At 38.1% G+C, this 107,254-nt stretch overlaps 2 protein-coding genes across 2 annotated transcripts; one reads left to right on the forward strand and one right to left on the reverse strand.

The window, feature by feature from the left end:
• Positions 1-9,097: 9,097 nt before the first annotated feature.
• Positions 9,098-61,458, forward strand: ghrhrb (growth hormone releasing hormone receptor b). The gene is made up of 13 exons (XM_072684301.1): positions 9,098-9,456; positions 19,020-19,128; positions 41,635-41,742; positions 48,906-49,003; positions 51,475-51,572; positions 51,748-51,880; positions 53,507-53,660; positions 54,433-54,493; positions 54,757-54,826; positions 55,311-55,402; positions 55,625-55,754; positions 57,938-57,979; positions 58,075-61,458. The coding sequence occupies exons 1-13, from the start codon at positions 9,379-9,381 to the stop codon at positions 58,255-58,257; spliced, it is 1,356 nt and encodes a 451-aa protein (XP_072540402.1). The 5' UTR covers positions 9,098-9,378; the 3' UTR covers positions 58,258-61,458.
• A 290-nt stretch (positions 61,459-61,748) lies between these two features.
• On the reverse strand, positions 61,749-99,124 carry adcyap1r1b (adenylate cyclase activating polypeptide 1b (pituitary) receptor type I). Its single transcript, XM_072684302.1, has 14 exons — positions 98,605-99,124; positions 86,612-86,794; positions 78,614-78,710; positions 73,068-73,178; positions 71,014-71,117; positions 69,556-69,653; positions 69,034-69,166; positions 68,474-68,627; positions 67,964-68,024; positions 67,755-67,824; positions 67,562-67,653; positions 67,345-67,474; positions 67,013-67,054; positions 61,749-66,519 (listed from the first exon to the last, which is right to left on the reverse strand). The coding sequence occupies exons 2-14, from the start codon at positions 86,669-86,671 to the stop codon at positions 66,331-66,333; spliced, it is 1,341 nt and encodes a 446-aa protein (XP_072540403.1). The 5' UTR covers positions 86,672-86,794; positions 98,605-99,124; the 3' UTR covers positions 61,749-66,330.
• Positions 99,125-107,254: the final 8,130 nt, after the last annotated feature.

Raw genomic sequence — 107,254 nt, forward strand, 5'->3', positions numbered from 1 at the left:
TGACCATGATATTACTGTGTAGAATCTATGGGGTGAAGGCCATCATCTATGAGCTGAAGGCCATCATCAAAGTAACCTGGGCTTCAAAAACATCTCAGCATTTGCCTCCATGCCACGCCATATTGATGCATATTAATGGTAAAGGGCCCCCAGCCAAGTATTGAAAAATGAAGACAAGTATAAATGATCCCTATATAATAACACAGAAAAAATAAATGAATATTCCTGGTGTAACAATTTATCAGTAATATATTATTTATTTATTTATATCTGTCACAAATAGCTTTTTAGGGGTTTTAGAGGTTTTTTTTATTTTGGCACAGTTTTCTCTTTTCTGTAATCAGCTGCGTCTCTAGCCTGGGACAACAGAACCACAGTCACAGTCACACTTGCTTTCGTGTTGGATCTTTGCTTTTTATGTGATTAGAGCAAGGTTCAGTTGAGTATTTTAACAATACTTCTTCTTTGGAAAATATTGTCATTGGTGCACACTTCGGATAATATCAGCTGTCTGGTGCTCTTTTACCTCACGAGTCTCTGAAATAATTGTAAAAACATAATTTTCTCTTTTGTGATGATCTTGCCTGATCGCATTTAGTTTATTCTGGTCAAGCTGTTTTATATTGCAGTTGCTGTTGCTTTTACCATGTTTTTAGAGACCAGCCAAATTACTGCCATGTGATTTGGAAGTAGAAATACTCTGACATTTCTTTCTTTGAAATACTAAGTTAGTGGCAATACCTTATTAAAGTAACACTAATACATTAGAAAAGTGCATTTGTATTAGTTCATTTATCATGATATTTCAAAATAGTATAAAGAATAACTGTCATATTCACATTATGATCTTCCATTTGACTCATTTGTGATGGTGTGATGCTGGGCATTATTAGCCCTGTTAGCTCAAGCTAATATAATTGCATTTCTTTAACCCTGAGAGAAATGTGATTTTGTATGTGTATCTGTTTTGCAGTCACATATATATGCTATTGCTAAATGTTTGGGCAATCTTGGTCAAATAACACATTTAGCTGTTGTTGTGGCTGTTGTTTGTGTCTGCTGTGGAATAAAATATGTTATAAGAAATAGATTTGTGGAGGTCAAGAATTCTTGGAGAAAATATACTGGTAAGGAAGGTGTACAAAAACATCTCCATATGATCTCCCACCTACAGGAAAGTTTAGCTGAGTCAAGAGGGTGGTGCACCAAAGAACTGTGCAGCGTTGCTTGCTTAAGCATGCAATCATTCATGGATGAAACTGTGTCAAAAAAAAACTCAATGTCTGAAGAAGAAACCAGATTTTTGGAAACATTTTTTGTATGGTTGTAGATTAAATTGCTAATTAACACATATATTTTATCCATACAAATTATTCATACATATAAATGTCTTCATACATACAAACAAATGTAAAAGTAAACAAATGATCTAAAGTTATTATATATTAGTGATAGATTTCTCATGATCTTTTTGTCTCCATGCTGGATAAGTGCATTACATATTTGTTTTTACTCTGCTGTTAATTTAAAGTTTATTGGTCAGCAAAATTTGACATCGGCTATTTTCTGAGGGAAAGCAGACGCAACTGTGTTGCCGAGGTAACAACAGGCACGATGGGATAGCAGGACAAAAGAGCCACTTTTATTGTCAAATGACCGCTATAGCCTATTGAGGCAGAAATCTGTACATATTTTTTCTTTGAAATGATAAGATCATAACAATGTCAAATGACTAAATTATCCACCCGTGTACTTAAAGGCAGAGATCGGTAATGATATGTTGTACAGTCAGAAGTCATGCACTCTTTGCAAACAAGCTTTGTAAATAAGTTTATATTGTCATAGCTTGCTCAATTCAATAATCAGTTTTTTTCCATTAGAAAAGCTCACTACTGCAACTTAACACATGGCACATTGCACTGTACTTTGAACCAGCTTATCTTTGATTCCAGCTTTGAGCTTTTATTAGCATTTCCTTCTAATCTTCTAATTGACTCTTTCCAATGTGGAAAGAGAAACAAACACGAAAAAACGACTTCAGAGATCGGCAGAGATGCAGTGACATGAAGTCCATATGCAAACTCACACCTGCTCTTTTTTCCTGTAATGAAGCCACCCACTCAGTGATGAATCCACAGTGTGGATCATAACAGTGACATCTTGATCAGTCTGTTTCTTATTTCAGTAACACCTATTACTGACTCCAGTACATTGGCTTCAGTTAGCTTTAACTCCTTACCAAACAAAAAATCCTTTTTCAAAGCTGAGAGGAGGCATTCAATTACGCCACACTCCCTCGGCCCAAATCAGCACTGCTCACGCCTGCATCTGCACAAACCCGCAGTGCATTTCCACAGAGCGTCTTGCTCATTAGCTCTCACCCTGAGCTCTAATCTTTTTAACCCCTTGACCTTCCAGAAGTCTTCCTAGGCACATCTAATACCTTATACCTGCTGTATTGATCCTGACCTCAAAAGCTCTCTAAAGGATAATGAAGAGAGGATGGCTGTTGCTTTGTGAATTCAGCTGAAGTGTTTTTAGTCATTTTGCTCCTTGGTTTTGTCCTAGGCCTTTGAACAAGCGTGCTAATTTGATTGTGAGCTAATAATGTTGCTGTGGGAACTGCTTCCCTGATTTTCATATCATATTTGTTATGTGGTGTTAAAGGTTTTATATGTCCCAATATCTTTTCCGACTGTAGTGTGTTTATGTGTGTACATTGCATGCAGGCAGTAATTGTTTATTGCATTCAGGGAAAATTATGAGGTATATTTTCTTTGTATTTTTTAATTAATTAAACTCACAACATTCATGAGTACATACATTAACAGATACATACAATACAGCAATCGTTTCATATAACAGGTTGTAGAATATGCGAATTTTTGTCACCATGTCATCATTTTGGTCCAACAGAACTACTTTTCACCATAAGACTCTAAGTGGACATTCAAAGTCAAGTATTTAAATTCACTCATAAACATAAACACATATCACAAGGACCTCTTAGACATTTCTGGACCTCACTAACCATAAGTTCAAAAGAGAATTTGGAGAATGTTCTTGTGCTAAGCAGAAGAGAATGTTTTGCCTCTCCTTCTCAATGACCTTGTTTGCTGCTCTAATGGAACCGGTTATATAAATTTGACTAAATGCATACATCTGTTTTCTGCTGTATTCTGTAAAACGGTCGAATGCATGAGACCAAGACTGACTTGTTTAGTGCAATAGCAAGAGCCAAGTGTCAAGGCGAAAATCATCTGCCCAGCGTCCAAAGCATTCCACTGCATCTTTAAAACATGGTGGTAGGGGTGGTTAAGGCCTAAGCATGTCTGGTCAAATTAATTCTAAGGTGTAAAGAATGATATTATTAGCTCATGTTTAGCAACATGCCCCCAAATGAGTTTCATGCATGTTTCACGGCAAAACAATTTTTGACTGGTCAGTCACCTCATCTGAATCCCATTCTGTTTGCCTGTTAAGGGAAATAAGGGCACTAGCCCTTGAAACAAGTGGGATCTGAAAATAGCTGCAGTACAAGCTTAAAAGGATGTCATCAGAGAAGATACTCAACACCTGATGATGTCTGTGAGTTGCATGACTAGGGAGGGGAGGGGCTATATGCATGAAGTGCTTTCCATACATAGAGTGTAATTTCTATATAGTAAAACTAAAATGTATAGAAATAACCTACAATAAAATATGTAAATGTGCAATTTTAACCCAATTGAATTGTTTAAGTATGAATTCATATTTTGGAGCACAGAAGCAAACAATAATATAAAAAAAATACTTTACAGACATCACTGTATTTTTTTTTTTAATGTCATTTTTGATTGGTGTTTTAAATGCTCTGTTCTTAGTTTTTTTTATTGTTATTTTGTGAATCAAGTTTTAAACCAAAGTATATAGAAATAAATGACTATTTTTTCTGATAGTTTGTTTTATCTCATCTATTTTTTATTTTATGTTTTCCAACAACCTTAGGACTAAAAAGAATCTTGACCTGGCTGAATTGAAAGGAATGATATTCTAATGTCATACGTCATGCAAATCTGCTGTAATAATGCATTAAAGAGAAAAGAAAACTAATTTTAAACAGTGGAAAGGTCTGGCCTATTTTCTTTATTTGTATTAAATAAAACCCATTAAATATACACTAATTGACTCATTCCATTCAAAGACATGGAATCTTAATAAAGATCATTTGTTCAATTTGTCATTTAATGTAACTGCCTTAATTTAAATCAGTCTGTGCCCTTTTCTGCATATATTCAGTCTATTAGTATTAAGCTAAGCCGAGGCACAAGACAAGAGTCCTATGCTTAGAGAAACTGTGTAAGCATTAGAGCTCAACAACACACATATATCTCTCATATACACAGTAGTGTGCAAAAGTCATTGGCCATCCATTTGTTTTGCTTCCAGTCAAATTGGCTATTAGGTAATAGTTATTGAAATGATTGACAGAAAATGACACAGAAGGCTTAACCATTAAATATAGAATAGGTATGTTCAGTGCTTAGCATGTCCACTCTTCTGTATTTGAGAAATTACGTGAAAAGCAAAATCTCTTTCTCTTAGTGTCTCTTTAAAGGGCAGCATAATGTCAGTAACATCTTTAATGACACCTTTGGGAACACCTTTTGTCTTCCCATGTCATAAGCTGTCTTATTAGAATTATACCGCTCCCCATCTGAGTTGCTCCACCCACTATCTTTGCAAAGGCAGACATCCAAAAAGCATCCACAATTGTCCTTTCGTGGGATGTGGTTCTTTAGGTTACTTTGAAACTGTGCCATCACTTCCAGAAAACTTGTCTGCACACAGCAGATAAAATAACTGTCTTGAGATGTGAACTCAAGGTGAAGTAAATGTTGGCTAGCTAGTGCAAACATGGACAAATGAAAAAAAAACTTAGGAGTGAAGCGTAATATTTTGTGTATCTTAAATTAGTAATTAAAAAGGGGGTGAGAGCGCTGTTGTCATTTAAAGGACAGGCACTTAAAACAGCCATTATTTACTGTGGTTGTATTAGCAGGGTGAAAATAGCGTTGTTCAGTCCTTGAGGTATTTTGACCAAAGCATGTGGAAAACATTAATAACATTATAGATGTGTAATACATAACTTAGATACAAGATTTTAAATGAAAGTATATGACTAAAAAATCATAAACTATGCAGTTTTTATTTAATTACACATTATTGTGCAGAAAATAACACATTTTTAGTATAACAAGTGATTCTAAACTTTTGAATCACTTTATTCTCACATGAGATTGTGTGGGCTGTCAAACAAAAAAATATGAATAAACATTTCTTATAAGCATACTCATAAAACCTAGTCTTGGGCCAGGCTACAGAGTGAGTAGAATTCTCCATGGAGAACAGGCCTATGACATTACTCATCTAAAGGTCTTACAGAAAACCTTATTGAAATCTACAATTGCTTGTATTTGCTTTGCCCGGAAGTATGCCTTTCAGTGTGCAAACTGGGACTGAACTTGCTTCAAGCCTAATATAATCTGCCTTTGGTGTGTTGTACACTGACAAAAACATCCCCAGAGAACGTTTTTGATATGTACATTCATTCCCCGGGCAGAGTGCGGCATGCTGGTAGTGAAATTGTGTTTATCTCACCTCTTAGCAGATTCTGTGTTTGTGACAGGACAGATCTGTACCAGCCATCAGGGACAAAATACATCAAGCCTGTCCCATATGAAACCAGCAGCCGCATATGTCAGTCAAAGATCACAGCACGTCTATGGGGCTTCAGGTAAAGTGTGAAGTGTGTAGTTGTGTTTTATTGGAGAATGGGTTTAAGGAACAAAATCTGGAGGAAATAAAATAAAGAAAAATGCAGTCAATTAAAACTTTACTAATAACAGCCCTGTATGATAATGTAATGTCTGCTTTGCTAATGTAAATGTTTATGAAGAGTGTAGCAAGAGAGTATCAAATGATCCATCTGGTTAACTCGGTTTTTTTTTTTTTTTTTTTTTATCATTTGCACCGTTTACCTGAGACAGATGGGAGCTCTGTTTTACCCAGACTTTGGTCAGCATAAGGAATGGCAGATATTCTGAGACACAGAATCAGGGTTAGGTCTTATTAGACATTACACTGCTGCCCCAACTCCAGACTATTGATATTAGATCAGCAATATCTAATATCAATATTCCAATATCAAAATAAATGTCAATGTATTTTACATTAAGCTTGGACAAATGATTGTCATTAGTAGAATTATTGCAGTAAATAATATTATAGTGATCCAAATTCAGTTACAGAGCATCCCATTTGAGCGTTACAGAGCCTCACTTTTTCCTGATGGTATTAGAATGACCATATAATTACCAACATCTGACTTCTAATATTACTAAATATTTAATAAAGATAACTAGATTCTGCACAGAAGGCTTGTAACACATTTGTTTGGATGGCGACCAAAATATTGTTTAATTTGCATTTATCCCAGCCATCTTTCCAGACTTAAAATCTATGTTGTAATCTTTCCAAGTGGAGTAAAGTATCAGCCTGGGTCCAGTTAATTAGCTGGTGATGAACTGTTTGTATAGTCTAGGGGGTGCCCAATTCGGGTCCTAATCCAACACCCCTGTTCCAGGTGATGAAATTTGAATGAAAAAGCCAGGTGTCTTGGATTTGAACTGTTCAGGATTGTCCAGGATCAGGATTGAGCACCCTTGGTATAGCCTATAATTAAATGCAATCATTTCTATTGTATTCATCTTTGATTTTACTAATCATATATTAAAATGACTGTACAAATGGAATAGTTAAAAAAATTCACAAATGTAAAAATAAATAAAACATTTGACTCATGATAGATCTGTAGACTGACAGATGCTTGGCACAGTATTGGACAAATTATTTAAACTCACAATGTTCTATATTATTTACAGACCCAAAACTACTGTACAACTACAGTTGACCATGGTAATAAAAAAATACTGAAGGTTGTAAAATACCCCATAGTGTATAACAAAACAGTGATTCATTGCATTTTGATTACTATAAGTTTTGACAGTACAGTTGTTGTCTCTGTGTTCTGTGTACTCCAATACGAAATTGATGAGTTTTAAAATCTGCCTCTTCATAAAGGCTACTGTTCTCTCTCTCTCTCTCTCTCTCTCTCTCTCTCTCTCTCTCTTTCTCTCTCTCTCTCTCTCTCTCCCTCTCTCTCTCTCTCTCTCTCTCTCTCTCGCTCTCTCTCTCTTGCTCTCTCTATTAGGCAGCTGTTAGCAGTAGGGGTCTGGTGTCCAGCTAGGATAATATTTTCCCTGCCTGGACAGAAACATCAAATGGCCATGTTCCCTGAGAGGACAAGTTCCCTGAGGGACCGAGTTGGATAAACAAAAGCAGTGATTACAAGTTCACTCATCTTTATCCCTGCGGATGTCCGAATGGTCATGTTACAGTCATACTCTCTGCATCCTGTTCATCCAAGTGACAGCCCTTGAGTGACAGTGTTGGTATGGTAGATGTGTTCCTCTCTCCGCTCTGTTAGATTAGCCAGATTGCTGGAAATGTGTGGCAGTGATGACACTAATCATTTATGTTAGGGTGTAATAGTAGAATGTGTAATCTGTCCACCAAAACAAAATGATAATATATACGATTGTGCACAAGTGTTTTTAAAAAGGGTCAAATCACTGGAAGCAAGAATGTGTGTATGTGTGTGCTGTTTCTAATAATTCTGGTAGGATGTCATGATATTTCAGTCCATACTGTGTGAGAGGTGAAGGGGATGGAGGTGGTGCAACAAATCAATGGCTCCCTGCTGAGGCGTAACAAGGGTCTTAGGGGCTCCAGAGGAAAAAGGAGCTCCCATTGGGGCAGTGTTGGCTGAGGGGGGACCTAGAGATACTTTTTGCCACAGCTGGTACCTAGGTGAATGCATTTACCATCAGAATGTGACTGCACATGTTTGCTTTTCTTTGGAGGTGTGCAATGAAGAAACACTTGCTGTGAAAAAGACTAAAGTTTGCCAGAGACCATCTAGACAATAACCAGGACTTCTCTTTGATACAATTTTCTTGGACAGATGAATCCAAAGTTGACTTTTTTGGACACAGTAACAGAGGAAATATTTAGTACAAACTAAACACAGCATTTAAGCACAAGAACCTCATACCATCTGAGAAGTGCGGGGGTGGAAATGTCATTATTTGTGGCAGCAGGGCCAGACAAGGAATGCCTCCATGATCACATAGTCCACTATGAATTCCTTATTGTATCAGGGGATGCTTAAGAAAAATGTGAGACCATCTGTCCAGAAATTTGAGCAGAAACGGTGGCCCCTGACAGCACCCTGACAGTGATCCAAAACAGTACAGTAAATCCACCAAATTAAAATGAAGAAATTGAAAGTTCTAGAAAGACAAAGTCTAAGATGTTACAGGTCATTTTCATGCAAGAAACACCACATACATCACACAGCTGAAAGAATTGTGCATGGAGGAGAGGGACAAATGCTGTCAGAGACTAATTGAGGTTATTTCAGCCACAGGGGGGGGGGGGGGGGATACCAGCTATTATGGCATAAGGTGCCAAGAAAATCACACTTCTATTAAATACATTTTACAAATTAATTAATTAAGACATTTCATCAATTTATATTACTCCATCTCTCAATATAGGTAAAAGTAAGACCCAATGTCCATATGTTTAATATGTTTAGATAGATAGATAGATAGATAGATACCAATTAGATAAAAATAGATAAAAAGTAATTAAGTAACAATTGCATAAGTAAATGGAGTGAGTAATTAACACACGCACACACATACACACACACTCCCCAGGACCCCAGAAGCACAGTGAAAGGGACCTATAGGCATCTGCCATTTTCCTCCACTACATCCCAGGTGCCTGCGTTGGTCCACTCGCAGCCTGTGCCATTACGCGCAGGATAAGCTCGATGGAGCGCAGTCTTAACACGTGTCTCAGATTGTAACAACGCTTCGGAGCACATGCCTACCTGCACACACTTACTCACACTCCACTTTCACTGCATTAGACTTTAAAATCGGACATTTTCCGTCCCATCAGAACCAGTGCGTAAAGGGGAGGGGCTACAGCTTTTTGAGCGCGGTTTGCTTCAACGGAGCGTCCCCATCCAAAGCTGAGAGGAAGAGGAGGCGGCTACTGTACGGTGTCAAGTGGACCCAAGGAAAGCAAGAGTCGTCGCTTAATATTTAACAATTAAACCATGACCTTCGTGTTTTCGAGCAAAGGCGCCATTATGTAGTGGCCTGAACTGACCGGATTTGGGACAAAGCCCACCGCTCAGACAGGCGCTGCTCGTTTGCTGGGCTGAAATCTGAACTCTGGCGAGCGAACGCTGAAATATTGAAGATGCTACTTTCCAGACGGTGTTTAACTTTCCGAGCCGCGCTGCTCACACTGTGGCTTCACCACAGCACCTGGCGCACGGTGAGTAACCCGCAGCGAAGTTTGGGTGCATGCGTGATGACTGCGTGTGTCCAAAATGTCCAAAATGGCATTGGAGACATATTTCAGTTCTGCTGTTAGAAACAAGGTCAAAGCTGCGGCGCTGAGGGGTGGTCTATACAGGAGCTGTTCTCACACAGCCGAGACAGTGTAGACACTTCATCTAACTATTATCTGTACTGGCATTCCTTGCTTGGAAGTTCCCCATTTTGCACAGCGTACGCACAGCAGTGTCTCCAGTGTTCATGTGTGCACTGTGTAAATTCCACGCAGTGCGCTAATAAGATACTGCTGTGTAGCTTCTAAGCAGAAACTTCAGATGTCAGTGGAGAGAAACTAGCTTTCCTGAGCAGCTCTGCTCTGTATTCCTTGGGATACAGGCGATAGTGTTGGCTTCCCTTACGCGGCCACTGCTGTACACAGTGTTTACTTATCATTTATCATCAGTGTTTACCTTTTTCTGAAGGTGGCTCCAAGGCTGTAGTGTTGTTGGACCTTCTCCAGCACACAGTTCACCTCAGGAAGGGCTTGTTTATTAGTGCTGTGGATGGATCAGGTGTGTTTGGAGCAGGAGAAACTCTTAACAGTGCAGGCCAGTGCAGGACTGAGAATCACTAATTAAGAGTTAAGTATTAGAGCTTGGACGTGCTGATCCCTATCTTTTGAAATACTCTTTTATCTTTTCTCAAGTGAAAGAGTAGCTCAGTCAGGGGTGTCATTATCTGTACTTTGCGGCATCGTCTGGGGAATAGTCTAAGTAAGTAAGCTGCAGGAACACCAGCAAAGTGATGAGTGCAGTTGAGCAGGTGTTTGGCTGTTTTTTCAATCTACCTTTTACAAGACTAAATATCGAGAAAGTCTAGTATTAAGATTAGGGCAGCTGTGATATGTGAGTCATAGATCAATGCCAATATCCATTATACTGTATGTCTATACATATCAAATATGTACACATGTATAAACAGGGGGCATATGGACTATTAGAAATGACAAGAAACAACAACATAACAAGTGCAGTAATCATCTAAACATGCCAGGCTGGCTTTCTTGACAGCATCTTAGCACAAAGGTGATTCCTAGATGGCAAAGAGAGGATCACACTGAACTCTCTCTTTCTCTCTCTCTCTCTGCCTCTCTCTGCCTCCCAGTTAAGAAAACCTTAACACTAAAATGCTTTGGCAAAACTTGACTAAAGGAAATATCTTGTGTGAAATATCAGTCCAATCTTAACATCTTTGCAATGGTAACATTTAGGAAACAATTATGTGACGATAAGAATATGATTCCAATTACTAGTTTCATTGGTTTCTGTGAAGATATCAAGATCGAATGCTGTTTGACTGTGGGTTAGTGCAGAGTGAAATCTGATTGGTTCTGCTGTTGTGCAAGACTACCCAAAGGTCTCATGAATGATAAAACCCTGCCTCATGTTTATCACTATGCAGTTACAGCCGTATTATTCATAATCAGTTGCTGTTTCTGAGCTTGTTTTTAAAACAAACAATTACAAACTGGAAAGGAAGACAGGGGTGGGCTGTCCTGAATAATTCAGATATTTGAGTATTGGTTCATTGTGTTGAGGTTGTCTTCTTATACACAAATACTTCTGTATCAATAATGTTGTGAATGGAAGCAACAATCCAGTCAGATCACAATCCAGTACAAGCACATCTGCCTCATCTTTGGTACATCCCTTGTTAGGGTGAATATGTGTAAAACTGTTTGTTGTTGTTACCATTTACATAATGTGGTAAAAAGAAAATAATCAAAATGCTAGAAATGATGAAACTGATGCTTTTATTTTTAAAGGTGGCATAGGTCAGCTCTACTAGGGTCAGTAATTCGGGAACACTTAACAACTGCATTTGAAAATACAGATTTAGACAAATTAGAGAGCTTGTAGACAACACTGCAGTACTGCAGAATTGCTTAAATGGCTCATTATGCAAAAATATTATTTTGTTATTATTGTTTTATTATTTGTTCCCCAATGTTTACAAGTTTGATTTTTCCTCTCTTGTTGATATTCAGTAATTAAATAGTTCAATTTTGCAATTCTTGAATAAAAAACATAACATGTCTCTAATTTCAAACCTATATTATACATTAAAAAAATAAGAGTAAAAATAGTTGATCCTGCTTTTGTTGGAGTCACTGTCTCTACTGTCCAGGAAAGCCTTGTTACTAGATTTTATAGCACTGCAGTGAGTGATTGCAGTGAGGTCAGGCTGTTGAATGATCACCACACCACTTCATCCCAACTTTGTTCACCTTAGGCTGAACAAAGATAAGGTGTAACTTTAAAAGTGACAAATAGTCCATCATTATACACTTGGTCTTCTAATGAGAGAAAGAGGAAGTCATAAAATAACAATGACTCACTCTAATCCTATTGAGTGGGACCCTCTTATGTGTTTTTAATGTGGGATATTTTTCCTGTGTTAACTTTGGACTGGTTTTATAGCATGCTTAATGTATTTAGCATCTGATATTGTCATCTCATTGAATGCAAAACATATCCGGCTGCAGGGACATTTTTATATGAGGAATGTTTAAAATAGATGGTGGTGGTGATATTTGCAGTGATCTTTTCAGGTGATTAACTTAGTGTTTTCTGATTTTAGAAGGCTGCTTTGACATTTGAACCATGGATGTTTACCTTTAATTCACTGTGGCTCATGGATTATCTTTAAAAGGTTAAAGCTGGGGCATGAGTCTTGTACTGAAGCATAGTATATGTATAATGTGCCATGTTGAGTTAGTCATGTAAACATGCTTTGTTTGTGCCACAAATATGGATTCAAATCTAGTCAAATGGTGATATGGCCTTGATCCTTCAGGGGTTGTCAAAAAGCTGTATCTCTGTTTTCATATAAATTGAGGATTGATAAACATTATTGGATGTTCTTCTCATTGGTTCTTCTAGTGTTTGAGAGTTGAGTATGACATTTTTTAAATGCATTGATTTTTGTTGTTTGCCATTTAATGGCATGGAGGACTGCTTGATTCTAGGATGAGTTGAGGATTGCATTGATTAATGAAATTAGAGGTACCCTGTTTAAAAGACCATACTGTTCATATGACCATTTCCAGTAAAGGGGAACACTGGTGATTTAACATTGACTGGAAAAAGCTGATTCTCTTTAATTGAATTAGCTCAACATCAAGTCCATAATAAGGCCATATTTTAAGGTAATTTTCCAAAACACACACTCTGTCCAGTCATGACCAATTACTTTGTCCAGCTAATGCATAGGACAAAAACTAGTAGTACAGATTTGTGTGGAAGATTTTGATCTACCATAAGTCAAGGGAAGAACAACAAATCAATGGTATAATTAAATGTGGTTGTTGCTTGGTGAGCCTTCTAATGACCTGGCTTTGCCTTTCCTGAATGGTGGTTCATTTCCTATCATTATAACTCCATGTTTTTCTGAGCATTGGCCTTGAGGCCACTAGACGTTATCTGACTGGCAGCAGGATCCTTATCTGCCTATTAGCTTTCTCCTTTGTCTCACTCCACAACATGTTTAACGTCAGTGGCCAAAGGATTGGGCCATTGATTCTGTGGGCGAGAGCAAATGAGGACTAAAGCCACACGTTTGTATTCTGTGTGAGATTGCGTAGGCATGATGTTCCATGCTAAGCCACATAGGCATTGAACATCTTAGGAATCTTTGTTAATTCATTGAATACATTTTGAGTGATCTTACTTAAAAATGAAAGTGTCTTAAACATGAATTGCATGTGGCACTTAGAAGGCCTATTTCCATAATCTCCTTTGTGACGTCAGCCTGCGCAATACCGACTTCTCAAATGTGTGCAATATGCAAATGAGCCTGTATCTGATCACTGTGTAAGCATGCCGTGGAGAAAACACTGAACAGTGTTTTTCTCTGTGTGGCGTCTTTCTCAGTTTTGTAATCAAGAGTATCCTTTATAGTTATTGCACAGTAGAACAACGCAATATAGCCACACACAGTAGTGACTAGGGATAGGGAGCACACACACAGACCTGTGCGAAGCCATCTCAGTGCCTGAGAAGCAATTGTGGATTAGGTGCAGTGCTCAATCGCACCTCAGCAGTGGAAGTTGAGGGAGGAGAAAGACTGTTCCTTTACTGCCCCATCCCCATTTCCTGCTGGTCCTTCCGGTCTTGGAGATTGACCTGGCGACCTTTCGGCTTCTCTAACATTTACGCCATGGCATAAATACCCCCCCAGACAGACTTTTCTAGCCTTAGTCCTCAGTCATAAAGGGTTAACTGAAATGTTGCCAAGTAACCTGTTGCCAAAACATGTGTCATATGGCAATAAATCTTTAACTTGCCATTTATTATGTTATCATTTATTATTAGCTGCATAAAACCAACATCCCTAAATTAGTACTGAACATCTTCTCTGGGTGTGTGGAGGTATCAAGTCAATCACATAATCCAATAAACTTAAATCATTTTGGTATAAAAAAAAAAACTAATGTAGATTAATAATTAACCACATTGCCGTAAGGGTTTTCAGCATATTGGAAGGTACATTGTCGTAGTATATCAGTCATAGTCTAGCCAGATTATTGTCATATCGTTCAAAAACAAATCATAACCCCTAAATTGGAGATTTACTAAAGGAAGAAAAAAAAAAATTTTTGACGGACATCTATGTAACATATATAACATTTATAAAATGTATATTCGTTGGCCTATTCATCATGGAACTTAAACACATTGAACAACAGCCAGATTCACATTATATCAAAAGGTGACACATGACACAAATTAATATATAAAGTTTTAGCATCATAGCAACAATATTCCTGTCACCTTTACAGTATTAGGAATATTAGAATAAGTACTGTCCAATTCCCCATCTTAATATGTTTTTTTGTACCTGACTCAAAAATGTCAAATTGTTTAATTGTATATTTGTCCCCAACTACCTTCATTCATCATCAGTGTGTATTCATTGCCCTGAGGCTTCATTCTCTTGGCTGTATGATGTATATATATAAGTAGTGTGTTTGAGACCTGTCATTTTTTACAGGGCTATTTGTATTTAACAGGTGCAGTGATTGAAAGACCCTGAAACTTATTATTATATATAAATATATTTAATCCTTATATATTGGTGCAGCAGCTGTTCTATTCATTTTGTCTCATGTGATTTGACATCCAAACACAATCAACCAGCAGATTCTTTGAGGTTTTCAAACAAACAGGGCCAGACTAGAGCAAGGTGGTGGGCTGCTCATTTCAAAACGCAGAGCAGAATTATGACAGATTTTGTTTCTATTTACTGTGTTTGACACACAAACAAACCCCAGCAGCGGAGCTTGCCAAAATTCTACCACCCACCATCCTCCTTCATTTTTATGTCTTTTCATACCCCATACTCTTGCCTTCTCCTCTCTCTGTCATTCTACACCTGAATGAACACACACACACACACACACAAATAGATTTAGTTTTAGGCACATTTTATGATGAGTGCAGGAATCATCCACAGCTACAGCCTCTGCAGCCTCTGCCCTGTCAGCAGGGGCCAGAGGTCATTGCCACCTACAGAGTGACCATCTGCTCTAGAGTGGGGCACGGCAAGACGTTTACACTCTCTCTCTTTCACACCCACACACACACACACTCTCCACCATGCACACTGACACTTATTCATTTACACACTACAGACACCTACAGGTATCTCTACACACACAACGATAGCCTCTTCTCTCCGCTGTCTCTCTGTGTAGACCTGGTAACTCATGTTCCTTGGTGTCTTTCTCAAGCTTCTGATGAAGCATAAGATGAAGCCCCTTATGCTGCATGTCCTCTCAGTCTGCTTCTTCTTTGATGTCAATAGAACAAAGTTATTGCCAAAAGCAGGGCTAGGTGATATATCATAGAGCCATTAAAAATTAATTGGGAGCTACCAAACTATGCCGCCATTTAAGCCTTTGCTATCCATAGCTAGGAGTCCCACGGAGTGTAATTGGCCTTTTTCTCTCTGGGTGGGAAGACCCTCCATCTCCCCTCAATTCAGTGCTAGCCAGCTGGTCGAAAAGATGCAGTGGCTGACTCCTGTGACTCTGTGAAACAGATAGGGAAATATATAGCTTGTGGGTGGATATTGGAAAAGACTAAATTGTGGAAACAATAGTTTAAAAATGTGCTTTACTGTATTGATTTACTGTATTTGTATTTTTAGGGGAAGCTTAGAGCATGAGGTGGCACAGTAGCACAGCAGGTAATGTGTGTGTGTCTCTGTGATTAACTAGTGTCCTATCCAGTGGGTATTTCTGCCTTATGCCCAGTGATACTGACCAGCATGCACTGGATATCAGTTTGTGTCAGAAAGCTGTTGAATTTCAGTTGAAAACATGAAAGTCACACCAATATGGAGTTTTCATCAAGCTCCAACATTAGACAGATGTTGAATTTTGGTAACTAAACACCATGCTTCAAACCCATTTACACATCAGTGTCTAACAACATTAGAATTCCATTTTGTGTGAACGTTAACATTTCACATCAGTATGACGTTGGTATGTTGCACTTCAAAGATGATGGATTTTCGTTACTTAACATCATACCTCAAAGCCAACAAATTATCAGTGTCAGCTGTTGTCATTATTGACCGGGAGACTAGTTGTGACACTTGAGAGCTGTAGTTCAGACAAAAAAGAAACAATTTTATCTACCTTGTTAGGATAGTCTCAGAACATCTCTGGTATAGACAAAACTGTGTTTTCCATAAGCGAATGAAGCTGCAGACTCATTTTGTGTTGATGCTTTTGCTGCACACCTCGTTCTGATGTCGTTTGTCAACAAATAATACTATTGGTTTGCTTTGAACAGACACATAAATGCATGAGACCATTTGTTTTGTAAGGACCTAAATAAATGTATTCAGTTTGGCCTTAGTTACGTTTGTTGGTCTTTTAACATTTTGCATTAATATAAACTGGGCAGCTGTCCTAATGATGCATTTACTAGCCATGCATTTGGGTGGTCATTATAGTTTAATTTTATTTATTTATTTATTTATTTGTACATTTTTGCCATTTCTTTTGGCTGTGCAGCCAAAAACATGTTATAAATATGGACCTCCTGGACCTCAATAAACAGCATCTTTGTTACCGTCTCAAGCAGTGACTCCTCTGTTCTCCATATTTATATCTATTTAATCCAGTCTGCACTGTTCTTTACTGCTGCACTTAGCACTTTACTTTAAATATACAACTCTGCACATGTTAAGTTTACAGGTGTGTCTGTGTGTGTATGTCACTGTGTGTGTGTGTGTGTGTGTGTGTGTGTGTAGGTTGGGTGTGTTTGTTACTTCTGTAATGTCAGTTATTGTGCACTGTGAGCTACTGTAACCAAAAACAAATTCCTTGTATGTGTAAGCATACTTGGCCAATAAAGTCCAATTCTGATTCTGATCTTCTGAACAAAGCAAGGAGCAGGTAATGCACAAATGTCACAGAAAAAGAAAGTCAAGTGAATTTATTAAATTAACAACACTGTTTTACATATGTAGACCATGAAAAGATTAGAGTGTGTGCCATTAAGTAATTTTTATTTCAGGCTTTGAAAGTTACTCCTAGTCAAATGAAAATATATTACAACTCACTATATTGGTCACTTTACAACTGCAAAAAAATAAACCTGTCTAGAATGTTATATCATGTCAGTGTCAGTACTCTTACCCAAATTATATTGCTGTATATTCTCTTTGAAAAACTTGGTAAATGCAGTTGATTAAAGTGCTTAGATCAGATCAGGGAGTAAAAGCGCATTACTTTTTTTGTACTCTACATCCTTAGGAAAATTATTCAGTAATGAGTACATTATTGCAGTGAGGCACGGCCAGCTGATGAGTCAGTAAAGTTTAAGAGGTTAAACACGATAACGCACAGCTGAAATATGGTCGACACAGGCATGTTAGTGTTTGCTACTGTCTACATGTACACTAGAACAGCTGGTCTAAGAAGAGGAGTCTCTCTGCTAGTTCTCTATAATAATACCCTGCAGAAAATTTTAGAGCAGGAAACTTGGAACATGTTCCATTTTAACCCCAGGCTCAATCAGTTCATTACCATTCAGCCACCTCTGCCTATCTCCATTACTGCTCTCAGGGGGAGCGTGGGGGTCATCATATCTTTATGCAGCGAAGAGGTGAAACACAGGCTATGCACAATATCAATGCAACATTGCGCTTCTTTCTTATCTAACTAAAAGAGAGACAAGCATCCCACGCTTGTTATTCACTCTCTGTCCCTATGTCTCTCTCTCTCTTACTCTCTCTCTTGCTCTCTCTCATCTCTGCTTTTCTCCCTCTCCTTCTCTCTCTCTCTCTCTCACTCTTTGTTAAATACTTTTCATGGATTTCTTTGCAGAAGATTATCTGTTAGTGGAGTTAGTGTGTGTTTGTGTGAGGTAGAGATTGTGATGTGGGAGAAAGTGGGGATTATTTATTTGTTTTTGTTTCTTTGTTTGATGCGTATGTTTATTCTCAGTGTGGGCTAATACTCAATATGTGGGTCTATATTTGTAGTGAGCCAGGATCTGGAGCTCTATTTGTGAAGTAGGTTCTTAAGAGAGATAATGGGTTATCTGTTTCGAGCACCAACCACAACACTAGATGTGTAGTGCATCATCATGATGCCATGATTAATTGATTACATTTTATTATTAAATGAAACAAAAATCATAAATTGAGCACATTTATGTGGCTGTTAGCATGATAATGCATGTACTTTCCATCTCTTACAGTAACAAAAAGCATGTTGGACATTCATACAATGCACCTTTTATGTAGTATCTGGGGATGCTGGAGGAGTCTTATGTAAACCTCAGATATTTAGTTTGGTTTGCTCTTGATTGGTAAAGTGAGTGTGAAAGATGTTTGCTGAGGCCTTCAAAAAGAAGGTTCTAAATGCAGATAAGTCTGGGAAATATCTCAGAAGAACACTTCATAATCAGATGTTCCACTGTCCAGCAAATAATTTACAAGTGCAACAACTGCAAACATGGCCAGGGATGACTGTCCTAGCAAGTTCAGTCCTACAGCAGACCACGAGATGCGTAAAGAAGTCTCCAACAATCCTGAAATAGCTCTCTCCACAGATGAAGTCAAAGTGAAGCATCCACCATCAGAAAGAGACCAAACATGTTTTCATGGAAGGTGTTGTTTTGCTGTCAAAACAACATCAGAGCAAGACTAAAGTTTTTCTAGAGAACACCTAGACCAACACCAAGACATCTGGAACAATGTGCTTTGGACAAATGAATCCAAAGTTGAATTATTTGGACACAGTAACAGTGGGCATGTTTGGCGTAAACCAGACACAGCGTTTGAGCACTGGAAATGATTTCAACTGTGAAGGGGGGACCCTGAGCGAAAAGAACTAAAACGTATAAAGAAGCTATATCGTGTTTTGCTTTATTAATCTCAGAGTAAACTGTATAATGCTTTGCTAAAACTGAGAGATACACTGAATGTGGACCAGTTCGTTTCTCCAGTTTCTCACAATAAACCCTAAATCACCTTTGACAGGGGGAAGCAATTCATCCTGTATGTGCCCTGGTGGCTCAACATATGAAGGCCCAAGAGCAGTGCCATTACACGCGCCAAAAAGAGAGGAGCAACCACACCACGGCTGCCGGTAAGTTACCTGTACATTTTTTTACTACTTACACTCTTTGTTATCTGTTTAAAATTCTGTTAAACCTAACTTATCATAAGCCAATCACCCACTTATGTTTCAGTTAAACGTCATACCCATGTGCACTGCCGTAATTGATACAGGTTGATTTATACGTTTATATTGAGATTACATGTTATTATTCATATATTCTGTATTGTCTTGTTTGTTCTCTGCTGTATTTACATATTCCTACACCTTTTAGACCGTGTCGGAAATTTGTACAAAAATGAAAGATACCAGTGACGTACCAATATACATGTTTTCAAGTTTGGTATGAATCTTGTTTACAAGGCCAAGATTCAATGCAGTCATCAAGAACAAGATTCTACAGGACTCTGACAATGAGTTTGCTCATTTAGATTTTAGAAAAAAGAAGTTGTGCTTGGGTGCACATCATTGCTGCCATGCAGAAAACCTTATTCTCTTTTTTTGTTGTTTCTCACTTTTGGGCATAATTTGTTCTTTACATTATTTTTAATGAATAGACCAATATAAATGCCCTAAAATAACTCCTGTAAAGTTGACATTTTTTAGATACAAGGTTTTTGCATGACTGCGACAGCATACCTGTATAGCATTACCCCATCCACCCCTCCTTCTTAGCTTACTCTGATCAAATGTATACAAACCTTGATCTTGTCAAATATTGATCACTGGCAGTCAGGTCTACAAAAGCCAAGGGTGTCAAAAGAGATTGAGGGTGTAATGAAATTTACATTTGTGTGCTCTATGTTCAAACATTTGTCTTTTCAGTACCGTGTTAAAACCTTTCACCCTTAATGTAAATGATTCTGTTTTTTGTTTTTTTTACTTCAATCTTTAAGAGTGTAGTAAATGTTACAGTATATTAATAAACAAAGGTTTTAGATCTGAAGTATCTTGGTAATTAGCTCCAACTTTAGTGGTTTCTAAATATTGCCCTTCTTAGTGTAGGCCAAGTCAGCCAAAGGCAATTATAGGATGCAATCAAGTGTAAAGGTTTAGGGGATTAAAGGCAGTTACTCAAACCGGAGGTGTTCAATCATGCCTGATGATGAGGGAGCGGAGGGCCACCTGAGAGGATCAATATAACCCAGTTCTTCCGTTGCATTACTTCAGTAATCAAACCATAATGACTTGTTCCTTTCAGTGTGTGATGCTGCACACCAAAGTTCTTAGGTGAATTCTTCTTATACGTTTGCTTTTAAAGTGGTTTTAACTTTCTAGCGCATTGCACTGCTCTGTACATGTAGGTCTGTTCACATTTAATGATTCTTGTCATGGTTAAAACAAGAATATGACTAGGCTAGTTTATGTAGTTAGCAGGGCAAACATGCACATAGCACAGGATGTTTTTTTTTATCTAACTAAGACTTAAATTACCTAAATTTAGTTGACAAAGGTTCAAGGACCTAAGTAGCCTATATTCACTGTGTTTATATCTGGTCGTTGCTGAGCCACTGTGGCATATATCGAGTTCAATGAGGACTATTTTCAAGCAAATCTTGCTGAAGAGTTTAATTGAAGCTTTGCTAGCTTTGGCTTTTTTGTTAGGAACACATCAACTTCGCTAAACATGCAGATGGCAAGTCCTGTTTGTCTTTGAGCTAGGTCTAAAGCTAAAGTCCTAGGGCCCATGCATGCAAAGAGCTCATAGGTTGGCTGGGGAGGAATGGAAAAGTCCTTTGGTATCGTTGGTTGCATAATTAATTGACACGCACAAGTGCTTGTTCAGCCTCAAACTTCAATTAAACAAGATCACTGGTGAAACACTGTGATTGTTTGGTTCCTTGGTCCAATTAAATGTCTCTTTCCAAGCTGTGTAATGACATCAACGGACATGTTTTGAATTTAAAGCCAACAATAGTAAAAATAAAATACAAATCCAGTCATGACAGTAGAAACACATGGTCCATAAACACATGGCTTATAAAATTGTTATGCTTTCTGTGGCAGTAAACCTGAAGTTTTTTATTTAAAAGTCTTTACAACAAACTACTTTTTTCATCTCTTCATGTCATAGAAAGGTTCTTGGAAAAAAAAGACATTTATAATGAATGTGACATTGCAACTCTATGCTGAATAAAATAGCGTAGCTTTGCTCAGACGTTGTCTACATAAACATTACATGATCATTTTTGAGTGACACATTGAACACATTTTATACGGATCTAGGAAACTGTCCCAGTTTCCGTAAAGTCTATGTAGTATTAGGATCATCTTAAAGGGTAGAGAGAGTGTTAAATGTGATTCTCGCTCTAGCATTGTGCAATGATCTTTGTGCTAAGAGGCTTTTGGGAAACCTAGTATTGAATGTCAGTAAAGACATTTGTTTGTTATTTGTTGTGAAACGACTGAGATGTGAAATGCTTTTCTCTCTGTGGGGTGGGTTCAGGCTTACTGCACAAACTGTAACACTCCAGTATTAAATCAGGAGCAGAACCCCCCCCCCCCCCCCCCCTTAATGTGTTAATTGTGCTTAATGTGCTGTAGCCCATTGGTATATTTCTATGATATATATATATATATATATATATATATATATATGTTCTTCATTCTAAGTTACATTATCTTATCCAGATGTTTACCATAACAGTGTGGAACACTGTTTTAATGCCGCCGTTACTTCTTACAGTAATAATTCCTGCAATCTCAATACAGATTAAGAAGCTGTATAAAAAAAGAACATTTAAACTGTGTGGTAAAATCTGTTGGCCTGACATGTTTTTGCCTGTTCATGCAAAGTAGTAGTAGTAGATAGTAGCAAAATAGTAGATTTCCTTATCTTAGTGGCTCAAATGTAGTTGCCATTTCACAGCCTCAGCAGAAGCAACACGAATGTATAAAACTTAACGCCAACCATGCCAAAGCCTTCTCTTTATCAGCAATGCTTTAATCCCACCATTCAGAGGAGTATACAAATACAAATGCAGACTATTATTTATAATTAAAATGAACACACCTACCGTGTTAAACATTAAGTGCTGTAAAGTTGCTTACATTTCTTCCTTCTGGGCACTTCCAGGCATCTTTCCTCTAGATATTGTTCATTAAACTCATCTTCTTAATTTTATGTCAGAAATTAAAGCTAATTGCTCAACCAACTTGTAAAATAGTTCAAACTTTTGTTAAGCTGGATTTATTAGGAGTTATTTGGTAATTGAGCAATTTCATTCCAATAATTGACAGATTATTCAGCTAACAAAATAGTTGTTTTTTGCAGACGTACAGTATACAGTTCTTACACTGGGTAGTTTAGATGCCATGAGATATAAATTTTGCTTCAGTTTATAGTAGGTGTGTCTGGACCTTTTTTCCAGCTTGTGACATCACCTATCAGTGCACTCCAACTATATTGACAAAGTGATAATGCAATTATTGTGACAAGGCAAGGTTGGATTCATTGAGAAAGTACAAGAAGAAGCCAGTGAAATTCAGTTAGCATCTAACCAACATTGTAAATTGGCAAACATATAATAAATACTAAATACATACTAAATAAAGTGGGATTGATGTGTAAATTAAGCAGATTGAGTGTATTATGTGCAGTTATGAAAGGTTCAGGTATGTAAGGAATGGTGTAAAAGGGCTACATTAAATAGAGAAATAATGAAATGTGTGTCAGTAGCTCACTGAACACACAAAAGATGAATGAGCTCATTGTGAATTTCAAGTGGGCCAAGAGAGACTGTGCACACATCCCAATCTTCATCAATAAAGCTGAGGTGGACTGTATGTCCAGTTTCAACTTTCCTAAGCATCTAGACATCTCTGAGGACCCCACCTAGACCCTTAACACCTCCATTCTGGTCAAGAAGGCACAGAAACGCCTCTACTTCCTAAGGAGGCTGAGAAAAGCTCACCTACCTACAATCAATATTACTATACCTTTGAGAGCTTGCTTATAACCGGAGTCTCTGTTTTGTTCAACAATTCCACAGTCTCTGGTCCTCCAGCGGGTGGTGAAACACTGCCTAAAGCATCACGGGTGCCCAACTCCCCTCCACTGAGAAGCAACAGAAAAGCTGTCTGGGGAGAATAAATAACATCATCAAAGACAGTTCCTTCCCAAATTACGGACTAAATTAACTCCTGCCATCAGGGAAGCATTTCAGGAATCACTGCTGCTGCTCCAGCAGGCTGTGAAATAGATTCTTTTACTCTGCTGTCAACTTCATCGCAACAGCTTTTAATAGCACCCCCCCCCCCACCTCCATTATACTGTTAAAATATATATGGGAATGCACTTATTTTAATGTTTACCAAAACATATATCATAATTTATGAATATTATGGGTCTCCATGGATTGCATCAGTGAGCCTTAGGTGCCCATGGCCCAGTTGCTGGTTCACCAGTTGTCCTTTCTTAGACCACTTTTGGTAGGCACTGACCACTGAATACTAGCAAAGCCCACAAGACCTGCCTGCCTGCTGTTTTGCAGACGCTCTGACTTAGTCATCTTACAGTTAGGCCTATGTTGAAGTGGCTCGGCTCCTTATTCCTGTCCATTTTTCCTGCTTTTAACACATCATCATCTTTAAGAACTGACTGTTCACATACTGCCTTATATATTCCATCCATACAGATACCACTGTAAAGGAAGATAATCAATGTTTTTCACTTTACCTGCCAGTGGTACCAATGTTATGGCTGGTTGGAGTATCATGTGTACTCTACACAGTCTTATGTTGGAAAGTTAGCTGGCTCATAAATCGATTACTACTTTTATAGGCATATTTTAGTGTAACTTCATTCTCAAAGAGATGTAAATAGTAAACATCTTGAATGCTGGCCCATTCTACAGGCCAGCCAGCTGATCCTCATGAATATTCAGCCTTGCTTAATATATTTATGCACTTTAATTAAATATTCACAGTCTGACTGAGCCCTGAGCCTGTTTACAGGAATGAGCGAATTCTTCTCAGCTCAGTGGCTCAGCTCTGAGTAAAAGAATTACGATAATGTCTGGATGAAGATATGATCAGCTCTTTTTCACACTTGAAGTTTTCATTAAAGTAAACACGAGCTGTTTATAAATGTTTTTACTAATTCAGGAGGACCAAAGTGTAGCTTCTTACTGGAATTGTGAACCAGCACTGTAAAATTTAGGCACTATAAAATGATATTGTTTTTTGTGAGAGTTATTTGATTTGAGATTACACTCTTACAGCATCCCTGACCAGGACAAGCAGATAAGATGAAATGATTACACTGTTAACAAACAATTATTATGTACATAAAGCAAACAAAGCCCTCTCCCTTGCTCACTGAATGTTGATTTCTGCATATTTGTGTGATCTTTGTGTGTAAGGCGGCAAACACACTCCAAACCTACTTGTTATTTGTATATTTTTACGCATTTTAAGCGATTAAAATGCTTCATTTTAGGTTTATTAGCAAAATTAGCAAAGCTTAATTGTCTGCGATACAAAATCAAACAATAGCAATTTAAATTTCTCAACACAATTAATATAAGGGGCTTCTTCACATTTCTTCACACAATTCAGCACAAAATACTACATTTAATGAGTACTGCAGCCTCACTATTATTTAACCCCTTAAAGACAAGCATCTTTAGTACTTAGTAGAGCACCCTCTTGCTGTTGTGCTGCAAAAGTGATGCATAGCCAGACAACAGCTTGTTTCACCGCTCCTCAGAAATCTGAACTTTTCCTAAGCTTCCCAATGTGGTTCAAGTCAAGTGTCTGTGGTGACCCCTCCAGAATCGTATAGGACTACTTTTGGACTATAGGACTTTGAGGTATGCTTGAGATCATTATCCTGTTAGAAGGTGCAGTGATGCCCAGTCTTCAGCTTCTTCATAGAAGACAGATTGTTCTTTTCGGCATATGTTTTATTCTTCCTCCTCCAGGCAAACTGCTGATCCATAGGCCCAAAAGGTTTTGTTGATGTTTGGATCAGAAGTAAATAGTTGAAATAGTTTTAATACCAGTTATTTGTATTTTATGTTTGATGTCTGGCTCCTTCATCCATTTAAGCTTTGGGAGGTAAACTGCTAACTTAGAGAAAAAAAATCAATCACTATAGTAAATGTTAAAAAAAAAAAAGTAAAAAAAAAAAACATAATGAAATTATGACATCACCCACATGACAGTAAAGCCAAATGTATGCGAGCACTTAACCTGGCCAACTGGGAATACTGATATATGCCATGTGCCATGTGTACATAATAAGGCATGTGATGCTCGAGTGCTCTCAAACTATTACAGCATATGATAAGGGTATATACGCTTTTAGGTTGAGTGTTTTTAAGATGCATTTTGACATGTTACAGGGATGCTAGAGCAGACAGGCCATTGCAGAGCATGTGCTAGGTGCAGGTTGGTTCAGGTGGAAGTGCTGCCCTTGGTTGCTTTAATGGAAACCCACGCTGCTCTGATCCCTGCTCCACATAGACTTTAATTAACATTGAGCTTATGGAGGAGTGAAGGGCAGACACCGTATCTTTATGTGATTTATTACACACCAGCTCAGGCATGACATTGAAAGAAGGAGGGAAAACAGGAGGAGGTGGAAAACAGAAGGACACACTGAAAATGTAGCATATGTGTGTTTCTTTAGTTAGATATCATCATTTTTCCTATGGCCATTGTTCTTTAAATTGTGTCAGAATTTCATGATGAATTTATACAAGTATTGCAAATGGTGCAAATCAAATATTTTTACATTGATATCCATTGAAAGTTAACATATTTTTGCTTTTGTAAAAAAAAAAAGTTGCCATTTGGGAGATGCAAGATTTTTGTGTGACAGTGTTTGTAAATCTCAAACCTCCTTGTGATTTGATGGCAATTCTTTAGGAAAGGATTCAGTTCTTTAGGAAGCAAATAATGGTACTTTAAGCAATAATATATGAGAGGGAGTGCTATATTGGCACTGGTTGACAGTAGTATAATAGCATAATAATTTCTCAATCAGGGTTACAAGCATGAGCTAAAACATTAGGCAATGTTACAGTAAATCTCCAGCATTTAGCTTTTGTTTGTTTTAAGTTTTTATGTGTAATTACTGCTCTAACGAATGAAATATAGTAAATGCATTTATGTTATCTGTTGGCTAATATGTTTATATAGTTCATTTGGTAATCTTTTACTAATGTAATTATAACATTGCTGCTTTTATATGGCTGATGTTTTTGTCTTGTAAAAAACATGCAGTAAGACTCCAAGATCTTCGGTCAGAGCCCCATTATTATGCAATATTGAGACTCCTAGAATGTCTCCCAGCCCATCGCATTGCAGGGTTGGAACTAACTGGAACTCAAAACTGAATATAAAAATGTGAGGGTTTTCTTTCTTTTTATTATACTTTCTTGAGCTACTTGTAAAATTCTGTCTTTGCTGCATGAATATGCCCAGTCTAGGAGCAGCATATTATCATCAGCTGCTCTGCCCGGGGCAAGGGGCCGGGTGACCAAGTGCTTTGCCCAAGGGCACAACTAGGAATAACCAACCAGCCCTGGGATTTTACCCAGTGACCTTGCGGTGCAGGCCAACTGTTTACACAGCAGTAAAATAAGTAGGAAAATTGATAATAAAACCAATTTCAAACCATTTAATAACATTTACACATTTACTACACAAATGTCAACATATTTTTTATTTTTATTTTGGTCAAAAAATGAGAACATCAGTTTCTTTGACATTTAAAAACACAACATTTGACCAATATTGAGACTAAAAACATGAAATAATAAAAATATATATATAAATGCTTGTTCTGGTGAGAAAAACATTAGGAATCCCTCACATTTATTATTATTTAAATGCCTAAAAATAGAAATGGGTGTGTCACATCAGCTGATAATGATTAGAAAATAACATCAGAGTTCTCTGAAGCAAGAAGGTTGTAAATGCATTTAGTTGTGTTTATGTGACGCTGAGCCACTGCCCTAAAATGCATTTTTAACCCTACAGAATTTTTTTTTTCTGTATTCTATACTCACAGCTCTAGAGGCACATATTATCAGCAGTGCAGTGACATAAAACCTAGTATTACTAAAGAAAGAATTAGCTGCTGTACTGTGTATCAAGTTTGCCTGCTATACGGTACCTTGAAGTGAACATTTGAAGGGAGAAATAGAGAAAGCTAATGATTGAAGATGTCTCAGAGATAGTAGCTCTGTAAGAGTGGAGACAGTGGAGCTAACGTAATATCTGAGGTCATCAGCTCAAAACCGGTTCCGTCTTTTCTTTGCCTAGACACAGAAAAGAGCAAAAGCAAAGAGAAACATTGATTACCACAGCCCCCTATTTATAGAATGTCAAGAGCGGCACGACAGAGGAGCCCCCCTGAATTCGTGATCAGATTGTCTTCAAACAGCGACTTGTGGGGAAAAAAAGAACTGATGGCTTTCCTGCCTAGCCCTTGGCATTTACTCGGCACATTACTCACAGTGTAGCTTTTACCCTTTCCACCTCACCACGTCATAGTGATAGGTGTCAGCCTCTCTGAAGAGGAAGACTAAGATATCTATGTGTTTCCAAATATGGACATGAATGAAGCTCAAGCGCACAATAAAATGCTTCATGCTTCAGGAAACAGTTTACCTGAGTTTTCTGCTAATATGCAGAAGATGTAGTTATTAATGGTGTTATTTTATGTTCTTGTGCATAGCTCAGTGGGGGTTGGAGAGGGATTCGGTTGAATGTGTGTATTCTAAACTGTCACTTAATAATTACATTAGAAAAGACAAGTAGAAAGAAATATTTACAGTTACAAACCATCCTTTACATTTTTGCTATGTATTTGTCATTTGTTGACATCTGGAAAAATAGACCGATCAGAGGTGTAGATTTAAAGCTGTTACAGAATATAAATCAAAACGTAAACGTTAGTCCATATGTAACTATGTAAAATCTTGTGTAAAATCTGTAACCTTGTAATTAATCAGTATTAAATCTTGACCTCTGAGGGATATTCTTATGTCTAATCATGCAGAACATCAATCTCAACTCTGAATATAAAGTTCCCACTTTTTCTGCACATTTTAGTGCTTTCCTGCTCTAACCCACTCCCACTCCAACTCAGAAAGAGCTCGAGCCAAACATCTTGCTGGCAATCCATTTTCATAATTTGGCCCATTTGGTACATAGTTTGGAACACAGTAGAACTTTGCAGCCATGTTTACTATCACGGTTTAAATAGATAGCAGCTAATCGAAATCAGCATGTTAATGAGCTGATGCATACTAGTGGTCCCTGCTCAGCACCTGTTGTCACCTGGGTGTCAAAATGTTCTGAAAATCTCAGAATCAGGGCTATGAATGTTAATTAAAGATGTTTTGTGTGGTAAAGTGTTCAACAACAAATAAACAATAAACACAAATATAATTGAGGTTTGTGTAAAATCCACATGGAACTGGTGGTACAGAGTATGCATTAATGGTGCCTGTGGAGCTGGGTAGAGCCGTAGGGCGTTTTCACACTTGTCCGCTATACACAAGTTCGTACCCAGGACCGAATTTGGGCTTGTTTTTGCAAAATACTAGAGCCTAAGATCTGTTTATTTATTTATTTATTTTTTATTCAAACACTTGGTGCTTTTCTGCAGTCATTGCATTTTACTGTGCAGGAACACCTGCAAACAAAGGGCCGTTCTTGTAAGAAAAGGTTTTTAGACATGCAGGTGATAAGTCAAAGCAGTGAACATATGAAGCAGTCACACAACCCCACCTGTGGCGCTGGAGCCAGATAACGTTGACTTCTGCGGTGGACTACACCAGAGTCCGCTTGAAGCTAACCCCAGACCACCGAATTAAGGAGGACCAGAGATCGGTGCTCTGGACCACGCTCTGGGCCTCGAAAACAGCTTTCACACTTGACCAAATGTACCAAACTCGCAAAGTAAGCAAGGGTCTGAAAAAAACCTCTTGTGTGAAAACACCCCTAGGCATCAGGGAATGTGGGCCACTCCCACAACTTACTTCATTGGGCATTGATGATTTGAAGCTTTGAGTGCATTTCCAGGCTTGGTGACGGATTTAAGTGCCTTAAATTTGGGTGGGGCAACCTTGATTCATAAAACTCACACCTTTCCTATTGGTTCCCTGGCACCATCTATTTGCATACTAGGCATGTCTTTTCACCCTCATTCACCATCATTGTGTAGTCAGTCCTCCAAGGTTACCTTTGCTTAAGTAGGCAGACATGTTTTATATTATGATTGGCTGTCTGGCGTTAGTGTTGAAGGATTTAAGCCTAAGATCTGGTTTTCTGTTGCCTTAGTACCGTGGACATTTTTTTGTGCTGTTATATAGTCATATATCTCCTAATAAATATGGTAGTCAGTGAGAGAGATAGGTGCTCTGGACACTCCTGACCTCAAAAACAACTTTCACACTTATATACTGGTTTGACACATTAATCATGTTTTACATCTTAACCTTAAGACAAAGTGTTTTTTAACCTAAATAAGTGAGTTGTTTACGATACTTCATTATTTCTTGTAAACACAAAGTCATTTCTTTGTGTTCAAACTTGTGCCACACACAAGGCATTTTCTGGTATGGTCACGCCCACAACTAATTTTATTGGCCACTGACAGATGGCGTGAGAATGCATTTCCAGACTTGGTGATGGATTTACTGGCCCTATGTTTGGGCAGTGCAATCTTGATTAGTCAAACACACTTTTCTCATTGGCTCATGGCATCATTTATTTGCATACTGGGCGTGTTTTTTCACCCTCACTCACCATCATTGTGTACTCAGTCCTCTCAGGTTACCTTTTCTTTAGCAGGCAGTTGTATCTAATATGATAGTTGTCTCTCTGATGTTAATGGGAAGTTTATTTGGACTCAAATCAAACTATTTCAAACAAACAAGGGTCTGTCCTTGTAGAAAAAGGGTTTTAGACATGCAGGTGCTAAGTCAAGGTAGTCATACAACCACACAAGCAGCACTGGGAGCAGATAGCATCGATGTCTGCAGCGGACCCCAGACCATTGATTTCAGGAGGACCAAAGATAGGTGCTCTGGTAAAAGTGCACGTATTTGTCACTGTACAGTGTACAGCAAAATGTGTCTTCCACATTTAACCCATCTGTGGTAGTGAACATACACACACACACACGTGAACTAGGGGCAGTGAGTACACACACACCCAGAGCAGTGGGCAGCCAACTCCAGCGCCCAGGGAACAGAGAGAGTAAAGGGCCTTGCTCAAGGGCCCAACAGTGGCAGCTTGCCGAGCCCGGGAATCGAACCCACAACTCTGTTACTGATAGCCCGGCGCTCTAACCGCTGAGCCACTCCTGACCTCAAAAACAGCTTTCACACTTATATGCTGGTTTGACACATTAATAATTTTGTGTTCAAACTTCCGCATGCACGGCATGTTCTGGCATGGCCACACCCACAACTAACTTTATTGGACACTGATGATTTGGGGCTTCAGAGAGGGTTTCGGAGCTTTGTGATGAATTTACGTGCCTTATATTTGGGCAGTGCAACCTTGATTAGTAAAACTCACACCTTTCCTATTGGCTCCTGGCAGCATCTGTTTGCGTATTGGGTGTGTGCATATTTTCCCCCTCACTCACCATCATTGTGTAGTCATTCCTCCCAGGTTACCTTTTCTTAAGTAGGCAGTTATGTTTCATAAAAGGGTTGATTGTTTGGTATAAATGTTGAAAGATATAAAGGTTAGTTGTTATTTTCTCTGCTTTTGGGTGTGGTTTTATGTTGTCTTAGTACCGCAGACATCTCCTTGTGCTATTATGTGAAGTTATGTTTATCTTTACAAAGTTGGTAGTTGTTGTAGTTGTCAGTTTTAAACATTTATAATGTTGATGAGATGTTCATTTGGACTCAAACTCAAATCAAGCTAATTCAAACAAACAAGGAGCCATTCTTGTCGAAAAAGGGTTTTAGACATATAGCTGATGAGTCAAAGCAGTCACACAACCCCACCCACCGCACTGGGAGTAGTAACATGAACCCCTGCAGTGGACCGGAGTCTGCTTGAAGCGAACCCCAGACCAGCAATTTCAGAAGGACCAGAGATAGCTTTGTCATGAATTGACGTGTCTTATATTTGGGCGGTGCAACCTTGATTAGTAAAACTCACACTTTTTCCATTGGCTTCTTGCAGCACCCTGGGCGTAGGTGTGTCTTTTCCCCCCTCACTCATCGTCATTGTGTAGTCATTCCTCCTCCTTTTGCATTGTTTTGTATTGTTTTGTTGCTGTTGAAGGCTTTAAAAGAAGTTTACTGTTTGTTGATCATGAGTGTGGTTTTATGCTGGTATAGTGATGCAATTGTGCAATTATGTTAATATATTTTGAGATTATAGTTGTAAATGTCAGTAATTAATAGCTATGTTGCTAATGTGAAGTTTATTTGGTATGGTCAATATATAAATGTTCAGAGAGCCTCATTTATCTAAGTTTGTTTCTTATTTAATTGGTGTAGATGAACATTACTAAATTGAGTTGAATATTTTAGTTTTTGGCATTCATTTGGGATTTGTGCTGTTCTAAAACATAAAATTGAATTTTATATTTAGTTTTTCATGACACCTTTTCAGATGAAAAATACAGAACTAGCACATGTTCTTTTTTGCTAAAATGTCAGCATGGAACTGTACACAGTGCATCATACTGTTTTATTTAGCTATGTTAGATCTATTTTCACTGGAAAAAGGGGGCAAATATGATTTATCTAATATCCTGAGAAACAGTGGATGAAGCTGGAGGTGAAAAGTGAGTGAAACTTCACAGGACATTTTGTGTCTCAGTGCAGTGAAGTGGAAATAACCATAAAGTGGTATTTCAATGTTTAGAAACTGGAAATAACCAGTTTTTCACTGGAACACATGTTTACATGGTTGCATTATGCAAATGTTAGATTTCTTTGATTGATATAACTGACACCCTCTTGATCGCTGAGTTCTTTCACTGGCAGAGTGTAATACAGTGAAACTGAATGATGTGATGAGCTCATGTGTCACTGTCATGTGATCTGCATTGGAAATCTCTGTCTAACAGAAAAGTGCTGAATGTAGGACAGATATATGCATAGGTTCACACTACGACCTTCCTCTTACCACCTCATGCATTACAAAGACAACAATAAAGAGCAAAGGGAAGCTAAAGAGGAAGTCTTCTCTTTAAATATTTAAACAACCTATCACACAGGCCAGGCCTCAGTCCACAAACCCTCACTTCACTTACTGATGCTAGAAATTACAGAATATTTGCTAAAGGAGAAGTACTTCTTCAGTGGAAATATCACTGATCCAAATGTTCTCTGTTATCTCTTGTTTTTTTGTTCTACTCTATTAAGCCTGTTTTCATTAAGGCCAGACATTGGTGCTTATTTTAAGCATCAGACAGTATCCTCTGATATTGTTTTATGTGGTAAAAAATTAAACTGAGTGCATAGTTCTTTGTTAAAATATGTTAAAAATTGTTTTGTTTCTAATTTACTGAAACAAATCATAACGCCCCCTTCATTCATAAAATGTAAAGGACTGTCAAGAGGTGCATATGTTAGGCAGCAAATGAATAGTCAGTTCTTAAAGGTGATGTGGTAAAAGTAGTGTTAAAAAGGAGAAGGATCTTAGCCACTTTGACAAGAGCCAACTGTGATGGCTAGATGAGTGGGTCAGAGCATATCCAAAACATCAATCAACCACATATCTCTTGCAATTTGTTATATAAACAAAAAACACTTCTAAATAACCTTAACATATATAAAATTACTTTAAAACATAAAATGATTGGCAGCTCTTCTACCGTACTTGATAAGTCAGTGAAACCTTAATGCCATAGTTTAATGGCCAAACTGTTTATCTGTCTGGCTATATTTCTTTTAATGCACCCAAAGAGTAAGAGGCTGAATATTCAGATTATTGCTGACTGTGGAAGTGGAAGCTGTAGGAAACTAGATCCTCAGAAAGGGTTGATGAGTTCTGCTTTAGAGGAAAGCTACCATTACAAAATGATAGAATACACAAACCAACTGATGCAATATTGTTTTGACAGAAGAGTCTCAGGAAAATCGAGAAGATAAATGTGGCAATAAGTTTCTGTGATTCTTCAGGCAGGAGGAGGAGACTGAACCTAATGATCAAAGACTTGAGACATGTGAAACTGCACATGTTTCCAATGTATGCAATAACATTTGATTTGATCTGGTCTTTACTAGCCTATCAGAGCTCAACCTGATAAATAACACAAGAAGAAGGGGTGGGTAAAATGGCTATATTGCTAATGTCAGTGCTGGTCAAAATGGTCTTTATAATGTAATATGATAGAACCCAGTAAAAACAATAGAAAAAACGGTAGCTCATGTAATGCCACAGATCATGTACAGTAGCAAATAAAGTGATAAATGTACAGACTCAAATAAATTGACGGATTCATGCCAGTGACTCACACCAGTTGCACAGTACTAATTATGTATGTTGTTTCACTGTCAGTCATCAATCTGTCATACACATTACATTGTATATATACCTCTGAATAGCTAGCCCACCTACAACCTACAGCAGAGTTTGTCCTGGCATTCTGCCCTTTTTTAAGATCATTCTGATTTTGTTCATATTTAATGAAGTACACTATATGCACAAAAGTATTGGGACACCTGTTCAATAATTGTTTCTTCCAAAGTCAAGGGTATTAAAAATAATCCTGCTTTTATTGGAGTAACTGTCTCTTCTGTCCAGAGAGGGCTTCCTTGATTTAGGAACATTGTTGCAACAATTTAATTTCACAGCATTAGTAAGATCAAGATGTTAGATGATCACCACGCCACCTCATCCATAACTCCATCCGCATTCCAGAGAAGTTTCACTGCTCCACAGTTCAATGCTGGAGGCTTAATGCCCCTCTTGCCCACGCCTGGCATTAGACATGGTGCCTGTAGGTTCATGCTTATCTGCTCCAGACAGTCCAGAGACCTACACAGTAAATTTGCACAGTAAATGTTCATTTTTAACACTTACAGTGTTAATTAAACACTAAGAGTGTTGATTTAGCACTTAATGTGTATTCTATTCTATAGACAAGCTATGTGCATTTGCACATTTGTGTCAGCAATGGGTGCAACTTAAAGCAGCTGAATGCACTCGTTAGAAGGGATGTCCACAAATATTTGGACATATAGTGTATATTTTGTTCAAATCTTTGTTTAGTTTTGTTGAAAAGGGTTCGTATTCCATGGTTAGAGATTAATGACAACCTGCAGAGCTGCAGGGCTCACTGCAGCTGTTGGAGTGTGTGCTCAAGTGCTCTGCAGTCTCAGAGTTTCAAAGGCAAAACTTTCAGAGATTTTCAATCTTGTAAAGAATACCTATCATTTCCATGCCCTTGCATGTTGTATACATAAAACACCCATTTGTACAGGCTACAGAGACGAATGGTTGCAATCAGAAATCAGTGACTGCAAGAACAGAAATAACATCGTAATAAAAGAAAGAATCTTTGCGCAGAGCTTCAAAATAACAAGCACAATTCAGATTTGAATTAAAAAGCATATGTAATAAGCCCCTGCTCATCTTGGCATTGACAGCAGAGACTGAGAGACAACCGGATGGCTGCCTCACCATAAAAAATAAATTTGAGGCTCTTTTCGCTAACGCTTTGATAGCGGCCGTGCTAACGAAGCGACATCAGGCCTTCAAAGTCTTCCTTGTTCCTGTGGGGCCCAGCTTGAGCTCATGGATCCTGAGCATGAGTCGTGCCTGAGCAGTGATTGAGATTGGGAGGAATACACTCCTGTCTGTGGGGTTTCTCGGCATTTCTCTTAGGGCTTCAGTCCTTCTTTCATTCTTGTTGACTGTCTGATACACATCTCTATTACTTGCAGTGTTGTTTTCTGAGAGAATTGACTGTCACTAGGCATTATATTGGCAGCGTGAGCTCAGGTGTTATGGGGGATTGACTATAGTCTGGTCTGTCATGTTTTTGCAGAATAAATTGCAGCGCATTATGAAGTCTGAAGCATGTGGTAATAACTGATAAGTGCCCACATGGCTGGGTTAAGGAAACCTGGCCATGATTTATCTCTGGGATAACCAGATAATTTATTTTGATGCACTGGCAGAGTCCAGACTATGTTGTTGTAATGTCATTTCTGAATGGTTTAGGGATATTTTTAGAACTGTATCATTTTTTGCAGATGGAAAACTGAGTTTATTCAGATAGATTAGTTCTAGTCAAACAGAGAGTGTGTGCATCTTGTGCATTTCGTTTTCTTGCTGTGTGAGTCTACTTGGTACTTTTAAAGCATTTTTAAAGTATTTGATGAATTTACTTCTTATATATTTTATTAATAAAACAAATATGGGTGGTCTTACTCAGCTTAGTAGCCTTGACACAGTGGGCAACTTAAAAGTTTGCTGAGAGGCCATTTTTCTCAGTGATCCGCAGTTCCTTTGTTCCATTCTTTATCAACTCAGCCATATCTGCACCCGTGTGGCTCTCATTCACAGCTCTTATTTTGGACTACATTAGATGCTAGCTGCCGCTCACAGTTGCTAAGATGTGCAGTGACGGTGATGTAAGATTCTGTGGTAATGGGTCTCCACGCATCACAGGTTACAGATATCCTGCCCGTTTTCTTCAGTGATTTCATGACTTTAGTTTTGGTCTCATAGTTTGGGAACCGCTGGGTCAATAAAAGAATATGAATGGTATAGCATTAACATTACATACAACCTAAACATCAATATATTTGCAATATGTAATAATGCAGATTTTATTTTTCTTTATTATAAGAACATGTTCGGCAGCAGTGTGATTTAATACAACATGATTTTTAATCTTTCTGCAATTAATGTTTTAGTGGGCAGTGGTTAATTAATGTTTGGGGGCAGTGGTGGCTCAGCGGTTAGAGCGCCGGGATATCGATAACAGGGTTATGGGTTCGATTCCCGGGCTCGGCAAGCTGCCACTGTTGGGCCCTTGAGCAAGGCCCTTTACCCTCTCTGCTCCCCGGGCGCTGGAGTTGGCTGCCCACCGCTCTGGGTGTGTGTGTGTGTGTACTCACTGCCCCTAACATGTGTGTGTGTGTGAGTGTGTGTTCACTACCAGATGGGTTAAATGCGGAGGACACAGGCATGACATGACAAATACGTGCACCTTTACCTTTTTTAGTGGAAATTCAAGGGAGAAAATGCTTCTTTGTCTTTGCTGGAGAATAAAACAGCTCAGCCCACCATGTACTCCCTGTTGGTCTAAGGGGGTTTATTCTGGCATGGTGCTGATTGACCAGCATGTCAGTATTCACAGCAACATATGCCGTTTTTTTGCAAATCATAATGTTTTATTACCTCTATAGCTAGTGACTAATGTATCATGGGCTGTCATGGAAAAATCTTGTATCTCCAAAATGGCAACTTTACAGGAGAAGAAACAACCTTCCTCACTTTCAGTGGAGGTCAATTAAATGTAAAGAGATTTTATTCCAAGTCATTTGGAGCATTTCTGTTGATCCATCCTTCAGGAATTTGACACAATATAAAGAGCAACTGCCAGATTCACATTATGTGAAAACATGAAAAATGTCAAGGTTTTTGTGTGACAGCGATGACAAACTGTTTTTTGTTGTTGATCATTATTAAACATCCATTGCTAGTGACCAGCATATCAATGTTCAGAACCTAACGTATGCTATTTTTTGGATTGTTTTGCAGGGGTCTGAGCTAATATAGCATAGGTCTCAAGAGTTTCTTTCAGTTTGTTTCATAGAAACCATTTCAAAGTGGATTTTCTGTCTGTTCATTTTAAAAGCCAATTAAGTAGAATACCTTTTTGTAATAGGATTTATATAGACCATGTTACATAAAGGAGAGATCTAAGAAAATGCAAAAGTGTTAGAACTTGAAAAGATTGAAAAGTTGAAAGAGAAGAAAAAGTTTCACTGAAATTCAGACACTGAGGTAGTTTAAACAGTTCTTTCCACCTCAGTAGCTTCTATGCCCGTCCAGAAAAAAGAAAGGCTAAGCCAACAGGGCAATACCTTTAATTACTTAGGCTTGCAGCAGAATGTCTGCTCATAGAGTAGATGCTATTAGCATGCAGAGATCCTGAATTATGAAGGAGAAGTCCTTCCGCTGTGGCTATGTTGCAGGCCGTGGCCATGCCAAGAACAGTCTCAGATCTTTGTGATCTAAGCAGCAATCATCTCACTCATTTGAAGTCAAATACATCAGGATGTTTTCTCTGAGGAGAACTTTCAAAACACTGGCATCTTAAAGCTCCACTGTGTTCCTGAACTACAGTATGAGTAACAAGTAACAAGAACATCAATTTATTACTGAGATTGTTTTGTTATTAGGACAAGTGAAGACTTTTTTGCTTATTAAGAAACAGCATTGGCTACATCAGTGATCTGATAAATGGAGAGTGTACATAACCACGCATGCATTCATACTTGCCTGCAAGCTTCTTAGAAGTGATGAACAACTCACACATAGTCATACAACTGTATGAGTAGTATTCTTAATATGTCTCTCAAGACTTGCTTTGTAAATGTGTGAACATGTGGGAGGACCCACATACACTCTTTGAAAGGAGGGGTTTAAAGGTTCTTATTTGGGTTATAGAGATCCGGATATAACTATTTGAATGTGAAAAATCTTGTTTTTATTGTTGTTTTATGGCTGCAGGGAGTCTGAATATGTGTTTTCTTTATAATTTGATTATTCTTGCTTTGTGAGCACACAACATGCACATAAAACTATGCCATATGGAGGATGTTTTAATTTTCAATACATAAGTAAAATATATTTCTCCATGTTTCTCCCGTCCGTGTAAAGTGGGTTGTCTTAATCTAGAGTACTGCTCACATAAGCAATAACAGAACGCCGATGTTACTGGTTGCGCCTACAAATCTTTAACAAAACTATGTGTTTCCTGGCTCTGAGTGGCTTACAGGACGTCAATAAATCATGCTTCTTAGAATATTGGGACCATGCCCAGACAGACCTGAGCCACTGTTTTTGAGGGCAGTGGCGGCTCAGTATTTAGAGCTCTGGGTTATTGTTTACAGGATTGTGGGTTCAATACCGGGGTCAGCTAAGCTGCCACTTTTAGGCCCTTGAGCATGGCTTAACCCTCCCTACCTCAGAAACATAGTAACATGGCTGACTGTGCTCAAAGCCCTGCCAGAATTTTGTTGTGCTGGACAGGTGAAAGTGTAATGACGACAATGTCATTATACGTACACATAGTCACCCAGACCAGAAATCGAACCCTGCAGCGCTACACCAATTCGAGTCCTTGGGCAAGATTCCTAACGCTACACTGGGCTACCTCTGTAATATGTGTAACCTTGTAAGTCGCTCTGGATAACAACATCAGCTAAATGCCATAAATACACGTGTAATACAGCTAAATACAAATGTAATGGCAATAAAGATACATAAGTTACCACAAGAAGAAGATGGAGAATTGGCATCTGTGACTGGGGCTCAATTTTCAGCAGTTGGAAATCATTGAGTGAGAAGATTTAGTTCACCCTCCCTGCCAGTATGAAATGAGGTGTTTGTATTAGTACATGAAGAAGTTGGTTGGTATTGTAATAGTTGTTAGCCTCTACTAAGCCAGTAGCTGTTATCTGATGGGGAGACATATTGCAAGTGGGATTTGTCTTATGTCAAGCAATTTATCATGTTTACGATAACCCGTCACAGTTTTCTAATGGACATATTGTTAGCAAAATGAGAATATAATGAGGAGCATGTTTTTCCAATAATGAAAACACACATGATACTATTGAACAGGTGATGTAAAACATGATAACACAAAGTAGTTTAGGAGCCATGCTCTGAATTCGAAGCTGCTTTTTCTTGTGTGTAAGCTATTTTTGATGTAACCACGTACAAGCCATAACGAGACAAAACACAGCGGGTGTTGCTAAAATGACATGCAGTTGTCAGTTTATTGTGTGATTTCTTCTGATTACTTGTAAGCTCATTGCATGTGTCAAGGCATCATTATGTGTACTAAACTGCCAACATTAAACTGTTATCTCTTCACCTTTAAGAATATTTCTTGTGGTAGAATAGATCATATGTTACTGTGACATTTCAGTGCTCTTGTCTGTCTCAGAGGCCTGTAAATGAGAAACATATGCTGATTTAGTAAAGAAAAGTTTGTGAAAAATGAAATAAAGATGATTTATCCCCCAATGCAGTCAATCAGCAAACTGATGTTTGATATCTGAGATCTTCTGAGCCTCTTTAGTTAAATAATGGACTATCACCATAGTCCATTCTTCTCTACATACCCAAACAGAATTTATTTGCTTAAAAGAAATCTATGTAAATATGTAAGATGCCATAAAAAAATACCTTTTACATATTCTAATATTTAAGCCAGATGTAAACTTCTTTATTATCCAGATAATGTCCCGCTTACTCCTCTTCCACTTTTAACCTGGACTGCAATGAGCAGAATGATGCTAGATGCTGTTCTGAGGCAAAAGTGGTTCTAAGAATTCATAATAGCTGCCCCAGCAATTAATTATGCAGAGAAGTTGATTGTTGTTTGTGAGAGTGAAAAAATGAAAGCCTGGATATGTTTTGAGTGCGTTTTGCTCACACATTTTTTTGGAAGTTTTATTTGAAAGGGGTTTGAGTCCAGTGTTTGGTTGATTAGCTGCTTCTGGGGTAAGGGTTAGAAGGAGGATGAGGATGGTATTTCAACATTACAATATCCTTGATGCGTCAAATTTCTGTACATTGCCAAATCTAGTACCATCTAGTACATCTAGGCCAAATAAGCTCATAATAGGGTGGGTGCTGGGGGTGCTCACCGATTGGTGATGTCGCTCTCTGAGAACAAGTGGGAAAAAACAGATCTATTGTAGTTGTGAGTTTAGCGACATTCTGAGTTTGAATAGAAAAGGGGAGCAAGTAAACCTGAATTAACGTCTACTGAATGTGCCTGAACAAAAACTCAACGTTGTGCTTTTAGAAGCGTGTGTGATTTAAGCCTCAGTTAGCTGGAACACGTTCTGTGCTGTGGTGTTTACTTAGCTAGCTACTTAGGTCTAGATTGCCAGCTACGAGTCCAAACACGCTAGAACCTTATGTTACTTCCAACACCAGTCTCAACTTCGCTCTCCCAGACACGAGTTGTTATTGTTAATTAATCTGTGACCCTGTGAGCAAATGTAACGTTGTATTTGACACCGTTTTATGTTGTTGTTGTTTTAAAATAATGCAGGTTGAGATTGTACAGAAGCCATGTAAACATAGAACCATCCGTGCTATTGCACGGGTGCTATATCCCTCCCCACTTTTGGTAATCCACTTTACCACGGTAATATTTTGTGACAGTATGAAAAAAGTGGGTATCAGCTAATCCTACCTGGGATATAAAGCTAGAAGGCGTCTGTCATGTCCCGTTACACCATCGTCACTCTCATCATGACCAGTGACTCTCAGTTCATTTATTCAGTTACAGTTTCTGCTTTTATTGTACCTGTAAAAATCTCTTACACACACACACACACACATATACAAACACACATGCACTGCAGAGCTGTACAGATGCTAAGTCTTATGCAGCCCTTTTCATCTTTTCTCATTGTGTTCATGTCCTCTCTCCTTTCTCTATCGCTGTGCCCATCTCCTCTTCATTGTCTCTGCTCTCCCAGCCTTCCTGATATGACTCCTTCTCTTCTTATCCTCCAGTGCAGTTCTGCCCTTTATTTTAAACCTTCAAATGCTTTTTCCTGCCCTGAGGCTTTTTCAATACAGGGTTTGAATATGTGCCTTGTGCTTCTATGTTAATGTGATAATGTTTGTGTAATGCACACAGTTTCCATGCATGCACACTAGGGGCATAATGATGCACATATTTTTGTTAGATTCAAAATACATTTTAATTTGAGATGCATTTCGATTTTTAATATTTTATATGCTCAAAAGTGAATATACAGAGCTAATTACATAGCCCACAGATTTGCTCAGACAAAATAAAAGTTCTTCAATAAAACTTTAGTGCCTGTCATTCCGTACTTAAACAACATAAAGCCCTGTTAGCACTGAGGACTTAACTGATTGATTAAACTGACTGATTGAAACCCCAGTCATTTGAAGTTGGTTGTGTGCAGAACATCAGCCATACTTCCTCCCTGCCTACTTTTTTCTTACAGAACTTCAATAGAGACTGAAGGGAGTATTCGTTTTAAAATATAATATTTTTTTAATTCATTCATTTTTAATTTGTATTGAAGTAGATGCATTCTTATGCTGTAATATAATAGTTGTGATTTGTTATTGGGCTCATTTCCATATTATAACTTTGTGCACTATTTGTATTAAAATGGCTGATATAGCAATTACCAGTAATTATATATTATATAGCCCTGTTCTACTTATGTTGTTTAGTGTAATAAGTTCCTTTAAAACTACTACTACTTCTCTCTCTCTCTCTCTCTCTCTCTCTCTCTCTCTCTCTCTCTCTCTCTGTCTGTCTCTGTTTCTTTCTCTGTTACTCTCTCTCAGGATGCCAGACCGAGTGGGATGAGATTCGTTGCTGGAACAGAGCTGAAGTGGGGCAAGTGGTTAACGTCTCTTGTTCTGAAGTGTCTCTGCTCTTCGCTAACAATCATGGTAATCAGTTATCAGTTCTTTTACTTTAGTTAGTATAGAAGTTATTCCACACCAGCTCACCTAGGGCTTGAGTTTAAGGGTTGTAAAGTTTACAATATTTTAAAGCATCTTAAATATTGAGTTTTTCTGTTCAACAATCAATAACAAGACTTTATTTCAGGCAAGTTAATGTGCATTAACCCATGTAAGCTACCTGAAAAAAAAGGTGGTAGTACATTCGTACTACTGCAGATGGCGTTGCACAACGATAATCAGGCTATACATACCTGTGGAATGTGTGACATTATTCATAGATTGAGACTGTACAGTGCGGAGAATGTCTCGTTTGATGTGTGGAAAATAGGTTGCAAAACAGATGTTAATGTTTTGCAAAAATGAATGATTTCATTTGGGCGTGCCAAAAGCCATAGTGTGAAGGAAGTAGCTGTAGGTGTATCAAAGCATATTGACCTACGGGTCTACCAGCAGATCAGCAGGCAGAAATCCCAGTCATCCTCGTGCATCATCTACAGGAGCCTGAAATTACTACCACCTTAAACATACATTGGCTCATTTTGTTTTGGAAAGCTTATTTTGTTGGTCTAATTAAAAACAAAATATATAAAATAATATTAAATAAAAAAATAATATAAAATAATTTTGTTATTTATCCATTTTACAGATTTTGGATGCTTTAATGCATGTCTGTGGATGTTAAGCTGTTGCCTAGATGCTCTTTAAACAGAACAAATTTAGACATGGACTTATCGCTGCTAAAGAGCGTACATTATTATGACTTCTTCCCATGTGTTTGTCAAACACTACAGTCATTTTAAACAGCTGCCAAAGATAAGACAACGCTCTTCAGTTTACTTCATGTACAACTCCCAGTCCCTACAGTTGGACATCTTAAGAAACATTTACTACCTCTTCCCTCCACAGGCATAAATGTGCCAGGCCCAAAACACACAATCTCTAGAGTGGTCTGTAAACACTCCACTAGATACACACACACTGGAGACAGAAATATTACATCGGATTGCGAAAGAATGGAGTGCATGTGTGTTTGTGTAAGCTGTATAATAATTACTGTTGTCCTTTATTGGGGTCTACAATTGAACAAAGCAACCTGGGAAATATGTAGGATGACTATAGGCAGCATAGGGTATAAATCTTAAATGTAAATGCATGTTAGCAGCATTTTTTATTGACAGCTGTTAGTTTTAAAATAAATATGTTTTTATGTATGCAATAAAAAAATCATAAAGAGGCCAGAAGGGTACACTTGTTTAATAATATTAATGACTAGCAAGTGATTTAATTTCAGCTGAATAAATGAGCTGACTGTAATAATACTGTATTTTATGGGAAGAAAAAAAAAAGGTACTTTGCCAACTACTGTGCCAAGAAAATAATAAAATAATGAAAAATCAAAGGGGTCAGGAAGGATGCCAGAGCGCTCGGTGCAGGGGGAGGTTAGAGCTGTAGTGAGGCTTGTTAGCACGGGTGATTCACAGCTAGCTATCAGTCCTCTGCTCCCCTAGGCCGTCACCTTAGACCTCTACCACGCAAGGCAGGCACTAAGCATTCAGCCAGCTTCTCGTTCCCCCTACGTTCGCTTCAGGGAGAGAGACCTAAGCAATACATGCCATGCTATGCTAATTCTAGCAACATTGGGTGAGGAAAAAAATGCCATTGGCAAGCCAACATTAAACCACCCACTTTGCATGCCTTACACTGCTAGATTCCTGGAAAAACAGGATGGTTTACTAGCTATAAAATGCAACATACACTGTCAAATACACAGTCAAGCATTATTGAATATCTCAGTCTCTGTTGTTACACTGTTTAGACACTCACAGGAGTAGTTGGCATTGGCATAATCACTTTTTGTATCTATGTATTCATATTCATTAGACCTTCTGGTGACTGGAATTGTAAAACATTGAAACAGCTCGGACATGACTTGCCTTTTTATATAACAAAACTGGCAGAAGGATTTAATAAGCTGAATAATATGTGGTTGTGCTTTTAAATATGCAGATTAATACAAAAACATTACTATTGCATTACTAAATTAATGGAATAGTGAATCATTTTCAAGACAAATGAATCAAAATACTTATTTTAAATTAAATACAATTGTTCTGGAAGGAGTACTCATGATTGTTTTTGAAGAAAAATTGCACAGTGTTTCTTTTTTTTTCTTTTTGTCTGAACAATAAAAACCATTCCAATTAAGGACACAAATACATATTCATTGGCATAAAATGCTGCTGTATTAAATTCAATATATATATGTATAGTTTTTTTTTTTATTTAAATACCAATGCCAAATGTGGTATCACAATGTTCAATACTAAATAAAAAATAAAAAGCTCTCCTCATTTTCTGAACACCAAATGTTACACATATATTTATATCTTACAGCTATATTACCATGCCTCTTTTTAAACAAAACTCAAATGCAGAACAAATACAGTATCAACCTAGGGCTAGCGTATCTAATCTTACAAATATTGAACATTAAAATTGAAAAACATACTTTAATTTAAACAACATACTTTAACTTTCAATATTTTGTGCAACTCTGAAATGTGCTGTTTTGCAACCCTGTATGGAAAGAGAGAGAGAAAGAGAGAGAGAGAGAGGGAGGTATCATAACAGTGTACAATGTACAAATGAATGTTGCAGTGTGCTGTGAGGTGGCCAGTATGTAAAAAGTGTAATATCACAGTACTTTACAAAAGACTACAATAAGACATTTTCTTAATAAACATATGAAATATATATATATATATATATAGAATAGCCCTATGAATAAACCAAACTACCAAAAACCAGGAATATAATGATTTGTTCCAAGTTGACAGTTATACAATACATACATGCCTGTTTTTAATTGTAATAAAATATGTAGTGGTTCAATGTTGTTTAAGTGAAATCAGTGTTGTTGTAAAGATTAAATATCATTAAATTGCCCACCAATACTGGGTGATATCTCCACTGCTGCATTCACTATACTCTTGTAAGTGTTTGGTTACTTCAGTCTTAAGACTCTTTCTATCTTATATTCACTCTTATCAGTTTTCATGCACACATATCTCTCCAGACCCCCCCATGTTTACCTTGGCTGAGACTATGAACATTAACTGTACTGTACAGTGACTGATGGCTCAATATACATCCCTATCATTAGAAATTTGACTTATGGACCCATCAGTTTGGGCAGGGTTTATATGTGGTTATAAATGTGTTTGTGTGGGTTGCAGGTGGTCAGTGTGGCTGGCCCACTGTCCCAGGCTCTGTTTTTGTCCTGTGAGCACTGCTGGAAAGGACAGTAAGACGTCAAACAGTCCCAATACACTGTCCACCCTCAGCGTTAGTTTATTTTCTAATCAGATTGAGAGCAGCTGCTTCTCAATAATGGTCATTGCCTTTATGAGTGGGTTTTCCATCTCCTGCAGTTAAAGAGACATACACACACATAGGGAGTGGGAGAGAGATTACCTGTTGTCTATAAGGGAGACAGAAAAGGATACACAGCCAATAATGTATTACTATACTTTATTGTATTGTTATAAACGAGAGTTTAGAGTGCATCTTTAACTGGACAGTTGGTTCTGTGGCCTAGCTAAGTTAATTTGGAATGGAAGAATAAGTATGAGCTTTGAAGAATATTAGCCTGAAAGAAACATTCAGAAACCACAAACAATTGGACAAATGCACAAATAAGCCACCCAAACCAGATGGCAGAAGATAACATAGAAAGGGCCAGAAACAGCCTGGGTCAGGCTGTTGAATAGCCATGGCCTCTTAGTGCATGTCAACACTCCTTTGCATAAAATTCTGTTTCAAGTCAACTATGGCTAAATTTGAATACGGTTAGGTAACATCCTCAACTAGTTAAAATGTACTTGTTGTTTTGCTCTTTGGTCTTTCTTCAGTAAATGTTCAGTGGGGCTGAGAAACATTTCACATTGGCCAATGAAAAACTTTATAGTGGATGTTAATGATTTTAGTGCAGTGTTTTAGGTCACTGTCCTACTGCGAAGTAAAGCGCCATGAACTGAAACTTTTGTGATATTTTATACATGGTATTTCTGTTGATTGTGGAGCAGTAGTGTATATCATGTGCTAAACCCTTTATGTTATGCTGGTATATTTTCCACCCTATAATTTTATTTGTATTCATTTTATTTTGTCTACATCATATGAACACAGGGGCTATACCCTTTACATTGTGTGAAAACATCAATATCTCTTTTAGGTCAGACTGATCTCACCTCAGTCAGCTGAATAAGATCCATATAATACAAGTGTAAAGTCTCATGATGTCTTATAATGATCTCCTCTACATCTCAGAGATCTTATCAATTAGTCAGTTTGTGTCCAAAACCCCTTACAGCTTGCTGTTGATGCAGATGTCCTATTTTATTTTATTTTCTTATTTTATTATTATTTTTTTTCTTTTGGCAAAACCTAATGATGCACTTATACTCAACCAAGAGCCTTCTAAGAATTAGAATGTCAGATTAGTTATGATGATCTTGTCTGTAACCTTGTAGTTTCATTCCTAACCCAATTAGGCCTGTCATGATAATTACGTTATCGAATTGTTGTACAATATATGGTCATGACCTGATCATTTTTGCTGACCTCTGTATTGACCATTGTGTTTACTTGCATATATTTTAGCAGAGAAGTTGATTCTAGCCTGCGCTGTTCTGTTCTCGTGTCTGCTCTCTGTCAGAGACGAGGACTGTGCACAGACAGCGACATCTGTCGTGTAGGGAAAAAGTGCAGTGCGTTCAGTGACCATGGCACCTCCATGCACACAGAGCGGACTTCAATCGCATCCCCACCCCCTTGTCCCTATTGTTTGGCATGCACATAAACCACAGAAATACATGAACATTTGTTTGTGTTACGCCCATTGCGATAAAACAAGTCTGCAGCCCCAGAATTACTGTGTTATATTTCAATGTGTGTTCCGATAGAAATGACTCAAGACTCAAACTCAGCCAAAGTTGCTGTAAAATGTGCAAAACTAACAAGCCTTTTGGGGAAGCAGAGTAAAAACTTAGCATCACTAACTGGATGCACATGCCTCAATATAGTGAGTATCAGAACAACAACACAAAAGGCTATTGGTCTGTATCTTAATATGACAATGGTAATACATTGAGCATGGTCACACATCTGAAGTGACATCACTCTGTTGCTTTAGTGGAAAACACAATAAAATTCCAGCCAGACAGTTTGGAAAAGTAAGTCCAAGTGGACTTGGTTTCAAAGTCACACTCCACAGCTCCGGCAGCTCTTTAAGCAGAGTTAGCGAAGAGAGCCCATTAAAGTGAATGCGTCAGTATGTCGGTTTAGTGCAATTATTTCTGGGACAATATATCATCAAGAACAGTTATCATGACAGGCCTAAACCCAATGTGCTGTACAAGTACTAACAATAATACAACCAAGTACCAAAATAATATAAGCTGTGTAACTGTCAAGTTGTGCAGATTGACTTCACTGTAACAGTCATCAACAGTGCTGTGACTGTCAACAGCATGACCTGTGATTTCTTTGCCATTTCTTTGACCAAAGTTTACTTTGTATATGTCTGACCTAATTTCACTCTCAGAGGTTCAAATAAAAAGCTGAAGTCAAAACATCTGAAGTGAAGGTGCAGGCCTCTCTGCACCAGTATACCGCCACAGTATTCTTTATTTATGGCGGTGTTTCATTCATGGAAAGAAAAGCAGAACAGGATGACATCTGAATACGTACTTAGCAACTTTAAAAAAACTACGGTTAAACTACGGCAGAGTGATATTGCAGTGCGAGGAGTGTGTGTGTGTGTGTGGATAATGAAATCATCACTTTACTAAAGTCCTTCCTCTTTTTAAGTTGAGAATTTCTTGCGTGAGCCGAATCAGTAAGTCTTTAAAGCTGTGAGCCTCGATCACTGTTGCATATTTATAGCTGTCAGAACACACTCCATCTGAGCCTGAACCCAAGGCAACATGACTGGTTTTCCCTTCGTCTCTGTATCGCTTCTGTCACTTGCTTTTTTTTCTGTCCATCTTTTTATCCCCTTTTCTCTGTATGTGTTTTTCTCTGTTGGATATCTAACAACAGAATTCATCATAATTGCCATCCTGCTTCTCTTTCATCCCCCTAACCCACGTTTCTTGATTTCAATATTACATTTATTATTAAACCTTTATTGTCATTTATTTCTCCTAGATCCTCATATTTACTCTGCACTGCTCCACATCACTCTCAGTTTTCTCTACAGAGGACAGAGAAAAGCTCTGTATATTGTGAGCTTGTCAGTTGAGGCCTTTAATGGGGAGGATAATGTCAGAAACAGTACTTACAGCTAACTGCGTGCCTGCAAGAGAGCGCACCCATGCTCGTATGTACATTACCAGAACAATAACTGCACCAGTAATCATAGTCGTATCAATAAAGCACAGTGAAGTGCTCCACATAGAAAGTAGTCATGCCCACAGCGGGTTGTCATTACAGACCTTGTACGTGTCCTTGTTCACCTTGCAGCTGAAGTTGGAGTGTCTTCTCAAGGCTAAAGATTTAGACACTTATCGTACTTGTACATTCTCAAGAGTGAAGATTCAGTGCAGTCAAGACTTGTTTTTCTCATCCAGGGATGTAACCATTTCATTACAGTGTCACAAATCATGAATATGGGCATTCAAAGCGTATTGAAATTGTAATGCAGGTATGCCCTTTAGGATTGTTCTGTAAGGGTTCTCTAATAAAGGCAGTTGTTCTGTACAGGTCCGTGACATTCCAGAGAACCTTTTGAATGCATGAACAATTTACATCTCTCAGCTTCTTCAGCTCTTGTTACCCTTAGTGCTTTTTACTTTACTTTTTTAATTTATCCCCTATCCTATTTATTGTTTAGTGTAATTTTCCTTTAGTTTAATACTGTAAATAATCTGTGTTCTGTGTTTTTGTGACTTGTCATACGTGTTGCTCTCACCAAGACAAATTCCTTGTATGTGCAACATACTTGGTGAAATAAAGAGATTCTGATTCTGATTATTGTTGAGTTAAAAATAGTTCTAAATGAAACTGAAAATGGTTCCACTATTGATCACATGTTTACTGGTTAAATTTGGCACAATTTGTAGGATTTATTGTCCTTCTATTTTCAGGTTACATATACCGGAACTGTACTAAGAATGGCTGGAGTGACCTTTACCCATCCTATGAGGAGGCCTGCATATTTGCAGATGAAGTGGACGAGACTGAGGTGAAAAAAGGATTTCTTTTCATTTCATTATTATCATTAACACATTTAAGGACAGTTCTCTAAAACTAGACTCATGCCATAGACTAAATTGACAGGAAACTCCACTGTCATCACAATTTACAAGTAAGCTTAATTTATTCCCATGGAACCAACCTTCACATCTGCTGCATCTCTCAATTTCTGCATCAGCGCTATTTCCAGAGTTATGCACATTCTATTAAATCCTTTACATGCTGTGTACTTCAGTGTATTTCTCTCTTACCCTCTTTTACTCTTCTTAACTTGGTTTTGCCCTCTTGTAGAGGGTCATACTTGCTGACTTCTTCCAAAATGTTACTTTCGCCTCCTTCTTTTGCTGAAAAACTCCTTCTTGCACGTAATTGCTCTCAGTGCTGGTGAAACCTTGCATGACCTGTTAGTTATGGGGAGAATTGAAGACTAGCGCCCACTCACTCACTCATTTTCAGTTTGTATATTCACCTCAGAGCAATGCTAGTGTGATAAGGACAGAGAGTGTGAATGCACGACTGGACTCCAGGGCAGCTGCAAATAATTGAAATGAAATACAGACAGCAATGGAGAGATAGAGAAAGAGGGAATTTGGAGCGGATTAATAACATAGACAGTTTCTTTTAAGCGCAACCCCACCTTTCTTTGTCTTTGCACTTTCTCTCTTTTCTCTCTCTCTACTTTGCTGTCTCAACCACTTTATTGCAAGATGCCTGAATATGCAATCGAATGCTAATGAGAGCTTTAGAGACACTGCCTTGCATTAAGAAAGCGATAATACATTAATCCCCAGCACACACACATACACACAGACACACTTTCATATACAAGTGAGCTCACTCCTGCACATGTGTGCATATGCATGCACAAACACACACTGAAACACACATAAACATGAATAATGGCAAAGCAGCACTAAGGCTAAGAGTGGTGCATGTCCCTAATGCGAACAAACTAATTAATGTGGCGGACTTGTCAGACAAGAACACAGTAGAGCCTCTTCTGCACGGTAGATTTAATTTTCCCTGCTTAAGCTGTTTTTAATAATGAGTTTCACCTCTCCCTCTTTCAGGAGAGGAGCTATAAGGTAATAGCTGCACCTAGAGAATCATAATAGGTGATGGTGGCCTGGTTTACAAAATCATGTGAATGAAAAGGTATAGAACACATTTAGCATGTTGTACTTTCAATAGCACAGAAAGGATAGATAGATACATAATTCTAAAAGTCTGATTATATTTTTTAAAATGAAAAAAAAAAAAGGTCCATAAGTATTTAGAGGTTGACACATTTTTTCTAATTTTGCCTCTTTGTATCACCTGAGTGCATTTGGAATGATGCAGTCACAAATTGTAGCCTTTTAATTTTAAAGTAAAGACTTAAACAAAATATTACATTAAGCCTTTTAATTATTACAAAACAATTTGTGCAGTTCTTCCATTTTTGCAAGCCCAAAAGCAGTATTTATATCTAATGACAGATTAAAGAAATAAAAGGGGGTAAGGAGTTCATTCCAAGTGCTATTCATGGGAATTTTTAACATGAGGTCTAAAGAGGTTTTTCTTTTTGAGAGGTTTTTCATTATGGTATTTTAAACACGAATTAATATTCAGGTGGGTTAATGGGTTAATGTTGATGTGAGTCTTTCGCTGCTTTGATTGAGGGGATGTGCTCTGCTACAGAAAAACTCTGTTTCATACATATGACTGTGCTGGTCAAGGTTATTAGCATAAATGACTAAAGGCACACAATTACTTCCCTAAGACATTTTTCAGCGTAGACTGATCTACTTTTTTGCTTTATGTAACTTGCATTACAGTGTTTTATATATTGTCCTGGTGTGACATTTAAAAAAATGTGCCAACTTCTGAAACTTATGATGCAAATCATTGTATCTCTAAAATGATAACTTTCCAAGAGAAGGAAGAAACCTTCTTAACCTTCAATGTAGAGTAATTTAATGAATCAAATCAATTCAAGTTTCAATTAATTTTGGAGCATTTCTATTGATCTATTTTAGGATTTAGAGACAATAAAAAGAGCAACTGCCAGATTCACATTATGTCAAAAAGTGAAAAAATGCAAACATTGACCAGGTTTCTGCAGTCATATGGTCATTGCAGTATTTCATCCGGATGCTGTCTTTTCAGATGCACCAGAATTCAGAGCATGTACAGAAGTAAATCAGGTAGCATCAGGAGTCTTGCCCAAGGACTATCATTGCACGCTTGATGCTTTTTTCTTCAGGGCAGTGATGTACTTCAGTTTGCTATACCATATAGTATATAGCATATAGTCCAATAAATCCCTTTGATTTGGATGATCACACAGCAGTGACCCAGTATGGAGACATTGAAGACATACAAGTGTGATGATTTTGTTAAATATTCAAACTGTAATAGACATCATTTGAATTTTCCCAAATATTTTCTCACTCTTTGTTCTCTCACTCTTTCTTTCAGACCACGTATTATTCCACCTTCCGACAGGTGTACACTGCAGGCTATGCTACCTCACTCATCTCCCTCATTTCAGCTATCTTTGTCTTCACAGCCCTCAGGTACTGTAACGAACATCACGACTAAAATGTGAATAATCAACATCACCAGCATTGTACAATATAACAATATTAGGAAGATCCAAAATGCAGCAGCCTAGCTTCTAGCCTAAACTTCTCTTACAGAAGGCCAGAGCGTCTCGTTTCGAATAATCTTATATTTGCAAATTTAAAACAGGAAGTTCCACTGCACAAGGAACTATATCCACATCAACCTCTTTTCCTCCTTCATCCTGAGAGCTAGTGCGGTCTTCATTAAAGATGGCGTCCTCTTTACAGATGAGACCCAAGACCACTGCTTCATGTCTACAGTAAGTACTGTCATTTTATTTGATTGCAAATCAATAAAGAAAATAGAATGATATGAAATACTAAGCAAAATCAAAAACACAACAGAATGATTGTTCAACACATTACCGTATCATGCTATTCAATCTAAATACCTCCTTATTTCATTTTGCTGTCCTTCACAGCTTTAAAATATTTTATTCTTAAGCAAAAATGGTATAACTGTACATGTGTGTGTTATTGCTTTTGCTTCACTTGACATTACTAAACTAAACAAAATACTGTTCGCTGCAGATCAACTGCTATTGAGTTAAACTCATTAACTCATAAAAAAACTCTTTAAATGAACTTAATTTAATCATAGGCCGTACAATACAACTGAATTGTGTTTTTTTAAAACAGAAAAATATTTTTTTGGGACTACCCAAATCTCTTGTGTGACAAAACCACAAAAGCATTTGGCAAATCCAACTCAAAGTAACAATGTTTACCTAAACCAATTAAATTATGCTGTCTAAACATACCTATAAATAATAACACAGACTGTTATTAATGGCTACCATCTTCACAAACACTGAGGGCATAATTCTGCATTATTGCATGAGGATAAATGAAGATAAAATAAGATTTGCTTCTGTAATTTGCCAAAATATCAAGTAAGGACTGAACTTTCTGTAATACATTTCCGTAGGTTTTTTAACTATGGAACCAATCAGAAGTTGCCTGTTTAATAGGCCACAGGTCTCTGCCTGATCTAAATGCTAGAACCTTCTATACTGAACTCTAAGCTTCAGTATGTCTGTAACATGCATTTCTTTTACCATTAGTACATAGATAAAGATGTCTTGTATGTATTATGAACAGTACACTTTATGGTTAGAACTGGATGTGTGCTTGTTTTTTAGTCATGCTTCTGAACTCCCCCTGTCTTGCATATCTAACACATTCAGTCATATTAATCAACTCCATAATAGGGCCAAGAACAGGAAAACGAAACTGAAAAAAAGAACATTTTATACAATTACAATGAAGCAGTAAAACAGTGAGTTTAATTTTTAAATACAATTTAAATGATAAGAAAAATGAAACTTCACTTTGAGAAAAGTCCCATTTGTCAAAACAGGCACTTTCAGATATAATGATTATTTTTTTACACAATTGAAATAAATTAATAATAACTGTTAATAATAACTTAAATAAAAGCCTTGCAATGAACTCTAAGAAAGCTGGTAATCTTCTAATGGTTTTCCTTTTCTTCCAAAATCAGGTCAAACAAAGGCAATCATCCCTCCGCTTTAGTTTTTGTACTATATTATTTAAGAACGTTGTCACAGTGCCAGTGATGAGTTCTACCAGCAAGACAAAGACAAACTACCGAAGTGCTTATGAGAAGACTGAATGCAAATACTGTGTGTATGTACTGTGTATAATTAGCTCTGCTTATTATGTAAGATTTGACTCAAATCAGTTTTGGCACTTGGCTCATTAATGAGTGCACCCTGGAAACACTTAATTCAGTTCATTTTCTGTGAAAACAAGCTGTTAATCACTATCATAAATCAAAATTTGACAGTTTTGTGCATCTACCCTCTCGCTCTCTCTTTTCTCTCTCTCTCTGTTTCTTTCTCTCTCTCGCTCTTTGTCTCTAGGCGTCATGTAAAGCAGCAGTGGCCTTTTTTCAGTTTAGTATCCTGGCTAACTACTTCTGGCTTCTGGTAGAGGGCATGTACCTTCAGACTCTGCTGGCTCTCACGTTCGTCTCACAAAAGAAGTATTTTTGGTGGTACATCCTTATTGGCTGGGGTAAGCCCATTAGAGATGTGCTTTTTGCTTACATTGATATTTTTGCACAGATGCTCCTGGGGGAGTTAATCATCCATAGCATCCTTCAGAGGGCAAAAAGATACAAAGCGCATAAAGACTGTGCAAGGAATCCACAACCTTACCAAAAGTTGTACTTAGCTTGAACAAGTCAAAGTCTCCTAAATACTAAAGGTGGAAAACTAAACACTAAAAAATAAAGAAAATAATATATCTAAGATATGTTGGAATATGTTCTATTTAGATGTAAGCATATATTTTCATATACATATAACAATATATTTTATTTTCAATGTAGTACCAACAATTAACTCTCTATGTTCAGTAACATGGTGAAAGTAGCGGCAGCATCTAAAACCAGGGTTAAAATGAAAGCATGGGGGGGTGTCCATCTTATCCACAGAGTGCCAGTGTGGCTGCAGCTTTGCTTATACCAGTCAAGTAATGGCACACCTACACCTACAAAACAAGATCCTTTGAGCAATGCCATAGAAGATGCCTTAGATGCCATTGAACAACCACTATTGGTTCTTACTAACTTGTGTATAATAGAGATGTGCCATCATATTTTACATGTTCAAAATGTGTTTTATTTAGATTTGTTCCATACATTTAAAATAAAGAATATTATGAAGAACCCCCTCCTCTCACATTTGAACTGTAATACTGTGGAGTTATGGAAGGTCGGGTGTTCGCCATGCTCCAAAACTTTTTTTCCCCTGTCTGTTGCTCAGCTGTTTATGTTATCTCGTAGGACTTCCAACCACAATACTGACCATTTGGGTTCTGGCCAGAAATTTCTATGACAACAGGGGGTAAGTCAAGTTTAGTGTCTAAACGCTTCACTACTTTAAGCAGAGAGGTGTTTTGTGTGTGTATGTGTGTGTGTGTGTGAAGGAAATCCCAGAGTTTATCTCCAGGGCTGGGGATTTTGCAAGGCCTGATGTGATTATCAAAGTGATGTCAGCAGTGTAGAAGTGCACAGTCTGCAGAGATTTGCTAATGAATGCTGACTCAGTACTGTGAGTGATTCTGTTGAGGGAATCAAAATTGTTGATTTATCTAATTAACTTTGAAGGTGCTGGGATGATACGGATATAGCCTTCATTTGGTGGATTATAAAGGGACCAATTACAACATCCCTTCTGGTAAGTGTAATACATATAATATATACACTACCTGCCTAAACTTTGGGGACATTGTAAACAAGCTGTCTTTCTGTAGTCCTAATTGAATAAGTAACTCCTAATAAGGAGTCTAAGGAGTTTTCATGTCATTGTTTTCATGCTTTTGTCCCCTGTAGTAAACAAAAATGTTCCAACCCCAAAACAGATTTTGTCTTGTGTACATTTTTCCCTAAATGTCACTGGATCGCTTAAAATATTAAACCATTAGTTTAAAACAAGCATGTTTTTGTCAGTCTGCAATATCACCTCATGTTATCAACCGTCACAATGTTTGTGTGACAGTGTTAATACACTATCTAATAGCCTTTATCTCCTTGTTGTGATGTCAGCTCCAATCAGCACTCAGACCTTTTTAGCAATGTATGAAAAGCTAAAATCCTAATTTTCATTAAAATGTACATCCGGCAAGTTTTAAAGAGTTCCATTTTTAATCTCTCTGCTCTAGGTCAATTTTATTATCTTCATCAATGTGATCAGAATACTAGTGCAGAAGCTGAAGTCTCCTGGAGTTGGAGGCAATGACACCAGCCACTTTACGTAAGGGCCTACAGATTCCTATATAGAACACCTCTGACCGGTGCACCCCATAGCACCATGTTTCTCTTCTCATATAGTTGAATTCACTGTAATCTGCTGCAATCGTAAATGTGGTTCATGATCATATTTATATTATACAAGATAATTGTGGATTTATGACCGTATGCTGATGAAGATTGTGTGTGTGTGTGTGTGTGTGTGTGTGCGTCTGTTTTTGTGTAGGAGGTTGGCTAAATCGACTCTGTTCTTGATCCCACTGTTTGGAATGCATTACATGGTGTTTGCGTTCCTGCCAGAGAACACTGGGGAGGACGCCCGTCTCTACATTGAGCTTGGGCTGGGCTCTTTTCAGGTTAACTAATGCTTCCCTCTAGTGGCCATCGAATAAACGTATCAAAAGTGGACAATTTAGGTCCAGACAGGAAAGATTCCCCCAAAGATTTTGTTCTGACTATCTGGAAAGCCCTGCTTAATGCAGATGGAACAACTCAAACAAAATGCATTTATATTTTATGGATCAGAATTTTCCTCAGATGTTACAGCTTCTTCATAATGCAGTCTGATAGACATCACTATATTAGTTTATATGCAGAAGAAAGTTGTTCTCTTTAACCCTGAATGTAGTCATTCAGCCAAGACATTTGATGTCTGTCACATTTGCGTCTTTGGTTTCATCCATATACAGTGCTACTAGAAAGTTTGTAACCATTCTGCATACATTTAATCTGAAGTGTAATCATATCTAAACTATATAAGGAGAACCCAATAAACAAACTACGCTAGAACATTATAGTTTACATCTTTGTCAAAAATGGTAAGTAAATCTTTGCTTTCAGTAACTGCAGCAATAACTTTAACCAAACATTTCTGATGACTGGTGTTGTATTGTTGATACTTGAGCCAAGAAGAAGAGTCAGGAGACTAGAGATGTAAAGAGGGGTTTATTCTGCGTGTCAGCATTCCATCTCAGTCTGAGGACATCTTTACGACTCTCAAAGGCACTCCTTTAGACCCCTTTGACCCCCTTTGAAGCTCATGGTAACATCTTGACTTGGCAGCAGAATGTCTCCCAGACCAACTTAAATGCACTGAGCACAAACTGTCAGTGTACTTACATATGTAAAAGAATATCCATCACTGGTGATTAGTTATGCACAACGGGTTGCAGTATTTTGGCCCATTGCTTCTTTAACTTAGTTATGTTGGTGGGCTTAAACTCAGTGATGTTTTTGGGGTAAAAAGAGCATGAATGTCTATCCAAAATGTTCCATTTCTATATGTTAACCATGACTTTGTAGAGATCTGTCTGTGACGTCTGAGACGTCTGTGCTTAAAGTGGTTGTCTTTGCTGCATGAGTTTCTGTTCATGAACAGATACCCTGCCATTCTTCTGTAGAATTTGCTGATACAATCCAGAACTCACAGATCAATTAAAAATTTAAAGCCACCTTGGTCCCAAGGTAGCCCCAAACCATGACACTGCCACTCCCATGCTTTACGATTGTGGTGAGGTTCTTATATGAAAGACTTTTTATTCAAACCACACCATTCTTGTTTAGTGGTTACTTGATTATAACCCCATGGTTTTGGAGACAATAGTGCTGGACTACCTTTCTGGGGAAATGAACAGTTGAATTCTCCCCCATTTGTATATAACCTTTCTCAGAGTGGATTGGTGGAGGGGGAGGCCAAACTCTTGAAATGAAATGAAATGTTTTTGTACCTTTTTCCAGCTTCAGTTCCTCAGGCTGATGTACACCCCTTTCTTACAGACATTGCCCAATTCTATAAACTTTTAGAATATAGGTTTTAATATTTAAGACCTACGTTTATGTTACTGAAGCGTCAGTGGGATTGCTAAACTTACACATAATTGACGGAAACACCTGACCTCGGTTACCGCTAGGAATGGTCTCTTAGAGGTTCCCACACTTTCTCTGACAGATATTTCATTTTAGCAACTTTTGCTTATTAGAAACACATGTGAAACTTGTTCTTGTGCCATTTGTTTAATTTACTTCTCTTTTATCTAGTTTAAGAAATTAAGATCTGGCCACATGTCATGTCAAATATACAGATAAATACAGAAAAATCACTTTCTAATAATCACAAACTTTCTAGTGGAACTGTATCTGTATTTTAGTCATTTGTGTCTCATGTCAGAAAAGTCTGTTTGAGATTACGTAACAGCTCAGGGCAGTTTAAGGCAAGTGTGTGATGATATTTGAACTTATTCTGCAAAGATAAATCAGCTCAGAATGACAATTCTGAAAACCTACGTTTTTACAGTGCATGGTGTTATTTGAAAGAGTATAGGTTTCCTTTTACTTAATTACTCTCACAACTCCAGTCCACTAAAAATAGAGCTTCAGACACCAAACCTGAACGACATCATGCGGGATAAAGGGAAAGTTGTGGAAATTAGATTTTCATCAAACATTTTCCTATAATAAATAGTGTAATGATGATAAACAGCCTACTCTCTGTATGCTTAATATTTCTGTATTCATTCTCTCTATTTTCTCCTTCTTATAGGGCTTTGTTGTGGCTCTGTTATACTGTTTTCTCAATGGGGAGGTGAGCCACAAACCACTTCATTGCTGCCTGTACCTGAATTAGTAAACAAGTGTTCTAAGCGTCTTTTTGTGTTTGTGTGCGTCTGTGGTTTTCAGGTGCAGGCGGAGCTGAAGAAGAGGCTGTGGAAGTGGCAGATGCAGGGTTACCTGAGCTACAGTAAGAGGAGGCGGACACTGTTCACAGAGAGCAGCACAGTCACTCAGATTTCTGTTCTAGAAAAGTCCAGCCCCAAGGAGCAGCCTTCCAGTGAACTGCAAAACAGTGTTTCAACCGTCTGATACCACAGAGACACATCAGCTCGTCCATCATTTCCCTCCCTTACTTTCAGAGAATAGTTTTGATACAGTGAAGTGAGACCATCAATAATACTAGTAGTGTTAGTATTCCTACTGTTGTTAATACCATTCATACTAAAGTCAGGGGTTTAATACAACATTGTCAAAACTGTTGAACTAAACAGAGCAACAATATCCTACCATGGTGTGCACTGCTGTATAGGAGTGATCTGGCATGCTGTACAGCCATGTTTAAGTCTTTTAAGTCATTGACCGTATAAAAAATAGGCTACCAACACATTTTAAGAGATTTTTACATACTATAGCAGGTTAAGTATACACGAGAGAAAAGCACAAACTTGCTCAGCACCACAGTTTAATTTTTGTTTTTTATGTAATTTTAATTAAATTGTCAAATATGTTACTTTTAAAGTTCTGAAAGCCACTTTAAAATGACATCTTTACTTAGATTAGCAGTTCAGTAGATCAGTGTTGTAAGAGCTAATGATGATAGCTTCTGTATTTCTCCAGCTCTCAGACTTCTGGTCATTTCCATTCTCATCTGACCTGCTCCTCGCCAACATTATATAGACCAGTGTCTTATTTCTTTATTCAGCAAGATTTAAATAGCTGCTTTTGTCATGCCCTGTGTTCTGGGCCTGTTTGGAGTGCTTTCATTACAGAACATTCCTTATTGAACTAGATTAATTGCTTGCTTTCTTCCTAAACAGCTCATGGCGGTTAATGCATAAGAGTCCAAAGAAATACACCAAAGGACACATTTTGGTGAGTTTTTATACTTCTTTAATTTACTTAGCATAGGTGGACTGAACAAGTGCTATTACTACAACCTGGAAAAGCTCACCTGAAAGAAAAGTCAGAACTGTAAAGGATTGTTCTGTACTTTTATCCAGTGTTTAACTTTTTAACATCAACCGAAACTGCTTTACCATACAGCAAAAACAGCTTTCTGGTGTTTTGTTTAGAAATGGGCTTATAGCTACAGTCTCATGCCTACTTTACATAATTGCCTTATTAAGAGCGCACTCTCGGTGTGAAATACTACTAAAGACTAAATCACTGTAAATGCCATTGATCATTTCTGTATTTGTATGACTAGCTACTTAAAGTACTTAAAGGACAAACTCTTATGTGAACTGTAAGTAAATGCAGCATATTGCACAGTGCACTGGCCCTGTGTGCACACACATACTGGAGTGGGGGAGCACTACAGGGCATCCAAAGTTTTCTCTTCTTGGGTAAGGCTATTCCCAAGCAGTTTTCAGTCATTTGATCATTCAGTAGTTTAGTTGAATATGACGTAATTTACTTCATTTCCAACATTACATTTCCAACATTCCAAGAACAAAATACTTCAATGCATCTTTTGAGTAAATTCAAGAATATTTAAATATTTCAATGAAAATAGCATTTAACATTTTCATGTCAGTTTAGAATAAATAATTCTGCTCTGGTAATGTCTTACTCAAGAACGCTTTGCAGTGTACGCATCTGGAGCACTAGACTGTAAAGATTTTTGTTTAATAGAATGAAGCTGTTTGCTTTCAGAGTCTTCTATTATTGGTAAATGCATTTGTAAATAAGATTATGACGTTGTAATTATTAGTATGGATTGTTGCTGTGTCTATATGTCTATTTTTTATTATGTGTGAGTTGTGGTTGAATTGCTAGTGGTTTGGTTAGAAGTGCTAGTTTATGAATGTGGCTATTAAATACTAATATTTATGTGGTTTATGGTAGAGATCAAGAAATTTTTTTCCATGACATGTACAAAAAAATAATTTAATCTTATTGACACATATGAGAAGTGAACCTAGCCAAGATATGTATGTATATATGACTTCTGAGTGCTCATGTGATATCAAATATTCTTGTTTTATCTTGTCTATTTGTTTTCATTGAACACGTAAGTCACTCAGATACTCTTTCTGTGCCTCGGTTTAGCTTACAATGATGAACTGATTCATTAACTGAACAAAACTAGTCGAGGACAGTTAAAAGATGATCAACCATCTGCAAATGTTTATATATATTCATATACACGTTTAGCTATATCATTTGTTCTGTATGCTTTGCTTATAAATATAATAACAAATTTATATGATATAATTAAGAATTCCTTTTAGAGGACAGCCTTTAGTCTTGATGTTGAGCTTAAGACTTTTGCTGTATTCACCAACCTGCCTTAAATGTCAAGCATAACCAATTGTTTCATGTTATTTTTCTCTCCTCGAATGTGGAAAGGACATGTACTGTCAGGAAAAAAGGTTTCATGCAAGAAAAGACAACTCTTAATTTTAAGGCAACTTACTGCACTAGAGTTTGGGATTTGACGACAAGTAAAAAAAAAATTACAGGCTCCCATATGCATCAAAAATTCAAATATAAGTTTTACATTCTAAATATTTTAAGCAACAAACATTGTGCCAACAACTTATCCCATGCTAAAATCTTTTAACTTTAAAAAAAGAAACGAAAAAGCAAGTTACACCAACTTACAAACATGCAGTTCTGTGAAATGTATATTGTATATTCTGCTGACAACCCTAGAATTTAGGACCAAGTGAAAAATGTAAGTTGCCAATGAAATGTTTTATGTGAAGCAAATTCATTTAGTTATTCCAACAAGATATCGATTACATTAAGTTAATAATTGGACATTTTTATTCCTTCATTTCTCAATTTATTAACTATTGTAATTCAACTGATTTAGATTTAATTTATCTGCCAAGACATGAGTGTAAACAACCTTTGAATTGCTAAACCTTCATATTAGCTTCTTTAAACATTTAAAAGGTTTTTCCACACGTACATCTCTTGACATTATTCAAAGAACACTTTGTAGCACTTTTTACAATGAGTGTTTAAACAATGCACCCTAGAAGTCCTTAAGGTCCAGCTGTGTACCTTCACTACATTTACTTTTCTAGAGGAAAAGGTTCATATCTATATCTTTTCCTAACTTTATTTTTGAAATACCCAAATAAAATAAAAGCCTGGAGTCAAAACAGGCAGGTAATGTAACTAAAACATGCAGTTGAATGCAGTTCAGTTTTCTTCCCAGTTTTGTTACTAAAGGTACTGATGAGTACCAGTTTGCTATCTTTTTTCCTGAGAGTGTGGCAGTAATGTGTATGTCACTGTGCATTTGTCACTACAGATGTACTCCTGTAGAATACTATAAAGAGGGACAGGTGCCAAATGCTTGTTTTGTGTTTTTTCATGTGTCTTTAACCTCTTCTTACAGCACACAGTGTAGTGACCTACTTGTTCTGTACTGTGTTACTGCTATTGTTGATGAATGATGCTATTTTGCAAGGGAGAATTATGGATCTAGGCATTTGTAGATCACACATACATTTCACACACACATTCACAGAATTTCACTTTGATGTGTATCATACTATTCTGTTTCTGTTCATTTGATTCTAAATGGCCTTTTCTTCATATCAAAACAATGTCTTAGAACCATGTTTCAGTTTCAGAGACATTTAATGCAATTTAAAGGTAATACTTTGTAATATACAAAAAAGTCTAACATACAACAAAACAAAAAGACATTTACAGCAGAAGTGATTAGAGAAAAAAAAATAAGGGGAAAGCAAGTGATCATTTATGTCCACAAGAGCAGCAAGAAGAAGATTAGCTGTGGATTTTCCTCAAATGGTTACATTCAGAAAAAAATGTCCAGTCATTGCTTGTCTCCAGGATTGCTGTCTAGCTTATTCAAGCTCAAGAGTCCAAAAGTAAGGTAAGTAGGTAAGCAGATGTTCATGAGCACACACAAAGCATCTCTTGTTATGATTGCGGTCTGAAAGGTAATTAAAACAGAAAAGAAAAAAATCAAGACATTATGCAAGTTTCACTGATGTGGCACTGTTTTGGTAATTGACACTTCTGGGGGTTTCCACTGTCAACCAGAGATGTTTCAAACATGCTGTCTGTTTTAATGTGACTTGCATGTGCCTTCACTGAGGTACTGTGAGAAATGAAAATAGATTTTCAAATGACTTCATATGATACATATGAGTTGATCTCAGTAATACATGTATAGCCCTGTGCTTGGTACTTACTGAATGATTAATGAACATTCCGGCAAGGCAGTATGTGCATTCTGCAGTGGTGGGTGCAGACATGAGCCATGGGCTGCTGCAGTGTGAAAAGCGACTGTGGAGGTTTTTACAATTTAACATCAAAGGTAAGTCGCTGTCTGGAGAGTTGAAGCTGATGCCTTTGGGTGCAGTACAATGCACCTGGCTACACTCTTAAAAATAAAGGTGCCAAAAGGTTCTTTGGAGAAGAACCACTTGTGGTTCCATAAAGAACCTTTCAATCAATGGTATCTACAAGAACCGTTTTTGTAAATGAAATGTGCGAAGAAGTGTGAAGAACATTTCCAAAGTTTTGAGAACAACATATTGTAAAAGGTCTTTTCCAACTGAAAGGCTGTACATCTGAGCCAAGAACCTTTATTTTTAAGAGTATTGTTTAAGAAACGCTAGCTGCAATGAGGTTCAACTGTTTTGTCCATGTTTGATTTTCAGCTGGCCTGTGTTTTAAAACATCAATATAGTTAATTACATGTTCAGTTTGCAGAGGAAACCACCAAACCACAGAACACGCATGCATCAGATTTAAGAAGATTATAGGCAGCACTACTGGAGGCTTTACACTTTTTACAACACTACCACCAAGAAGATCTTTTAGCACAGAAAAGATTCAAATAACTACCCACGTCCAACAAATAGTAGATACTGCTGCAGTGTAATACTTAGTATTGCACAATTCATAACCATGTAATGGGCCACAACAGTACACTTCTGGTTAACATTTATACTATAACTACTAGATTTCTAGAACAATAAGTTCTTGCTATGTTTCAATTAAACAATACTGTTATTTGACATTAACATCAAGAGGAGACAGTTACATGTGGTACGGAACTTTAGAGTGCTAGCTAGTGGGATTTTCATTAAAAACAGCCTGGCAACAGGGCACCCTATTCTGCTCAATGTAGAACAGTTTAAGGTTTGAAGCCAAATCGTTTTGTATTATGCCGAATTACAAATCAAAAGGACTGCTGGCTAATAAAGATCAATTGCTGTATGTACAGGTGAGATGCAAACTGAGTTTGGTGTAACACAAGGGAATTTAACCTGTTTAAGGCCACAGAAAAATAGGAAAAGCTACAGGAACCTGTTCCAATCCTGCAGAACACCAGTCTTCACTATTGCTATAAACTACTTAATAAGTGAAATCAGACTTATAGCCCAAGATTAGAATATTTTCCACAGATAATGTGGCTAGTTTTGGATCACGTTAAATACCAGCAATGTGAAACACAGTCTACTTGATAGGCCTTCAGTACATAAGCTTGACATTTGCCGATTTTAAACACATGTAGGCTACGACAGTTTTGTACTGCTGACTTAAAATGTATTAAAATGTAAAATTAATAAGATGCAACATCAAGAAATAGTCTAGAACAATACTAGTATATTATTAATTTACAGAAATAAATAGTAATAAAATACAAACATATAATCTTTATTGTTTCATCTTCTATTACTGTTGTTTTACTTTTCTTTAATTTTGCAGTTTGTTTGTAAAACAAGGATATGACTGACACTTGATGATGATAATAATGATTAACTGAATCCCCTGTTCCTATTAAATAGGTTTAAGGTTAACAGCCATACAAAAGAAGAAATTAATATGGGTGAGGTTTTTTTTAATGTTTACTTTTATAGGATGAAGGTGTTGAATCATACTGTATTACTGTAGCCATCTAATTTGGATAAATTCATATTAAATACATCTACAATCAATTAAAAAAATTAAATTTTATACATTTCCAAAGGAAATATCTGAAGAGGTTATAAGTCTAATTGAAGGCTAGGAAACAAAATGATCAATAATCCTCTGAAGGCCTCTTGGTTTTAAAACATTGACATAGTGAAGTACAGTAAAAGCACTTCCACAATACAGTTACCGTTCATGCATTTGCAGTTTAATGTTTTTCTGCCTATATTATCTTTCTTTTGTGCAAAAAGGCACTTTAAAGACAAAAGAATCTTTTTGAGGATCCCCGTTAGAGGACATTTGAAATGACATCAGTTGCAAATCATCCTCGTCCCCATCCCAAATCAGCTATAGCAGTTTTATTAAGTAAAATATCCAAATATCAATCTTTGGAGTACTAAAAGTGCCCTGTGTTACAGGGAATTTGTCAATAAATGCTTTATGTTTGGGTATAACTATGGAAATGACTCAGATTACAAAAGTATCAGGCAAACCAAAAATGACCAAAAGCAAAATGTAGAAATTATATATATATATGTAGATGGCACTTCCAAAATGTACTCAGTTCACTTATATGAACATGAAGAACACAACATTTCAAAAGATTCCACATCATCTTATTCAATATAAGAGAAAACTCACTATAAAATGCTTTGTTAGAGCTGTAAACCTTCCAATGATCTACAAACATGACTACAATGTGGTGACTTTGTAGAACTGAATAAAAGAACCAACTGAAAATCAAAGTTCATGCAGTCAACAATACTGAATTAAACTCGTAACAGAGTTAAGAGGTGTTTTGCTTGTTGTTTGCTTTAGTGACATTTTCTGTACTAACGGCTGATTAAAAAACTAGACAGTCATCTAAAAAATATCACAACAGGCATCCACTCACAAAAAAAGCAACTCTACACTTTAAGGTACTTGTTGTAATGGTCGTCATTTGCAAATCTGAGCTCTGTGTTTTGTTCTGTTTTCACCCTCAGGATAAGATATCATAGCTTTACCCCAGTTGTTCAGTGAACAATACAGGTTGCATCATGTTCACCAATCATACACATTCACAGTTCAATACATGATGGTCAAAGTTCACTTTAAAGACTGAAGAGAAAGCTTTAAGGTGCTTTTCTCCAACGCTTATCAGACAGAGCTCTTGGGCAGTGCCAGTTGCATTGTCGTGTCCTCTTTCTGCATTAAAAACTATTAAAACCACAGCGCCTTAGTCACACCATACCAGTAAATGGCACATATTGTGTGAAATCTCTCTCAGGCATTGGGCTTCTGCATTTTTACATACTTATTCTCATCTGCTAAAATGCAACATGATGGATATTCACATGTGAGTGACTCAGGATGTGGTTTTCAGCAAGTTGACTGGACATATGGTCAAAAACAGCTCTCCCGCATTACTTTTCTGGAGTCTTTCATTCAGTTCCATGCACATTATTCTAAGCTGAATAGTACAGGATAGTACGTCAAAGACTTGCCAGCCACTTGAGCCTCCTTTCCTCCTAGCACATTGTAAAATACTGACCAGAAGTCCTTCTAGTTCACCCCTACTCTGTATTAAACTCTTCAATGTATTACATAAGGGCCTAGATCCATTTATGTGCTGAAACATCCCTCTTTCTGAAGTTGCATGGTTGATTAAGACTGAAGTGATGATGGTATATACAACGAAACATCAATGCTTTTCTCCTTTTCATAGCCCTCGATGTCAGCTAAAAGCATTCCTAATGGCTGAGTGGATTGTTCACATTTGATTGATCATCACTGCGGACAGCAGTCTCCTGGCAGGTCATTATTAATAGCTTTTGTGTTCAGGGTCATCGCCAAAGAAGAGATGTCAAATTTTCTTTTTTTTCAGTTTGACAGTGTACCCTTAATGTAGCATCAACAAAGCATGACTGTTTGATCGTCATGGCTCTACAGATCCAATAAGACATGTGAGATTTGAGCCATTTCGATGTGTGTGTGTGTGTGTGTGTGTGTGTTTGTGTGTTTCTGTGCTTCGAGACTGTGGAGCTTCTGCACGCTCCTTGTCCATGTGATCATGGTTTGATTGTGTTCAAAAGCACTTCAGGTGCAGACTGGTCAGATGAAAGCCGTCCAGCCAAGGTTTGGCCCCTCACAATCCGAGCTTATACAACCGAGGATGGAAAAAAACTTTGATGTGAACTATGATTGCACTAGGTCTAAAGAAGTTGCTTGTGTGTCTGCGGGTAGGACCCGTCTGCTCAGCTTGCTGGACGTTCATGTGGCTGGCGTCTCGGCCTGCAGGCTGGACATGCGGATCTGGGAGCTGCTCTTGCTCAGAATGGACAGCTGTGTGCCTCCGTTGACACCACTGCTGGCCAGGGACGGGTGTCTGTGCTTCAGGTCCACCGCAAAGTAACGGTTCACTGTCCAGCTTCGCCACTTCCTCTTGATTTCTGACTGCACCTTCAGGGAGAGCAGTTTTACTTTATTAGTTGCATCATAAATTGATGTGGCATGTATGAATCTAGCAAAATGCTAATAGTAATGTGACCTGAGAATAACAAGTGGTTTCCAAAAACAATATTTCTATTTTCCATTTCTTTGAAATTTAACATATTGCAATAATATAAATCAGTGAATCTCACTATAAATATTTTAAGTTAAGTCAACTAAGCACACAGGTGTTTTTCAGTTAACTTAACGCATGTGTTAGTTCTGCTCCTCAGTTAGCTCAAAAATACAATTTTCTAAACAACAGTCAAATGTTAACTCAGAACTCTTTTTTAGTGTAGAGCAGGCACTCAGGTATGCAACTTCATAGCTGTGAAACTGTGCAATAAAAGAGTTGTGTTTAATGGACAAATTTCACAGCATGTGACAACTGTTTATGCTAGTGCGCAAATACACCAGCGACCAAAAAAATGATAATAATCTGTGATTTTACATAATGACTTACCTCTCCGTTGAGAAAGCAGTAAAGCACGGCGACCACAAACCCCTGAGAAGACAGAACATTGCTTATAATTGTTTTGATTTTTTTCCTGTTAAAGTGAGAAATTTCCAGATGTAGTGCATTTGTATCAATCATGTGGAGAAATGCTACTTCTACTTAAAAAAATACCATTTTAAAACTTTATTTTTACCTTTTTATACAGATTTTATACAACCTGCTGAACACTTTGGAAGATGGCCCAAAAAAGCTCCAGTCCATTAAGCAAATGTTCCTGAATCACTAAGCTAGCGTAATGGCACAGATCTGTGTAAACAAAACGGGTTGAGGTTAAATACCTGGAAAGAGCCCAAACCAAGTTCAAACACGAGCCTCTCTCGCTTACTGACATCCTCCGGAGTGAAGGCAAACACAGTGTAGTGGATACCAAAGAGAGGGATGAGCAGGAGAGTGGATCGGGCCAGGCGCCTGTAAACCACACAGTATTGGGCAATAGGGGGTCATTACTAATCACAAATACCCAAATGAACTGTCAAATGAAGATGCAACGCTTACAGATAAATGCTGGACTCATTTCCTCCTATATCAGGAGACTGCAACTTCTGGACAAGGATTATAATGATGCCAATGAAGAGGACAAAGTTGATCTGAAAATATAGAACGATTATAATGTTAGTTTATCTGTACTTTTGTTTCCTTTTGGAAATTCCATTAATTATTAAAAAAATATATTTTTATTTTAACCCACCATGATGGAGGCAAGGACAGGTCCTTTTATCACCCACCAGATGGCAGCATTGTCATTTATGTCCCAACATCTAGAGACGTCATTTATGGACAAATATACAACATTTAGACACAGCCAGAAAGATATTATGTTATGTTAATATACATGTACTACGATACAACCTAATATGTGCATAAATTCAACCACATCATCATTATCTGCTCTCTTACCCAATGTCATCAAAATGGACCCGAAGAACAGCCCAGATTGTCACACACACTGTTGGGGTTCCTGAATACGAGGTATACAAAGCTCTGAATGACTTAGACACTAACCCACTGGGTTTAGTTACAGTACTGTAGGCTTGATCATGCTGTCAGGTAAAAGTGGGCAATATGGCAAGACATACATTACTATTTCAAGGTAGTATCAATATACAAGATATGTAGGTTTGCAAAAAAAGTCAACATTTGCAAAACATTAACAATTTAAAAGGAGAGAAGACAAATCAAACAGCTGGTTAGACAGATGTTACTGTGAACTTCATGTACTTATTATTTATTGGGTATAGTTTATAGTCTAAATCTTTTTATGATGCATACAGCCGGTAAGTAATAATCAACGCTATTCATTCATGATATTATTTTTTTTAAGTTTTTTTTTAAGTACTGTAATGTAATTTACTATGGTAATGCCACCACATCCACATCATACTGCCCACTTGGTTAGTTCTTGCTCACCCCAGCCGATGATGGTGTACCAGTAGAAGTATCTTCTCTCTGGGAAAAACGTCTCCACCAGCAGAGTGAAGAGATACAGGCCCTCAATGAAGAGCCAGAAATAGTTTGATAAAACACAGTAGTGAAAAAACACCATCACCGCCTTACACTCCACCTGCAACAACAAAAACAAAAACAACCAAGTGCTTTTACAGTCTTGTAATACGTGTTCATAACAGCCATCGATAAATGCATAATGCAGCATGTTTGTTGAGGCATGTTTGTCAGGAAAAAACGATGTGAAAAGAAAATATATATGTTTAACATGTGCAAACATGCCACATATATATTTATATATATATATATATATATATATATATATATATATATAGTACATTTGTCATGTACAATCTGTGATTCTACATTTGTGTGTGTGTTAATTTGTTTGTGGTAACAAAATGAATCAGACATTCATTTCAGTTTTTAATTGCGCCATTAAAAACAAGCAATAAACAGTTTAATGGAGAGAAACAGAGAGAGAGAGAGAGAGAGAGAGAGAGAGAGAGTGTTTCCACACTCACAGTGTGTATAAAGCAGTGGTTGCTATCCTCCTCTGCGTACAGGATTCCATCTTTGATGAAGACAGAGATTGCCCTCAGGATAAAAGACACAAACAGATTCATATGGATGAAGTTCCTGGTGCAGTGCAGCTTCCTGTGGGGAGACCAAATACAGTAATGAGTGGGAGTCAGTCCCATACCTTAACCATAAACTGTTTAAATAAACCAACCCAGTACAATCACTTACATAACACTTCATCAGTTGTTTGACAGAAACTGTGATCTAACAATATCACATTGCAATTCAGTCAATGTGCTTGTAACATGAGATATTGGTACTCATTGCTACTTTTCTGTTACTTGGAGTGAATATTTCTGATTAATTTTAAAATACAAATGCTCTACATTAACATATGCACATTTAGATAAGAGCATTGTCTTTTAGTTCATGAAGGCAGGATGTTGTAAGGATTCTACTGTTTTCATCTGTTGTTTCAAGTTAAGGCGTCTGTCCCCTCAGGACACACTTAATTCTTCCCTCACCTGAACCAGCAAAGGATGACCATGGCGGTGGTGAGAGACACCAGAGAAGTGCTGTAGCCCACTGTGTACAGAGCCTTCACAGAAACATAATATTTGCCCTGCAAAAGAGAGCATGCCAACATTATTTAAATGCATAACAATATACAAAGCTATAGATAAATAAATAAATAAATAATATGTATTAATAATAATCAGTTTTATAAATAGGCATTTAATGACCTGGGAAATGAACCCCTCTTTTTTTTTTTTTAAACTAAGTCATATTTCTCAGTAATTACACTGAAAACTATGTAAACTAGCTAAATTCTTCTAACATTACACTGGGAAATGGAAGACTGGACCTACCAGTGGCCTGTGGCCATATAAGGAATTAACACAGAATTAAATTGATGTGTCAAGTCAGATTTTATAACTGAAACAAATTTGCAAATAATTTGTAAGACAAAACAAAATTTTCCTTGCTGCATTGTGTGAACAAAACCTATTTATGGTGCCTCTAACGCAGTGGCACAGCGGAAAACACAAAGAATCCATTCCAATTTGCCTGGATCAGCCCCGATCCCAATCCACTGAAACCAATCAGGACAACCCTATATTCAACAGTATACACACAATATATAGATAATAGATACTAATGTACAATAAACAATGAGGATAACAAACACACACAAGTAGAGACACTGGAACAGAGTAAGACCATTTACATTTTACATTTGACCTTACATTATATATTAACTGACTTATATAACATATTCTTTACATATATTTACTCCTTACATTCACCATTACATTACATTTGACCACATAGATGTTAGGATCTTTTTAGCTTTTTTTTTCAAAATCATTTCTGTTTGAAGAACATTCCCATCCTCATGAGTTTTCTACTGAAGTGCATTGGAGTAAACCACAGGAAACATTTAAACCTCCACTCCCTGCTTTCAACGGCTTTCCCAGAAGAACAGTCGAGCCTCAACTATAAATTCTCCCAAATGTGTACAACAACATTCCAAGCGGCGTTAGCAGCTGGTCAACAGACAGCATGTTTCTTAACACTAAATATATTCCAAATAGTGCTGGACATTATTTTGTCCACCCTCTATTTTTATTAAGCTTCAAAGCATTCCGAGTTCAGACAAAGGTTATTGCTCTGATAAGCAATAGGCCTTAAATATTTATTTGCTTTGGAATTAAAGTTATTTTATTACAGAGGAACATGACATGAAGTGAAGGTCTCCTGTCTTGGTCTTTATATTATTTTTATTCAATCTCAAGCACTCCACTCTCAAGGATCTCCACTCTCAAGGATCTCCACTTAAAGCATCTCTACCTAGCATCTTATTAATTTATTAATTTGTAATACCTTACATATATACATATATACTGTTTATATCTGGATTCAGACTGATCATGACTACAATACTAAAGTACAGAGTTAGGTAAGTTACTTATAATTCTTACCATCGGACTGGTCCGATTATCATCAAAAGGACAAACATCCACATAGTGGGGGAACATCTCTGTCCAGCCATCCTCAGTGCAGTTCCGACTCACCTTTCCAAACTCTGAAAAATGCATTTGGACAGTGACTACTTTTGTCTGACAAAGCTAGTCTGAACAAGCTACAGCTTCCACTAAATCAAAGACACCAGAGGCTGGTTTAACAATCTTTATGCATGTTTAACCAGAGGCTAGTTATAGATAAGCCAATAAAGCAGACGAATGTACCAATAGAAATGCTTAGAATACAATTTTTACAATTCCACTGAGAGAAAATTGCTATACAGTGGGGAGAACAAGTATTTGATACACTGCTGATTTTTCAGGTTTTCCCACTTGCAAAGCATGTAGAAGACTGTAATTTTTATCATAGGTACTCTTCAACTGTGAGTGATGGAATCTAAAACAAAAATACAGAAAAATACATTGTATGATTTTTAAATAATTAATTTCCATTTTATTGTGGGAAATAAGTATTTGATCATCTATCAACCAGTAAGAATTTTGGCTCTCACAGACATGTTACTTCTTCTTTACGAAGCCCTCCTGTTCTCCACTCATTACCTGTATTAACTGCACCTGTTTGAACTCGTTACCTGTATAAAAGACACCTGTCCACACACTCAATCAGTCAGACTCCAGCATCTCCACAATGCCCAAGACCAGAGAGCTTTGTAAGGACATCAGGGATAAAATTGTAGACCTGCACAAGGCTGGGATGGGCTACAGGACAATAGGCAAGCAGCTTGGTGAGAAGGCAACAACTGTTGGTGCAATTATTAGAAAATGGAAGAAATGCAAAATAACGGATAATCTCCCTCGGTCTGGGGCGCCATGCAAGATCTCACCTCGTGGAGCATCAATGATCTTGAGGAAGGTGAGGAATGAGCCCAGAATTACATGGCAGGACCTGGTCAATGACCTGAATAGAGCTGGGACCACAGTCTCAAAGAAAACAATCAGTAACACTCTACGCCGTCAAGGATTAAAATCCTGCAGTGCACGCAAGGTGCCCTTCCTCAAGCCAACGCATGTCAAAGCCCGTCTGAATGATCCAGAGGAGGAATGGGAGAAGGTCATGTGGTCTGATGAGACAAAAATAGAACTTTTTGGTTTAAACTCCACTCGTCATGTTTGGAGGAAGAAGAATGATGAGTACAACCCCAAGAACACCATCCCAACCGTGAAGCATGGCGGTGGAAACATCATTCTTTGGGGATGCTTTTCTGCAAAGGGGACAGGACGACTGCACCGTATTGTGGGAAGGATGGATGGGGCCATGTATCGTGAGATTTTGGCCAACAACCTCCTTCCCTCAGTAAGAGCACTGAAGATGGGTCGTGGCTGGGTCTTCCAGCATGATAACGACCCAAAACACACAGCCAGGGCAACTAAAGAGTGGCTCCGTAGGAAACATCTTAAGGTCCTGGAGTGGCCTAGCCAGTCTCCAGACCTGAATCCAATAGAAAATCTTTGGAGGGAGCTTAAAGTCCGTGTGGCCCAGCGACAGCCACGAAACCTGAAGGCTCTGGAGGAGATCTGTATGGAGGAGTGGGCCAAAATCCCTGCTGCAGTGTGTGCAAACCTTGTCAAGAACTACAGGAAACGTCTCATCTCTGTAATTGCAAACAAAGGTTTCTGTACCAAATATTAAGTTTCTTTTTCTGGTGTATCAAATACTTATTTCCCACAATAAAATGGAAATTAATTATTTAAAAATCATACAATGTATTTTTCTGGATTTTTGTTTTAGATTCCATCACTCACAGTTGAAGAGTACCTATGATAAAAATTACAGTCTTCTACATGCTTTGCAAGTGGGAAAACCTGAAAAATCAGCAGTGTATCAAATACTTGTTCTCCCCACTGTATATAGAGATTTTGTAAAATACAATAACATAATACAGTGGCTATATTTTCATGGAACCCTGATGGCTCTGCAGTGCTGATTTCATTCCAGTCATATTCAGTCTTAGGGTCTTTACAATAGACAATGATTGGTAGTTGTTTCTCACCATCATATTCTTCACTCATGACCTCAAACAGTTCGGGGCAGGGCATCCACATCACATCACCTAATCGCGCTGGCTGCCAGCATGTTAGGTTATCCCACATCCAGCGACACACTGCAGCAGACAAACAAAAAATACAGCATTACTTCTAAACCTAAACTCAAATGTAGCTCCTAAAATGCTGAACCACACACTGAACACAGGAATTCAAAAGCTTTATGAGAGGGGAAAAATCGTCACTGTCAGACACGATAGTGCTCCATAGCTGCGCAGACACACTTTCTGGACCAGTTTATATTGGGGTATTTATGGCACCTGAGAGTTGAATAACCCAGTTTGAGTTATATTTAGTGGTGTGGCTTGACAGACGTTCTTTACTGTACAGTGGAAACGTGCGTAACTGACATGCTACAGAAATAGTTCTCCATCTGGCACTGTATCTTTGAAAAAGGGCTTTATAATTAGTTCATGTTCTGTATTTGAAACATATTTAGGCTGTCTGACAGAGCACATGACAACAGGATCAGTCTTTTATTTTTATATGCAGTAAAAAAAAGACCTTGAAGTGTCATTGATGAAATGCTGGATCATTTCATCAACTCTCTCTCTCAGCTTAGCCAAACAGTCACATAAGGATTTACTTATTCGCTTTATATGTGAGCAGAAGATTATAGCCTGCTTTTTCATCACTGAATCCCTCTTAGATTCTTCACTAATAATGGGGAAAAAATTGAATTCTATAAGTTTAACATAAAAGAGAGAGAGAGAGAACAAGAGAGAGAGAGAGAGAAAGGGGAGAGACAAAAAACAGTGGGGGAATGGTAAAATACAAAGAAAAACAGAAAGGCATACAATTATATGAAGCTGTAGCTTTTAAAGGCACCATATCCTATTTTTTTATTACTTTTTTTCCAAATGTACGAATGTATGTGCCCCTAACTGTCATAATCCTGTCATTGATATAAATGTTGTTGATGTAAATGTTAGGACTGTCACCAAATGACACTGGACATGCTGGTTTGGTTAAGCTGATCTTATATATGAGGATATAACCTTAATCTTAAATCTCCAGTTACATGCATATATCTGGATAATATGCATATAGTATTATCCAGACTACTGGTGTCCAACAGGAAGCAACATTTCACAGCAATTCACCTCACTGACATCTGTGCCTTTAAAACATCTTACATTATCAGTAAGTTTATCCTCCATATATCTCCCACTTAAAACTGCACCATCTTTACAACAGACCAACACATCCACAGCATTCAGCTCACAGACTGCTTCCTATGGCATCATGCGAGGGAAGGAAAATGCTATTTTCTTTATTAGTCAAATATATGAATGTAATGCTTTACATGATGTAAGCTTGCAGAACTACCCATTCTAGCACACTCATTCTAACAGGCCTCTAACAAACTTCCTTTGCCCTAGACCACATAACTGACATATCAATCAAGAGCTGTCATAACTGCTTTTCAGATTGGAGATCACATCATACCATGTCAGAAAACTGTCAGGCACTCTCTTTCTGTCTGTCAGTTAAGCAACTTCTCTGTTTCTACAAATGGCCAACAGGGCTGTGATACAAATCATTTTCATTACAGGAGTAAAAAACAAAAATGTGAACATTTATTTTGCATTTTTTTTTCAAAAATCAACAACTGAAATGTATAATTTGCACAAACAAGTCATATTCTTATATATCGCTCCAATGTCTGTAATATCAAATATTCTTTTTTTTGTATAAAGTTGAAATGTGTTCAGTTCACAGAACATATTGTCTTGCAACCGTTTATATATAACAAATATTTGTATGCATATTACAACACTTACGGTAAACAGTGTCTCCAACTTGATTGTGTGATCATTTACTCAAGTACTTATTAAAGTACAACACATTAATCATGAAAAAAGCACATAGAGATGTGTCTTTGTTCATATTAAATTAATGTTGTAACAGATCACAAAACCCACAGTAATTTTAGCTTTCAGTTTGAAAGGGTTGTGTGTTACTGCTTGGTTTATATTAATGACTTTTATTTTAGTTGTAGCGGTTGAGTGGAGCGATTGTCTTTCTCTTGCTCCATTTGTTTAATTCATATGTTCCACATTAAAAGTTAATTGTAAATTTTATAATTCTGAGGTTGACTTAGTTGAAATTGTCTCCTTTTTACACTCAGCCAGTGTCTATATGAGATCCCTATGCCTCACACTAATGGAACTCTGCTCTCCACTCACACACCAGAGTGATCTGCAGATGTGTGGCAGTGCTTAATGTGTTGCCTTCTGTCTCTCGTGGCACAATGTTTACATACAGTACCGGTTTTATCCACACGCTCCGTTCACGTGATGGACAGCTGTTCAGTCTGTGTGTTTTTACTGCAGCTCTGCATCTGGGGGAATTATTACTGTATAATGTAACAGCGACAGTAAAACTGTACTCCACACTGTTATGGTTAAACTTTGGCTATTAATCTGCCTTCACATATGTCTCAAACCATGGGGGGGGTTAAAAAAAATTAGGAAAAAAATATTTTTCTTAATAAAATAAATAAAATAAAGTTTTGCTCAACAAAACCAAATGTATATAAAATAAAGAAGCTACTGCTACTTAATTTGTCAATCTAAACAAATCATAGTTCCCATTTATAAATGCTAATGGTCGGTGCCTGACAGGAATCTAACAGTAAAATTCATGCCTACAGTAAAATGTTCCGGGTCCATAACTACAAAATGCTGCTGTACCAGACGTTCTATATTGTATTGTTATGTACAGAACATTTAGGAGTTGATGATCCTAAACATGATATGGAACATATTCTATCAAGCATTCTCAGATATCTGAAGGTGCTAATCCATTAAGTGCCAACGCTAGAATCTTCAAATCAGTTCTAAAAGAAACAGACAGCCAGTGCGCTGCTAGAACAGGTGTAATATGTTTTTTTCTTCTTGGACGGTGTCAGTACTCGCGGTTTGAACAAGTTGTAGTCGGTCTATTTTGGTTTTTGGTAATCCTGTAAACGGTGTATTACAGTAGTCTAGACATAAACAAAACAGAGGCATGAATCACTTTCTCAGCATCATGCTGTGTGAGGCAATGCCTGACTCATGTTATGTAAATTAAAAAGGCTGTTATGATCATGTTGAATCAAATACCACACTCAGATTCCTATATATCTTTTGTTTGCTCTCTGTGATTCATTTTTTATAATGAGGAAGTTTTTTTCTTAATTAAAAGCAGCATTATGAAGAATTGGTGGTTTTGTTCTTGGCCTACAGTCAGGAAGTGAAATTTTTGCTTTAAGCCACCCCTGAAGAAAAGCATGCTTACATGAATTTCCTGACAAGCTGAGAGATACAGAACCATCACTGAAAGTGAAAAAGGCATGAGAACTGACACTCCTCAATATTACTGGTAGAGTAATATTCATTTTTTTAACTAATATGATCAGGTTATGTGAGAATTTCCCCACTGTGGGACTAATAAAGGATTATTTTATCTTATCTTATATAGCGTTGCACAGTTCTCACACAGTTCTAATGCTCTAACGTTTTCCTGATCATTTCTCCAAAGCTACACTGTGCAGTTAGCAGTGCATTAAGCCTGAAGTAGCCATGATGGAGACGCTATTCTCCTTATTACAGGTCACTGGAGCATCAACGTGATTTTATAGCTTTTATTCTAAGGTAAAAATGCTACATAATGTTTCTTTAATTTTAAAATGTTTCTGTCCATTAATGTTATGATTATTAAGTTATGACTAATTAAGCTTTATTATACTTGATTATTTAGGAAGCTGGCCTACAGATCAATACGGTTGTGTGTGGTGTACGTAACCATAAAAATTAACTTCATTCTCTTAAATGATGTGTCCTAGCAGTAACATGTATAATAAATATAAAAGATCACACACCAGCTGGCAAAAATCACTCCTGGCCATTCTGTAAAGGTTTTCTGCTTCATGCCATCTGGCAAACAAGCTTGTTTTCTGCACAACTGCTCATCTAGTAACAGTCTTATTACCTTTCTACTAAGGACATAAGTCCAGTTGGTAAAATAGCCAAGAGACGGATTTATAAATAGACACAACAAAGCAAAGGAGAAAATGCGGTGTCCATATGACAGCTGAATTCCATGGAGAATGTGAGGACATTTGAGTGACATACTCTTCCTGGAAGCCACTGGAACATTTAGTCAGTCCCAAATGGCATTATCTCTGATTACGATTTCTCAAATCCTGCCTTCTCTCTGGAAAACTGTGTTAATTATTTGAGTAGAAAGGACACAGGACACACATGACCAGCTTCAAAGCTCAGTCATACTTCTTTGTACTTCCAGAATCTCCCACATATTATTTTTTTCATATCAACTGATAGTGTTTGGAGATAAAAAAAAAATGACATAATCGCTTAATTCACTCAGAAAACACTAATGAAAACACACAGTAGCCATGCTCCTCTATCTTTGTCTCTCTGAACCGAGAGAGACAATGCCATCCCCATATTATCTAATAAGCATGTCTCTTTGAAAGGAGACTTGTCAAAGCATCAGTGCTTTATTATCAGCGCTGGACTTGACTGTCCACAGCATTAAGAACATTATTGAACAGTGGGATGCCAGAGTGAGCTCTGAAAGATCTGTGTGGACACATGCATCTTTCTGTTTCTACTTAAGCCACATTTCCTTATGCCAGCTTCATGTAGTGACAATTCCAGGACAATTTTTGATATAGTCCTCTACTAGTTATTTCTTAGGTTCAGCGATCAGCCTTAACATTAAAACCACTGACAGGCAAAGTTAATAACATTGATTGTCTCATTGCAATAACACCTGTCAAATGGTGGGGTACACCTTTTAGGCAGTAAGTGAACAGTCAGTTCTTGAGGCTGATGTATTGAAGCAAAAGAAATGGGCAAGCACAAGGATCTGAGCTGATTTGGCCAGGGCCAGATTGTGAACATGCAATTCAGAACATATACCACAGAGATTTGTTTGAGCCCATGTGTTAAAAGATCAGAACCATTTTGTCAGCACAAGAGAGACCAATGCAGTATTAGGCAGGTTGTTTAGACGCTATGGTTAATCGTTTTGGATCCACTCAGTCAAGGTTGATGGACATTGCTTCTTATGTGTAAACTCAGCTGCATTTGGATACAACCATTGCTTAAACAGAAGTTCAAATGTACACTTAGGACTGTACAATCTCTAGAGAAAACATACAAGCCTAAGGTCACCATAGACAATGACAGGTTCTACACAGGGCCAGCTTTGGGGTGGGGAGCAGTTGAACGTTCTCCCGAGTGATGGAGCTCCATTCAATACCTTCAAAATTAGTTGAGTGGTGTTTGTGACCAAACCTAATCATTCAACAACCATACCTGACCTCACTAATGCTCTTGTGGCTGAATGTAAGCAAATCTTCCCAGCAATGCTGAGAACCTAGTAGATGCAGTTACTACAGGAGCACAGGAGAAAAAACTTATTAATACCCTTGATTTTGGAAAGTTTTGTCTAATAGAATCTTTTTTTTTTTTTTTTTTACCATTTTCTGGGTCGCTGCTAGGGTCGTCCAGGGCCATCCTCTCCATGCATTTTTCTTTCTCTAGCTGGATGACACAATCTGGATGCATGCACAATATCTGAAAGACACAAAATACAGAAGTTCAAATGTCCGCACAATTACTTCCATCAACTCCTTCATTCAAAACCTGATGTTGTTGTCAAACAGTCCTTGTCAGAAATGCACCCAGGCCATGCAAGTCTTTGTGTGCCAGCAGGGTCTACACCAGCACTGAATGAACCTTCACCCCCTTTCATTAATCTGACGTATATGCACAGCCAGAAATGGCTGCAGGACTGCCAGTTGCCTTGACAATGGCATTGAAAACCTGCTGAGACACTGAAAATGTATTTGTGAGTTACATAAGAAGCAGCACTTTGCTTTCAGAACTGTCAAATCTTTTGTAACCCTTTTCTATTTGGAATCTGTGCTATGAAGACTCACTGTGTGGGAGTGAAACAGGCATGCCCTGGCACAGTCAGCTGGGATCCCGCTTTTTGAACACTTTTGAAATGATGTTGGGATTTTATGTATTACAAAAGAATACCAAAGCATTTGAACATCCTTACGCCACAGGGCTGTACAAATTGTCATTAAATTTCAGATTTCACCTATATTAAACTTCATTTGATTTTATTGGTACACTGAATACACTCTGTGCAACTATAGTTCCACACATGAGTGGGAAATGGACAAGAGAAGACAACATAGTATTTCCAGAATTATCTGCATTCTGTATAGCTTTACTGTTGGAAAGTGACCTAGGGTTTTATAAAGCAACTACACAAATAAAATGTATTAGTTTTATTACTATTAGTAATAGTAGTAGTAATAGTAGTTATTGTTGTAGTAGTAGTTGTAGTAGTTGCTGTAGTTGACCATCTAGTTACTGTAGTAGTAGTAGTAGTAGTAGCAGTAGTAGGTGTTGTAGTAGATGTGGCCCAGTTGTTGTAGTTGTAATTGTAACTGTAGTGTTGTTCTAATTATTGTAGTAGTTGTTGTAGCTGTAGTCATCTAGTTATTGTAGTAGTAGTAGTAGTAGTAGTAGTAGTAGTAGTGGTAGTTGTTGTAGTAGCTGTTGTAGTAGTTGTTGTAGTTGATCATCTAGTTATTGTAGTAGTAGTAGTAGTGTAGTTGTAGTGTAGTAATTGTAGTTGTAATTGTAATTGTAGTGTTGTTCTAATTACTGTAGTAGTAGTAGTTGTAACAGTATTAGTTGTACTTCTAATTATTGTTGTAGTAGTAGTTGTTGTAATTGCTGTTCATTGTTATTGTAGTTATTGTAGTATCTTTTGTAGTTATTTTAGTAGTAGTAGTTGTTGTCGTAGTAGTAGTTGTAATCGTTGTAGTAGTAAAAGTTGTTTTTGTTGTAGTTATTGTAGTAGTAGTTGTAATTGTTGTTCTACTTATCATTGTAGTAGCAGTTTTAGTTGCAATTTGTTGTAATTATTGTTGTAGTAGTAGTTGGTGTTTCAGTTATTATAGTAGTAGTTGTTGTAGTCATAATATAGAGATTGCTACTTTTCTTTTCCATTAACATTACTTGAGAGTTAGGAACAATGGCAAAAACAAGAAGAATTTATACAAAGACACACACAATGAAAAACAAATATACACACTCACAAATTCACTTCTAGTAATTAGTATTCATGTTGCTAAGCAGCAGGAAGTTTTGGGAGACAGGGGATGAGAGGGCGTCACAGCGGGGGATATTTCCCCTGATTCACAGCTCATCTCAGATTAGTCTACAGATCATTACAGCAGACTGGCAAGCTCTCTCTCTCTCTCTCTCTCTCTCTCTCTCTCTTACTATTTATATTCTTTCACTAACTGAAGCCAAAAGAGCTGTTGACCTAAAATATATTTTTGCACACAGTACTTATTACACTGCTGTATACAAACAGATGTAAACAGTAACAGAATTACATGAAATACAGCGATTGATATTCAGTAGCTCTAGTTTCCACATTCGGAAGCTGAAATCAGCGATCTCTTTTTTGAGCAATATTAATGAGTATACCCTGCCCAGAAAAATGGCTCTGCAGAGCAAAGCACACCATAAAAGTGTACAATAAATATTCTAAGACATATCTATTGTACTACTGTGCCCTCATAACCATCCACTACATAAATTCCTACAAGTCAAAACACCTCAGAATTGAACACTATAATCTGCTGTGGCTGGCTTGTGAATATGCTTGTCTTTACTGTAGTATTTCCTTTAAAGCAGCATTATGTAGGATACTGGGTACCAGTACAACACATGTACAAACCCACTCAGCTCCACCCATGTGAGCCCCACATGAGCATTTTGGCTGGTATTGCTACTCTGGGCAATTACTCTACCATGTCAGTCCACATGCTTCTTTCACTTTTAGTGATGGTGCATGTGAAAAGTGTGTCCTGTAATGTTGGCATAAAGAACAAATTTGTAGTAGATTTTTGAGCATTGATGTGAGGATTTGATTGCATTCATCGACAGTGTCAGTAGATCAGGATGCTCCCAACTCATTCCTATAGAACTGGATAAAGCACCATCACTGGACACAGTTCCACTGCTCCACAGCACAATACTTTATACCCTCTAGTTCGCACCTGACATTAGGCATGATAACAATATGTTCATATTCATCTGCTCTAGAAAGTCTCATTCTTTTGGCAATACCTCTCTACAAGGACCAAACAAGCTGTGTGTGTGCGCATTTGCACATCTTTGTCAGCAGTGGGTGCAACTGAAAGTAGCTGAATGCATTCATTAGAAGCAGTGTCCACAGACATTTGGACATATAGCGTATATATAATGTATACATGCATTTTTTTTTTGTATAATATAAAAGTATAAATTGTAAGGTCAAGAATTGTAGTTAGATCAGCCACAGCATTAAAACCACCTTGTGTAGGTTCCTCCACATGCTGCAAAAACAGTTCTGACCCATCAAGACACGGGCTGCACAAGACCTCTGAAGGTGTCCTGTGGTATCTGGCACCAAGACAGCAGCAGCAGATGCTTTTAAGTCCTGTCCAGACGAGCTAGCCTTCGCTCCCCACACGTGTCAATAACCATTGGGTGCCTGTGACCCTGTCGCCATGTTGCATAGGACTGTCAGGTGTCAGATTTGTTGCAGACACATACATTAGTATTAAAATATATTAGAAATGTCCGTTCACTACATTAACACTGAATACACATAATGCTTCACTGTAAACAGATCAGAAGTGGAAGTGAAGATTCTTTCCTGGTTATCTTTGTGCTAATTGGACTGACAGTCCTCTGCTCGGAGTGTATGTGGCACTTGTAACATGAGTCATGTTTAATAAACATGAATGTCTCATGCATATTTATAAGGTCACTGTCAATGCCCACCCTCAGCCTGGCAGCATCACAGAACAATTTCCCCCATAAACGCAGCGTGATTCACTGCTGCTGCACAACAAAACTAGCTAAATCACCTGTTCTCTTGTTTTCATTCACCCTCTTAATTAATTATCAACAACAACCAGCGGAGAATAGGAAGGTTTTAAGGTTCGCCAAAGCATTTGTTGGTCTGTAACATTAATTTCTCCTTCGTCAGGCATTTAATCATTGGACAGTTTTGAATATAGTTTAAAATAAATGCTAAATTCTGAACTGGAAAAAATAATTCACAGGCCATTATCTTCTAGACCTGTGTGTGTTTTCACAATTGTCAATTGTCACATTGTCAATATAAAAAAATATACGTTGAAATTCTCCATAAGCAAAAAATCCAACCTAAAACTGTCATGTCGTCACTATTGTGCAAAAATCAATTCAACAGAAACGCTCCAAAATGAACTGGAATAAAATTGTTTTACATTGACTTCCATTAAAGGTATTTGCATGAAAGCAACGATATGGTGTTTGTTGTGTTTGTGTGTTGCCATTCACATCCAAAGAGCGAGGTCTCATTGTTGATGAAACTCGATTTTCGAAATGATTGATTAATAGATCATGTCATTTTGATGGATGCAAAAGGTGGAACTAAGAATTGGGCAAGTGTAACGCCTGCACTGTCAGTGGCAGGCACATAACAGAGACACAAGATGGATAAAGCACTGATAATCGTCTTATAATTGCATTGCATTTTTCATCAATGTCATACTGGCATTGAGAGAGAACCATCGGCTATACAAAAGAGAACACTGTAGCACTGCTGTAGGATGTAAGTAGGCATATTTACAACTATATTTAGTAGGCATATTTAGATGTAGCTATGGTAACATTTTTCACTTTGGCCAGTGTGAACATTTTAAGTACTTCAGTAAATTCTGCCTAGGAAATATGCCCACCTATTTTAACTCATTTCAAGCATGCACTTTTCACAGCTGTTGAGCTCTTAGCATTTATCTGGACTTAAACACAGCACATCCTTGCAACAGGATCTTTAAAAAAAGAGAGAGAATATCAAAAAATGAGAGCTTTTAAAAAATAACTATTAATAGATCCAAGGATCTGAGGATGATTTGAGCTTTAAACAAAAATCTGAAGCAGTATTTGCAAAAGGACAACTGAATTTAGGTTTATAGGTTGGACAAACTGCTTTTAGAAGCACATTCCACATGACTAAAGTAGGCCATTAGATCATCCACTTGACTAAGAAGAAAAGATTCACTGTCTCAGAAGAAACTTTACATTAACTAAAAGAAGTACCAAGTGTTCATGACACTCTTCAAATCCCACACCACTGCATCTTCATACAGCATGATGCAGTGAGATCAGAGAGATTAGCAGTTAGCAGTTAGCTTTCAGCGGTCACACACAGCCCTGACAGAGAATGGCCTGTCCCTGATTGCCAGGAGCACTCAGTCGAGCAGAAGTCTGTTGGCTCCTGCTCAGTTTACATTTGGCCCGTCTGGTGCCAGAGCTCATTGAATGCCAGAGCCTTGTTTGGTGCCAACCTGCGGGTGACGTAAATGTGTACGCGGACGTGTGCTTCTCTTCTGCTTGTAGTGTCGAAAGTGGAGCATGGGGAGATGGAACAAATCTGTGTGTAGTAGGGATGGGACGGTTATCAGTTTAATGATGACACTGCAGTATAAAACCTGATCCCTCATTAATGAAGGGAATACATATATTGTTGTAAGCTGTCATTAAATTCCAAAATATCAACATAACATATTGCATTTTCAATTGTATGTTTTTGTATGGGATGATGATCATAGAGTTTCAAATTTTAGTCATTTAGAAAAGTCAAGATAAAGGCATGTTATAGTTTGTAGTTATGATCTGAACAGTAAACAGCAGTAATGCTGGTAAACAATACATTCTACTAAAATTGTAATGATTCCATTGTGTATTAAAGCACTGTAAACATTTTCAGTATATCTTAAAAACATTGTGACAAAACAAACGACTAGTGCTAGGTAATAAACCGGTATGCTGTGCTTTACAGTATTATTGATTGTTTTTCTCCAATAATGAACATTATGAATTATACTCATATCTTGGTTATCTCATTTTTTATTTGCTTTAAGTGTCTCATTTTAGTTCTTTACTTGTGATATGCAAGGCTTGATAACTGCAATGTGTGTTTCCTTTATTCTTCAGATTGTGTTCTTTGGTTAGCACAAAAACATTTTTAAGCATAGGCTAGTAGCCTTCAGCGAGCATAAGTTCATACTCATTAATAATTAATATCAACAGATACTAGTAGTTCATGACTGAAATCAGTCAGAATCTGTTTACCATCAGAATCGGCCAATTTACACTCATAACACATGATTACAGCCGATCTATGTGGCAGTATTATGATGTGGAGAATATGAGCCACATAAGTACATGCTTTTTCAGCCTCTTCTATGTACTTGAACATAACTGAAATTAGAATTTAATCTATATCGTCTATTGTAGTATTTTTAAATGAACACTATTATGCCAACCATAAACCATTTTGTATATAATTTAACGTGTTCTCATGTTCATGTGAAGTACAGTATTTACAGTATAAGTTTAGTTTGTTTTTGGTTACATAATTTGGTCACAAATGATAGACCAGCATTTGCTTTTGTAAGCAGCTTTTTTCACCCACTAGTATTATGCTAGCCCTAGTAGCAATAAATGAATGCTAATGATGATGCAACAGTATGTTTTTATGCATTGTTTATGACAGTTTTGGTATTTAAGTCATGTAAGAAGTTTTATACTGACCTGTTTTATAAATATTTTGCCTAAATATTTGCAGTGGAGGGACCATTTCTGACATGCTTTTATGCTCAGTATGTGATCCAGATTTCTGAAGCCAAATGCAGGTTATTAAGAAATGGTGGAGCTGTAAGAAAGCTAATTGACCAGTAACTGCACTGAAATGATGCAATGGGGATTACTGCAAGCACTGGAGTTTTTAAGTTTTTCCTTTATCAGTCAAAAGTGGGTAATGTTCTCTTAACCACTGGAAGATTAAAGTTTAACTTGAAAGTAAAGACAAAGTTTAGCATTTGCCCTGCTTATAGTATATGTTAAAATGAAAATATCTTCAAAACTAATTGAAACTATATGATATATAGCTGGAGAAACAAGTATGTTTGTGAAGATTTCAGTGGGTTTTAAATAAGGTATCTGTCAAGTACTAGTCGAATCCAAATCAGTTAACCAACTTACTAACTAATAATGATAATCATTAGTTGTTGTAATTCTGATTGTAATAGTTGGGGATATTTCAGTAGTAAGGGACTAGTAAGGGGCAGTGGTGGCTCAGCGATTAGAGCGCCGGGCTATTGATCACAAGGTTGTGGTTTCGATTCCTGGGCTCAGCAAGCTGCCACTGTTGGGCCCTTGAGCAAGGCCCTTTACCCTCTCTGCTCCCCAGGTGCTGGAGTTGGAGTTGTGTGTGTGTGTGTGTGTTCACTACCACAGATGGGTTAAATGCGGAGGACACATTTCATACGTGTGCTGTACAGTGACAAATTCCTTTATTATAAAACACCCAAAATTAATAATGCATTCAAAATGCATTAAAAGTCACTCCACAACAGAGACCACCCCCAAAAGCCAGTTAAATGCACATAATGTTTTTTTGGGGGCCACCATTCCTATTGGCAACCTGGGCTGTGATATATTCTGAAACAATTGATCAATACTGTAAAATGAATATGCTAATTTTAGACACTGATAATCATGGTAGGACATTTTAATATTGTCTCACTGAGTCATCACCTCTAGAATGCAGAACAGTCTTCTACAGAGGAGGATATTGTGTACATGAGAGTAGCAGTCATGCTGAAGAAGGCACACTGCCAGAAACAAAATGGCAGAGGTGTGTGATCTGAAGAGAACTGCAAGGTGACATTAAACACTGAATGTTTTGACAGCTTAGAATCTCTGTCTCTTTCTCTCCCTCTCTCTCTCTCTGTCTCTCTCTCTCTCTCTCTCTCACTCTCTATACATCTGTACTGTATCACTACACTTTCCCTCCGGATATTTAACACCTCTGTCTCATTAACAGGCCTTTATAAAGGGATAGGATATTTCTGCACTGCATCACAAGATATTGCAGCATATTGCAGACTTAATTCAAATGCACATGCTAATTAAACATGCTGTTTCAATCCTGTATTGTCAATTGTATTTTCTAGCATGCAACATGTGAGTGTGCATGATTGGGTCATTCAAATTCAACTCCAAAACATGTATTTGTGTTTGCACTGTTGTGTACAACACTGCACAATGGTTGCCTAACTTAATGAAACAATGGAAAAGGACAGCTGGACAATAAGTGTTGAATAGCTTAACAACTAATAAGATAACTCTTTCCCTATGGGAAACATATTAGCAATGGCTGCATGTGCAGTTGCACTATTTCATCAACATGCTGTGGCTGTATAATATCTTATGCAGTCCTGTAACACCTGTCAATTAAACCTTGTGGGTTAGACTAATGTGCAAGTTGATGTTGTCTCTAAGCAATTATTCTTTCCCAACCGTTCAGTACCTGTTTTCTGTAATTGAATATACATGTTGCTTACCAGTGGAAGCAGAGTAAAGGTTAAGAGCAGGTGATGGCAGGTTTTCATGGTGTCAGCCATTTTATCTCATGCAAAGACACTGCGGAATATCCCTCTGCTCAACTCCAATGACGACCAGAAAAAAGCTTGGTGGTAAACAGGCTCACAGGATTGTTGAGGTGGTCCTTCAAATCATCTTGGAATCTGGAACACAGACACAAACAATCTATTAAAAATACTGTATTGTTACTGTGCACTGTGAGCATTGAATAACTGTGCAAGAACATTAGCATGTCATGTATTGTTGCTTCTATAAAGTATTTAAAGGACCCATAATCTAGTCCACTCTCTTCAGAATTAAACAGCTGATTTATTGATCAGACATATACTATTACTGAGTATGGCACATATTTAGTTCTTTGTAATATAAAAATAATAACAATAATAATAATAATAATGTTTAATTGATATTTAGTCATAGAATTCAGTGGTGTTTTACATTAGCAGCTAAATCAAATAAACAAAACAGCCCAAAGAAACACAGACAAAAACAGCAAACACACACAGAGCTCACAGGAGACAGGGGGGAAACCTCCTTAGACTAAGGTGTATCAGCGAACTGGCCCAGATAGAGTCTTTATGAGCCTCAAAAGGGCTCAGAGTCATGATGCACAGTTACTCTGGTGGCCAGCATGCGTGGGCTCTAAGCCAAAATGGCGTAACATTGTGCCACCCCAGGAAACATCTTAGCTGCAATGTAGACTCACTTTGACTGCATGCAAAGGAAACATCCAAGTTAGGAGTATGCAGAGTCACTCAGGCAGTGATGTGCAACAAAACTTAGAAAGGCTGTGGGATTAAAGTGAAGACTGATTGGCATTAATGGCCCCAAAGTGTGCCAGGGAAACATTCCCTACACCATTACACCAACTCCACTAGCATGGACTGTTAACATAAGAAAGGCTGGGTTCATCGATCCAAGCTACTATCTGTGTGTCTCATCAGAAATTGAGATTTATCAAACCAGCATCAGTTTTTCCTGTCTTCAACTGTCCCATTTGGAAGAGTCTGTGCCAACCGCAGCCCCAGCTTTCTGATCTTGTCTGACAAAAAGAGAACCTGACTGTACAGAGATCAAAACAGAACATTTCCCCCCAGTTCTGATGATTGATGTTAACATTATCTAAAGCTTGTGTAAAAAACAAACTGAAATTCTACACTGCTGTAGGTTGAATGGGTGGTCTAATGTAAATGTGTTATAACTGTGACATCAAAGCCTTTTGTGATACAGTATTTTGACTGAGATTTTAATTTCCACATCTCCTGTTTGTGCCTGTTGTCTCAGTGCTGATGGGTCTGTGAACACAAATAATATCACAAAATCATCAAGCAGCGGAGATGCCAGGTGGTGGAGCGAATGCAGTGATCTCATGGCAATCAAATTAAACACTAAACGCTTGGTTATTCTGGCGATAATACACACACACACCCACACAACACAGTGACAAGAATCCCCCTATCATTACTGATATATCTTTAACTTCTACATTGCATCCAAGCATAACCAGGATATGACAAGATCTAAGCTGCGAAACACATCAAGTGCCAACTGCAGAGTCTTGCTTGGCAGAGCACAGCTGCGCTGACGCAACTCAGATGGCTGCACGGCGGCTGCTTGGGGATAATAACTGATTCAGCTCAATGCTGGACACACACCAATCTCATGCAAGGAGGGAATGTTGGGGCTTGATAAACAATGGTGCTGAAGATGAAAGGTGTTCTTTGGATTGGAAAAAACAACAGTATTAAACACATCACCCATTAGTGGATGGAGGAATAAAAGGGTACGTGGTAGTGGTATAAATATCTGAGCATTCAAGGATTTAGTCTGATGATGTTTTGTTGTAGGAAATGATTTTAAACATTTATAATGTAACAAAGTTCAACACCATTCAATTCAACAATGAAAAAAAAGTATCTGTTTTAGTTTGTACACTATATGTCCAAATGTTTGTTCTTTGAATATATAGTCCCTAATGAATGCATTAAGCTACTTTAAGTTGCACCTATTGCTGACGGACAGCCTAGTCCCTTTAGAGAAGTATTGTCAATAGAATAGGACTCTCCGAAGCAGAAAAACACATGAACCTGTTGGCACCATGCCTAATGCCAGGCATGGGTTAGAAGGGCATAAAGCAGTTCCACTGTGTTCTCTGAAATGATGGTGCCCCATCCAATACTCTTGTGGGGAGTTGAGGTAGGGTGATGAACATACAACATTCTGACCTCACTAACGCTCATCAATGAATGCAATCAAATCATAATAGCAATGCTCCAAAATCTAGTAAAAACCCTTTCCTGGACAGTAGAGACAGTAACTTCAAAAAAAGCAGGATAAACTAATTTTTAATAACCTTGATTTTGGAAGAAGCAATGACCAAACAGGTGTCCCAATACTTTTGTCTATGATTATGATTGATTATTGATTAATAATTGTTTGGTTGTTTTGTTATTGTTTAGTATTAATCAGTGTATTTTTACACACCTAATAAATATTAATAAATGAATGGATGGATAATTGGACAGACAGATGGATGGACAGACAGATGGATGGATGGATGGATAGAGATGAATCCCTAAATGGGTAATTGTCATGCCTGTCCCTGTTCTGTCATATCTGCCTCTGTTTTGTGTTGCCATGTGCTCCCAAGCACATGGCTCTGTTTGTGTATTGTCTGTCTTAGCCTTGCCTGTCCATTAGTGTTTCCACCTGTGTCTCCTTTGTAACCACGCCCCCTCGTTAGTCCCAGGTGTTCCTCATGACGCCCTTGTTAGTCTTTCTATAAGTACCCCTTTGTTTCAGCCTTCCTTTGTCTGGTCATGAGCATGGTCATGTGGGCGTGTGTATATGGTGGTTTCATGGTTTGTTGACTCTGCCTGTTTGTGTGAATCGTGTATTGTTTATTTGGTAATCTTAGTGCTGGTTTCTGTTTGTTTTGTTTTATTTTACTTTAAAAAGAGATTCTGCGTGTCCGCCTTCATCTTCAAGCTTGACATACCGTGACAGTAATGTGTTTAATTCTGTTGTTTATTTTCAAATGTAAGACACCCTTTCAATGACCATTGTTTAAAAAGAGAAAAGCAGCAGCCAGCTCTCCTCATTTAGTGACTGGAGGATCAATAACAATTAATCAGCTGTCAAAATGAAATGTGACCATAGTGTGTCTGTGTGTTACCTCATTGCACACATACACACACACACATACACACACACACACACGCTATATATATTAAATATATTATTTATCACATACAAGTGGCACAAATCAGCACAAAAACTTTATGCTGGGAGCATAATAGCATGAGTTTCAATGGCCAACATTGGATGGAGTGGTGTGAAGCACACCGCCACTGGACTCTGGAGCAGTGGAAATTGGTTCTGTGGAGTGACGAATTATGCTTCTCTATCTGGTAGTCTGACTCACGAGTCTGGGTTTGGCCAGGAGAACGTTACCCGCCTGACTGCATTATTTCAACTGTAATGATATGGGGGTTGTTTTAAAGGAGTGAGCCTAGGCCCCTTAGTTCCAGTAAAGGGAAAGCTTAATGCTTCAACATACCAAAACGTTTTGGACAGTTATATGCTTCCAATGTCATAAATGCTCCTGTATTCAGCATTTACCCTTCTAGCAAGGTCAGAATATTCATATCCCATTCACTATGATGTAGTGTTGTTCTCTGGGTTGTGTAAAAACATTGGTTTAATCAGTGTACAGGCTCTTGTTGCACTAGTAGTGAGTGAAGTTTCTGAGACAGGCTCTTCTGAGATTTGGACATTCCAAAAAATATTAACAAGCCACCAGACCTCTCCACCTAAAACACACTGTTAAATAAACTACTAGTCTCCACCCAAAACACACTGTTAAATAAACTACTAGACCACAGTAAACAAGGCTAAATCAAGCAGGCCTTCTTAACACTCCTGAGGGTAGTGCTATACTCCAAATGACTTTGCAGAGGTAATGAGGCATGTCCATCCAACCTGCCAACAGGCCTCTTTTTCACTGCCCAGTAACAGTTATAAAAGGCCCCACTGCACCCACAGCCCAACGATACCCAAACTAGCTCCTCCTGACTATGGCCTTCAGAACATTTAGAACATTTCCTGCTCTGCTGGTTAGTGGACATTGCTAGTTCAGTCCTATGCAAATTTCATTATTGTTCAAACATATAACACAGGATGACAGGAAGGAAAAAAGGGGAAGAAGTAGGAAGGAAGAGTGATAGGAAGGAAGGATAGATGACAAAAAAGAAAGAAAAGAAGGAAGAAAGGAAGGAAGGATGATTGGAAAGAAGGGAAAAAGAAGTGAAGGAAGGATGAAAAAAAGGAAGGAAAGAAGGAAGAAAGGAAGGAAGGGAAGAAGGAAGGACAAAAAGAAGGAAGTAAGGAAAGAAGGATGACAGAAAGGTAGGAAGAAAAGGATGACTGGAAGGGAGGAAGGAAGGACGAAAAAAGGAAGGAAGGAAAGAAGGATGACAGAAAGGTAGGAAGAAAGAAAGGAATGATGACTGGAAGGAAGAAAAGAAGGAAGAAAGGAAAGGTAGGAAGGAAGGAAGGAAAGAAGCATGACAGAAAGGTAGAAGGAAAGGATGACTGAAAGGAAGGAAAGAAGGAAGAAAGGAAGAAAGGATGACTGGAAGGAAGGAAAAAAGAAATGAAGGAAGGATGAAAGAAAGGAAGGAAAGAAGGAAGAAAGAAAGGAAGGATGACTGGAAGGAAGGAAAAAAGAAATGAAGGAAGGATGAAAGAAAGGAAGGAAAGAAGGAAGAAAGGAAGGAAGGAAGGACGAAAAGAAGGAAGGAAGGAAAGAAGGATGACAGAAAGGTAGGAAGAAAAGGATGACTGGAAGGAAGGAAGAAAGGAAGAAAGGAATGAAGGAAGGAGGGAAAGAAAGAAGGAAGGAAAGAAAGAAGGAAGGAAGGAAAGAAGGAAGGAAGGAAAGAAAGAAGAAAGGAAAGGTTAGAAGGAAAGAAGGAAGGAAGGAAGAAAAGAAGCATGACAGAAAGGTAGAAGGAAAGGATGACTGGAAGGAAGGAAAGAAGGAAGAAAGAAAGGAAGGAAGGAAAGAAGGAAGGAAGGAAGAAAAGAAGCATGACAGAAAGGTAGAAGGAAAGGATGACTGGAAGGAAGGAAAGAAGGAAGAAAGAAAGGAAGGAAGGAAGGAATGAAGCAAGGATGACTGGAAGGAAGGAAGAAAGGAAAAAAGGAATGAAGGAAGGAAGGAAAGAAAGAAAGGAAGGAATGATGACTGAAAGGAAGGAAAGAAGGAAGAAAGGAAAGAAGCATGACAGAAAGGTAGAAGAAAAGGATGACTGGAAGGAAGGAAAGAAGGAAGAAAGAAAGGAAGGAATGAAGCAAGGATGACTAGAAGGAAGGAATGACAGAAGAAAGGAAGGAAGGATGACTGGAAGGAAAAAAGAAGGAAGAAAGGAAGGAAGGAATGAAGGAAGAAAAGAAGGAAGGATGACTGGAAGGAAGGAATGAAGGAAGGATGAATGGAAGGAATAAGGAAAGAAAGGGAGGAAGGATGACTGGAAGGAAGGAAAGAAGGAAGAAATGAAGGAAGGATGACTGGAAGGAAGGAAAGAAGGAAGAAATGAAGGAAGGATGACTGGAAGGAATAAAGAAAGAAAGGAAGGAAGGATGACTGGAAGGAAGGAAAGAAGGAAGAAAGGAAGGAAGGATGACTGGAAGGAAGGAAGAAGAAAGAAAGAAGGAAGGAAGGATGACTGGAAGGAAGGAAAGAAAAAAGAAAGAAAGGAAAGAGGGAAGGAAGGAAAGAAGGATGGCAGAAAAGTAGGAGGGAATAATAACTGTAAGGAAGGAAAGAAAAAGAAAGGAAAGGTAGGAAGGAAGAAAGCAAGAATGTAAAAAAGGAAGGAAGCGAAGAAAGGAGGTAGGAAAGAAGAATGATGAAAGAATGGAAGTAACACAGGAAGAAAGGGTGGAAGAAAGAAAGAAAGAAAGAAAGAATGAACTAAATACACATGCTACAAATGGGAGATAAACTATCCCTGGCAAGGCAATAATATCAGGAAGAAATCTGGGATATAGCAGAGAACGGAGTGAAGGCATATGGAGCGGATGTATTCGTCTTCATCCTCACGGATGGGGGAAATCTGTCACAAGAGAAATCATAACATGGATTTCTGCCCTCACTTCTTCATATTCCTCCAAAATCTTATTAGAGTGTGTTAATGCCAGACTTGGCCGTCCAATCCTGGACTGCGGCAATGAAGACTCCATAGCTATATTTATCCTCCTGATTGTTATTTAGAGAGCAGGGAGACTGAGATTAACATTAGCATATTGACTTAAATTCCTGTTTTTGACATGCTTAGTGATAGAAAGGGGAAGCAGAATGAAAATGTGGGGAAGGTTGGTCAATTTCCACTTGATATACTGGATGTGTTTCTTGTCAGTTTTCCACAGGAATTACAGGCCCCTTTTAACTAAAAACAGCATTGAATGTTATATCTTGGAGATATTCAGTAGTTTTTAGTTTTCTCTATTTTTCTATAGTGTTCCTCTCCTTTCTTGCTCTCGCTCCAGTGTAAATCATAGGGGAATACATGAAGTGACTTCAATTACTGTGGCACAACCCACCCAAGTAAAATGGATTGATTGTGGTTGTTAAAGCGGGGCACTGTGCTGTGGATTGTGGGTATCTTGACACATGCACAAATCACCTGTACCAGGTTCTCAGCAATAGGAACAGTAGGAACTGCACCGAAGGGACACATCAAAATGTGTATGGACAGTTTATGCTCTGTGACAAAAACTGCTGAATACACAGAAAACAGGGACATCGATGAAGATTAATCAGGCACAGTACACGTCTGTGTGTGTGTGTATGTACGGTATATGCATAGGATACATGCATACGCTGGAATCTGATTAGAGCACCTGACAAAGCGCATGTCAGCAGTGAGGGGTGTATTAAACATCAAACAGCTGTGTGGGTTTTGACCTCATAACCTGATGAATAATCTGATCTCATCACTAAGAGGCTGTTTACACTTTGCACTAACAGCGTCCCCAGTGTGATTAGATGAGATCTGATTTTATTATCCTGGGTAAAAAGCACATGCATATGCATAACATATGCAACATCTCTGTTGAACGTCCAGTAAATACCAGTGTATAATGCACCGTCAAATATTGGAAGGAAACTGTTTAAAACAGGCAATAAATCATCTGCCTTGGCAAAGGAGAAGGCTGCCTCACAGCTGTTGTTTTTTTGCAGCACAACACAAGAGAAAAGTGAAGACTATTGGTGAAAACTACCTCCCCCTATTCTGTCATTCTTTAGCATACAATGTCAGATATTAAAGTTATGCTGTACAGTATATGCATTTATGCTTGCGTTAAATGTGCTATCTGAAAGATCTGATCATAATCCGATCACAAACCATCCTCAATGAAAATGAGATCTGATCATGACTCAATCACTGGAAATGCATACTGATGCAAGATGTAAACAGCCTATAAAGGCCTCAGCATACTTGCAGAGACAATGTCCGCCTGGCTTCGGCAAACAATGTGACGTAATTCCTTCGCTCACTGTGTCGTACACATGGCAGCGCAGTTAACTCAATGGATGATAAAACTATGCAACAAAGCCTGTGACTGGTCGGTAAAAAAGAGACATGCCATGAAAGAAACATGGACGACTTTAAGGAGCGGGTGTCATTACTTGTATGACTTACCATACGCTGAGAGATTACAAAGACACTCAGATTGTTTTAATTTCATAGAGAGAAATCAGAGAAACTCTCAGTATACATTTTTTTTTTCATTTAAAGTGGAAAAACCTATGTGACAAAATGTAACAGCGCCACCTGCTGTTGTGAAGGCAAAACAAAACCGCAGAAGGTATGCTGGTAAATGCTTGGCTTCCTGCAACACTCGCAATCTTCCCTTCTCAGCAAGTATGCTGAGTTAAGTGTTAAGTTTTATGTCCTCCTCTTTTTGCAATCATTCCATGATTTTCTTCAGTTAGCAGTGACAACAGTACCTGAAGTCTCAAAGACAATAGATGTACTTTGGATCACCCTAGTCAAGAGACTATTCAAGAGAAATTACCAATAGGGTGAAACAGTTGCTCATTAGTAAACAAAGATTACAGATATGTTTTACATGTGTCATTTGAATGTGCCATTACTAAATAACTGCCAAACTTCATAGCAAAACTCTGTCCATAAACTTTTCACATCTATACACACCATTTACTACATCTGTAATTAATGCCTAAAATAAATAAATCCCTAAAATTACCAACAGAGACTGATCACACTATCCACACTATCGCGGCTGTGTTTTTGGAGCCCAGGAGGCTGTGAACAGTTTGAAGGAAAAATGACAGTAAGTCATGAAGACTTGCATTACAATGAAGACTCAACCTTGAGAACAAACTGTTCCAAGTCTCCCAAGCTTTATCCTTGACAATACCAGCAGTGAATTGTCAAGATGTTAGGTCTCTGTTGTGGTTTCTTGTTCAGTTTCCACACTATTGCTGTGCACAGTTAACATCTTAAATTAAAATGCTCCAGTAGTTCATTAGAATAAATTAGAATACGCTATACGTCTATATAGTGTTTCAGTTAAAACAGTTGAATAAGATTAGGTCCCCTAACATCTGAAGCATCCCAGATAAAACGCAAAAAGAGTATCATCTTAGAGTAAAACAGAAAGAAACTAGCAAATCAGCATTATATAACAGAGTCAACATTTGGGGCAGGTCCAAGTAACTTCATTAATCTAAGTGGCACAGCACAAACCAGAGCTTAGTCTTTGGTTTATATGGTGCCATTTGAAGGCAGTGGAAGCTTCAGCATACATTTCTATTGTAAGAACATGAAACCCATAATTAGTACTTTTGCTTGTTGAGGGTCAGTTCTGCAGCTGGTTTAACTGACTTTAGTCCTCCACTTGCATTATTATCTCTTATTACAGCTGAAAGAGGAAAGTCAAGGAGTTTCATTGTACAGTGTGTTTAATATTCGCCTCCACGATTCAGCTTTTATTTTGCCTAATACGGTGTGAATGGTGTCTTGTAAGTTGAGTACAGGTGCAAGACACTTTAATAACAGCTAAATTGTACAAGCTGTAAATGACCTTTACTGACTATGATATGATATGAATATGAGAGGTATTGTTTATTGTGGTGACCGCTAAGACCCTGATTATATTCTTTACTCTGGCGTCTTTCTGATTTTTTTCTGCTAGCTATATTTTCTCTCCAGAATTCAGGTGTAAGAATCAGCTTTAAAAATGAGGGGCTTTATAATACAGCACAGATGCTTTAATGGTCCCCTAAGTGGTTTCCATCACATTGAAGGAAGGCAAAGGGGGAGGGGGTCGCATCTCTGATTCAGTGACACCATGACAGATCACAAGGTCAGAAGAAACAGCTCTCCCCCAATGCTTTGCTCTCTTTCACCCCCAACTGGAGCGTTTAACCACGACAAAGAGGTCCTACCACAAAGCAGTGCCACCAAGGCCTTTCTGAACAAATGCATTTAACCTTAACATTCCACACTCAAACCACAATACCAGCAGCAGTGCTGTGTGAAATAGGCGTAGACCAGTGGGAACGTTTCTAATCCAAACCAACACGCTTTGTTTAGGTAATCTAAAACACAGACAAATGCTGCTGCAATTAATATGATTCAAATGTTTCACTCGGTTGCGTATAAATAATATGTGCTATATCAACACAATATCTGCCAAAATAAGTTCAATGCAAAACAGCTGTTGTGTTGTGTAAGCTATTCTGTTCTTGTGCAAGACAATAACATACTTCAGTCAAGCCAAGTCAAAGCACAAAGCACAGGGAAGGATCTTCTGGGACAAAAAGACTACATTCTGTGCAAATTATGCAAACACAGGTACAATTCTGTAATGATGTGAGGGCTGTCACTATAATTGTATAAATAACCTGGTAATCTACCCTAACTGAATGATTGTTGTTGGCCACACAATCAAATAGCTTGTACAAATTGTACAAAGCCATTCATAAATTACAGCACTGTACTGAAAATGTGAAACAGTGTCTTTGAAAAACTACTGGCAAAAAAACAAGGGAATATGTATGTGCATCAGGCCATGTTTCTTGCTATAATAGAGAATTTACAGTTAAAGTAATTTCACATATGCATTATCGGTTTATTTTATTGCCAGAATTTAAGCAATTAGAGAGACTTTTGATGCAGTTTTTGGCTTGATCAGCTTGTCCAAGAAGCAATCATGTTCTGGTATTAACTGAAATACTTCAGTACTACAAAGTATCAAACTATTCTACTTCAGTAACTAAATTAACACCTACTCAGCAAACACTGGGCAGTTGTAGACTGACATTATTTTACTTTTAGTACAAACTCATTTCTGTAACAGATTTGTTTAAAATTAAAAGCCAGATTTTAAGTTAATTTAAGCTGAAAATTATAATAGAATAGAATGTAGGACACATAATTGTGTGGACTGAATAAAAACTGAATAGTTACAGGTATTCCACAGTGGTGCAATAATCTTTGCACCCTGTACCATAATCAAGAGATCAAGAGCTTGAGTTGCAGTGATACCAGACCAGTGTTGGTCGTCTTTTCAGCTTTCGTTTTCAACCGTAACAAATTGAATAAGCATGCTTGTTCCAAATTTTAGACTGCTGGTTGTCAAAATTACATTCTATATCCATTGCACTATGGCCAGCCCTTCCTGATTAGTGTGTGATTTATTAAGGTCAGGAAATATACCCACTTTCAGCACCTTGAACTTGTTCCTGCTTTAAGCCACACCCACTTTTGGTTTGCAGTAAATATGAGATAAGCAAGATATTGTTCAAGCATTTAGGCATCAGTTATCAGTATTGGTATTTTCTCTCATATTATTATTATTATTATTCTCTCAGCCCAAATCAAATCAGAAAACTAACCACTAAGCCAATTTATAAGGAAAGTAATTTCATAATCAATTCTTTTTTTAATGAAGAAATCAATTTTAATCGAGTAATCGTGACAGCCGTAAATGCTGCATGTGAGGAGAGATGATATGATCAGGACTGCACATGTATCTCACTGATAGGGGGAGAAACTGTGATTTCTGCTTTAGTTTTTTTTCGCACTTGTGTCTTTCACAGTAGGTGTGTGTGTGTATGTATATGTGTGTGTGTGTGTGTGTGTATATATATATGTGTGTGTGTGTAGGGGGTTGGTGGGTGGGGTTTGGTTGGTGAGAAATCAATCGTCTACAACCGCAATTTGTGCACAGATTGTAGAACCATGGTTCTGCCACGCTTTTCTCACCGCAAGCCCCCCTCAAGGCATGTAGGATCGCACCAGTGCACCAATGCATGTAACCTAAAACAGCTCGTCTGTGAGGGAAGCGCTCAACTTTGCGCTGCTGGTCTCTTTGCAGAAGCCTCGTCTACCAAGCTGAGCAAACCTGCATGCTAATAAAAAGCCCAGGACACTGCGATGACCAAGTTTCATGCACTGGCACTCAGCATGTTCACTAGGTCAAACGCGTCTTGCTCGACTGCACAGCCCTCAGCAGATGAACGCAGCTCTCTCCTGTATGAATGCAATACTGGATCAATAGACGTCCACGTTACTGTTTCTGCATGTTATGTCATTCATGTTACCTATCTGTACAAGCCACAGCCAACTCCCAGCTGACCACTCGAACCACACTCCCCCCCGCAATGAGCGCCGGGAACCCTGTGCAATTGCCACCCAGCAGCATAGCGTTAGTGCCCGTTTCTCCGGCTCGTGCGTTCTGCTTCCGCACACCAGCGAGACATCCAGCGCTCGCGCACAAACTGACTTCTGCTCGCAGGCGCGTCCACGAGCGGCACTGGGCTCCACCGTACCGCAGGCTGACACACACACGTACAGTCTCACACACACGAGCCCTGTTTCAGTACGATGAAATGGAAGTAAAGCGGGACTCTTACCATGACGGTGGAAGAAAAGACGCTGTTAAAAAAAACACACGCCAAAAGCACAAAGCCCGACTGCAGCCCAGTCCACCCCGAGCTGAATGGAGGCGCGTGAAAGAGAGAGAATCACTTCAGACTTCAGCAGGACGCGCACAGCCTCCTCTCTCTCTCTCTCTCTCTCTCTCTCTCTCTCTCTCTCTCTCTCTCTCTCTCTGCCTCTGTATATTTGCCTTCTCTCCCTCTCCCTCTCTTTCTCTCGCCACTTCTGTAGGCTATCTTTAACACCTCTCTCTCTCTCTCTCTCTCTCTCTCTCTCTCTCTCTCTCTCTCTCTCTGCCTCTGTATATTTGCCTTCTCTCCCTCTCCCTCTCTTTCTCTCGCCACTTCTGTAGGCTATCTTTAACACCTCTCTCTCTCTCTCTCTCTCTCTCTCTCTCTCTCTCTCTCTCTCTATCTATCTATCTATCTATCTCTATTTCTCATTCTTGCTGCTTCTGTTTCTTGCCCTCTCTACTCTCTCTCTCTCTTTCTCTCTGTTTCTCTCTGTTTCTTTGGCCTTTCTCTCTCCTATCTCTCTCTCTCTCTCTCTCTCTCTCTCTCTCTCTCTCTCTGTTTCTTTGCCCTTTCTCTCTCCTATCTCTCTCTCTCTCTCTCTCTCTCTCTCTCTCTCTCTCTCTCTCTGTTTCTTTGCCCTTTCTCTCTCCTATCTCTCTCTCTCTCTCTCTCTCTCTCTCTCTCTCTCTCTCTTTCTCTCTGTTTCTTTGCCCTTTCTCTCTCCTATCTCTCTCTCTCTCTCTCTCTCTCTCTGTTTCTTTGCCCTTTCTCTCTCCTATCTCTCTCTCCCCTCTTCGAATGCTTCTCTGGAGACATGCAGCAGTGAAACTGTATCAGAAAGTGTGTACAGATGGGGGAGTAAAATGAGGAAAAGAAGTGAAGTGTAATAGTGGAGAATGGTGAGATGTCTCCTGGCCTGTTTGTAAAATATAACGCTACCCTGTGGTTGTCTGCGCAGACTCACAATGTTCACCGGTATGCACTGTGCATTTTGATGAACTCTCCCTTTTTACACACACACACACACACACACTGGAACATATCCAGTTCCCCAGCAGCTGGGCCCAGTCCAGCCCTGCACTAATATTAACCTTGTACACACACTCTCTCAGCGGGAGTTAACAGTAGATAATTTCTTACAGTGTTAGGAGTTACAGTCCAGTTACACTTTGAATATGAGTTTCTTAAGGTTGCCAAAGCAAAACTACAGCTATAGTGTAAAGGGTAGACCTGTAGACCTGTCACCTCTGGCTTTTTCCTTAAACATGCAGTACACAGATATGCAGCACCCTGGACAGCAGCCTGGTGACCTCACATGAGTTTAGTTCATGGAATTAAATCCCACACATTGTAGCAGGGTAATACGTCTTCAAAATTCTCCTAAAGGATATTCAGTGATTTTATGACAAGAAATACAACTTTCTAGAGCTTGTAAAAGTAAACAACATGTAAAAATGAAAACGTTGTTGAGCATTGCACAGTGCAGGATGCAGAGCTGTTGCTGAGTTTTTCATTACATGGTTTTCATTTTGCGTCAAAGGTTCACATGAAAAACACAACATAAGCAGAACAGTAAAATAACTAAAGATTTGAAACACTTTGATTCACTACTGATCCAATATGATTTGATTCAGCCCTGATTCAGTGGGATTTACAACCCCACCTTCTCTGTGTGTACAATGTAGTTAATCAACCAGGAGCAATTGTGTAATATAAGACTGTTCATGTAATAGAAGTAAATGATCATGATGTTCAATCATCTGTGGTTAAAGTTACTCACACAGCACATGAAAGACAGCTTAAATAAAGCCACAGTAAGATGAACCTGCCTTCCTGTCAGCTTTCCTTGGCTTTTACTGATCTGGGGCCTCACTGAAAACACCATAATACACAATTCATGAAAATCCTGCAAGATTGGCTTATCTGTGTCCATTGGTTAACCTATCTGGAGGTCCAAACTCTGGTTTCTTCTGAACATGCCTCACACTGCAATATGCCATGGTTGTTCTGTTACTAAATATGAGTGGTGTCATGCAATAAGAACAAAATTAGAAGAAATGCCTGAAGCCCCTCCCCCCCAAACTAATGTAAAATACCACCTCTACCTTCTTCAACTGTCTTTGACAAGTCTTCACAACCCTCCACCACCTCGCCACCTCTCTTTAACTGTGACAAATCTCTCATTCCTAGCTTGTCTCATCAGAGAGTGGGGACTGGCACCTAAAGCCACATGAACTTTAGCCCAACGTTTTCTGAGTTTTCTCCCATCTCTTCAGTCTCCTTCCAAATAACTATATGTTGATGCCATGGTCCAAACTAGCCAATTAAAATTCAACATGTAGCAACATGCAAATTTTATGCTGTAGTGAATAAATTAGGGGAAATTATCAAAGCACATGAGGAAAATGAAAAATTGCAAAGCTGTTGTGGAGAGGATGCAGGAGCCTGAATGGGCAAAGTGTTACATGTAGGCTGCAGGTACATGCCTCTCTCATTTTCATTCCCAATGGAGGAGAAATTTTTTTTGCATTGCTGTGAAGATTTGATTGCAGTCAGCGACACGAGCGTTAGTGAGGTCAGGATGTTGGATGATCATCTCCCCACCTCATCCCCAACTCATCACAGAATTAGCTCAGAGCTGGAAGGCTTAATACCCCTCTAGCCCAGGCTGGCATTAGGCGTGGGGCAATTGGTACAACTTGAGGTATCTGAATGCATTCATTATAATGCTGCCTGTTTTAGGCATCTGAAGGAGAACGGGAACACTCTAAGCGAAGAGGGTTCTACATAGTCCTGAAAAGAGTTCTTTCTCACTTGTAATGATAGTGGATTCCTTCTAAGTTCTCTATAGAATCCAAAACGCTTTTGTTTAGGTCTACAAAATGGTTCTCACCATTGTGAATAATTCTTTAACCAGTCAAGCATGCAACTGGCTCTGTGAGTTGTCTACATATAACCTTTACTATTGCTGAAGAACCCTTAAATAAACCTTTTTTTTTTAAATGTGTATATTAAATATTAGCGTAAATTAGTAGATGTGAGATGATTGACAGGTTAATATAAGACAGCAGTGAAAATGGCCACTGGGTTTGGGACAGTGGGTGGAACACTCAATGCTAAAGGGATCAAAGCTGTTAGCCTGAGGGAGAGCAGGAGTCCACACTCAATATAGCATGACTTTATTCTCTCTCACACACAGGAGCACTAAAGCAACTGCAGGAGATTGACTCATCAGCAGCTTCTGTGTAGGAGGAAAAGAGAATGAAGGACATAGTTTAAGCTGCTCACGAGAAGAGTGGGAAAGATACTCAAGCAGGAGTAGAAAGGGTGGGTAGTGCTGATGAATACACACATTGTCTCTAAAAAGCAGCTAGAAAAGCTACATGAGTGACCACAGTGCCATGAGGGCTTATTGATACCCAGCTCACTGGTTAATGTAACAATGCCATCACTACATTCATAAAGTTACTTTAAGCTACTTTAAATTGCACCCACTGCTGACACAGATGTGCAAAAGCACACACCAGTTTATCTAGTCCCTGTACAGAAGTACTGCCAATAGAATAGGACTCAATAAGACTAAAGACATCAACCTATTGGCACCATGCCCAATGCTGGACATGGGCTGAAGGGACATAAAGCCCCCCACCTTTGAGCTGTGATGAAATAATGGTGCCATATTTAATATCTGAGATGGGATGAGATGGGGAGTTGGAGTTAAGATGGGGTGGTGATCACTTATGCTCTTGATGATGAATGTAAAAAAAACTCACAGCAATGCTCCAAAATGTAGGAGAAATATTTTCCTAGACAGCAGAGACAGCAATCCTACAAAAGCAGGTTAAACTCTTTTTAAATACCCTTGATTACAGAAAAGACAACTGCATTCTTTCATAGACTGTTGTCATGTTGGACACATGTTGGTTAAACTGGGCACATGATTAGCTTCAGGCTCTCTACAATAAGTCTCTACATTGTGTTGGACACAGATGGGATTTGGCTTTCACCTTTAACCCATCTGTGCAGTAAACACACACTTACACACTGCCCGGGGTGGTGGACAGCCATTGCTACAGCACCCGGGGAGTAGGGTGGGTGAAGGGCCTTGCTCAGGAGTCCAACAGGGGTAGCTTGCCGAGCCAGAGTATCGTCATCAATAACCCGGTGCTTTAACCGCTAAGCCAATTGTGCTCTTGGCTGCCAGCTACTGATGGCTAGCAGCATGACCGGGATTTGGGATTCGAACCCTCTGGTCATAGTGACAGTGCCTTATTCCGCTGGACCACTCGTGCACCCCTCCCCCCTTCTTTAAATAATTATAAAGAAAGAAACATGAAATGTTTGCTGCATGAAGCTGAATTTCCAACTTAAATAAGAGCTGCAGTTACATATTCTGCCTGCTTTAAGTTCTGCATTATTTAAGGCAGGACAAAAAAATTCCAGTTGGAAGCTGGAAAAAAATTCCAGTTGGAAGCTGGAAAAAAATTCCAGCTGTGTTTGTTTACATAAATCACCATGTTCTGAAAAAAATGTTCGAAAAATCTCTCAGAAATGATTTTTTCTCTGCCAGTTCACAGTTCATTTGTGACAAAGCAATACATAATAGTTAGAAGAGAATCACGAAAATACAAAAATGTAGACAGAGGCTTTAAAACAATAGGCAAGTTGGAAATGACAACAGGGAAATTGTTGCCATGTTAATGCTGGCTTTAAAAACTACATCCGATCTATTATGAAATTTTGCATACTTACAATCTCATAATAAATGAATATCACTTGAAATACCCCGTGTTGTGAGCAATAATTACTCATTAGGCCAAATATATATTTTTGCCAGTGTTTTATTAAACTAATCTGACAAGCTGCTAGGAAAGCTGGATGGATAGGACAACTAGCAATAACAAAACTACATAGTATAGAATCTATGAATCTGGTAAACTGTGTACATATACAAACAGCCTTTTATTATACGAACCAGTAACACTATAAAAGCTCACGCTTAGCGTTTGCTTCTGCCTGTAGATTCAAATAGACAACAGTGCTCCTGTGGAGTTTAGCTTAATCTCAACACACTTGACTGAGTAAATGTAGATCTGGAGTGTGTGAGTATTGCTGCCAGATGTCGGATTAGCCTCAGGGCTAAACTCCTTAATAGAACAGTTCGGTTCATCTTATATCAGAAGATACTGATCTTCTGGCACTGGTCTACTTTCTATGCTTTACATTTAACTGTGATCTAATTGAGAATGACCATTGAGTGCCATGGTCCTAAACTTTAAAATGACCTTTCCTCCATCTCTGTACAATCTTCTCTGATGTATCATCTTGCTTAGTGAGACATGTTTGATCAGAACAGAGCTGTAGGAGAATCTTTCTTGTAGACTTTGCATCTCACCTGATCCAGCTAATCAATGCCTTCAGATGTCTTTGACTGGCTGAATTGTGTTAGATCTGGGCTAGAGTCGAAACCCGCAGGATGGAAGCTCTTCAGGAGGAGAGTTGGACACCACTGGTCTAAAACAACTATGACAGTTGTAGAACTTCAATAAATAATAATAATAAAGTTTAAAGTGGTAATGAAATCTTGTATGTACATAATGAACAGAAAGAAGACTATATCCATATCTGTATTTAATATTGAGCATAAATTAGTCTTAACAGGGAGAATAGCATCTCTTCCGTTGCTACTCCGGCTTCAGCATGTCAGTTTCTACACTATGTAGCTTTTGTGAACTGGACAGGACAACACTTGAGAGAACTGTTGAACCCTGTGTATCCTTAAGTCTACGTGTGTAAAATGGTCCTTTCAGCTTGTCCAGAAATGCATGTGTAAAGCATATCCTATAAGAGTGGCTCAAAGCACAGAAACCCAGAAACAAGAAATGCCAATTCTCGTATAATACTGCTTTAAATCTACATGTTTTCAGTTATTACGGGGTGTAAAGTAACCAAAAAATATTTATATGTGGAGTGATTCCACACATTTAAATATCAGGGTCTATGCATCATTGTCTGCTAAATTCTCTTTATTATCTCTTCTGTTTTAACTATGCACCAGCCTGCAAGACACTAGTCCAATCTTGTCCAATTCTAATCACAAATGGTCGGCACAGCTGCAGTTTTTCATTCCACACCAGCACCAAGAGCACACCTGATCCCACTTATTCTTCTTGTCTATTTGATATTGGTCCCCCTTGTTGTAAAGAATTGCAACAGCTTGAATGACTGATTGATGGATTTATTGATTGATTGATGGATTGATTGATATTAAACTGGAGGGTTGTACTGTCCCAGAAGCTCTCTTTGTTGTTTTGTCTGCCTTAAAGAAGCTAAAGCTGTAACTGCAGGCCATGTTCCTATTGTGAGTAAACCTCAGACACAAGCTGAGGCATCAGGCCAGATTTGTTTATCTCATCTCTACGTGACCACAATTGCGATGTGGCCTGGCACCTTGGCATTTTGTATTAGTCTCTCACATCCAGAGTGTGTCCTACTACAACTTCCCAAGGTACACACACTTTCTGCCTGTCTCTCTCACTTTCTTACTGCATCTCACCCTATTCTCGCCTCCCTGTGGTTTAATCACAGCTTGCTTGGTTTTTGCACTCTCATTGTCATGCTCATGCATTCCTGCGCGTCATTTGCACTGCATTCAGTGTTTCTACCTTGTTGTCCACATTCCTCGCTTTCATCTACTTGCCCTCATTCCAGCCTCTCTTTTGGGCTCTAAGGGTCTCTGAGAAGCTGTCTAAAAATGCTGCTCCGGCACGTCGACATCACTAATTGATGCCTCATTGAAAAAGGAGAAAATGATACGGCTCTGGCAACGGCATATGGTTGCCATAGAAACATGGCCTATTAGATGAAAGGAATCAGCAGAGTGGGGGCAATAAGACCTTAAAGAGTAATGGCAGGCTTTTCATATGTAGGGTGAGAGACAGTGGGGATAATTACACTGGCTGAAGGATAATAGGAAATATTCCAAATTAATAAATCTCAATAATAGCAATAGACAAAGCCCAACATGACCCCTTTGAGACTTTAAGTTTTGCAGTAAACACAAAATACAGTGCCCTTAAAGACAACAGTTGGCTCTGCCGATGACTAAAGGATGGTTTGGTTCGATTTGATTAAAGTATGTGTTGCTCATAGCCAACAGAGGATGTGTGCAGAAATTCCAAACTTTGACTCACACTGACTTTGTGTTAATAAATATAAGAGATGTCCCTGTGTTTAATTTGACTACTTTTATGCTGTTGATTAATGTGAAATCTTATGATGTTGTTGTGCTATCAGCTTTACTTTAGTGCCACATGATGAGCATTGCTTGTAGTGCTGTGTGTAAGCATGGTGGTAGAGCTCACTCTCAGTTCAGACTTATTGAACTGGTCTTATACTGGAAAAAAGGTGGTCAAAACTACAGGCCTAAGTGTGAACAAATAGGCTGTGGACTTAACTTTTTACCTTAAATTTCTATGTAAAATATATGTTTCTATGTAGCACCAACTTGGAGTTATTGGAATTATTTTTCAATACAATATTGTACTCTTAGAGCGTATGTAAATAAAAAAGTCTGCACAGATCAAGTTGTGTTTTGTACAATTTTACAATTTTGTATGCTAAAACTCTCATGGACAGTGCTTCCACACAACTGAATTGTTTTTTCAACATGAAAATATTTTTTTGGTACACAAGTACACAAAACTGTCATATATTTAGCCATTCTAACTCAGTAGTAATGCTCACCTAATCAAACTATTTAATTGGATTAAATTACTTACATAACTTACAAACTTACATAAATTAAGCTTTCTGAACAAAGATCACAACTCAGTTATTAAGGTTTAAAATGTTTAGATATAAAAACATAAGTGTATTTTTTGGGAGAACCATGCAAATGTATGGACACTCCCAAGAGATGCTTTCAGAGAACTTTTACAAAGGTCATACATTAGTTAGCTTGTTAGGACTATAGTTTGTTCACAATCATCATTAGGAAAGCTCAGGTGATGCAATTTCAAAGCTTTATAAATACTCTGACTCCTCAAACCTTGTCCCTGCTATCAGCAGCCATGGCCACTCTGCGAGCTTTCGGAACACGTCTTTCAGCAGTTCACACATAGCAACCAAACTAGTGTTGAGCGAACGCCAATTTGCCTCCGGTCTGAGGCTTTTGTGAGCAATCTCCAAAAACAGTCTGGGCTGAAATCGTGTACTGTGAACCTGCCATAAGCAGCCTAGCACTCACACACTGGTTTCAATGTAATACCAGCAAATTCTAAAAGCAACCATCACATTGTCTCTTAAAAGCTGAAGATTAATAGGGGATGGCTTCTACAGCAAGATAATGATCTTATGCACTCAAGAGGTTATCCTATGGCCCTTCCTTGACAGTCAACCTAAACCCCATCAAAGATCTGTAGATATACCTAAAAAGAGTTCATCTGGAGTCTTCTACGCTGTGGTGAACACGGCTAGCATTTGTCATGCATGTTGCTATCCAGCTGAAGTTGTTTGAATAGAGGCAGGTGGCGGTGGTTCATTGGGAGCACTCTGTGGTTCTTAAGCTGCCTTTGATTCCTCTACTCAGCCACTCACCGCTCGCCAGGGC

The sequence above is a fragment of the Salminus brasiliensis genome, chromosome 7 (assembly GCF_030463535.1).
Source record: "Salminus brasiliensis chromosome 7, fSalBra1.hap2, whole genome shotgun sequence".
Lineage (NCBI taxonomy): Eukaryota > Metazoa > Chordata > Actinopteri > Characiformes > Bryconidae > Salminus > Salminus brasiliensis.

What these genes read in the sequence shown, in the direction of transcription:
- ghrhrb (XM_072684301.1), top strand. Translation starts at nt 9,379, where the DNA reads ATGCTACTTTCCAGACGGTGTTTAACTTTCCGAGCCGCGCTGCTCACA. An exon ending in ACCACAGCACCTGGCGCACG is followed by an intron (nt 9,457 to 19,019) that starts GTGAGTAACCCG and finishes CACCTTTGACAG; the next exon opens with GGGGAAGCAATTCATCCTGT. An exon ending in ACTGTTTTCTCAATGGGGAG is followed by an intron (nt 57,980 to 58,074) that starts GTGAGCCACAAA and finishes TGTGGTTTTCAG; the next exon opens with GTGCAGGCGGAGCTGAAGAA.
- adcyap1r1b (XM_072684302.1), bottom strand. Translation starts at nt 86,671, where the DNA reads ATGGCTGACACCATGAAAACCTGCCATCACCTGCTCTTAACCTTTACT. An exon ending in CATGAGTGAAGAATATGATG is followed by an intron (nt 71,118 to 73,067) that starts GTGAGAAACAAC and finishes TGCATTTTTCAG; the next exon opens with AGTTTGGAAAGGTGAGTCGG. An exon ending in AATGAGTCCAGCATTTATCT is followed by an intron (nt 67,475 to 67,561) that starts GTAAGCGTTGCA and finishes TGTGGTTTACAG; the next exon opens with GCGCCTGGCCCGATCCACTC.